This window comes from Hoplias malabaricus, chromosome 18 (genome assembly GCF_029633855.1).
Source record: "Hoplias malabaricus isolate fHopMal1 chromosome 18, fHopMal1.hap1, whole genome shotgun sequence".
Classification (NCBI taxonomy): Eukaryota; Metazoa; Chordata; class Actinopteri; order Characiformes; family Erythrinidae; genus Hoplias; species Hoplias malabaricus.
The window spans coordinates 15,364,904-15,482,391 of record NC_089817.1 but is presented as its reverse complement, the minus strand read 5'-3'; the positions used below and the strand labels follow the sequence as shown (position 1 = coordinate 15,482,391).

The 117,488-nt window shown below is 39.3% G+C and overlaps 4 protein-coding genes, 4 long non-coding RNA genes and 1 pseudogene across 9 annotated transcripts; 7 read left to right on the top strand and 2 right to left on the bottom strand.

The window, feature by feature from the left end:
* Positions 1–21,083: 21,083 nt before the first annotated feature.
* LOC136675148 (proteasome assembly chaperone 1-like) lies at positions 21,084–24,360 on the top strand. Its single transcript, XM_066651574.1, has 4 exons — positions 21,084–21,733; positions 22,246–22,444; positions 22,952–23,082; positions 24,239–24,360. Exons 1-4 carry the CDS (start codon positions 21,653–21,655, stop codon positions 24,314–24,316), a joined length of 489 nt encoding a protein of 162 aa, XP_066507671.1. The 5' UTR covers positions 21,084–21,652; the 3' UTR covers positions 24,317–24,360.
* Positions 24,361–26,488: 2,128 nt separating this feature from the next.
* On the top strand, positions 26,489–27,057 carry LOC136674535 (uncharacterized). Its single transcript, XR_010796060.1, has 3 exons — positions 26,489–26,611; positions 26,701–26,811; positions 26,927–27,057. It is a non-coding gene; the product is annotated as an uncharacterized lncRNA (long non-coding RNA).
* Positions 27,058–32,941: 5,884 nt separating this feature from the next.
* LOC136674277 (uncharacterized) lies at positions 32,942–34,403 on the bottom strand. Its single transcript, XR_010796032.1, has 3 exons — positions 34,251–34,403; positions 33,460–33,606; positions 32,942–33,129 (listed from the first exon to the last, which is right to left on the bottom strand). It is a non-coding gene; the product is annotated as an uncharacterized lncRNA (long non-coding RNA).
* Positions 34,404–56,892: 22,489 nt separating this feature from the next.
* On the top strand, positions 56,893–60,706 carry LOC136675183 (ubiquitin carboxyl-terminal hydrolase 42-like). The gene is made up of 9 exons (XM_066651608.1): positions 56,893–56,964; positions 57,080–57,147; positions 57,539–57,609; positions 58,065–58,141; positions 58,248–58,356; positions 59,013–59,153; positions 59,253–59,353; positions 60,032–60,426; positions 60,675–60,706. Exons 1-9 carry the CDS (start codon positions 56,936–56,938, stop codon positions 60,704–60,706), a joined length of 1,023 nt encoding a protein of 340 aa, XP_066507705.1. The 5' UTR covers positions 56,893–56,935.
* On the top strand, positions 60,387–64,247 carry LOC136675307 (proteasome assembly chaperone 1-like). Of its 2 annotated transcripts, XM_066651809.1 has the most exons (6): positions 60,387–60,426; positions 60,675–60,770; positions 61,690–61,752; positions 62,263–62,459; positions 62,967–63,097; positions 64,130–64,247. In XM_066651809.1, the coding sequence occupies exons 2-6, from the start codon at positions 60,739–60,741 to the stop codon at positions 64,205–64,207; spliced, it is 501 nt and encodes a 166-aa protein (XP_066507906.1). In that variant the 5' UTR covers positions 60,387–60,426; positions 60,675–60,738; the 3' UTR covers positions 64,208–64,247. The 2 variants fall into 2 exon arrangements, with proteins under 2 accessions (XP_066507906.1, XP_066507905.1); XM_066651808.1 differs by lacking the exons at positions 60,387–60,426; positions 60,675–60,770 and adding an exon at positions 61,115–61,274.
* Positions 64,248–65,742: 1,495 nt separating this feature from the next.
* LOC136674345 (uncharacterized) lies at positions 65,743–66,974 on the top strand. Its single transcript, XR_010796040.1, has 4 exons — positions 65,743–65,809; positions 66,235–66,390; positions 66,480–66,590; positions 66,706–66,974. It is a non-coding gene; the product is annotated as an uncharacterized lncRNA (long non-coding RNA).
* A 9,967-nt stretch (positions 66,975–76,941) lies between these two features.
* LOC136675298 (uncharacterized) lies at positions 76,942–78,643 on the bottom strand. Its single transcript, XR_010796158.1, has 3 exons — positions 78,459–78,643; positions 77,720–77,866; positions 76,942–77,222 (listed from the first exon to the last, which is right to left on the bottom strand). It is a non-coding gene; the product is annotated as an uncharacterized lncRNA (long non-coding RNA).
* A 22,686-nt stretch (positions 78,644–101,329) lies between these two features.
* On the top strand, positions 101,330–104,234 carry LOC136675182 (uncharacterized). The gene is made up of 6 exons (XM_066651607.1): positions 101,330–101,402; positions 101,844–101,920; positions 102,027–102,135; positions 102,792–102,932; positions 103,029–103,129; positions 103,808–104,234. Exons 4-6 carry the CDS (start codon positions 102,819–102,821, stop codon positions 104,232–104,234), a joined length of 642 nt encoding a protein of 213 aa, XP_066507704.1. The 5' UTR covers positions 101,330–101,402; positions 101,844–101,920; positions 102,027–102,135; positions 102,792–102,818.
* Positions 104,235–104,843: 609 nt separating this feature from the next.
* On the top strand, positions 104,844–109,679 carry LOC136675061 (proteasome assembly chaperone 1-like; annotated as a pseudogene).
* Positions 109,680–117,488: the final 7,809 nt, after the last annotated feature.

Here is a 117,488-nt window from a genome sequence, read left to right as displayed (position 1 = left end):
TCTTTAGTGGCCCGCTGGCACTTCGCAGTTTTTTTCTTTCACCTTAAAAAATGTGGCAGTAGTGTGGTAATGTATAGGTTATTGCACCACTAGCTGCGTTCTTTGGCTGCTACATCACAGAAGGCTGTTCCAATGTGAAGGATCCTTCACACACAGCCAAGAAATGCAGCCTATGCTTGTTGCGATTTGAAGGATGCAGCAGACCCTTTGTGGTCTTAGTTACCCACAGTTCTCTGCGTACATATGGGGAGTTGGAGGAAAGAAATTTGTGTTTTTCATATTTTGAATACACTGTTATAAATAATATATTTGGGAGGCCTTCAAGAATTTTGATATGATCCAGTTCGGCCCCCTTTGAAAAAAGTTTGGACCTCCCTGGCTTATGATGTCTGCTGTATTATAATTTCTATAAAAGTAAAATGACAACAAGAAGAACATTTATCAACCAAAAACATTTAAAAACCAAGATTAGGTTTCTCCTAATAAACAAATAAATGTACTAATGTGAGACTAAGGCGATGCAACAGGTAGTGTCGCTGTTACACAGCTCCAGGGTCCTGGGGTTGTGGCTTCAAGCCCAGCTCCAGGTGACTGTCTGTTTGGTGTGTTTTCCCCATGTCTGCGTTTGTTTCCTCCAGGTTCTCTGGTTTCCTCCCACGGTCCAAAAAACACATGTTTGTAGGTGGTTTGACTTCTTAAAAGTATCCATAGGTGTGAGTGAATGTGTGACTGTGTGTAACCCGGGGAAGTCTGGTGCCCCCTCCACAGTGTGTCCCTGACTTGTGCCCAGTGATTCTGGGTAGGCTCCAGACCCACAGCAACCCTGAACTTGGTAAGCGGTTACAGACAATGAAAATATGAATGAATAATGTGAAACCTGCAAGACTTTATATACGTGTGTAGGTAATTTATTCTTCTTATACTGATTATGTCCTTCTGGAACAAATGTACATGGATAAGCTGTGTTAAAATTAGTTTTATACCTATTAACATACAGCCTGCAGTACTACAAAATGCTTTTGAGTTAGGTTCAAATACACAGTAAGACAAAGGGCATTTATTGAATGAACAGATTGATGGACAGATTGACTCTCAAAAGATGACAAATCACACCTCAATTTGCACAAATTTGTTTTGAAAAACAGTCTATTCCTTCCAGCTTAGTACAAGAGCTTTCATCAGAATCCGGCATCTCAGTGACTGCCCAGACAGTGTGCCAATCATTGCATAAAGTCAATCGGTATAGATCGATAGGAAGAAATATATCAACCATCAAAAAGTGCCAATCATTAAACATGGAGGAGAAAGTCTGTAAATATTGGAGTGCATGGTTCAGTAGGTATATACAGAGAAGACTATTAAAGATGGCATCACAAACACTACTTTGCACAGCAAAACACTACAAGAAAAGAATTCACATCATCTCAAGATAATTGTAAGAAACTTAATATTTCATCAAGATAATAATCACAATAAGTACACATATTTTTTATTTTATTTTTTTAGTAAAACCCAAAGTAAAAACTAGACCCGAATCCCACAGAGCAGGGTTTGGGTTAGGGTTAGAGCTTCCTGGTGAGCTACCACCCTTGAGATCTCACGTTTAACACACCCAGCTCTAATGTTCAAATGCCCCTGAAGGCCTTTGTTACCTAGATCAGGTGTATTTGAAACTCTGCAGGGTTGTAGATCTCCAGTACTGTGTCAGAAACTGTGCCCTATTCACAATTTACTGTGCCCTGTGCACTATTTTGGGGTTCTGCCATTTTGTAGTAGTGCCCTCAAACAATCCAACAATGCACTAACTGAAATTAGTGGATAGCAGATACCCAGTAGGGCAGTAGATGTCCCTTGTTGTACATAGAGGAGGTATATCATAACTATACATAATGACCAGGCAACAGAGGGGGAAATCTGTTCTGACTGGCTCTAAGGGGGAAATACTGATATAACACAGCCTGAACAAAAAAATAAATAAAAATAAACACAGACAGCAGAACCAATAGGACCACACTTATACATTTTTTTACCTTTCATCACAACCCTGAGTTTCATCAGTGATGGTTTACCACTTATATCTGGAGGGTTCTTCACATCACAGGGGTAAGTTCCATTGTCTGTGAAGTGCATCTCAGTGATGCGTATAGACGCGTCCTTCTTGTTTAAATCTCCTGCCCATTCTACTCTGCCTTTGAACCTACAGCTGTCTGGGAAAGGTTTTCCCCCGGAATAATAGAAAATCTGAAAGCATAGAAACCTTGTTAGTAGTAAAAAGCACATGAACATCATGTCAAATCTGAAAATACTAGCCATGAGCCTAAAATACAAACAAGGATATAGTGCAGAATATCCCTAAATGAAGGGTTTACACAAAAATGGGTCTGACTGCTAGGTTCACAAGCCATGATTATCAGCAAATGTTTGTAATTCCTGATTTTACCAGAGACTAAATTATTTGAAAAGCATTTCCTTCCTTATTGTAGGATCTAATATTGTACAGTTAATTTAGTCAGCTTCACTTACTATACAGGTACAGAATGTCAGCAGCCCATCTGTTGCTCTGCATGCTTTGTTAGCCCCCTTTTATCCTGCTTTGACATGGTAATTCTCAGCATTGTAGTGGTACTGATGTGGTGATGGGGTTTAGGGCGTGTTGCGCTGGTATGGATCTGGATCAGACACAGCAGTACTGCTGGAGTTTTTAAACACCTCAGTGTCAGTGCTGCACTGAGTAGTTCACTAACAAAAATATCCAACCAACAGCGTCTTGTGAGTAGCAACCTTTGACCACTGATGAAGGATTAGAGGAGCTACTGTGTCTGACTTTGTAGACCATTAAAAACATGGTGAAACAGAGCTAACAAAGTATGCACAGCAACAGATGAACTACAGTCTGTAATTGTAGACTTACTAAATGTTAAGTTAAGCAATAGACAATTAGTATAGAAAATTAGAGTATGTGAAATTTCACAGTATCAGGGAGGGTCCTTGAGCTGGAAGTGTAAGAAGGAAAAGATGAAAAGTGGTTAGAAAGATGATTATGAAGATTTTTTTAATTAATACTGTTTTCAGTGTAATAATAAAACAAGGCCTTATCTATATTTAAGTCATTTGCCTTCATCACTATTGCTAAAAGATTTATATTTCAGAAAAAGCTTTCTCAAAATTATTCATTCTGATTTGGAGACATAGTTCTTAGTAAATAAAAAAAAAAACACTTCCACCCAAACTCTCTGTGGCTGTGATTTCAAAACGGAGTATGACAGGCCTTAGATGGACCTTAGATGTCTGCCCTCTGTGTGTTTTTCAATTTTCATTCAGAAATATTGTGAGAAGTGCCTTATTTGTGTCCAGCATGATGCAGAATGAGGGATTAAAGTAACACCAGGGGAACATCCTCCACCCAATGAGCTATTTGAACATTTACAGATGAACTTTGTGTGACGGAAAGAACTATTGTTTGGTGATAGTGGACGTTCCAAATGGGAGAAATGTACCAGAAATCAAGATGTGCAGGCTGTAGCAAGAGTCTTGGTGCACATTATTCCACTTTAGTCTCCATTAGTACAGCACTCACTCAGCTCAAGGAGAAATATTATTATCATTTTATCCACAAAGTGTAGGTTCAGTGGAAAGAGGAAATGCAGCAATCAAAAGCAAACTACAGAAATGTTGTACAGAAACAGGGCTCAATTGGGTTCAGGGGCTGCCACTGTTCTTAATGTATATGCGCATGCAAAACAGAACCAGAACTGGTTTAATCCCATTTGAAATTTTGTTTGGCAGGCCACCAAGATGGGGTTTGGATCCACCAGGCCACGTGGACAACGTGGGACTTTTAGAGGACCACATGTTGTCCTGTTGTAAGAAATTACTAACGATCTTACGCTTTGTTCACTCACAGGCAGCAGCAGCTTCGCCTGAACCGTTGGAGGGGAAGTTACACTCTCTGTAACCAGGAGACTGGGTGGTGAACAACGGGGGTTGGGTCCATTCCAAGTCCTGCTCACTACGGAAACTGCAGTGAAGGTCAAGGGACGCGCACCTTGGATCCATGTAACGCACTGCAAGAAGGCACCAACCTCACAGAGGAACGACAGCGACGCCATGAAGCAAGAATGAATGTTTACCAACTGTTAATCATGTGGCTGATGTTGCTGGCAACAGCATTAACTAGGTCATTTCAAGGTTCAGGCTATCCATGCGACGCCATATGATCAGGTATAAATCTTTGGCATCAAAAGGCTAAATATGCTGTTATAACAGCAACAAATTCATCATGTTATGTGTGTATGGGTGCTCGGGAAGTTCCCATTATCATGCTGTTTCCTTACAGTGCTTCCACTTGTGCCAAATATGAGAGAAATCCATCCAGATCCATTAAAGATATAATGCTTACTTCAGGGGAATAAAAGTAAAATGTGTAAGGATGAAGACATCCTAGATCAGTCAATGAAGGGAGGCTATGTGTGTCCTAGAGATTGTGCTCTCGCAGCTGGCTCAAAAACATTCAATTATTCAGTTATACATCGTGAATGTCCCACATGGCTTAAATCTTTCTTAAATGTTATCCCCTACACGGATAATTGAAAACCCAGATGATTATGTTGACAATTTGGACGCTCCCTATGAGTGTTACACCAGAAACTTGTCAAAAGTCGTAATGTGTATCGTAGCGAACCGCTTGCGCCCTTGCGCGATAGAAGTGGGACATTTTCCAGGGCGTTGCTCCATCATGTGCACTAGTCATGTTGGCAGAACAGACACTTATTTTTCCTGAATTCAAATTGTCTGACCTACCGACTAAAAAGGTAATTCGCTGGGCCAAGAGAAATTTAATGGGGGATCTTTTTTTTTTATTTAAATGCAATAGGCATTCCACGTGGTGTCCCCGATGAATTCAAAGCGCGAAACCCTATAGCAGCAGGGTTTGAGTGTATTTTCTATGGGTAACGGTCAACAAAAATGTGGATTGTATAAATTTTATATGATATAATCAACAACGTCTGGCCAATATGACTCGTGACACACTAAGAATTCTGGGGGACCAGTTGAATTACACTTCACAAATGACATATCAGAACCAAATTGCCCTAGATATGATTTTGGCTGAAAAGGGAGGTGTCTGTCACATGTTTGGTGATCACTGCTGCACTTTCATTCTTAATCACACAGCAGCAAACGGGTCATTCACTAAGGCTATGAAAGAGTTAATAACCTTCACTGAGGAGTTGTATGAATTTTCAGGTATAAATAATGACTGGATGGCATGGTTTGATTCCTATTTTGGCAAATGGGAAGCATTGGGGCTGAAACTGGCTGTCACGGTGATCATTTCTCTATTAGTAATGGCACTAATCGGATGTTGTATCATTCCCTGTATCAGAAGTCTGATCACCAAAACTATTGAGCGTTCTATTACATTCAGTATGGTGAGTGCAGACGTGTACATGGAGCTTCATCCTGCAGTCCCTGGTCGTGAGCGCAATCCGCTGGATGAAATGCCTCTTGAAATGCCCCCGCCAATCTATGCCTCATTGGAGCATGACTCCTCTGATGATGAGGAGTAAATCTTTACACTGAGAATCAAGTTTCATTTAATAATGTTGATTTCAAGTTGATTTTATGATTTTATGGTTTTAAGTAATCATTTGATATGTAATCATATCACATGTAATCATTCAGTATTCAGTATGTTAACCTTTTTTTAATGCATGAGTTATGATGCCTAGACTGAAAACGTAGCTAGTCTATGGTTGATGTTATCTTTTGCATTTTCTTTTATCAATATTATGATTAAAAGTTTTCATATATGATGTTTTTTAAATCATAAAAAGGGAGGAATGTGATGGGAAAATGCAGATTAACACCAATGAGGAATGGTTAATGATAACTAATGATTTATATTATATACACAATATATTCAGGGAGTAATTGTATTAATTCATCTTGATTAAATCTTACTAGATTATGTAGGCCTTAGTGTGCAGCTTAGTGTTTAGACCTGAAGGGACTTGTTACATTGTGTTACTGTGACCCAGGAGATAGCAGAGACTGTGGAAAGAGGAAAGACCAGAACTTCAACCTGGTCCTACATGCTGCCCAATCCCCAGTAATGTTTCCACACCCTAGGTTGCCAGGTATGAAACAGAATAGTTGAAAAACATGACATGCCTCAACCAAGGATGCAAGCAAGTGAACAGTGATGAAGTTAGATTTTACCAGACCTAAAAAGCCTCTGCATCCTTTGAAGAAGCTCAGAACCAGAGACGGAGTAAAATGAGAGTAAATATTAATGATGTGTTTGAAAGTTGAAAACCAGTTTAGAGCCCAGCAGACTATGAGATGGATCCCATGTTGGCTAATTTTCTGATAAGGTAAGTTCAGTCATTTCCAAAAAAAAATACATATGCATGTGTATGGATTAAAGGTGTAAACTCTGAGGTTTGTGTGTTTTAAATAAAGCAAGTGGGGAATAAGAGTTTCAGCCTCAAATAGTTATCTATTTGAAGTGGAACAGAAACTTCAAATAAGCTAGCGAAGTTTGCCCATATTCACCTAGTAAACTGACCAATTTAAGGTTGAACTAAACCTTTAAACACAAAAATTGTGAATAAGATGCAAACATGTGCCTCCTAAAATGACATTTAAGGTGGATGGGAAACAATATTTAAAAGAAACAAGAAAAACATCTAGTTTTTCATCTAGTTAAATATACATATATACATATATACATTTTCTTTTCCACTTCTCCACTTCAGGGTCGCGGTGATCTAGTTAAATATTTAAGGTAGAAATGTAAAGTCAAACATGAATCTGGTAAATACAGGAACAAATGACTATGACACATTCACTTTTTTGCCTGTTGCTAGCATAGGTAGATATTTTCATGAAATGATATTATATGATTTCTCTATTATAAGTTTTTCTGTGTAAATAGGTTGATGAATATGCGTTCTTATTAGCTGTTCAAAGCTTCTGAACACAACTTGCTCTCAGGCTCGTGTGCAAAATCACTCAAAATGGTACAGAATGCAGCGCTTCCAAACAACATGGGGATGAATGTGATTGTTTAGCACATATTGGGCAGAGATTTTTAAATACCTCATCATAAACCTCCTCATAGATCCCTGTGATACACCTGTTTTGACTGCCAGAAATTACTTTGAATAAATGTTTATAACATAATACTACATTATTACCATAGACTTTTATACTTTGTTACTATTATTTTATTTATTTATTTATTTTTGCTTAAATGGAGAATAAAGTAACTTGCTGTTCTGAGAGAGCCGCATATATAATGCTATGTTGCCTTTAAAGAAGGTTTTGAGACAAAGTAATAGCACATGATTGCTGCCAAAATGATGAATATTGTATTTAGCACTTTTTTCTTGATTTTGTTTCCTCTCGGTTGTTTCAACAAAAAATGATATTTTGTTGAATAAAATGATGTTTGTATTTTTCTATGCAACAAGTACCCTAAAATGAGAGAAGAGCAGATGAATATTTACATTTTGAATTAGAATTATACTTTACATAAAATACCTTTTAAATTTGTACAAATAATATTTTGTAAAGAGCGGCACAGTGGCGCCACAGGTAGTGTCGCAGTCCCACAGCTCCTGGGACCTGGAGGTTGTGGGTTCAAAGTCCTGCTTCGGGTGACTGTCTGTGAGGAGTTTGGTGTGTTCTCCCTGTGTCCGCGTGGGTTTCCTCCAGGTGCTCTGGTTTCCTCCCACGGTGCAAAATCACACGTTGCAAGTGGATTCACGACTAAAACTGTCCATAGGTGTGAGTGAATGTCAGAATGATTGTTGCCTGTGAAGGACTGGCGCCCCCTCCAGGTTGTGATCCCAACTTGCATACAGTGACTCTGTGTAGGCTCCGGACCCACCACAACCCTGAACTGGATAAGTGGTTACAGACAATGAATGAATATTAACACATTTAGAATTTGACACCCTCCAAACATTTTGGGACAGAGCCATGAAGTTACTAACCATTACATTTTTTGATCACAGAATATGTCTCTGTAAAAAACGTAATGTTTGTTTCCACATTAGTGAAAATTCTCACAAATGCAAGTCACTTATTCATTCATTCATTGTTTGTAACCGCTTATCCAGTTCAGGGTCACAGTGGGTCCAGAGCCTACCTGGAATCATTGGGCACAAGGCAGGAATACACCCTGGAGGGGGCACCTGTCCTTCACAGGGCAACACACACACACATTCACTCTCCCCTACGGACACTTTTGAGTCACCAATCCACTTACTAACATGTGTCTTTTGGACTGTGGGAGGAAACCGGAGCACCAAACTCCTCACAGACAGTCACCCGGAGCGGGAATCAAACCCACAACCTCCAGGTCCCAGGAGCTGTGTGACTGCGACACTACCTGCTGCGCCACCGTGCCGCCCTAACGGAATCCAGTTGCCCTAAAAAGTCTATTGTTATTTTATCTACAAGCATTAAGCCTCAATATTCTCTCATCCTTGCTTCTAATGATCAAATATAAATACATCCATTTAGTTATTTGTATGTATTATATAAACCTACATTTTCTACACTGTGTAAGATTCAATCATGTAGCTGTGTGTTTTATGAGTAACTTTCCTCTAACAGGTACAAACTCCTCACAGACAGTTACCCGGAGCGGGAATCGAACCCACAACCTCCAGGTCCCTGAAGCTGTGTGAATGCGACACTACCTGCTGTGCCACCGTGCCGTCCAAACAATAAATAAATAAATAAATACATTTTATAAATAAAGATTTTATTAGTTTTTAAAATAATACATAAATAAAGCATAAATAAAATAAAATCGCCTGTTTTTAAACAAAATGACATAAAAGCACCTGAATACAAAGATCAGAAAAAACAGAGAACTGAAAAGAGCGAGTAGGTAAAATACTTTTGATGTTCATTCTAATGTAAAGAAACACACTAGTAAACACAATGGGCAATATAGATGTCAACAAAAATTACTGAAGAAATGTCCATATGTTGTTCGATAAGTCGATAATTATTGTCACAGACCTAGTCTTTCTGTTATTACCACAGAAAACACAACATAATTTATTTATGAAAACAAGCTGAAATATCGACTCATCTGACCAAGATAGAAAATGCAACCAGGAAGAAGTGATAAAATATCCACAAAATTTTAAATTACAAACAGAAAGCAAAATTGAATAAAAACTTCAGATTATTAAATTATTAATTATTAAAATATTAAAATTATTATTATTAAAATTAAAATTATTAATAATTATTAAAATATTAATTAGATAATTATAGAAACAAATTAAGCACAATAAAGTTGACTGAGGTCCAGTGCTGAAGGCTGTTTGGTAGGGCTTTGATATCTGAAAGTGCCTCGTTGGCTATTTGAGTGGAATTAAAGTTTTACTTACCAATGATGGCACATATCAGAAAGCTGACACTTAAAACACTGTATTGTGTTTTAAGTTGTGCTTGGCTGTCAGGTGGTGTTCCACGTTGAACCGGAAACACATGACACCTAAGCTCTTGATAATGAGGAAGTAACTGGGGAAACAGAAACATAAAATGTCCATGACATCCCTGGAAACTGAATATATATATTTAATGCTTTCTTGTATTGCATTTTCATTTACTGTAGTTTATTTTGCTGGATTTCATGTGTGAGGTAAAATAAACATTTTATAAATAATTGTTTTCATGGAGTGCACTATACACTAATTATACCTTATAATGCGGAATCTACGTGAAAATCACATAATGAACTCTACCATCATTAATTTTCATGATTTATCTAACTTACATAAACTATATTAAAATATTACCAGAGTCAGGTATTTAGATACTAAATAGGTATGATCATTAAACTACTGAAATGAAGTACCAGGTATAAAGTATTCAAAAAGGAAAATCTGGAAATCATAATAAAACCCCTGGTTCCAACGCTGATCCCCAAATACAAAATGACTTAACGTTCATGCACAGCACAAAATAGTTGTAGCACACTTTACTGTTTCATTAATATATGTACACCACTCTGTAATACATGGAGCCATTTACAGTGAAAGAATTAAAACGTTTGTACTTTTGAACTTTGAAGAAAAAAGCCAAAAACTGTTTAAATAAATGGTGTAATGATAAACTGCATTTCAACATAGACTCAAGAATCAGAGGAAAAAACAAACAAAGGAAGCTAGCCTCTTCCCTGACATCCCAAACCTGAACCCTTTTAGAGGAATTCTTAAGAAATCTGAGAGTTCTGACTGGCCAAGAACCAATCAGAAGGACGTGATATTTTGCCTTCAGATAGCGGTGGAAAGTAAAAATCTTTTTCCTTATCAAAAGAAATGTTAGCATGACTTGTTGACATTACTGGGTCTGCAAGATTATTTGTGTTTTGAACAGAACAGACGAGAGACATCATGTGTATGTATGCTGAAGATTTAATAAAAGATTTATTTGGATAATTCACAAGCAGCACTGGCATTCATAATGATTTCACAGTGTTCTATAGTACAAGTACTAAATGTTTTGTGTGTGATTCTTTTTTTATAAACAAATATTTAGTACATACTTCATGGATGCTAAAAAAGTTAATCTAAAAAAAGAATAAAGTGAAGCAAACAAACAATGTGGATACTTGTAGATAGGCTGCAAAGTTTTACATGTCCATATCAGCATGAGATTTTTAATGTGAAAATTTATTACATGATTCCACAAAGAGGTTTGTATCTTGCATTGATTGTAATAAATATGAATATTTTCAATCCTGCAGATCCTATGACTTTAATTCCTAATATCGAGTATTATTGTATCAGATTTCTTATTTTAATGATCTGTATTATGCATTCATTTTATTTAAATGGCTACAATGGAAAATGTATATATGTTTTAAAAAATCTTAATTTGTTTTAAAATGTCCTGTCTCAGGACTGCGGAGCATAAACAATCCAGCATGGGGCTAAAAAAAGCAAACAGTCTATAATCCACATTAACACTTAAGATGTCTCTATTGGGCACTGTCTGACCCTGCTCAAAACAATGGCGGCACACAACCGATAACACAAGAGCTCAGTGATTCTCTGTTTTTAAAATTGACATTCCTGCCGGATCCTAACGCCCCATTCGGTCACCCTCCAGCTTGATCCTTAAATCCCCCAGGACACACCAAGTTTTGGGGCAGTAGCTTGGCCAATCAGAGGGCTCCTTATGTGTAGCCAATCAGGAGGCATTCTGTATATTCATGAATGGTAAGGAGCCCATCATCTCTACTTGCAGTATGATGTCATAATTGTTGCTATAACAAGAGGTGTAACTCTGTAGAGAGGGTATTTCAAAATGATCCTGATAACAATCAGCAGCAGCACAAACAAGTAATGTAACAGGTGATTCATAAAAATAACTGATCTTTCCTGTTATTTAAATTGTTCCTATTTGGTGTATACTCATTGATCAGTGAGTGACATACGTTAATGTCTGGGGATAAAACCAAAGGTCTAAATAAATAGGCCTAAACATGACGTTAATTGAGAAAAAACGACAAAAAGTTTTCGCTGCCATTTTGAAAGTATTCTGTCATGAAGGCTATTCTTTATGTTAGTCACCTTTTTCTTTCTTTTTTTCCCCTTCAATTCATTGGTGAATTTGTACAAATGTGCCCCAATAAGTCCTAACATGAAAAATAAATAAATAAATAGAAACAAGGCAACATTTTAAATACAATAATATGCATTTTCTAAACAATCAAGGCGTGCAAGGCTCTCAAATCAAGGGTTTAAATATGCCTTAAATGACACAAGTGTCATTGATGTGAAGCCCTGAAAAGCACCCCCTTGTGGGGCAGTTTTGATCAGTTCTGCCTCTGTGGCATCCCTCAGATTCAACTCTGTAGCTATAGGAATGGATTCATCTTATGCAGATGGCCAGGGACAAGACAAAGCAAGGGGAACCAGACAGAAGTCTAGGCATTGTTCAAGTTCAAGTGTTTTTGTATTGTCGTTGCAACCATATTAAGTGGTGTACAGTACACAGTGAAATGAAACAACGTTCCTCCAGGTCCAAGGTGCTACATAGAACAACCAAGTACACAATCCAACATGTGCAGTGGCATGTGCAATGACACAAGGTGATTTCCAATATGTATGTGAGACATTAGCAATAAATAAGGAAGGGGGACTGTGCAGTTAGCAGTACGGTAAAGTAAGGGGCAAATTTGTACATTTTGGAGGAGCAGTAAGGTGCAATTATGTCCGTATTGGTATGAAGGCAAACATTGTGTTTAGCAGCAGTTTTTCAATTTTTGGTATAAACGTAAACATTGTACCCTTAAAGTTTAGCAGCAACATGTTAATGTTATCCCGCTGGATAGCTTTAGCAGTAGATGTCTATACAGTTTGAAAAACGTGAGATTTTATGTGGGTGTGTCTGCGTGCCTGTGTGTGTATGTGTTCGTGCGTGCGTGTGTGTGTGTGTGTGTGTGTGTGTGTGTGTTAAGCCGGTCCAGTCACTGATGTGTGCATTTGTTGTGGGCGGTAGTCATTGAGGCAGGACGCAGAGGACTTCTTAGGCATGGGTATGATGATGGTTGTCTTGAGACACGTTGGGATGGTGGCACAGCTCAGGGATATGTTGAAGATGTCAGTGAAGACCTCCTGCTCTCCTCTATAACTCAAAGTTTAAGCACAACACTCCACTCAGCTCTAAAAGCGATACAAACCTGCTAGACTACTCCAAAGCATAATATGAACTACCACTGTCTTCATCACACCAAAATATATACTTAAATAACTGCATAAGCCATTTCTACAGCACCACAATGAAGTAATATGACCAGTTAGCACCTTAAACACACTTTCAAAACAATGCCAGCATACAACCAATCTCGCAAGAGCTCAGAGATTCTTATTGTTTTTAAAATTGACGTTCCCGCCGGGTCCAAATGCCCCATTCGGTCACCCTCTAGCTTGATCCTTAAATCCCCCAGGACACACCAACATTCTGGGCAGTAGCTTGGCCAATCAGAGGGCTCCTTATGTGTGGCCAATCAGGAGGCATTCTGTATATTCACGAATGCTAAGGAGCCCGTCATCTCTACTTGCAGTATGATGTCATAATCGTTGCTGTAACAAGAGATGTAACTCTGTAGAGAGGGTATTTCAAAATCTATCCTGATAACAATCAGCAGCAGCACAAACAGGTAATGTAACAGGTGATTCATAAAAATAACTGAGCTTTCCTATTATTTAAATTGTTGCTATTTGGTGTATACTCATTGACCAGTGAGTGACAAACATTAATGTCTGAGAATAAAAATAGCAAAGGTCTAAATAAATAGGCTCATACAATCAGCTTAAGATGACGTTAATAGAGAAAAACTGAGAAAAGGCTTTCGCTGCCATTTTGAAAGTATTCTGTCATGAAGGTTATTCTTTATGTTAGTCAACTTTTTCCCCCTTCCTTATATTGGTGAATTTGTACAAATTTGCAAGGCTCCGAAATCAAGGGTTTACACATGCCTTAAATACAAGTTTTTATATGCATTAAATACTGCCACAAAATTGCAGTTGATGTGAGGCCCTGAGAAGAACCCCATTGTGGGGCAGTTTTGTTCAGTTCTGCCTCTGTGGCATCCCTCAGTTTCAACTCTATAGCTATAGAAATAGATTCACATTATGCAGATGGCCAGGGACAAGACAAGCAAGGGGAACCAGACAGAAGTCTAGGCATTGTTCAAGTTCAAGTGTGTTTGTATTGTCGTTGCAACCATATTAAGTGGTGTACAGTACACAGTGAAATGAAACAACGTTCCTCCAGGACCAAGGTGCTACATAGAACAACCAAGTACACAATCCAACATGTGCAGTGGCATGTGCAATGACACAAGGCGATTTCCAATATGTATGTGAGACATTAGCAATAAATAAGGAAGGGGGACTGTGCAGTTAGCAGTACGGTAAAGTAAGGTGCAAATTTGTACATTTTGGAGGAGCAGTAAGGTGCAATTATGTCCGTATTGGTATGAAGGCAAACATTGTGTTTAGCAGCAGTTTTTCAATTTTTGGTATAAACGTAAACATTGTACCCTTAAAGTTTAGCAGCAACATGTTAATGTTATCCCGCTGGATAGCTTTAGCAGTAGATGTCTATACAGTTTGAAAAACGTGAGATTTTATGTGGGTGTGTCTGCGTGCCTGTGTGTGTATGTGTTCGTGCGTGCGTGCGTGTGTGTGTGTGTGTGTGTGTGTGTGTGTGTGTGTGTGTGTGTGTGTGTGTGTGTGTGTTAAGCCGGTCCAGTCACTGATGTGTGCATTTGTTGTGGGCGGTAGTCATTGAGGCAGGACGCAGAGGACTTCTTAGGCATGGGTATGATGATGGTTGTCTTGAGACACGTTGGGATGGTGGCACAGCTCAGGGATATGTTGAAGATGTCAGTGAAGACCTCCTGCTCTCCTCTATAACTCAAAGTTTAAGCACAACACTCCACTCAGCTCTAAAAGCGATACAAACCTGCTAGACTACTCCAAAGCATAATATGAACTACCACTGTCTTCATCACACCAAAATATATACTTAAATAACTGCATAAGCAATTTCTACAGCACCACAATGAAGTAATATGACCAGTTAGCACCTTAAACACACTTTCAAAACAATGCCAGCATACAACCAATCTCGCAAGAGCTCAGAGATTCTTATTGTTTTTAAAATTGACGTTCCCGCCGGGTCCAAATGTCCCATTCGGTCACCCTCTAGCTTGAGCCTTAAATCCCCCAGGACACACCAACATTCTGGGCAGTAGCTTGGCCAATCAGAGGGCTCCTTATGTGTGGCCAATCAGGAGGCATTCTGTATATTCACGAATGCTAAGGAGCCCGTCATCTCTAAATAGATAAATATCGTCTAAATAAATAGGCCTAAACATACACAGGCTCATACATCCAGCTTAAGATGACGTTAATAGAGAAAAACTGAGAAAAGGCTTTCGCTGCCATTTTAAAAGTATTCTGTCATGAAGGTTATTCTTTATGTTAGTCAACTTTTTCCCCCTTCCTTATATTGGTGAATTTGTACAAATTTGCAAGGCTCCGAAATCAAGGGTTTACACATGCCTTAAATACAAGTTTTTATATGCATTAAATACTGCCACAAAATTGCAGTTGATGTGAGGCCCCGAGAAGAACCCCATTGTGGGGCAGTTTTGTTCAGTTCTGCCTCTGTGGCATCCCTCAGTTTCAACTCTATAGCTATAGAAATAGATTCACATTATGCAGATGGCCAGGGACAAGACAAGTAAGGGGAACCAGACAGAAGTGTAAGTATTGAACCGGACAACGATTTGGAAATGGGACAAGACAGGAATCTGAAATGTGACAAGACATTACACCAGAAACTGGCTGAGTATGTGACAACACAGGAGATTGGACTTTAGGCTAGATGAAGTTATAAACATAAGACTGCACATGTAACTGGAAACAGGACAAGTCAGGAGACTGGGCAGACACAAGGATGGATTCGTGACAGGTAAAGAGACAGAAAGAGAGGGACTGAAATTTAGAAAATGACTGGGACAGGAACAGGGACCAGAATAGGGACAGAAATGCCAGGGGGGCACCAAGGCCTGACTGACAAGAATCATAGGGATAGAGTCAGGGAGAAGCAGGACTGGGGGAAAAGTGGATGGGACCAAATGTGTGAATGCATGAGAGTCTTATGCTTAAGCTTTGCTTTTTCCCCCTTTTGCCTCACAAAATTATACAGTGACGGATATTCTACGATACCCAAACCGGGAATGGACAGCAGAATCAAAAACAGTACTGCAAACACCTTACTTGGTAAGATGTCCAAGAAAAAGGCTAAGAAACTGTCTTGGTTAAATGTCCTTATTTCCATGTGGGTGACAGGGCATTAGTAGGTGGTACTGCAGGTTGTTTCAAGGGAATTTGCTAGTTAGTTTCAATAGTGTTCTGGGTAGTTCTGGGGTATTACTATGCAGCTGCTATGATTTACTGGTTTCAGATCAGTGTACAATGTTTGCAGTAACATAGGATGGTTTTATAGAAAGTCTTTTTCCTAATTATGAGAATTATCTGATTTATGACCATGATAAAATAAATCTGGTTTCTTAACAAATGTGTCAAATACCAATGGGCAGGTAATATACTGAAACATCCAGAAGCTCAACATCAATCCACTCAATATGATTTGATTAGGTTTAACCAAAAAAGTAATAATAATAATAATAATAATAATAATTTTTAAAAATTATCTGCCAAAACACCAAGAAGCATGCATCTGTGATTATTAAAAAGGTCTATTTATGGTGATATGAAAAGGTCCTGTGGTGAAGTCCTCACTTCAGATGGTCTCTTTCACAGAAAAAGGTCTTGAATTGGAATGGTGCAAAGTCATACCAGTTGGAGCAGGCCTCATTAACACCAACGGCACCTGCTACCTCAACTCAGTGCTCCAATGTTTGACATATACACCTCCCCTCACCAACTACCTGCTCAGTAGAGAGCATTCCAGAACATGTAAGTCCTACATCCTGCTCGATTTCTCAACCAAGGCTCATATTTTCAGTTTGCATCAGCCTTTATCACATGTCTTTTCTATCACACAGGTTTTAATTCTGGATTTTGTATGATGTGCATTATGGAACACCACATCATTAGTGTGCTTGAACACTCAGGCCACATCGTAATGCCTGTTGGTGTTGTCAGTCAGCTGAGCAGTAAGTGCCAGTATTGAAATGCGAAAATCACAATAAGGCTAATGTTTTCAGTGAACCTATGTGAACTGCTATACATTGAAATCCACTAACTGGGATGTTTTTATTACCATTACAGTGATTGCACCAAATTTTAAAAAGGGGGACCCACAAGATCCTTTACATTTTTATTTTCATGCATGTAAAGCAATGTGCGACAGCCAGCACAATGGATATGTGTAAGTGCTACTGATACCTGGAACATTTTAATTGTAATGCAAACTGCTGTACTGTACATTGCTCAGTATATTTGTATGCAATTATTTATTCCTGATGTTGAATGTTCTCATCAGACTGAAAGGACAGCCAGTTCCGGGCTCTCTGGCTCTACATATATTTGGAGGCAATCTACAGACTTCAGGTGCGTCTGACAGTGTGTTTGTAAAAATAAGTGTTAAGTCCGATATCTCTTTGGTATTATATTTTAAAGGGCCCATATCATAGGAACCATACAGAGGTCAGCCAGTCAGAACAGAGATAATTTACATATTCTCAAATACAGTTATTTTAATATTAAAGAGCATAGAGATGAAAAATGTCTAAATTGAATTTAGAAAATATTAGAAAAGAAGAGGATATGAGCCTTTTAATTCCCAATTACCAACATGGAAGAGAAACAAAATTGTAGAAAAACTTTAGTCTCCAATTTACTTTCTCCACTCTTCTGTTAAAATGAATGTAATTCTATAGGTTGAGGTCATTATGTTTTTATCATTGTCCTGTTATGATTTTTTGTTGTTGTTATTTTACAGTCACGTGTGCAGCCTGCAGTTCACTTGCTTGTAACACTGAACCTTATTGTTTCATTCCCATCAATATTGAGGTATTACTCACAGCTGTTTTGAGTTAAAATACAAGAAAACTTCACTAATCTTTCAGAAACATCATTAATTGAGATGTTAAAACAGTGTTTCTCCAAATAGCAATGATTGTTTGGCCCAAATGTGGCAAAGTCCACCTTATATAGGCCAGGTATTAGTGTGTTGTGGAAGAAATATTGGCAAAATTGATACTTGGCTCATGTCTGGCTCACACAACACATGCCAGTCCCAGAACTGAGATTGACTTTAGCTCGACTTCTGCATACTCATAGTGTATACTATACCTATCATGTAAACAATAAACTGAAATCTACACCATTTATATTGAACCATTTATATTGATGTATCTAATGCACATTTCAACACATCTCATACTCAAAAAGTAGTAAATTATTACATCTACATTTATTTTTATCTTAAAGAATATTTTAATAGTCTTTTTCCTTGTACTTTTCAGGCTGTGGACAGTTTTACAGAAGCTGTTAGACAGAAGTTTCGTCAGCATGATTTGCACAATTCCTACACATGCTGGAAGTACGTTTTTATCAAGATATATGTCTCCATCTTTAGAATGTTAGTGCCATGTAAAAGCTTTCTGCTATAAATCTTTAACATATTGAACTCTCTCTAATTGTTCTAGTTGTAAAAACCTTTGCAACGCCTCCGAGAAAGTCCAGGTGCAGGACCTCTCAAATGTGCTGGTCTTCCAACTTGTTCGTGCTGATAAATTTAGGAACAAAATTTCAAAGGTACTTCAGAATTTAGGTGTGTTTTGTACTTAAAGCTTATTAATTATTGAAAGGCATTTGTTGTTCAAAAATTGCCCAATTTATTTATTTACTTTTATTTGGGCCAAAATCAGAATCTTTTTTCAGACAAATCCTCCTGGAATTGCCATTAAATTGTAAATGATTCTAAAGAAAAATACTGGTTTAATGTTAAAGTTTGACCTGATTCTAAATTCAATTGAAGGAATTTTTATAGCGTGGCAGTGACGAGGATTTGGTGTAGTCTCCCTGTGTCTGTAGGTTGTCTTCTGCATGCTCTGGTTTCACCTTGCAATCCATAAAATCATTTGTATGTTTATTGGCTGTGTGAAATTGTCCAATGGTGTGAGTGGAGTGTGTGAGTGACTAACATGTGGCCTTGGTTCACTGAGATTGAGTTCCTATATTCAGTGTGTAGCACTGCCGCTAAGAAACACAGAACTTCACTAGTTGTGCCCTTTTCTGTAAACTGTGCTGATCATTGTCATTTTAAATGTTGTCTATTTGGAAAACCTTTAAATGAATGAAGCAATGCTAGTTACAAGTATTTAAGGCTTTCTAGACACTAAAGGTGCTTAAATGGTATTGCTATACAAATTGAATATATTTTATTATAATAGCAATTCCTCCTTGCACAGTATGTGACGTATCCAGAGTATTTGGACATGAGACCATACATGGCTGAATCCAATGGAAAGCCAGAGGTCTATCGTCTTTATGGAGTAGTGGTTCATGCTGGTGAAAGCTGCTATTCTGGACATGTCTACAGCTATGTCAAGGTCAGTCACCATCCTGCATCCTTTCACAACACAGTACCTGCTCTAAATGTGTTTTAAAATTAAAAATTTTTTTTAATTTAAAACTGAAACACTTATCTTGTGGGCATCTTACCTTTTAGGCCAGTGATGGACACTGGTACAAAATGGACGATGACACTGTGTCTTTGAGGAGCAGAGAGTCAGCACTGGCACAAAAAGCTTATATTCTTTTCTATGTCAGGTAAATATGAACTTTTTCACACATTATTAGAACAATAATGAAAAGACCAATAATAGTGTGTGGTTATTTTGATTCATTTTTGTGCAACAATGGTATAAGAAATTGTCTTGAGCCTCTAATCAAAATTAGCATCATCAACACCCTTGTTGTCATTTGTTGGGCAAAAAGTAATTGTTTCTGCAATTAAACACAGCTGTATTGTTACAGTCTAATTGCATTAATACAAGAAAAAATTAATAATAATAAGAAGAAGAATGCAGAATACACAGATGATGAGCTCAAAAATATTTTCCTTCAGCTGTTGCTTACCAGAAACAAGATACTGCTGAAAGAACTACTGAAAGATTATCAAAAATGATAATATAGACCTATATTTGTTCAAAAGTATTTAGTCAGGTTTTATGTCTTGCAATTTTACAAAAACACTAAGCCACTAAAGCCATTCTCCTCAGTGGTTTGATGGAGGTGAGAAAGTTTTAGCCATGCTTATGGCTTATTGTTTTAACTTTTTGGCATCGGCAGATAGGAAAAATGTCAGAAATCAGTATTTGCCCACAGTTCAGATATCATTGCATCCCCACTGATTACAGAAATCATATATGCAAGTAATCTATCCAACACTGATGGAGATTTCTGTATGAATTAAACAGAATAATACTTTAATTAATTGATCTGTAGGTCACCAAAGCAGAGTAACTGTGAAGAACCAGCTCCCCTGAGCCACACTCTGGGACAGTGTACCTCAGACACACTGTCTGGACCTGATTCCAAGTCTGTAGACATCAGAAATGGACAGAGAACTCCATGCAGTGATGGTGACAACACAGCAGCCTCAAACTCAGTATCAGATGACAGTCTGGACATGAGGGAGTCAGGCGTGAATAGTTTTCAACACAGAGAGTACTACCAGCCCAAAAAATACTGGAGAGATAAATACAAACATTCTGAGAGGAACCAGAGAGGGAAGAAAAGCCCCATCAGCTGTGACTCTCCGGGTGAAGGATCAAGTAACCGCAAGAGAAAATATATCAATGATAACTCTGAGGAGGACGTTCCTGCAAAGAAGAGAAAAGGTATTTATATCAGATTCTTCATGACCTGTCATCACTGATGAACATGGCTTTACTAAGTTACAGTGGATTTTCATATCAATGCTATCAAATTGTATATCCATAGTTATGCTGTAGGTGTTTTGGTTAAACATTTACATATACAACAGCTTTGAAACTGAGTATGCAGCTGAGTACTCAGTTTAGGCTCCTGATAACTATGTATTTTTCTCCTAAAGGAGACAGCAGTTCCTGTGACTTCACTGTGTGACAGAAGCTGGTAGCTGTGGACGCAGCTATGAAATGAAAGGAGGATACATGTGGTCTCAAGCAAGGTAAAACTTAACAAAACAAAACCTGTCAAGTTTTAAGAAACTGTGAATTAGGATTTTGTAAATATGAACAAATTTTGAATTTGATGTTGCGACACACTGAAAAAGTTATGACAGGTGCAAATTTAGGAATTTAGGTCTTTCACTATCAACGATGTCAGAAAAACTGTCACTGTGTTGGTATCCTCAAGGGTACAAATACTGTATAAGGGATATTACATATGTTAATTACGTATTAGTATTCAACACTCATTCTTCATTAAAGGCACACAAATGGCTGCACGGGAAGGCCGCATAAACTGATGTAGTGCACTACACAGGGAGCAGGGCGAAATAGAACGGAGCCGGTGGCATCCATGTTGTTTAGTGGAGCACCCGGGTGCACGCTTTAGATCCGCGCCACTGGCGAAATATAGGCATGGCGACGTTTTTCGTATCTGCTTTGGCAACATCTGATACACAATTGGTTAAAGGTTTCTGCATTAAACATAACAGTGCTAATAGCTGGTTTGTTGACGCTATGATAATAAATATTTCTGTTTTAAATGCTAATGAACACAGCATCCTGGTCCTGAAAGCCTTTAAGGCAAATTTTACAAATATTGGTAACATCAGCCTGCATTATGTTGGATTAGTTTAAATCATTTCATTAATTGGTCGCTTCCAACGAAAAAAGTTCCACAGTTCAGCCATTGCCAGTTTTTTTTCAGCATTGCTTGAATTTTTAAGCAATCTTTGCACTGGGGATAAACAGGACTTCACATACATGGAGTTTTATGGGATGTACTTAACATCACAGAAATGTTTATCTCTTCTATGAGACATTCTTTTCACCACATGTAGACTGATATTCCGTTTGCTAGACTGACATTAGCCCCATACCCCCAAAAATAACAGAAACTGACTGAGGGTTATGTTCTGTTTGCTGCAGGTTCTTATTTGCCAGTGTACATCTTACATTGCTGAAGACCAGCTGTTCCAGTGGGCAGAAAAGGTAATCAAATAGTAAGTTCAAAGAGGAGTATAGTGAATAGTTAAAATTTTTAGCTTGTTTCCCAGTTCAGTTATACAAATTACTTTGACTGATAGTGAGATTTGATTTTGACCACAAGGTGGAGTGATTCCCATCAAACATGTTTTGAAGTAAGATAAAGAACAAAAAATGTGGTGATTGTTTGTGAGGTAGTTCAAGCTGGCTTCCATAAAAAAAAAATAAACATAGGACATTTTAATATTTAGATTCTTGTGTGCGGCACATCTTAATTTCTTAATTTTAGTGAAGCTTCTTACAGGTTTTACATTTATTAAACCTGTTTAGTTGCACATACCATTGCCATACTTCAGCACTATGAAACCTACCTGCTCAAAAATGAGTTTGATACTTGAATACAACCTATTGCATGTATATAAGGTTTATTCTCACAGCTAAAAATATATATTTATATGTAATATCTCATAATGGAATCCATTTTAAATCACCACTCAACAATGGGCACTGTACTACAGGTGTTGGGCTGCATTCAGAGGAGAGGCCTGAGTGTGACATTGCTATCTGACTCACCTCTGGCTGAGTATAAAACCCCAGAGTACCTGAATGGAAGTAGTGCCCCATTTCTGCGTGCACTGAAGACCAGCACTTACACAGGCAGTCTGCCCTGCCCTCTGCTGGAACAGCCCAACATCATCGCTGGCCTCCCCGCTGCAGGTAAAGCCCACTTCAGCAGCCCTTATCTGGGACTGAATCTAATTACACTCTTGCTCACGCTTTATCATTTGCCCTGTCTTCATTATAAAGCAGCACTTTCAACAATTACCATCTCTATCTGCTGCATTAATTCTGTTGATCACCCACATTATGACATTATGAAACATTTTTTTAATGCTAGAAAAGAACAAAAAGCTTATCGACTTAATTGGGTTGTTGCTGAAATCGTTGGATAACTGTTTGAAATACATGACTGTATAACGCACTTCAGTCAAATCAGCAGTATACTTTCCAAACGATATACTTGAAAGACTCAACAGAGGAGTTTGTTAAAAGTTTTATCTTTAATACACAATAAAACACAGTTTCAGTTTTTTTCACATTCCCTCAAAGTTTATTATGCACAGGTTTATTCAGGTTTTTGTAAACTGCTGCAATTCTGTATTCAGGAATATACTACTAGTTTTGTCTCTGAAAGCACCTGTGTTTGTTCCTCTGGTTCTCCAGTGCTCAGCCACTGTCAGGTGCATCGCATCCCAGCTGTGCTGTTTCAGTGCTTCACTGATGTCGTCCACCCAGTCTCAGTAACCATGGAAACCTATAAACCAGCCTTTTCATGTCTCAGCACATCAGTGAAGGTGAGGACTTGCCTCTTGTGTAGTTTCCCCATCCCCAAATCTATATTTGATATGTTTAGTTAAGCTATGCTATAATGTAGGGATGTTGAAGTTACACCATACCTCTATACAGTTGCACTGAACTGTTTTTTAAATTGAGCTTTGGTGGGTCTGAAATTGAACAAATTAGATTTTGAGAGATGATAGACATTAGTCATTACTAGCAAAGGTGTCTTTGTAATAAATAATGTGTATGTAAAAAAAAAAGTGTAGTAATAATGTGTAAAGGTATTTAATTACATGTAAACCTGACTGGTACAAATTTTTGTTTAGTTTAAGTTTCTGAAAATTATATGCATAGTGTCTTTTCTCAGACATTATCCCATCACAAATGGAATGTTTAAGTAGCCTAACTGGCAGCTAACACAATCCAAAATACAATTAATTTCCCTGCTCATTTAATTTTATTACAGTCTTTGGATGTTGTACATTCACAATGGTCACCGCACAAGAAAGAGAGGCAGTAATTCAAAGTTTACACATCTAGAAGTAATTCATTATATCCTCTAAAAAATGTTCTTAACTGCTAAGGTTAATGGTTCAGTAGTGCACTCTAAAAGTGAGAAATCCCCTTTTGATTAAGCTTTTATTACTACATGCACTTATTATAAGTTCTAAATCAAATCCATCCATCCATCCATTATCTGTAACCGCTTATCCAATTTAGGGTCGCGGGGGGTCCAGAGCCTACCTGGAATCATCGGGCGCAAGGCAGGAATACACCCTGGAGGGGACGCCAGTCCTTCACAGGGCATCAAATCAAATCATTGCAATTATTTTTTTTTTATAAATGATCTGACACTACAATAATATAATAACTATTTTGTTGAATGCTTGTTATGAGCAAAATGGCTTTTTTCTTTTGTAGATATTTTAGATTTGATATATGCTGAACTATATGTGATGAATTAACAACATCTAGCCTTCAGTTTACCTCATTAGATTAAGCCATTTGCCGTCTCCCCTGTATTAAATAATTAAACAAAGTGGTTTCAGACATGATGTTCATTTAAAAAAGGAAAGTCAAAAAGTAAACTCATTCCTAAATAATACACCACACCAGTAAACACATTCTCAGAATAATCAAGATTTTTTTTTTCTTTCTGTTCTACCCTAGCTGGAGGCCTGTCCAAGTGTGGAGATTCTGCAGAAATTAACCAGGATTTATGATGCTCAAAGCAACTTGTACATATAGAATTAGCGTTGGAATCTGTACTTTGTAATATGTTTTTCCCTTGTAATATATATTTTTTACAGCAATTAAACACTGCTGTGTGAAAATTACAAATATGTTCTTCTGTTACTCGGTTTCAATCTTTTAATTTGATAAATATTGCTTTTGGGACAGAAGGTGGCACTCATTCAAAAGACTTGGACTCAGCTTCAGCGTTAGTCTCTAGAATACTATTTATGCATGTAGTTCATGGGTTTTTGAAAGCAGATTACATTACACTGTGACCCTTGAGAAACTCAGCAGAATTAGTATAAAAATGTGGCGAGAGTCTGAGTTTATCACACTTAATGGACCTTCAGCATTTTCAGTTTTCTGTATGCCGTTTGTATAATAATAACACCATTTTCAAAAAAATGTGCATGTGAATGTAAGGTTTAAGTGAGCTTACAGGATTAGTGGTCAGTTTGTATCAAGTCCATTATCCAACTCCATATTCACGAAAGAAATCATTAGTAAATCGTAAGAAAGTGAATGGTAACAAACCATTTTTCCCATTTAAGGAATGGTTTTTAAAGTTTAAAGAACCTCCGTGTACATGTCCAAAAAAAACTGCATGATTTAAGCCTTTCGTCATCATTTCAATTATGTAATTATTTTAGTTACATTTGAACCATGCTTTTGTATTAGTGGATATACTTTATACTGTCAGAAAAACAGTATTGTTGATTTCATACACCCCATTTCATTTCTATATCTTACATTATGTTCTTTCATTTCACAGTGTCTATAATGTAAGATTACAAATATGTACCTCTCATTCTGGAGAAGAGAATGTAATGTACCTAACGGAAAAACAACTGGACTTTAAAACCATTGCTTTACATTAACATCATTTGTACATTTAATGACCAATAATGTACCTCTACCGTATCTTTTTGGTGTATGGACTACATCTTGATCATTAGTTGTGCTGTACATTGATATATTTGGATAAGTGTGGGTTACATTTCTTAACTTAATGTGAAATAGATTCACATTATGCAGATGGCCAGGGACAAGACAAGTAAGGGGAACCAGACAGAAGTGTAAGTAATGAATTGGACAACGATCTGGAAATGGGACAAGACAGGAATCTGAAATGTGACAAGACATTACACCAGAAACTGGCTGAGTATGTGATAACACGGGAGACTGGGCTTTAGGCTGGATGAAGTTATAAACACAAGACTGCACATGTAACTCGACACAGGACAAGTCAGGAGACTGAGCAGACACAATGATGGATTCGTGACAGCTAAAGAGACAGAAAGAGAGGGACTGAAATTTAGAAAATGACTGGGACAAGAACAGGGACCAGAATAGGGACAGAAATGCCGGGGGGCACTGAGGCCTGACTGACAAGGATCATAGGGATAGAGTCAGGGAGAAGCAGGAATAGGGGAAAAGTGGATGGGACCGAATGTGTGAATGCATCAGAGTCTTATACTTAAGCTTTGCTTTTTCCCCCTTTTGCCTCACAAAATTATACAGTGAACTTTGACGGATATTCAGCGATACCCAAACCGGGAATGGAGAGTGCTAACCACAGCAGAATCAACAACTGTACTGCAAACACCTTACTTGGTAAGATGTCCAAGGAAAAGGCTAAGCAACTGCTTTGGTTAAATGTCCTTATTTCCATGTGGGTGACAGAGCATTAGTAGGTGGTACTGCAGGTTGTTTCAAGGGAATTTGCTAATTAGTTTCAATAATGTTCTGGGTAGTTCTGGGGTATTACTATGCAGCTGCTATGATTTACTGGTTTCAGATCAGTGTACAATGTTTGCAGTAAAATAGGAGGGTTTTATGGGAAGTCTTTTTCCTATTTATAAGCATCATCTGATTATTGACCATGATAAAATAAATCTGGTTTCTTAACAAATGTGTCAAATACAAATGGGCAGGTAATATACTGAAAAATCCAGAAGCTCAACATCGATCCACTCAATATGATTTGATTAGGTTTAACCAAAAAAGTAATAATAATAATAATAATAATTTTTAAAAATTATCTGCCAAAACACCAAGAAGCATTAATCTGTGATTATTAAAAAGGTTTATTTATGGTGATATGAAAAGGTTCTGTGGAGAAGTCCTCACTTCAGATGGTCTCTTTCACAGAAAAAGGTTTTGAATTGGAATGGTGCAAAGTCATACCAGTTGGAGCAGGCCTCATTAACACCAACGGCACCTGCTACCTCAACTCAGTACTCCAATGTTTGACATATACACCTCCCCTCACCAACTACCTGCTCAGTAGAGAGCATTCCAGAACATGTAAGTCCTACATCCTGCTCGATTTCTCAACCAAGGCTCATATTTTCAGCTTGCATCAGCCTTTATCACATGTCTTTTCTATCACACAGGTTTTAATTCTGGATTTTGTATGATGTGCATTATGGAACACCACATCATTAGTGTGCTTAAATACTCAGGCCACATCGTAATGCCTGTTGGTGTTGTCAGTCAGCTGAGCAGTAAGTGCCAGTATTGAAATGCAAAATTGACAATAAGGCTAATGTTTACAGTGAACCTATGTGAACTACTATACATTAAAATCCACTAACTGGGATGTTTTTATTACCATTACAGTGATTGCACCAGATTTTAAAAAGGGGGACCAACAAGATCCTTTATATTTTTATTTACGTGCATTTAAAGCAATGTGTGACAGCCACCACAATGGATATGTGTAAGTGCTCCTGATACCTGGAACCATTTAATTGTAATGCAAACTGCTGTACTGTACATTGCTCAGTATTTTTTGTATGCAAATATTCATTCCTGATGTTGAATGTCCTCATCAGACTGAAAGGACAGCCAGTTCCGGGCTCTCTGGCTCTACATATATTTGGAGGCAGACTACAGACTTCAGGTGCGTCTGACAGTGTGTTTGTAAAAATAAGTGTTAAGTCTTATATCTCTTTAGTATTATATTTTAAAGGGCCCATATCAGAGGAACCGTACAGAGGTCAGCCAGTCAGAACAGAGATAATTTACATATTCTCAGGTATAGTCATTTTAATATTAAAGAGCAAAGAGATGTTGGAAAAATGCAGAAAAATGTCAAAATGGAATTGAGAAAATATAAAAAAAAAAGTACAAGATGAGTGTCAGGCTCGCGGGGCAGACTGACGGAGGCGGATGCACTTGCTAAAACATAGTAAACATTTATTTAAACAAATGTAGCATAACAGTATTTGAATTAGTTATGTTTAATGGTGATTATCAGTTATAATTATTATTATTATTATTACTGAATTTAGATAACAAAAATATTAATAATTTATCAGAGATTGAAATACTGTCAATGCTAGGGGTGAGTTTTCAGGATTTTCAGACTCTTAGGAATAGACTCCACACACCGTATTATTTCAGATAATAGAAAAAAATTATTAAGAGGAATGATAAAAAGTTGATAAACATAGCAAAATCATCAAAATCTCAAAGTTAGTATTGCAATGCTAACTGAGGCATACGTCAAATAGCCATCCTCGCTGTAGTACAGCTCAGGGCCAGTGAACGTGAAGTTGATGTGTCACAGCGACAGCGGACAAAGGTGGAGGCAGAATTAAGTCAGCTTCAGCATGAAATGGCTGAAAGGGAACACCCTGCCCCAGGTCACTCCTAATGTGCCACCTAGCGCCGCTAACGAAAGACAGGACCAGCAGGAAGACCGTGAGGATCAGGAACCAGACTCAGGGACCATAACCTTTAGAGCTGCTGTAGCACCTCCTCTGGTATCAACAGGTAATGGGCCTGCCCCTGTGTCTCCTGTCAGCCGTCCATTCCAATGGCCTGGTAGACCCAGAACACTGCAACCCAGTGCCTGGCCCCCTCAGCCTCTACACTCTCCCGGTCCTTCATACAAGGACCTGGACAAAATCGCACGCAATATAACCCGCTTTGATCCCAAACCAGATGGTTCTAATGATATCTTTTCTTACCTGAAAGATATTGATTTCTACCTACAACTGTTCCCCGGAATCACAGTAGACGACAAACCATATGTGATTAAACTGACCTCCAGCCGAGACGTCAGTAACTTCATTGAACGTCAGCCCGACTATGTGAAAACATGATATGATGTGCTTTGCCAAGCATTGGAGGACGAATTCTCCAATTACCTGTCAAAGACAGGACTGGCCACTGCTTAGAATGTAAAACAGCAACGCCAAGAATGCGCCAACCCCTCAGCAGTGTTATAACAGACTCAGACAGGCATATTTTGGACCTAGAAATGACTCCGGAATGGAGGAAGAGTTCAAAATCATTATTCATCCAAAACCTCCATCCCCACACTAGTCATCAGCTGGGAGCCTCAGCTTTCTTTCACACCCTGTCTAGCAGACTTTGCGTCCCTTAGCTCTCAGAGGTTTCCTAAAATCACAACGAAATGCAAACGAACGGTCTGAAATACCCCAGGTCGTAAATGTCGACTCCAACTCCCCACCTTTAGAGTTGGAGGGTGCTACCCAGGCCGATCCACAAAGATCCGCCCGGGACCCTTCACCGACTCCATGGTCCAGTGAGGGCCCAAAATCTCCTCCGCCCTCAAACCACTACAAACGCGAGACAGAAATCGCGGCAAAGATTACTGGAACCCTCGGGACAGGTCTGGGTATGGTCGTGACTATTACCCTGCAGAAAACCGTGTTGTGGGCCACGGAAAACCAGCATATCCCCATAAGGGATATGAGCGAACTGCTCAGAACCAGCCTTCTGATTCTAATAAAGAAAAGAAGGAAAAATACTGGTATCAAAATAAAGAAAGATAAGGACCAAAGATAAGTCTAAAGGCAAGGAATTTAACTAAGGAGTTAGAAAAAATCCGGCGAATGCTTGCAATGATTTGCAAAGAGAAAATGAAAAAAATCTGACGTTCTATCTATCACCTCTGTGCCATCTGACCTAGAGCCATCCTCTAACAACGCAGAAATGGTAGAGTTATGTAGGAGAGGTGATAAGTGAAGCTCCGTCTTCTAGTGTACCGTGCGATCTCCTTGTGGCCCAAACAAGCGCTGAGGACCAAATGGTACAGGGGGGTGACTCACAAACACCCTCCAGTGCTGTCTTGGTTGTTCAGTTAGACGGCAGGGAAGGTTTAACGCCAGATGACCCTTCGGTCATTGAAGGCGACACGCCCGTCCAACAATTCATGGGAAACTTAACAGAAAAAGGGGTTGCACGTAAATTCTATTTGTCCACCATTGGGAGGCCCTGCTGGACACTGCATCAGATGTCACCCTAATGTCTTCCACCTTGTTTCGAGATTGATCATGTTCTTGACCAGCTCACAACAGCAGGTGCGAAAATATCACTCTTCAAAAAAAAAGTGTTGCAGAACAAAGGTGAATTATGTCGGTCTGCTTGTAAGCACTGATGGCGTTGAACCACAAATGAGTCAAGTGCAAGGGGTAACAGACCTCACAGCACCAACCAATCTTAAGGAACTCTGTAGTTTCTTAGGAGTATGCAACTACTCACGCCAGTTCATCGAAAACAATGCAGACTTAGCCCGTCCAATTTATGACCTACTAAAAAAGGATACCCAATTCACCTGGGGCGAAGCCCAGGAACAAGCCATGCATTTGACTTGGAGGTACGTTACGCAGAAAACCATAAGAGCCCTCTAGGCACAGGCCTTGCCTCCTGCAGCAGTGCAAAGGAGACAATCCTTCCCAAGTGCCACAGACTCCGGAAACCCTCGTACCTACTGTGGCTAACCACCACTATTTCGACCCTAACACATGCAAAGACCTTGTCACTGCATACATAGATGGTTGTTCGTTCCGCCGAGAACACACACTAATGGCAGGGGTGGGTATTGTCAGAAATAAATGGGTGGCCTCACGAACCCCTAATTTTCAAATTGGGTGCTCAGTCCTCCCAATATGCTGAAATAGCAGGAATTCAGTCTGCGGTCCAGAAAAGTATAAAAGCGTTGGTGGTCTGACTCCAACTAAGTGCATCTAAGCTTCACATGCCACTTGAAACTGTGGAAAACCGACAACTACACCACATCAAACAAAAAGCCATTCAAACACAAAGAGCTTTTCGCAGCATGTGAACACTTGGTAGACACACATGACCTGCAGATCTACTGGAAGAAAGTGAGGGGCCACTCCCAAATCCCGGGTGATGACAAAAAAATTCAATGACCAGGCAGATAGCTTAGCCAAACAAGTGGCCTCAAACAGTAGCGGCAGCGTCACCTGACAATGCTAAAAGTACCATTGTCTCTATTAACCCTGCTTTTTCTGACGCCGACATAATTGCTCTCCAGGCTCGGGACCCGTCCATTTCCAAAATGCTTATGCATTTCTCTGACCCATCTACATGTCTCATCTCGGCTCAAGATCTTGACACCATACCAGGCCTTAAAGACCTATACGGCACCAGAGCGTCCCTCCAAGTCATCAACGGCTTGCTTGTTCATGCCACTGACTCGCACACTTCACCCGCATTCGTGGTTCCTCAGTGCCACAGGGGGGTGATGCTGATGTATGCCCATGACTCCCCATCTGCAGGACACAAAGGGGTCAAAGCAACACACCATGCACTCCGGCAGGTGGCATATTGGCCCCACATGGTAAAAGATGTGGCTGATGACATTAAATTGGTAATTGGTATGTTGCCAATTTCATCCCTCAAATCCTCTTCATAGAGCCCCCTTGCAAAAGGAAGGGTTATCGTTCCCTTGGTCAAACCTCCAGATAGACTGGGTTGGACCACTCATCCGAACAGTGAGAGGTAACAAGTACTTCCTCACAGTCATGTGTGCATTCACAAAATGGGTAGAATGCCTCCCCGCAGCGAATGACACAACACTAATTACTGCCTACTTACTGATGAACCATGTCTTCTCACGGTTTGGCCTACCCAACCTTGTCGACTCTGACAGCGGGACACATTTCACAGCAGAGGTCATGCAGCAGCTCTGGCAACTCTTAGGAGTAAAAGCCAGCCTTCACATTAGCTACCATCCTCAAAGCTCAGGTCAGGTAGAGCGAGTCAACTGAACTGTTGTTAGCATACTGAAAAAGTATGTAGCAGCAAAACAGCGAGACTAGCTACCCCTTGTACTGATGGCCATACATGCGACACCACATGATGCGGTCGGGGTCTCACCCTTTGAGTTGATGACAGGGAGACAGATGACGCATCTGTTGTGTACCAGATCAAAATCAACAAAGGTCAGGGCACTGCTGAGCTCAAATGGGTCCACCGCAACCAAATCAGGCCACACAAAACCCCCATCCCAGTAAACATTTAGTCGTTGATTCAACGTTGAAATAAACTACTTGACTGTCGTCTAATCAACATTTTCTTAAGGTTGAAAATGAAAATTGAAAAGACGTCCAAACACAGACGTTGAAAAGACGACTAAAAATGTCACATTAAAGACGTCCTTTTAAAGCCGTTATTTCAACCTTGAAATCACGTACCTAAATGTCGTTCAATCAGCGTTTTTTTAAGGTTGAAAATGAAAGTTGAAAAGACGTCCAAACACAGACGTTGAAAAGATGACTAAAAAGTCACATTAAAGACGTCCTTCTAAAGCCGTTATTTCAACGCTGAATCATGTACCTAAATGTTGTTCAATCAGCGTTTTTTTAAGGTTGAAAATGAAAGTTGAAAAGACGACTAACAAAATCACATTAAAGACGTCCTTTTAAAGCCATTATTCAACATTGAAGTCACGTACCTAAATGTCATTCAATAAACACTGAATTAAAGTTGAAAAGACATCCAAACATAAACTTTGAAAAGACGAGTAACAGAGTCACATTACAAATGTACTTTCAATGTACAGTAGGTTCCATTAAGAATTTAACGGTTCAGACTGGATTTTAATGGTGTCTACATCTAATAGTTTTCATCATGTAACCCATTAGCACTTAATGGTTCCTAATAGTTTATCCATTATTTCTTTTAATAGTTTCCATTATGTAACACTTCTATTAGTATTTAATTGTACCTGTCAGTTCCCAATCCCGGTTGGAAAAAACATTACACCCATAGGTAAAAGAAAAATATTTATAAACATATTGGCAAATTTTTGTAATTAGCCCAAAATATGTGACTCAAACATGGCATACATGGCATGGCATACATGTATAAATGTATTAAAAAAAAAAAAATATATATATATATATATATATATATATATATATATTATTCTGTATAGTATTCCCGCCTTGCGCCCGATGATTCCAGGTAGGCTCTGGACCCCCCGCGACCCTAAATTGGATAAGCGGTTACAGATAATGAATGAATATTCTGTATACAATTACACATGTAAATGAAACAAAAATTTGCATACTAAGAAAATGAAGTACAGATTTGAACAAAGTACAAAGTATAGAGTGTACAAAAGCTTGTCACTGGGGCTTTACCTCTTTTAGGTACAATACAGTACCTTTCAGTGTTCTTTTATGTAGTCATGTTTTTGTACTAGTTAATGTACTTGGAACCATAAGGGGCTCAAATGTATCATTAACATTAGCTTTATATATACCACCCCAGTGACAAACCATTTTGTACCCTGTGGTGACAAAAGTGTACCAGATTTATTAACACAAATCTTCATAATGGGTGGCATGGTGGCGCAGCAGTTAGTGTCGCAGTCACACAGCTCCAAAGACCTGGAGGTTGTGGGTTCGATTCCCGCTCCGGGTGACTGTCTGTGAGGAGTTGGTGTGTTCTCTCCGTGTCCACGTGGGTTTCCTCCGGGTGCTCCAGTTTCCTCCCACAGTCCAAAAACACACATTGGTAGGTGGATTGGCGACCTTCTATAATCAACAGTGTATGAAACAATTACTTATGTAAAAAGGCAAAATCAAAAATATAGCAATTTTTAAATGAATAAAAATCCACCTGAAGAGGAAATACGCAAAACTGACATTTTAACATATACATTAAATTTTACCTTTTTTTATCTGTTTAACCCAATACATTTAATTAATGACAGTGGAAGGAAATTATTGCTTGTTTTTTATTGTCTTGTTTTAATTATTGCTTGAGTCACACTCTGCAACTCCATGTTTAAAATGCATCTCTGAAGAAATGTCATGATGTTTTTAGGTGTGCAGGGTATTCAATTTTGAAGTCGTGATACATACAGGTGTTTGTGAAGAAGGCCTCATCTACTGCACTATGACAGCAAACCTCAACTCAGCTTTCACCACACTCTGGCTTCCACTGGAAACACCAGTTTCCCAGTCCTGATCTTTCAGGTGAATTATCAGATATAATGATGTAGGTTCACCCTACAGAAAAACAGAAATAGACTTGGCATGACACACTAAGACATAATACTGACTTTCCATTGACTGTGACTATTTCAGTTGGTGTGGCAACAGTTTACTTTATCTCACTTAATGAGGGGGTCAGAGTTGTAAGTCAAGAAAAACAAGTTTATTCCTAAGTCAATGCCTATACATCATGAAGAAAAATGCTTTCATAATGATCCCATACCTATTAACTATTAATTTACATTGGTGCCCCCCTCTGTAGTTTGGTGTTTTCTTACTGTGTCTGTATGGGTTTCCTCCCATGATCCAAACACACACTGGCAGGTGGATTGGCTACTCAAAAGTGTCCATTGTGTGAGTGCGGGAGTGAAATTGTGGGTGTGTGGTGCCCTGTGAAGGACTAGTGCCCTGTCTAGGGTGTGTTCCCACGTTGCGCGTTGTGACTTCAGGTAGAATGTAAATATTTTGTACCCACCACAACCTTGAACTGGACAAGCAGTTGAATACATGAATGAATGAAAGCACAGGAGCCACATTGATGCAATAGTTGTTAAATTATTATTTATACATGAATGAAAACATGAATGAATGAAAGCACAGAAGCCACATTGATGCAATAATTGTTAAATTATTATTTAGGTCAAATGTTTAAATCAAACCTGTAAGCTTTGAAGTCCTCTCATCTCAACGTCAATGTGGTGATGTGTATTTTAGGGAGTACAGCTGTAAATCCATTGCTGAACTGGTGAATTTTGTTCACTGTTAGAGTATGGATTCCATCAACCTCATCAGACAACTGTAAAAACAAAGCAGAACACAATAGATGAAAGCTTTATTATAATAATCCAGTAAATTATATCAATAAAGACAATAGTGTAGCGCAAATAAGATAGAATAAGGAAACGATATTAGACAAATATTAATATAATAGAATATTAATAATAGTCTTACAGTAAAAACCTAATATAAATCTAGTATTATATTATAAATATTATAATAATATTATACATATTCAGAATTATAAAAGATACAATAATACTTATATGATGTTGGTTCACTTGCTACCAGCACTGGGCATTTGTCAATGCTGTTGATGCATCTGTTGACTTCCTTGTCTGATAAAATTACCAAAACTTTCAGATCTCTGCAACATTGAAAAGTGGCACATTTTCTAGCTTTTGCTTGAGTGACATATGCAAGGTGTGCTGGAGGATGGACAGTATTGACTCAAAACATGTATGCTTTCATTAATAATCAGATCACAGCTTATAAGTTTTAAAATATTATACTAATTCTACAATATAATAAAATACATATTTGCATTAGTGTTCCCCACAACAGTAATATTTCACAGTTAAACCTTTGGGAACATGAACATACTCCAAGTTAGTTGGATACCTGAGTGGGAAAAAAATTGTCAGTCTAACAAAATATTGTATCATATGTAAATGTTTTGGTGCACCTGATAAAATTTATATGTATTGATTTTCTAAGTAAAAGTAATAACAGAGTACAATACATTGATATTTTACACACAACTTCAGATAAAAGTACCGTTCATCTGATGATTTTCACATATTTGGAAAAGCACAAACGTGGCCTGTGCAAATGGTTTTGTATGATTTTACTTTCCAGCCCAGCACTTCTTTTGATATTTGGTTAACATTCGCATTGTTAGCAAGGTGGCTTGCATGTTACTGCAACCCAGACCTGCTGAAATAAATGTCAAAACATTACTGTTAATAATGTAATATTACTTTGAATTTTTTATACAGAATGGGTTAACTATTATCCTCCTCTACTCCTTCACTTGTCTTCACTGAGATGCTAACCTAGCATAGCTGTTTCTTTGCTAGAGCTCTTTAAATACTTATACTTTACCAGAATGAGTGAAACTAAAGTTTTATTTAGATTAAATATCACTTACCTCTGAATATACGAGATAATGCCTGCTTCCACAAACCATTGAAAAATCATCCACTGAAACTTATTTTGATGCTGTATTCAAACTCAGAGTAACCATTATATGAAGGGTAGGGGCTCTCTCTCTCTCAAACACACACATATTATTTCTCTCTCTCTCTCTCTTAACTGATTTAAAACGCATTCCGGACGTCCAGTGACAATATTAATTTGTCCCAAAATAACAGACACATTTTGGACGTCCACTGACGTTAACTGGTCCTGAAGTAACTGACTTGTTTAAAAACGCATTTTGGACGTCCACTAATGTTATCAGTTCGTCCCAATATAACTGACTTGTTTTAAACACCTTTCAGACGTCCATTGACATTATCAATTGGTCCCGAAATAACTGACTTGTTTTCAATGCATTTCGGACGTTCATTGACGTTATCAATTGGTCCCGAAATAACTGACCTATTTTCAACGCATTTCGGACGTCCATTGACGTTATTAATTGGTCCCGAAATAACTAACCTGTTTTCAATGCATTTCGGACGTCCATTGACGTTGTCAATTGGTCCCGAAATAACTGACTTGTTTTCAATGCATTTCGGATGTCCATTGAGGTTATCAATTGGTCCCGAAATAACTAACCTGTTTTCAACGCATTTCGGACGTCCATTGAGGTTATCAATTGGTCCCGAAATAACTAACCTGTTTTCAACGCATTTCGGACGTCCATTGACGTTGTCAATTAGTTCCGAAATAACTGACTTGTTTTCAACGCATTTCTGACGTCCATTGACGTTATCAATTGGTCCCGAAATGACGGATTTGTTTTCAACGCATTTCGGACGTCCATTGACGTTGTCAATTTGTCCTGAAATAACTGACTTTTTTTCAATTAATTTTGGACGTCCACTGACGTTTAAAATATGTCCTTGACGGGCCGACTCCTTTTAGACCTCTTTTGAACGTCCAGGGACATTCCTTGTTTACTGGGATGGGACTTGTAGGGGACACTAACGTTTGTGTTATAAACAATAGAACCAAAGGCAAGAAGAGTGTTGGCTAACAAAAAGCTACAGCCTTCTACTCCCAAACTTAGTTCTTCTATCTCTTTTCCCCTCTTCCTCTCACAAGCTTCTAACCAGACCGAGGACACTCAGGGTGCAAGATCCTAGTCCCTCATCATCAATTATTGTAAACTGTTTATCCTACACATAAAACTTTTATCAAAAGGGGGGGTATAGTGGTAAATTTTTCTAAAAAACGACTTGCCATAAGTACCCAAATCTAATCATGAGCATTTCTCCCGGTAAGATGGCCCCGCTGCTCATTCTCCTGATCATCGGCTCCCTAGGAACCATCGTGCTCCGTGAAGTGATTGAACCGTGTCCGGACTCCGAGATAATACTGAAAGACCAGCCAGGACTGCTAATCACTAATTGTCGCCTCCATACCCAGAAAGTATTCGTGCGGTTGAATCCCACCAAAGCATGTAGGAAAAACCTACCGATAACTGACTTACAAACTGGCCAGAATGGAGCTAGATGGACTGAGGAAGCTATCAGCCATGCCGAAGCTGACGTAACTCATATGCTCCACCAGCTACAAAAGTTTACCGTAACGCAATCAGATTTAATTGGTTTTAATAAACGATCTAAACGTTTCATAGGGGGATTGCTAATGGCAGCTGCAACTGTGGGATCACTACTGAGCCTTGGAACGTCTGCTGTCAACTTAGCCACTGTCAAACGTCAAGTAGGGGAATTGCAGGCTGAAATTCCAAACATTAAAACCCAATTAAACAAGCAGCAACAACACCTGCAAACAATCAGGCAAACCCAACATGTTATGTTATATTCAAGTATATACGAAGTATTAATTCTAGGATGTTCTATTTTTGCCAAACCGTAAGTGATTTTTATTTCTCTGGTAATTGAGACGGTCACATGTACTCCCCAGACCCAGGAAACCCAGAGAACGGCGAACTCCCAAGTGGGCGTGACCGCTCCACCTATGAAAAAGGAGTTAGCTCAGTTCTCAGCTTTTTTTCTTCTACACACTGCGTTCTGCTTTTTCTATGCTTCTACGCTCTTCCCTTTCTGAACTGATGGAGCCGACTCTCAAGAAGACTCTTAAAAGACCAATCTTCATGCGAACTGACAGGGGACGCCTTGTGTCAGTTAGGGGCTTGCTCTTGAGTATGTCTGTTAAGTGGTCATCTACGCACTTGGCCACCATGTGTTCATGACTGACCTGTCAGGCTTTCTGCAAGTCCAGGTATCGCATCGCTGGTGAGGCTGCTCAGGACAGAATGCTTCATCCCACAAACTATTTCCATATACCTCCGGGGGAGAAGTTCTTTCTGCCATGTTAGCTGTGTCTGACTGAGATGTACCTTAATTCTATTTAATTAGGATTAATCCCGTTAACCCCTTTTAAATTAACCTGAATTAAAATTCACCTGTACTGAGTACCCTAAGAATAAATGCTAGTCTGTATGATGTTCGAGTTCACTCGTGAATCTCTAAAGGAAGATTGTTAGTAGTAGAGTGCGGGGGGGATGTTGATATATGCAAGTGAGTCAAAAAGGATACAATTTTTTTTAATAATTAAAGAATAAAAAAAATTTAAATTGAAGAATTATTAAAAATGAAATTATTTTTTTTTTATTCCCTTTTAAATGTGTTTATGAACTGGTATCAAGTTAAAATGACAATCTCTAATTACTGCATACCGTATATTATAGCTGTATCAGCTTACTGTGTTTCAAAACCTTCAATCGCAGTTATTCAGATATGCAGAGTTAGAGACGGCCACTAAACTGTAGAACCAGGTTTGTGAATGGGAAATAAACAACTTCAATTGTGATAGCAAGTTTCTCCACTAGAAAGAAAATCTAAATGGCAACAGCAAGCTTCCGCATTGGAGTTGAACTTAAGTTGCAATACCAGACCGGGACACCAGAGAACGACAAGCAAGTTTATAATGCAGTGGTAAACAATGAACACCAGTCGGTGCTGGTGGGGATTCAAATAACCACAGCACGAGCAGACACAATGTAACACGAATGGGAATTTCCACTGTAGGGGGAAGTTAACACTAAAGGGCGTTAACAAAAAACTTTTAAAATGGGAACACAGATTTCAAACACTACCCAGCTAGCAAAATTGTATCGGCCCACACTCGGGCCGAATCACGCACGCCGGAACAAAAACACTCGGCCCGATACCGGCACGCGGAGTCGGCATTGTCTTGGCCGTACAGTGGGTCGATAGTTCTGGCCCGAGTCTGGGAAACTCTCGGCGCAGACTCGGCCGAGTGTTGTGGCTGAGGCGCGGCTCAAATGACTCGGCCCTAGTCCGGCAAGCCATAACTAAATCGCGATAACCGGACCACGGCCGAGTTTGAGCCAGAAGTACGCCATTAGTGCCAGACTGGCTCATTATCGGTTGTAATAGTTTATTTCACACACACACACACACACCCACACCCCTCCCTTCCCTCAGAAAATGGTACAATAAGGTTCATGGTGAAATAACTGCTTTATTAAATAACTTTTACACTCAGGAAAAAAGGTACATTATTGGTCACTAAAGGTACAAGTGTTTAAAAGTCCAGTTTTGTTCCTTAAAGGTACATTGCGTTCTCTTCTCCGGAGGGAGACATACATGTTTGTAGTATTTCATTATAGAAATGTCATATAACAAAAAACATAATAAAAGTCCTGGAGGTGAAACAGGGTGTATGAAATCAACACATTTTAAAATCTACAATTATAATATAATCATGTTCCCTAATTAAATGTACAAATATGTACAATTGAGGGGACCACCATAATGACAACATATCTGACAATGTAATATTAGTAAGTGTGCTTGTCATACAACCTTGAAACAGTGTAAACATACAGCAATTGCAATGAATACAAATAGTACATAAAATCAATAAATAGAAAATACATTTGTAACTGGCATTGAAATTGGAAATTGGCAGTGTAATGATTTCCTAAATCCAATTAACCTTCAAAGACTGTTTTTCAAAAAAAAAACCAATTGGTTTTACACTTTTCTTTAAAAATATACTATGCTAAGGCCATATAACAAATCGCTTAAAGTTCTCCAGTAGGTTTGGAAAAGAAAAATAAATAAATAAAAAAAGGCAGAAAGGTACTTTAAAACAGTTTGAGTTTCCTCAAATGTGTGGAAGTACACATTTGACACTTATTCATGGCACACATCAGTTTGATCAACAGTTTGCAAGCCTCTGCTATGTTGTCACGCTTTGTCAATACCTCATTGCCCTCAACAATGATGGAAATATCAGCCGTATCCTCATCTCTGTCAGCCTGGAAAACAGGGATCTTCAGGACGTGCAGTGTAGTGAAAGGACGCTCAAGTGTAGTCACCTCAGTTGTACTCCTTGTTGAATTCCAGCTCTATAATTAAACATATAGAGATTATGTACATGTTCTGTTCTCTTCAATATATTCTCTATAAAAATATTTAATGAAAAACTGTGAACTGCTTATGCATGCAGATTCATTAAATACAGAACTTCAAATGTAAATGATTATCAGGATACAGTACAAACGATTATGCTACAACCGATACTAAAGATCTCATCTAAACTTGAATTAACCTCCTATCTGCTTTTCTCCCTGCCCACCTGCATTTTTCACTGCCCCACTAGTTTTCTTACTGCAGTCCATCTTTACGTAATTACAAAAAGAAAATGAATTAGTTCATGTTCATAGTTATTTTTGAAAAATTCAACTTCACAGCTCCAAAAATAAACTACTTCACATGCTTTTGTTTATTTTTTTCCCTCTCAGTAAATAGGCTTCTATCATTTTCAATATGACCTCCTTCAACCCATTAATCACTGCTACTCCCTACCAAAGGGTTAGTGTATGAGGAATTATATATTTAAAACATTACATTACACAAAAAACCAGCACTGAGATTGAGAATGTATTTTAACCCACTTAGCTAGTACCTTAATGTGTTTAAGCAGTTATATTTCCTATTTTATTTCTTATACTGAGGTATGTGGTTCTGTGTGACACAAAAACCCACAAAAATGCTCACATCGTCTTGTAAAATACGCCATCAAACTACATAATTACTCAAATTAAAATAACTCATGTATGAGCGATTGTCATGTCATTTAAATATTTTCTGTCACAGAAAAAAAAGAGCTAGCTAGACTTAAACAGGTTATCGCTAGCTACAGATTGTCATTTGAAAAAAAAAACGGTTCAATATTATGTATGTAACGTATAGCAGTTTATAGAATAACGTACGTAACATTAACGATGTTAACTACATTTGGGTGATACCAAAATACATATTTATCCGAAAATATAAGGTTAAATTGAAATCCTTACTCGATGAAGCTGCTCCCTGAGGCCGGTGAGAGCTGCTCGCGCGCCGCGGTCACAGAAAAGAGCGCGAATCTTCCTCGTCTTCTTCTTCTGTGTTTTTACAGCGGTTCGCTTCTGCCACCTTCCGTTTTCTCATTCAGAGTTCATTCATTTTAAAGCTGCCGTCTTCAAAAACTTAACAATTTCCTCCCTTCAGCACCGCACTGTCTCCTTATTAACCCTATTTATCATAATCATTTCTGTCGTTCGTGTCCCAGTCTTTACATCAGTATTCTAAAATAGTACAATACAGAGCTTACCTACAACTATGGCATTTAACAAGTTAAAATAATCATCATCATCATCATCATTTTCTTCTCCGCTTCTCCATTTCAGGGTCGCGGTTAGTTAAAATAATGATTCTATTTATTTAACATTTATTACATCGTTTTCCAGACAGTTACCAGTATTTTCTTTTATTTTTAAATGTGGGCCACATACGATTAATACGCAGTGTTTAATAAAATGCTCTGATCAGTGTAGTGTGCTAACTGCAATGGTAATCGCCTCGCCAGCCGACAGTGCCAACGTGCAGCCGGAACTGGGCCACATGCAGGGTGCCGCATTCACGCCGAGACGGCAGCCAGCCGACAGTGCCGAGCCTGAGCCAGAATCGGCCCAGATCTACCTTGCTAGCTGGGTCAGGTACATTAAACGGATTTCATTTGTAATGACACTTTTTAAGCACCAGAGGGCTGACGAACACTTCAGGTTGTCTCAGCGGACAACCTCCAAACCACTAGAGGGTGTACGGGAATCAAACGTCAAGGGTAACACCACACTTGACTACAAGCAGGAGCACGGAAAAATACTCTCCTCAATCCGCGGTAGTTATGGAGTGATTTTCCTGTAATCACTGACTTTAACCACGAGAGGGAGTTAGGCTTCCTCTGTTTTGGGGGCGTTTTGAATTTCCCTCCTTAATTTTAGCTCCGCCCCTTGAAAGGGGTCGTTCGTTTCCTGAATTTGCATTCAGTCCGCAGGGAGCAGCTGAAGAGCGCAGATCGCTCTAATGAAACAGCACAGTTTCAGCGAACACACAGGCTGCATTTTTCACAGCGTTCGGCTCACGTTTTCTTAGTGACTGTGTTCTCACTAACCTCCATTCACCTAGCACGCGACCCAGTCTTAAAACGAGCGGAGGAGTTCGGTTCAATTAGTCCTTCAAGCCGGATTCCGCGGCTAGAGTTGAACCGTAGCAATAAACCACCGCGGAATACGCGCAATGCAAATGTGCTGAGACCTATCTAGTTTATGCATGCAAAATGGCGCAGAGCCGCGCACTTTAAAAAGCAACCAAGCTTATTTTCGACGGTATATACCACAGAACAGATTTTCAACAGCAACACACACACACGAAATTGCCCACATCAAGGTTTGAACATCAACCGTTATTCAGCAACATAAACAGCGGAAAGGATATGTATATATATATATATTTTTTTTTTCAAGTTGAGATTATTTTTCAGTGTATAGAGTCCGTTCATAATAGTCTTTCTCCTGCTTTATTGATCTCTAGGGGAATTCAAGGTCTCAGTAGCTTACAGACATCACATACAACAAGCACTAACAGCAATGGACTAATATATATATATATATATATATATAAATTAACAGTGTGCTTAAGAATGATCAAACATAGCCTGGCAAGAATCTGTGATACAGTGAGCAGCTGAGGATGATCTCTCGAGTGCAGTATATAGTTTAAAAGTTGAAAAAGTGTGGATAGTGCAAAGGGTATGGAATGTGCAATATCAGTATGAGGTTTGGAATTAGAAATAAATATAGTCAATTAAATAGTGCAAGGCAAGGCAGTTCAGTGCAATGATCCTGTATTAAGTATAAAACTACTATTGTAGCTGTCAGGTTAAAGTATACATGGGGTAGATGAGTTGGTTGACTTGTCCAGTGGTTGACTTGTCTATTGTCCAGTTAGGTACACATGTACAAATATGGAAGAGGTGAGTGGGCAGACAGACTATGCAGAGAAGTCAATCTCTCCTCTCCCCTTGAGTGAAGCATTGAACAGCTCAATAGCCCTGGAGACAAATGACTTCCTCAGTCTGTCAGTTGAGCCTGGCAGTGAGCGAAGTCTCCAGCTGATCAAGCTCTTCTGCTTAGTTATGATACTGTGGAGTGGATGGCACTCATTGTCCAAGATGCTGATCAGTTTGTTCAGGGTCCTCTTGTCTGATATGGAAATGATGCACTTCAGTACAGCCCCTACTACAGAGCCAGCTTTCTTAAACAGACTGTCTAGTCACCCATCATCCCTCTTCTTTATGCTTCCTTCCCAGCATACCACAGCATAGAGGAGGACACTGGCAACAACAGTCTGGTAAAACATCCTGAGGAGCTTACTGCAGACATTGAAGGACCCCAACCTCCTCAGGAAGTACAGTCTGCTCTGCCCTTTCTTGTAGAGTGCTTCAGTATTGGCTGACCAGTCCAGTTTATTGTCTAGGTGTAAGCCCAGATACTTATAGGTATCCACTACCTCCACATCGACCCCGTCAATGGTGACTGGTAGCAGGACAGACTTTGACCATCTCTACCACCATCTCCTTGGTCTTTGAAGTGTTCAGTTGGAGGTGGTTCAGTTTGCACTATTGCACAAAGACCTCCACCAGGCTCCTGTACTCCTCCTCCTGCTCATTCCTGATGCACCCCACAATCGCAGTATCATCAGAGAACTTCTGCATGTGGCACAACTCAGTGTTGTAGCAGAAGTCAGATGTGTACAGGGTGAACAGGACTGGTGAGAGCACAGTTCCCTGTGGAGCTCCTGTGCTGCAGATCACAGTGTCGGAGAGACAGTTCTTCAGTCTCACGTACTGTGGCCAGATAATCTGTAATCCAGGTTACCAGGTGAGTGTCCACACCCATCTGTTGGAGCTTGTCTCCCAGTCTGAGAGGTTGGATGGTGTTGAAAGCGCTTGAGAAATCAAAGAACATGATTCTCACAGCACTGTTCCCCTTGTCCAGGTGAGAATGTGTCCTGTGTAGGAGATAAGTGATGGCATCATCCACGCCCACTTTCTCCCTCCTGGTATGCGAACTGTAGAGGGTCCAGTATGCAAAAGACCAGTCTCTCCATTGTCTTCATCACTTCATCACGGGGGAGGTGATTATCTCGGGGGGGTAGTTGGATGGCTGGAGACTGATGGCTGTTGACTGCAGCCGTTTACGCCATGTGGGGGAGGGGTGTGATAGCCTGTGATGGGAGTCGCCCAGAGTGTGATGGAGGAGGTGTTGGTTGGTCAGGCAAGCACACAAGAGCAGTGTCTGAGTCAGCAAGGGGTGGCTGGCATACTACCGGAGCTGGATCAGGATCAGGGCAGTCAAACCTGCAGTAGAACTGGTTCCGCTGATTTGCATCCGCTGATGTCCAGATCACCCTCCACAGAACTGCTGCTCTTCTTGAGGCCAGTGATGGTCTTCATACCATCCCAAACCTCCCTCATGTTGTTCTCCTGCAGCTTCTGTTCCACCTTCCTTCTGTAGTCCTTCTTAGCCTCTTTCAGCTTAACTTTGAGTTCCCCTTGTACGTGCTTCAGCTTTGCCATGTCTCTCTCTCTAAACGCCATTTTCTTCCTATTGAGAAGGGCCTTGACATTGCTGGTTATCCAAGGCTTGTTGTTGGGAAAGCAGCGTACAGTTCTCGTGGGAACAACAATGTCCATACAAAAGTTGTTCAGGTAGTCAGAAATGCAATGTGTGACCTCCTCTAGGTCCTCACCATTCTGTAACACGAAGCCTCACCTGCTTCAGGTGTCCATTTCCTAAAGGTGCGTGTGGTGGCTGGTAGCCTCTGTACTTTGGGTTTGTACACGGGCTGTAGATGAATGAGGTTGTGGTCTGACTTCCCCAGCGGGGGGAGGGCCGTGGCACTGTATGCATCCCTCAAGTTTGCATACATGAGGTCTATTGTTCTGTTTTTTCTAGTAGGGCAGTTGACAAACTGGTAGAAATTCGTGAGAGTGGAGTCCAATGTTATGTGATTGAAGTCGTCCGAGATCGCAAAAAAGGCATCAGTGTGTTGAGTTTGCAGCCTTGCGATTGTTGAGTAGATGACATCACACGCTCTGTCCAGAAGAGCACGCGGCGGAACATAAACACACACCACAATGGCATGCGAGAATTCTCTCGGCATGTAGTACAGTCGGAGACTGACTGCCAATAACTCCACATCCTTACAGCTCTCTCCTTCACTGTAACATGTCTGTTATTGCACCATCTGTTGTTAATGTACATCACCAGTCCACCTCCCTTCTTCTTACCAGAAAGTTTACAGTCTCTGTCCAAGCGAGCTACACTGAAGCCGGGCAGCTCAAAGTTAGCAGTGGGGATCTGGCTAGTTAGCCATATCTCCGTAATGCATAGCAAGCTACACTCTCTGTATAACTTCTGGTTTCTTACCAAGGCAGCCAGTTTGTCAGACTTGTTAGCCAGAGAGTTCACGTTTCCCATCACCACCAAAGGAACTGCGGGCTTGTATGTCCACTTCTTCTCCCGCCGCCTTGTCTTCACTTTTATCCCCGCACGGCACCCCTCTAAAGCACCATAGCTCCTCCGGAATGTTGACGTTAACTCTGCTATCATTCTTCTGTAGTGCGATAAGCTGATTCCTTGTGTACACAAGTTTGCTGTCGCTGGGTCGTTGCGATCGGTCCATATCAATAGGATAGAATAAAACACTCCTTAAGGTGTGCAACTAAAAAGGTGCAAGATAAAAAATTAAACAAAGACTTAGAGAAAAACACAAGAGACGGAGACGGAGCTACCTCGAGATGCTGCCACTGTTGTCGGCGCCATCTTGAATGATTTGTCATAACATATAGTATAACATATGTCATAACATATAATATAGCATAGTATAATCATCAAAAACATAGAAATCATCAGAAACATAGCATAATCATCAAAATCTCAATGGAATCAACGCAGGTGAGACCATTCCGAATTTAATAATTGGCTTGGATATATGACTTGTGAATAATATGTGTTGCTAAATGAGATTTAATTAGTATGTAAATTTATCAAGAGACTTAATTAGGCATCAGCTTCTGAAAATAACGAATTTATGCTTGCTTACTCTTGACGCTGTTATAATCAAGCCGAAGGGTCCAGCAGATTTAATCTCCGTTCTCCGGTTGTTGGTTTGTCACTGCTGAAGGTAGGCTTGCTAGGGAGGTCCCTCCAGGATGAGTCTGCCACTTTCTGCGTCCTTAGATGGTGTGACGTCAGTCGGGGGATACCCTTCACAGAGTACTGCTGGCCTGGCTGGATCGTCCCCGTAGTGAGGAGGAACGTCGCAAGGAAGCGCGCTGTGTCCTCCAATCCTCAGAAGCGACGCCCTCAGAAGTCAGAGTATAACGCTAACATATCAGCTATCAACTAATCTCAGAGGTGGTATCTTATTCTGGCCAAAATAAGTTTCACCTGCTTTGATCAGTCATCAAATTAAACTTTGATTGGGCTACAAAACAGCTAATCGACCTTTTCACTGTTTTAACTTCTGTATTGCAATACTAACTGACACAAGGCGTCCCATGTTAGTTCGCATGAAGATCGGTCTTTTAAGAGTCTTCTTGAGAGTCGGTTCCATCAGCTTCAGAAAGGGAAGAGCGTAGAAGCGTAGAAAATTCAGAGCACAGTGTGTAGAAGAAAAAAAGCTGAGAATTAGAATAGAATAAGACAGAACTGAGCTAACTCCATTTTCATAGGTGGAGCGGTCACGCCCACTTGAGAGGTCGCTGTTCTATATTGGTTCCTGGGTTTGGGGAGTACACATGACGTCTCAAGTTCCCAGAGAAAATAGAACATCCTAGAATTAATATTTTGTATATACTTGAATATAACATAATGAGTATACTGATGCAATTACATCAACTATTTTAGTTACTAGAGATCAATTAACATTCTTTTAAATTGATAGGAATCTTTCTTTGTGATTAAAACATTAATTCACTTCACTCGATTAGTTAGTAGACAGTCACCTGACAATAACAGAGGATAACATTAATAACACATTGCATAATACATGCTTAGATTCAGCAGAAACATATGTGTTTGAGATGATTCTCTTTTGAGAGAGAGAAAAATGATTAGGGTGGTATATGATTTCGCAAATCTGAACTTGGGGGCACTGTTGATCCATGCTTTTTCTCTGGTTTGAACTCGGGTTGAGAGGTCACCATTAGGCCGTCCTGGGGCCATCTGCCGATTTTGCGATAAGATAAGCGTTTGACAGTCCGATGCTGGAGGGTAATAAAAGCTGGAATTTCTGGGGTTCTCTCTCTTCTCGGGTGAGTTCTGTAATCCCGTCTTAAAGGTTCTGATTGATCTTTTAGGCTTAATGGAGTCATAAAATTGGGAAACCTCTTAGTGTCGGGTCTGGATCTTCTTCTGAGCCTGTCAGGGTCCTGAAGAACGGGGTTTTATAGTCATTAAACATTCCACGCCAGGGGTGTGTGTTGCTGCTAGCACACACACATTCTGTGGAACGTGAGGTCTTGATGAAAGAAAGTCAAAGTTTGAATCCTAGCGTTTTTTCATTTCTTGATCTGGATCCATGCTCCACTACACAAAAGATAACAAAACAGAAAGACTTGAACAGAAAGGCAACACAAAGAGAGCTAACAGAGACAGACAAAGGGAGCTAAGCAGGCTAGACTTAAATACAAAGAGCTAGACAGACTAAACCTAAACACGGAGAGCTAAAGCAAACGGGAGAGACAGACTAGAGACCTAAACAACATTATATGGGAAACGAAACGAAGAAAACGTCTGAGACAGACAGACTGGGCAGCAACATATCTTGGGAAACAACAACTGGAAACAAATAATAGCAAAGACAGACAGACTAGACCAAGCAACTACACATGGAAAACGAATGATCGACAAACAGGAAGCAAGACAAGGGAACTTAAATACATTACATAGACGAGACACCTGAAACAGATAACGAGGGGGACGGATTACAAACTACATTGACGAGGACACTGAGGAGGAGGAGGAACAAACGCGGGACATGGGCAGAGACATGGACAATAACAAACAAAGCCATGTGCTAAGCCTTTTAATTCCCAATTCAATATGGAAGAGAAACAAAATTGTAGAAAAACTTTAGTCTCCAATTTACTTTCTCCACTCTTCTGTTAAAATGAATGTAATTCTATAGGTTGAGGTCATTATGGTTTTTTCATTGTCCTGTTGTGATTTTTTGTTGTTATTTTACAGTCACATGTGCCGCCTGCAATTCACTTGCTTGTTACACTGAACCTTATTATTACATTCACGTAAATATTGAGGTATTGCACACTGCTGTTTTGAGTTAAAATACAAGAAAACTTCACTAATCTTTCAGGAACATCATTAATTGAGATATTAACACAGTGTTTCCCCAAATAGCAATGAATGTTTGGCCCAAATGTGGCTAAGTCTGGCTCTCTCAACTCAGCCACAAATCCACTGTAACTGCCTACCTGGACAGTTTATATTTTATTTTATATTTTTGGTTAATACCCCCTTAAAGACATTAAGAACTGAGGCGGAACTATATGTCGGCAAGGGTCTCCGGGGGGACACGTTATATGCACGGATAACACTAGTAGCAGAATGTTTGTCTTACGTAATTTTCAAGGTTAAAATAAGTGTTTAAAGTGTTTTCACATGTTAAGGAACACTCCAAATGAAGCCATATACGCCCTTTGTTATTTAATGCAGCCAGTGAGGTTTTGGTTGTGTTTGCATGTTATTTGTGTATAAGTGAAGTTGAAATATTGCATTGCTGCTAATGTTGCTAGTATGCATTTAGCTATAAGTTCATGTGTAAAGCTAAGGATTGAATTCATGTGGTTTTAATGAAGTTAAAATAGTCAACATTGATAGTAAGAGCTAATTCATAATGAATAAATAGCAGTGAGAGTTTACAAGGCAAGAAACACTTCATTGTACAACAAGTTTAAAATTATGCCATAGTCTAAAATTATGGAGTACTTTATATTGGAGTAATTGTATATTTGTTTGTGCAATTTTATATTACAGTTCTCACGTTTAGGAATAAACCCTAATCAGTGCAATAAGGAGAGCTGTGCTATGGGTTATGGCAAATCTAAAATTAATCTCACTCTTTTTAGTATCACCAGGAAGGAAGATTGATGCTCAAAGAATTCTTTGGGGAGAAGAGAGGAATAAGACACACAGTCAAAGATTCTCTCTTATCTCTCGAGTTTATTGAACAAATCCAAGCCATATATAGGACCCCAGTCACGTACACCATTATTACATCATGTCTCATTCCATCAACCCAAACATTCCCTTATTGGTGCCTCATTATCTCCAACTTTATAGCTGCCAGGAAAAATGGTCAGAGATGTCCTTCTGTTGTTGACTGCCTTCCTTCGAATCTGCTCAGCGCCTTCCTCCCACAGGTCACAGTAACCACACAATGCAATAAGTCCTTTCAAGAACTAAGGCCTACATAATTTAGTAAGAATTAATCAAGATGAATCAACACCATTACTCCCTGAATATATTATGTCATTAGTTATTACCATTAGTTAGTAACCATTACTCATTAGTGTTAATCTGCATTTTCCCATCACACTATCATCATTATATCAGAGGGAGTAACAGTGAGAACTCAGAAAACAGTACCAGAAAGCTACAGAAAAGAGTACCAAAGAGCAGTTTTTTACAGTATCCAAAGGAGATGTCTGAGAGTGATAGAGTATGCAGATGTGAATACGGTTATAATGGTCATAAAGCCACAACCAAGCGAACCAGATGAGTTGCAGCCTTACGGAAACATGCATTCACTAGTGACTGAGGGTCCAAGAGGTTATGACTTCATTCCTCTACAAGAGCCACAAAGAAATCAAAAAGTCCGCAAGATAACAGAGAAAGGTCAAGAACTGCACGATACGCAAGCAAGAAGAATTGAACGTCGTTTCAGTGTGTGCTATAAGAAGCGGAAGGAAGTCACAAAGAAAGCCAACCAAATGCAAAGTGGACAATGCTCAGTCGAAATTAATTATTATTAATGAATTATGCTCATGACCCGCCATAGGTTCTTGGCTCTGAAATTGAATCTGAACTAGAAGGAATAATTGCGTACAAGAAAAGTGCACACACAAATAACCAAGGATAGGTTTTATCACACAACTGGTTTATTAATAATAATATCAAATAATGAATATTGATTATACATTCATATAATGAAATGGATTACAGCGATACATGAGGGAACAGGGAGATTAATATATGAGGAAATTTCTCTATGATAATAATTACCCTGAATTCTAGAAAGGCTATTGTTTGTCCAAGCAAGCATTCAGCACCAACCTCCTGAGCTATGAAAGAAATGAAACCATGTGACCTTACGTATCCCAAGAGATGGACTGGGAGCATGTGCCTGATGCGCGGTGCTTTCCGGCGCAGCTTGCAGCGGGCCTTGTAGGTTTCAACCGCTGACGTTCCTTTTCTCCCCTTTTCAGACATGGCGACCCCTCCGTCGGAGCTGGTGGCGTTCTGAAGTTCTCTGTGGGGATTCTCCGTCATCGCTGATCTGCCGCCTTGTGCTACTGGAAGAAGCTTTTAAACTTTGGCATTATACTTTGTGTTTTTGTTCTTGCAATACAAAAATGAACAAACAAGTCTCATTTGAGATCATTCACAAATGGCCAGTGGATTGCTGAGAAATAAGCAATGAAAAACAACAGAAGAATCAATAACCTACGATTATTTCTTGGAGTAGAACAGCCACATGTAACTGCTGCTGCGAAAGCGGCTTAAGAATTTTACAATCTATACAAAAGTTAACAAATTGCAGTTATAAATGTCCATACAGTTATTAACTTTTAAAAAGTAAGTTATGAGAATTAAAAAAAAAAACAAACAAACAAAAAAGACAAGAATGAAGTGATTGTTTTGAGTAGGAATCTTTGATATCTTTGAAAGCAGTGGTACAGCTGGTATGTATGTCTTTGAGGAGAGTCCATTCTGGAACAGAACTCCAACCTGGTTCAATACGCTGCCCAATCCCCAGTACCGTTTCCACACCCTAGGTTGCCAGGTATGAAACAGAATAGTTGAAAAACACGACATGCCTCAGCCAAGGAAGCAAGCGAGTGAACAGTGATGAAGTTAGATTTTACTAGATTTTACCAAAAAGCCTCTGCAACCTTTGAAGAAGCTCGGAACCAGAGACAGAGTAAAATGAGAGTAAATATTAATGAAAAAATTAATATATATAATTATAAAAACAAATTAAGCACAATAAAAAAGTTGACTGAGGTCCAGTGCTGAAGGCTGTTTGGTAGGGCTTTGATATCTGAAAGTGCCTTGTTGGCTATTTGAGTGGAATTAAAGTTTTACTTACCAATGATGGCACATATCAGAAAGCTGCCACTTAAAACACTGTATTGTAGAGTTTTTTTGAGGATTTCAGCTTTATTTTTCAGAGCACATTTATATCAGAGTTGTGCTTGGCTGTCAGGTGGTGTTCCACGTTGATCCGGAAACACATGACCCCTAAGCTCTTGATAATGAGGAAGTAACTGGGGAAACAGAAACAGAAAATGTCCATGACATTCCTGGAAACTGAATATATATATTTCATGCTTTCTTGTATTGCATTTTCATTTACTCTAGTTTATTTTGCTGGATTTCATGTGTGAGGTAAAATAAACATTTTATAAATAAATGTTTTCATGGAGTGCACTATACACTTATTATATGGAATCTAGGTGAAATGTCAGAAAATCACTTAATGAACTCTGCCATCATTAATTTTCATGATTTATCTAACTTACATGTATTAAAACATCACCAGAGTCAGGTATTTAGATACTGAATAGGTATGATCATTAAACTACTGAAATGAAGTACCAGCCAAAGTATTCAAAAAGCTTTTTAAAATGGAAAATCTGTACTGGAAAATCTGGAAAATCATAATGAAACCCCTGGTTCCAACGCTGATCCCCAAATACAAAATGACTTAACGTTCATGTACAGCACAAAATAGTTGTAGCACACTTGACTGTTTCATTAATATATGTACACCACTCTGTAATACATGGAACCATTTACAGTGAAAGAATAAAACGTTTGTACTTTTGAACTTTGAAGAAAAAAGCCAGAAACTGTTTAAATAAATGGTGTAATGATAAACTGCATTTCAACATAGACTCAAGAATCAGAGGAAAAAAACAAACAAAGGAAGCTAGCCTCTTCCCTGATATCCCAAACCTGAACACTTTTAGAGGAATTCTTAAGAAATCTGAGAGTTCTGACTGGCCAAGAACCAATCAGAAGGACGTGATATGCTGCAAAGTTTTACATGTCCATATCAGCATGTGATTTTTACTGTGAATATTTATTACATGATTCCACAAAGAGGTTTGTATCTTACATTGATTGTAATAAATATGAATATTTTCAATCCTGCAGATCCTATGACTTTAATTCCTAATATCCAGTATTATTGTATCAGATTTCTTATTTTAATGATCTGTATTATGCATTCATTTTATTTAAATGGCTACAATGAAAAATGTATATATGTTTTAAAAAATCTTAATTTGTTTTAAAATGTCCTGTCTCAGGACTGCGGAGCATAAACAATCCAGCATGGGGCTAAAAAAGCAAACAGTCTATAATCCACATTAACACTTAAGATGTCTCTATTGGGCACTGTCTGACCCTGCTCAAAACAATGGCGGCACACAACCGATAACACAAGAGCTCAGTGATTCTCTGTTTTTAAAATTGACGTTCCTGCCGGATCCTAACGCCCCATTCGGTCACGCTCCAGCTTGATCCTTAAATCCCCCAGGACACACCAAGTTTTGGGGCAGTAGCTTGGCCAATCAGAGGGCTCCTAATGTGTGGCCAATCAGGAGGCATTCTGTATATTCATGAATGCTAAGGAGCCCGTCATCTCTACTTGCAGTATGATGTCATAATTGTTGCTATAACAAGAGGTGTAACTCTGTAGAGAGGGTATTTCAAACTGATCCTGATAACAATCAGCAGCAGCACAAACAGGTAATGTAACAGGTGATTCATAAAAATAACTGATCTTTCCTGTTATTTAAATTGTTGCTATTTGGTGTATACTCATTGATCAGTGAGTGACATACGTTAATGTCTGAGAATAAAACCAAAGGTCTAAATAAATAGGCCTAAACATGATGTTAATCGAGAAAAAACGACAAAAAGTTTTCGCTGCCATTTTGAAAGTATTCTGTCATGAAGGCTATTCTTTATGTTAGTCACCTTTTTCTTTCTTTTTTCCCCTTCCCTTCATTGGTGAATTTGTACAAATGTGCCCCAATAAGTCCTAACATGAAAAATAAATAAATAAATAGAAACAAGGCAACATTTTAAATACAATAATATGCATTTTCTAAACAATCAAGGCGTGCAAGGCTCTCAAATCAAGGGTTTAAATATGCCTTAAATGACACAAGTGTCATTGATGTGAAGCCCTGAAAAGCACCCCCTTGTGGGGCAGTTTTGATCAGTTCTGCCTCTGTGGCATCCCTCAGATTCAACTCTGTAGCTATAGGAATGGATTCATCTTATGCAGATGGCCAGGGACAAGACAAAGCAAGGGGAACCAGACAGAAGTCTAGGCATTGTTCAAGTTCAAGTGTTTTTGTATTGTCGTTGCAACCATATTAAGTGGTGTACAGTACACAGTGAAATGAAACAACGTTCCTCCAGGTCCAAGGTGCTACATAGAACAACCAAGTACACAATCCAACATGTGCAGTGGCATGTGCAATGACACAAGGCGATTTCCAATATGTACGTGAGACATTAGCAATAAATATGGAAGGGGGACTGTGCAGTTAGCAGTACGGTATTGTAAGGTGCAAATTTGTACATTTTGGAGGAGCAGTCAGGTGCAATTATGTCCGTATTTGTATGAAGGCAAACATTGTGTTTAGCAGCAGTTTTTCAATTTTTGTTATAAACGTAAACATTGTACCTTTAAAGTTTAGCAGCAACATGTTAATGTTATCCCGCTGGATAGCTTTAGCAGTAGATGTCTATACAGTTTGAAAAACGTGAGATTTTATGTGGGTGTGTCTGCGTGCCTGTGTGTGTATGTGTTCGTGCGTTCGTGTGTGTGTGTGTGTGTGTGTGTGTGTGTGTGTGTGTGTGTGTGTGTTAAGCCGGTCCAGTCACTGATTTGTGCATTTGTTGTGGGCGGTAGTCATTGAGGCAGGACACAAGAGGACTTCTCAGACATGGGTATGATGATGGTTGTCTTGAGACACGTTGGGATGGTGGCACAGCTCAGGGATATGTTGAAAATGTCATTGAAGACCTCCTGCTCTCCTCTATAACTCAAAGTTTAAGCACAACACTCCACTCAGCTCTAAAAGTGATACAAACCTGCTAGACTACTCCAAAGCATAATATGAACTACCACTGTCTTCATCACACCAAAATATATACTTAAATAACTGCATAAGCCATTTCTACAGCACCACAATGAAGTAATATGACCAGATAGCACCTTAAACACACTTTCAAAACAATGCCAGCATACAACCAATCTCGCAAGAGCTCAGAGATTCTTATTGTTTTTAAAATTGACGTTCCCACCGGGTCCTAATGCCCCATTCGGTCACCCTCTAGCTTGATCCTTAAATCCCCCAGGACACACCAACATTCTGGGCAGTAGCTTGGCCAATCAGAGGGCTCCTTATGTGTGGCCAATCAGGAGGCATTCTGTATATTCACGAATGCTAAGGAGCCCGTCATCTCTACTTGCAGTATGATGTCATAATCGTTGCTGTAACAAGAGATGTAACTCTGTAGAGAGGGTATTTCAAAATCTATCCTGATAACAATCAGCAGCAGCACAAACAGGTAATGTAACAGGTGATTCATAAAAATAACTGAGCTTTCCTATTATTTAAATTGTTGCTATTTGGTGTATACTCATTGACCAGTGAGTGACAAACATTAATGTCTGAGAATAAAAATAGCAAAGGTCTAAATAAATAGGCTCATACAATCAGCTTAAGATGACGTTAATAGAGAAAAACTGAGAAAAGGCTTTTGCTGCCATTTTAAAAGTATTCTGTCATGAAGGTTATTCTTTATGTTAGTCAACTTTTTCCCCCTTCCTTATATTGGTGAATTTGTACAAATTTGCAAGGCTCCAAAATCAAGGGTTTACACATGCCTTAAATACAAGTTTTTATATGCATTAAATACTGCCACAAAATTGCAGTTGATGTGAGGCCCCGAGAAGAACCCCATTGTGGGGCAGTTTTGTTCAGTTCTGCCTCTGTGGCATCCCTCAGTTTCAACTCTATAGCTATAGAAATAGATTCACATTATGCCGATGGCCAGGGACAAGACAAGTAAGGGGAACCAGACAGAAGTGTAAGTATTGAACCGGACAACGATTTGGAAATGGGACAAGACAGGAATCTGAAATGTGACAAGACATTACACCAGAAACTGGCTGAGTATGTGACAACACAGGAGATTGGACTTTAGGCTAGATGAAGTTATAAACATAAGACTGCACATGTAACTGGAAACAGGACAAGTCAGGAGACTGGGCAGACACAAGGATGGATTCGTGACAGCTAAAGAGACAGAAAGAGAGGGACTGAAATTTAGAAAATGACTGGGACAGGAACAGGGACCAGAATAGGGACAGAAATGCTAGGGGGCACCGAGGCCTGACTGACAAGAATCATAGGGATAGAGTCAGGGAGAAGCAGGACTGGGGGAAAAGTGGATGGGACCAAATGTGTGAATGCATGAGAGTCTTATGCTTAAGCTTTGCTTTTTCCCCCTTTTGCCTCACAAAATTATACAGTGACGGATATTCTACGATACCCAAACCGGGAATGGACAGCAGAATCAAAAACAGTACTGCAAACACCTTACTTGGTAAGATGTCCAAGAAAAAGGCTAAGAAACTGTCTTGGCTAAATGTCCTTATTTCCATGTGGGTGACAGGGCATTAGTAGGTGGTACTGCAGGTTGTTTCAAGGGAATTTGCTAGTTAGTTTCAATAGTGTTCTGGGTAGTTCTGGGGTATTACTATGCAGCTGCTATGATTTACTGGTTTCAGATCAGTGTACAATGTTTGCAGTAAAATAGGAGGGTTTTATGGGAAGTCTTTTTCCTATTTATAAGCATCATGTGATTATTGACCATGATAAAATAAATCTGGTTTCTTAACAAATGTGTCAAATACCAATGGGCAGGTAATATACTGAAAAATCCAGAAGCTCAACATCAATCCACTCAATATGAATTGATTAGGTTTAACCAAAAAAGTAATAATAATAATAATAATAATTTTTAAAAATTATCTGCCAAAACACCAAGAAGCATGCATCTGTGATTATTAAAAAGGTCTATTTATGGTGATATGAAAAGGTCCTGTGGAGAAGTCCTCACTTCAGATGGTCTCTTTCACAGAAAAAGGTCTTGAATTGGAATGGTGCACAGTCATACCAGTTGGAGCAGGCCTCATTAACACCAACGGCACCTGCTACCTCAACTCAGTGCTCCAATGTTTGACATATACACCTCCCCTCACCAACTACCTGCTCAGTAGAGAGCATTCCAGAACATGTAAGTCCTACATCCTGCTCGATTTCTCAACCAAGGCTCATATTTTCAGTTTGCATCAGCCTTTATCACGTCTTTTCTATCACACAGGTTTTAATTCTGGATTTTGTATGATGTGCATTATGGAACATCACATCATTAGTGTGCTTGAACACTCAGGCCACATCGTAATGCCTGTTGGTGTTGTCAGTCAGCTGAGCAGTAAGTGCCAGTATTGAAATGCGAAAATCACAATAAGGCTAATGTTTTCAGTGAACCTATGTGAACTGCTATACATTGAAATCCACTAACTGGGATGTTTTTATTACCATTACAGTGATTGCACCAAATTTTAAAAAGGGGGACCCACAAGATCCTTTACATTTTTATTTTCATGCATGTAAAGCAATGTGCGACACCCAGCACAATGGATATGTGTAAGTGCTCCTGATACCTGGAACATTTTAATTGTAATGCAAACTGCTGTACTGTACATTGCTCAGTATTTTTTGTATGCAATTATTTATTCCTGATGTTGAATGCTCTCATCAGACTGAAAGGACAGCCAGTTCCGGGCTCTCTGGCTCTACATATATTTGGAGGCAAACTACAGACTTCAGGTGCGTCTGACAGTGTGTTTGTAAAAATAAGTGTTAAGTCCGATATCTCTTTGGTATTATTTTTTAAAGGGCCCATATCATAGGAACCATACAGAGGTCAGCCAGTCAGAACAGAGATAATTTACATATTCTCAAATACAGTTATTTTAATATTAAAGAGCATAGAGATGAAAAATGTCCAAATTGAATTTAGAAAATATTAGAAAAGTAGAGGATATGAGTCTTTTAATTCCCAATTACCAACATGGAAGAGAAACAAAATTGTAGAAAAACTTTAGTCTCCAATTTACTTTCTCCACTCTTCTGTTAAAATGAATGTAATTCTATAGGTTGAGGTCATTATGTTTTTATCATTGTCCTGTTATGATTTTTTGTTGTTGTTATTTTACAGTCACGTGTGCAGCCTGCAGTTCACTTGCTTGTAACACTGAACCTTATTGTTTCATTCCCATCAATATTGAGGTATTACTCACAGCTGTTTTGAGTTAAAATACAAGAAAACTTCGCTAATCTTTCAGAAACATCATTAATTGAGATGTTAACACAGTGTTTCTCCAAATAGCAATGATTGTTTGGCCCAAATGTGGCAAAGTCCACCTTATATAGGCCAGGTATTAGTGTGTTGTGGAAGAAATATTGGCAAAATTGATACTTGGCTCATGTCTGGCTCACACAACACATGCCAGTCTCAGAACTGAGATTGACTTCAGCTCGACTTCTGCATACTCATAGTGTATACTATACCTATCATGTAAACAATAAACTGAAATCTACACCATTTATATTGAACCATTTATATTGATGTATCTAATGCACATTTCAACACATCTCATACTCAAAAAGTAGTAAATTATTACATCTACATTTATTTTTATCTTAAAGAATATTTTAATAGTCTTTTTCCTTGTACTTTTCAGGCTGTGGACAGTTTTACAGAAGCTGTTAGACAGAAGTTTCGTCAGCATGATTTGCACAATTCCTACACATGCTGGAAGTACGTTTTTATCAAGATATATGTCTCCATCTTTAGAATGTTAGTGCCATGTAAAAGCTTTCTGCTATAAATCTTTAACATATTGAACTCTCTCTAATTGTTCTAGTTGTAAAAACCTTTGCAACGCCTCCGAGAAAGTCCAGGTGCAGGACCTCTCAAATGTGCTGGTCTTCCAACTGGTTCGTGCTGATAAATTTAGGAACAAAATTTCAAAGGTACTTCAGAATTTAGGTGTGTTTTGTACTTAAAGCTTATTAATTATTGAAAGGCATTTGTTGTTCAAAAATTGCCCAATTTATTTATTTACTTTTATTTGGGCCAAAATCAGAATTTTTTTTCAGACAAATCCTCCTGGAATTGCCATTAAAATGTAAATGATTCTAAAGAAAAATACTGGTTTAATGTTAAAGTTTGACCTGATTCTAAATTCAATTGAAGGAATTTTTATAGCGTGGCAGTGACGAGGATTTGGTGTGGTCTCCCTGTGTCTGTAGGTTGTCTTCTGCATGCTCTGGTTTCACCTTGCAATCCATAAAATCATTTGTATGTTTATTGGCTGTGTGAAATTGTCCAATGGTGTGAGTGGAGTGTGTGAGTGACTAACATGTGGCCTTGGTTCACTGAGATTGAGTTCCTATATTCAGTGTGTAGCACTGCCGCTAAGAAACACAGAACTTCACTAGTTGTGCCCTTTTCTGTAAACTGTGCTGATCATTGTCATTTTAAATGTTGTCTATTTGGAAAAACTTTAAATGGATGAAGCAATGCTAGTTACAAGTATTTAAGGCTTTCTAGACACTAAATGTGCTTAAATGGTATTGCTATACAAATTGAATATATTTTATTATAATAGCAATTCCTCTTTGCACAGTATGTGACGTATCCAGAGTATTTGGACATGAGACCATACATGACTGAATCCAATGGGAAGCCAGAGGTCTATCGTCTTTATGGAGTAGTGGTTCATGCTGGTGAAAGCTGCTATTCTGGACATGTCTACAGCTATGTCAAGGTCAGTCACCATCCTGCATCCTTTCACAACACAGTACCTGCTCTAAATGTGTTTTAAAATGAACTGAAACACTTACCTTGTGGGCATCTTACCTTTTAGGCCAGTGATGGACACTGGTACAAAATGGACGATGACACTGTGTCTTTGAGGAGCAGAGAGTCAGCACTGGCACAAAAAGCTTATATTCTTTTCTATGTCAGGTAAATATGAACTTTTTCACACATTATTAGAACAATAATGAAAAGACCAATAATAGTGTGTGGTTATTTTGATTCATTTTTGTGCAACAATGGTATAAGAAATTGTCTTGAGCCTCTAATCAAAATTAGCATCATCAACACCCTTGTTGTCATTTGTTGGGCAAAAAGTAATTGTTTCTGCAATTAAACACAGCTGTATTGTTACAGTCTAATTGCATTAATACAAGAAAAAATTAATAATAATAATAAGAAGAATGCAGAATACACAGATGATGAGCTCAAAAATATTTTCCTTCAGCTGTTGCTTACCAGAAACAAGATACTGCTGAAAGAACTACTGAAAGATTATCAAAAATGATAATATAGACCTATATTTGTTCAAAAGTATTTAGTCAGGTTTTATGTCTTGCAATTTTACAAAAACACTAAGCCACTAAAGTCATTCTCCTCAGTGGTTTGATGGAGGTGAGAAAGTTTTAGCCATGCTTATGGCTTATTGTTTTAACTTTTTGGCATCGGCAGATAGGAAAAATGTCAGAAATCAGTATTTGCCCACAGTTCAGATATCATTGCATCCCCACTGATTACAGAAATCATATATGCAAGTAATCTATCCAACACTGATGGAGATTTCTGTATGAATTAAACAGAATAATACTTTAATTAATTGATCTGTAGGTCACCAAAGCAGAGTAACTGTGAAGAACCAGCTCCCCTGAGCCACACTCTGGGACAGTGTACCTCAGACACACTGTCTGGACCTGATTCCAAGTCTGTAGACATCAGAAATGGACAGAGAACTCCATGCAGTGATGGTGACAACACAGCAGCCTCAAACTCAGTATCAGATGACTGTCTGGACATGAGGGAGTCAGGCGTGAATAGTTTTCAACACAGAGAGTACTACCAGCCCAAAAAATACTGGAGAGATAAATACAAACATTCTGAGAGGAACCAGAGAGGGAAGAAAAGCCCCATCAGCTGTGACTCTCCGGGTGAAGGATCAAGTAACCGCAAGAGAAAATATGTCAATGATAACTCTGAGGAGGACGTTCCTGCAAAGAAGAGAAAAGGTATTTATATCAGCCCAAGAGATTTTCACTAATTCAGCTTCAGGTGATTCTTCATGACCTGTCATCACTGATGAACATGGCTTTACTAAGTTACAGTGGATTTTCATATCAATGCTATGAAATTGTATATCCATAGTTATGCTGTAGGTGTTTTGGTTAAACATTTACATATACAACAGCTTTGAAACTGAGTATGCAGCTGAGTACTCAGTTTAGGCTCCTGATAACTATGTATTTTTCTCCTAAAGGAGACAGCAGTTCCTGTGACTTCACTGTGTGACAGAAGCTGGTAGCTGTGGACGCAGCTATGAAATGAAAGGAGGATACATGTGGTCTCAAGCAAGGTAAAACTTAACAAAACAAAACCTGTCAAGTTTTAAGAAACTGTGAATTAGGATTTTGTAAATATGAACAAATTTTGAATTTGATGTTGCGACACACTGAAAAAGTTATGACAGGTGCAAATTTAGGAATTTAGGTCTTTCACTATCAACGATGTCAGAAAAACTGTCACTGTGTTGGTATCCTCAAGGGTACAAATACTGTATAAGGGATATTACATATGTTAATTACGTATTAGTATTCAACACTCATTCTTCATTAAAGGCACACAAATGGCTGCACGGGAAGGCCGCATAAACTGATGTAGTGCACTACACAGGGAGCAGGGCGAAATAGAACGGAGCCGGTGGCATCCATGTTGTTTAGTGGAGCACCCGGGTGCACGCTTTAGATCCGCGCCACTGGCGAAATATAGGCATGGCGACGTTTTTCGTATCTGCTTTGGCAACATCTGATACACAATTGGTTAAAGGTTTCTGCATTAAACATAACAGTGCTAATAGCTGGTTTGTTGACGCTATGATAATAAATATTTCTGTTTTAAATGCTAATGAACACAGCATCCTTAAAGCATTTTAAGGCATATATTACAAATATTGGTAACATCAGCCTGCATTATGTTGGATTAGTTTAAATCATTTCATTAATTGGTCGCTTCCAACGAAAAAAGTTCCACAGTTCAGCCATTCCCAGTTTTTTTTCAGCATTGCTTGCTTGTCCAATCTTTGCACTGGGGATAAACAGGTCCTCACATACATGGAGTTTTATGGGATGTACTTAACATCACAGAAATGTTTATCTCTTCTATGAGACATTCTTTTCACCACATGTAGACTGATATTCCGTTTGCTAGACTGACATTAGCCCCATACCCCCAAAAATAACAGAAACTGACTGAGGGTTATGTTCTGTTTGCTGCAGGTTCTTATTTGCCAGTGTACATCTTACATTGCTGAAGACCAGCTGTTCCAGTGGGCAGAAAAGGTAATCAAATAGTAAGTTCAAAGAGGAGTATAGTGAATAGTCACAATTTTTAGCTTGTTTCCCAGTTCAGTTATACAGATTACTTTGACTGATAGTGAGATTTGATTTTGACCACAAGGTGGAGTGATTCCCATCAAACAGATGTTTTGAAGTAAGATAAAGAACAAAAAATGTGGTGATTTGTGTTTGTGAGGTAGTTCAAGCTGGCTTCTATAAAGAACAAATAAACATAGGACATATTAATATTTAGATTCTTGTGTGCGGCACATCTTAATTTCTTAATTTTAGTGAAGCTTCTTACAGGTTTTACATTTATTAAACCTGTTTAGTTGCACATACCAGTGCCATACATAGCACTATGTACCTACCTGCTCAAAAATGAGTTTGATACTTTGCAATCTATTGCGTGTATATAAGGTTTATTCTCACAGCTAAAAATATATTTATATGTAATATCTCATAATGGAATCCATTTTAAATCACCACTCAACAATGGGCACTGTACTACAGGTGTTGGGCTGCATTCAGAGGAGAGACCAGTGTGACATTGCTATCTGACTCACCTCTGGCTGAGTATAAAACCCCAGAGTACCTGAATGGAAGTAGTGCCCCATTTCTGCGTGCACTGAAGACCAGCACTTACACAGGCAGTCTGCCCTGCCCTCTGCTGGAACAGCCCAACATCATCGCTGGCCTCCCCGCTGCAGGTAAAGCCCACTTCAGCAGCCCTTATCTGGGACTGAATCTAATTACACTCTTGCTCACGCTTTATCATTTGCCCTGTCTTCGTTATAAAGCAGCACTTTCAACAATTACCATCTCTATCTGCTGCATTAATTCTGTTGATCACCCACATTATGACATTATGAAACATTTTTTTAATGCTGGAAAAGAACAAAAAGCTTGTTGACTTAATTGGGTTGTTGCTGAAATCGTTGGATAACTGTTTGAAATACATGAGTGTATAACGCACTTCAGTCAAATCAGCAGTATACTTTCCAAACGATATACTTGAATGACTCAACAGAGGAGTTTGTTAAAAGTTTTATCTTTAATACACAATAAAACACAGTTTCAGGTTTTTTCACATTCCCATAAAGTTTATTATGCACAGGTTTATTCAGGTTTTTGTAAACTGCTCCAATTCTGTATTCAGGAATATACTACTAGTTTTGTCTCTGAAAGCACCTGTGTTTGTTCCTCTGGTTCTCCAGTGCTCAGCCACTGTCAGGTGCATCGCATCCCAGCTGTGCTGTTTCAGTGCTTCACTGATGTCGTCCACCTAGTCTCAGTAACCATGGAAACCTATAAACCAGCCTCTTCATGTCTCAGCACATCAGTGAAGGTGAGGACGTGCCTCTTGTGTAGTTTCCCCATCCCCAAATCTATATTTGATATGTTTAGTTAAGCTATGCTATAATGTAGGGATGTTGAAGTTACACCATACCTCTATACAGTTGCACTGAACTGTTTTTTAAATTGAGCTTTGGTGGGTCTGAAATTGAACAAATTAGATTTTGAGAAATGATAGACATTAGTCATTACTAGCAAAGGTGTCTTTGTAATAAAGAATGTGTATGTAAAAAAAAATGTGTAGTAATAATGTGTAAAGGTATTTAATTACATGTAAACCTGACTGGTACAAATTTTTGTTTAGTTTAAGTTTCTGAAAATTATATGCATAGTGTCTTTTCTCAGACATTATCCCATCACAAATGGAATGTTTAAGTAGCCTAACTGGCAGCTAACACAATCCAAAATACAATTAATTTCCCTGCTCATTTAATTTTATTACAGTCTTTGGATGTTGTACATTCACAATGGTCACCGCACAAGAAAGAGGGGCAGTAATTCAAAGTTTACACATCTAGAAGTAATTCATTATATCCTCTAAAAAATGTTCTTAACTGCTAAGGTTATTGGTTCAGTAGTGCACTAAAAGTGAGAAATCCCCTTTTGATTAAACATTTATTACTACATTCACTTATTATAAGTTCTAAATCAAATCAAATCATTGCAATTATTTTTTTTATAAATGATCGGACACTACAATAATATAATAACTATTTTGTTGAATGCTTGTTATGAGCAAAATGGCTTTTTTCTTTTGTAGATATTTTAGATTTGATATATGCTGAACTATATGTGATGAATTAACAACATCTAGCCTTCAGTTTACCTCATTAGATTAAGCCATTTGCCGTCTCCCCTGTAGTAAATAATTAAACAAAGTGGTTTCAGACATGAGTCAACTCCCGATGTTCATTTAAAAAAGGAAAGTCAAAAAGTAAACTCATTCCTGAATGATACATCACACTAGTAAACACATTCTCAGAATAATTAAGATGATTTTTTTTTTCTTTCTGTTCTACCCTAGCTGGAGGCCTGTCCAAGTGTGGAGATTCTGCAGAAATTAACCAGGATTTATGATGCTCTAAGCAACTTGTACATATAGAATTAGTGTTGGAATCTGTACTTTGTAATATGTTTTTCCCTTGTAATATATATTTTTTACAGCAATTAAACACTGCTGGGTGAAAATTACAAATATGTGCTTCTGTTACTCAGCTTCAATCTTTTAATTTGATAAATATTTCTTTTGGGACAGAAGGTGGCACTCATTCAAAAGACTTGGTCTCAGCTTCAGCGTTAGTCTCTAGAATACTATTTATGCATGTAGTTCATGGGTTTTTGAAAGCAGATTACATTACACTGTGACCCTTGAGAAACTCAGCAGAATTAGTATAAAAATGTGGCGAGAGTCTGAGTTTATCACACTTAATGGACCTTCAGCATTTTCAGTTTTCTGTATGCCGTTTGAATAATAATAACACCATTTTCAAAAAAAATGTGCATGTGAATGTAAGGTTTAAGTGAGCTTACAGGATTAGTAGTCAGTTTGTATCAAGTCCATTATCCAACTCCATATTCACGAAAGAAATCATTAGTAAATCGTAAGAAAGTGAATGGTAACAAACCATTTTTCCCATTTAAGGAATGGTTTTTAAAGTTTAAAGAACCTCCGTGTACATGTCCAAAAAAACTGCTTGATTTAAGCCTTTCGTCATCATTTCAATTATGTAATTATTTTAGTTACATTTGAACCATGCTTCTACATTAGTGGATATACTTTATACTGTCAGAAAAACAGTATTGTTGATTTCATACACCCCATTTCATTTCTATATCTTACATTATGTTCTTTCATTTCACAGTGTCTATAATGTAAGATTACAAATATGTACCTCTCATTCTGGAGAAGAGAATGTAATGTACCTAACGGAAAAACAACTGGACTTTAAAACCATTGCTTTACATTAACATCATTTGTACATTTAATGACCAATAATGTACCTCTACCGTATCTTTTTGGTGTATGGACTACATGTTGATCATTAGTTATGCTGTACATTGATATATTTGGATAAGTGTGGGTTACATTTCTTAACTTAATGTGAAATAGATTCACATTATGCAGATGGCCAGGGACAAGACAAGTAAGGGGAACCAGACAGAAGTGTAAGTAATGAATTGGACAACGATCTGGAAATGGGACAAGACAGGAATCTGAAATGTGACAAGACATTACACCAGAAACTGGCTGAGTATGTGATAACACGGGAGACTGGACTTTGGGCTGGATGAAGTTATAAACACAAGACTGCACATGTAACTCGACACAGGACAAGTCAGGAGACTGAGCAGACACAATGATGGATTCGTGACAGCTAAAGAGACAGAAAGAGAGGGACTGAAATTTAGAAAATGACTGGGACGAGAACAGGGACCAGAATAATGACAGAAATGCCAGGGGGCACTGAGGCCTGACTGACAAGGATCATAGGGATAGAGTCAGGGAGAAGCAGGACTAGGGGAAAAGTGGATGGGACCGAATGTGTGAATGCATCAGAGTCTTATACTTAAGCTTTGCTTTTTCCCCCTTTTGCCTCACAAAATTATACAGTGAACTTTGATGGATATTCAGCGATACCCAAACCGGGAATGGAGAGTGCTAACCACAGCAGAATCAACAACTGTACTGCACACACCTTACTTGGTAAGATGTCCAAGGAAAAGGCTAAGCAACTGCCTTGGTTAAATGTCCTTATTTCCATGTGGGTGACAGGGCATTAGTAGGTGGTACTGCAGGTTGTTTCAAGGGAATTTGCTAATTAGTTTCAATAGTGTTCTGGGTAGTTCTGGGGTATTACTATGCAGCTGCTATGATAAATCTGGTTTCTTAACAAATGTGTCAAATACCAATGGGCAGGTAATATACTGAAAAATCCAGAAGCTCAACATCGATCCACTCAATGTGATTTGATTAGGTTTAACCAAAAAAGTAATAATAATAATAATAATTTAAAAAAATGATCTGCCAAAACACCAAGGAGCAAATCTGTGATTATTAAAAAGGTTTATTTATGGTGATATGAAAAGGTTCTGTGGAGAAGTCCTCACTTCAGATGGTCTCTTTCACAGAAAAAGGTCTTGAATTGGAATGGTGCAAAGTCATACCGGTTGGAGCAGGCCTCATTAACACAGAAGGCACCTGCTACCTCAACTCAGTACTCCAATGTTTGACGTATACACCTCCCCTCACCAACTACCTGCTCAGTAGAGAGCATTCCAGAACATGTAAGTCCTACATCCTGCTCGATTTCTCAACCAAGGCTCATATTTTCAGCTTGCATCAGCCTTTATCACATGTCTTTTCTATCACACAGGTTTTAATTCTGGATTTTGTATGATGTGCATTATGGAACACCACATCATTAGTGTGCTTAAATACTCAGGCCACATCGTAATGCCTGTTGGTGTTGTCAGTCAGCTGAGCAGTAAGTGCCAGTATTGAAATGCGAAATTGACAATAAGGCTAATGTTTACAGTGAACCTATGTGAACTGCTATACATTGAAATCCACTAACTGGGATGTTTTTATTACCATTACAGTGATTGCACCAGATTTTAAAAAGGGGGACCAACAAGATCCTTTATATTTTTATTTACGTGCATTTAAAGCAATGTGTGACAGCCACCACAATGGATATGTGTAAGTGCTCCTGATACCTGGAACCATTTAATTGTAATGCAAACTGCTGTACTGTACATTGCTCAGTATTTTTTTGTATGCAAATATTCATTCCTGATGTTGAATGTCCTCATCAGACTGAAAGGACAGCCAGTTCAGGGCTCTCTGGCTCTACCTTTATTTGGAGGCAGACTACAGACTTCAGGTGCTCATTAAAATAGGATGGTTTTATAGGAAGATTGTTTCCCAATTATAAGCATTATATGATTTATGACTATGATAAAATAAATCAGATTTCTTAACAAATGTGTGAAAAACAAATGGGCAGGTAATATACTGAAAAATCCAGAAGCCCAAATGTGATCCACTCAACATGATTTGATTAGTTTTAACCAAAATAATAATAATTTAAAGAAATGATGTGCAAAAAACACCAAGAAGCATTAATCTGTGATTATTAAAAAGGTCTATTTATGGTGATATGATAAGGTCCTGTGGAGAAGTCCTCACTTCAGATGGTCTCTTTCACAGAAAAAGGTCTTGAATTTGAATGGTGTAAAGTCATAGAGCAGTTGGAGCAGGCCTCATTAACACAGACAACACCTGCTACCTTAACTCAATACTGCAATGTTTGACATATACACCTCCCCTCACCAACTACCTGCTCAGTAGAGAGCATTCCAGAACATGTAAGTCCTACATCCTGCTCGATTTCTCAACCAAGGCTCATATTTTCAGCTTGCAACAGACTTTATCAGGACACTTCCAGGATCAGGACCTGGAAGTGTACACATCAACTGTACTCTGCTACATCAAGAACTGTGTGGACAATGTAACAGCGGACAAAAACATCAGGGTTTACCCAAACCAAAAACCCTGGTTGACAAAAGAGGTCCAAATTCTCCTCAACAAGCGTAACATCGCATTCAGGTCTGGGGACAGAGCCTTATACAGCGTGGCAAGAACCAACCTGAAGAGAGGCATCAAGAACATGAGGTGAGACGTGTACTTAAAGCAGTGAACCCCAGGAAGTTATAAGTTATAAACACAAGACTGCACATGTAACTGGACACAGGACAAGTCAGGAGACTGGGCAGACACAAGGATGGATTTGTGACAGGTAAAGAGACAGAAAGAGAGGGACTGAAATTTAGAAAATGACTGGGACAGGAACAGGGACCAGAATAGGGACAGAAATGCCGGGGGGCACTGAGGCCTGACTAACAAGGATCATGGGGATAGAGTCAGGGAGAAGCAGGAATAGGGGAAAAGTGGATGGGACCGAATGTGTGAATGCATGAGAGTCTTATACTTAAGCTTTGCTTTTTCCCCCTTTTGCCTCACAAAATTATACAGTGAACTTTGACGGATATTCAGCGATACCCAAACCGGGAATGGAGAGTGCTAACCACAGCAGAATCAACAACTGTACTGCAAACACCTTACTTGGTAAGATGTCCAAGGAAAAGGCTAAGCAACTGCCTTGGTTAAATGTCCTTATTTCCATGTGGGGGACAGGGCATTAGTAGGTGGTACTGCAGGTTGTTTCAAGGGAATTTGCTAATTAGTTTCAATAGTGTTCTGGGTAGTTCTGGGGTATTACTATGCAGCTGCTATGATTTATATATATATATATATTATAATTTAATAATAATATCATATTATTAAATTATTATTATAATAAAAAAATTATATTATGAAAATGTTCTGTGGAGAAGTCCTCACTTCATATGGTCTCTTTCACAGAAAAAGGTCTTGAATTGGAATGGTGCAAAGTCATACCGGTTGGAGCAGGCCTCATTAACACAGACGGCACCTGCTAGCACTGATGGCGTTGAACCACAAATGAGTCGAGTGCAAGGGGTAACAGACCTCACAGCACCAACCAATCTTAAGGAACTCCGTAGTTTCTTAGGAGTATGCAACTACTCACGCCAGTTCATCGAAAACAATGCAGACTTAGCCCGTCCAATTTATGACCTACTAAAAAAGGATACCCAATTCACCTGGGGCGAAGCCCAGGAACAAGCCATGCATTTGACTTGGAGGTACGTTACGCAGAAAACCACAAGAGCCCTCTAGGTACAGGCCTTGCCTCCTGCAGCAGTGCAAAGGAGACAATCCTTCCCAAGTGCCACAGACTCCGGAAACCCTCGTACCTACTGTGGCTAACCACCACTATTTCGACCCTAACACATGCAAAGACCTTGTCACTGCATACATAGATGGTTGTTCGTTCCGCCGAGAACACACACTAATGGCAGGGGTGGGTATTGTCAGAAATAAATGGGTGGCCTCACGAACCCCTAATTTTCAAATTGGGTGCTCAGTCCTCCCAATATGCTGAAATAGCAGGAATTCAGTCTGCGGTCCAGAAAAGCATAAAAGCGTTGGTGGTCTGCACAGACTCCAACTAAGTGCATCTAAGCTTCACATGCCACTTGAAACTGTGGAAAACCGACAACTACACCACATCAAACAAAAAGCCATTCAAACACAAAGAGCTTTTCGCAGCATGTGAACACTTGGTAGACACACATGACCTGCAGATCTACTGGAAGAAAGTGAGGGGCCACTCCCAAATCCCGGGTGATGACAAAAAAATTCAATGACCAGGCAGATAGCTTAGCCAAACAAGTGGCCTCAAACAGTAGCGGCAGCGTCACCTGACAATGCTAAAAGTACCATTGTCTCTATTAACCCTGCTTTTTCTGACGCCGACATAATTGCTCTCCAGGCTCGGGACCCGTCCATTTCCAAAATGCTTATGCATTTCTCTGACCCATCTACATGTCTCATCTCGGCTCAAGATCTTGACACCATACCAGGCCTTAAAGACCTATACGGCACCAGAGCGTCCCTCCAAGTCATCAACGGCTTGCTTGTTCATGCCACTGACTCGCACACTTCACCCGCATTCGTGGTTCCTCAGTGCCACAGGGGGGTGATGCTGATGTATGCCCATGACTCCCCATCTGCAGGACACAAAGGGGTCAAAGCAACACACCATGCACTCCGGCAGGTGGCATATTGGCCCCACATGGTAAAAGATGTGGCTGATGACATTAAATTGGTAATTGGTATGTTGCCAATTTCATCCCTCAAATCCTCTTCATAGAGCCCCCTTGCAAAAGGAAGGGTTATCGTTCCCTTGGTCAAACCTCCAGATAGACTGGGTTGGACCACTCATCCGAACAGTGAGAGGTAACAAGTACTTCTTCACAGTCATGTGTGCATTCACAAAATGGGTAGAATGCCTCCCCGCAGCGAATGACACAACACTAACCACTGCCTACTTACTGATGAACCATGTCTTCTCACGGTTTGGCCTACCCAACCGTGTCGACTCTGACAGCGGGACACATTTCACAGAAGAGGTCATGCAGCAGCTCTGGCAACTCTTAGGAGTAAAAGCCAGCCTTCACATTAGCTACCATCCTCAAAGCTCAGGTAGAGCGAGTCAACTGAACTGTTGTTAGCATACTGAAAAAGTATGTAGCAGCAAACCAGCGAGACTAGCTACCCCTTGTACTGATGGCCATACATGCGACACCACATGATGCGGTCGGGGTCTCACCCTTTGAGTTGATGACAGGGAGACAGATGACGCATCTGTTGTGTACCAGATCAAAATCAACAAAGGTCAGGGCACTGCTGAGCTCAAATGGGTCCACCGCAACCAAATCAGGCCACACAAAAACCCCATCCCAGTAAACATTTAGCCGTTGATTCAACGTTGAAATAAAGTACTTGACTGTCGTCTAATCAACGTTTTTTTAAGGTTGAAAATGAAATTTGAAAAGACGTCCAAACACAGACGTTGAAAAGACGACTAAAAATGTCACATTAAAGACGTCCTTTTAAAGCCTTTATTTCAACGTTGAAATCACGTACCTAAATGTCGTTCAATCAACGTTTTTCTAAGGTTGAAAATGAAAGTTGAAAAGACGTCCAAACACATACGTTGAAAAGACGACTAAAAAAGTCACATTAAAGACGTCCTTTTAAAGCCGTTATTTCAACCTTGAAATCACGTACCTAAATGTCGTTCAATCAGCGTTTTTTTAAGGTTGAAAATGAAAGTTGAAAAGACGTCCAAACACAGACGTTGAAAAGATGACTAAAAAGTCACATTAAAGACGTCCTTCTAAAGCCGTTATTTCAACGCTGAATCACGTACCTAAATGTTGTTCAATCAGCGTTTTTTTAAGGTTGAAAATGAAAATTGAAAAGACGACTAACAAAATCACATTAAAGACGTCCTTTTAAAGCCATTATTCAACATTGAAGTCACGTACCTAAATGTCATTCAATAAACACTGAATTAAAGTTGAAAAGACATCCAAACATAAACTTTGAAAAGACGAGTAACAGAGTCACATTACAAATGTACTTTCAAAGTACAGTAGGTCCCATTAAGAATTTAACGGTTCAGACTGGATTTTAATGGTGTCTTTCTTGCTTCCTGCTTCCTTGCCGTTCAGACGCTTTGCTGCTTAGCTCTGCTATCTTCTATTTCTTTCCTTTTATTTTTTCAAAACCGACTTGTTTTTCCTGTGATAGAGTATCTGAGCTTTTAAATATACACAAATCAGCAGCACTACGAAGCCAAAACTGGATATTTTCTGCTTTTGATACTTTTTAAAGTAGTGTGATTGCTCTAGGAACCAGGACTGTTCCAACAACCAGGATATTTCATCAGGCTACAGTAGAAGAAACTTGTGAAATGCCTCTTCATTTTGTTCAACACATGTGCTGTCAGAATTGCTACGGACTTCTACAGAGAATGTCAGCTTTGGAAAGGGATTTTCGGAACCTGTTATCAGAGTTTAAGGACTGGCATGTCGGACCTGCGCGAGGAGTAACAGTGAATGGGAGTACGGGCAGCAGACAGTGGGCTGAGGACCTAACGGAGCAGCGGACAGTGGAGGGACACAGATCTAGACCAGAGGATCGAGTAAATGGCAACACTGCTGTGAGTACAACTAGAGACGGGCAATGGGTGCAGATTGAAGCTAGACCCAAGCGCCGTGCTTTGTATAGCTCTGTAGTCTCGTCCTCTACTCCTGGTACCACAGCTGGTCCAGGGATTTCAGCTGCTAAACCTAACACTGCTGCTGAGAGAGCACAGCACAGACCCAAACCAGAAAACCGGTCTTATTCACTGCAGCTGAAAAACAGGTTTGAACCACTGCATGCCCTTCGTGAGAATCACAAACGCAGTGAACACAGCACAGAAAGTGCCAGAAGTGTCAGTCAGTCTCAAAACTCTAACAAACCTACTGCAGACACCCTGATCTTTGGAGATGACACTGTTAATGGGGTAACAAACCCAAAACTCATAGTGAGATGCGAGCCAAACATCACCGTGCCTGAACTTACTGCAAAGTTTCCAGCTGTACTGGCTGAGTACACCAATGTGAAGAGGATTATTGTACACGTTGGAAAGAATGACACTATCAAGCAGGAGTCTGAAGTTTTAAAAAGAGACTTTAATGACCTCATTAACACACTCAGTAGGTTCAACATACAATTTTTCATCAGTGGACCTCTACCTGCAGGAGGCACCAATATGTTCTCAAGGTTACTGGGATTAAACACATGGCTACAGAACAGCTGCAGGTCAAATGGACTGAACTTCATTGACAATTTTAACTTGTTTTTTGGGAAGAGAGAACTTTTTAGGAGAGACGGACTGCACACAAACAAGAGGGGTGTTAAACTTCTGACAGACAATCTCATTTTCTCAGTGTGCAATCTATCTACTTCTCTTGGGGGTGGCGCATCAGCATCAACATCCAGGAACTCTCCTGTACAAGCTGATGACACCATGTCAGAGCCGGAACATCCTCTCTCCACTGAGGACGACCTGAGGGAGCAGCAGACACTGGACATGAGTGGCAATGACCAACTCTATCAGCTGCCAGAGACACCAAAACCCCAAGAGGAATCCTCCTTGTCCTCTATCTCCCCCCCCACATCACCCCACCTGAACCTCCCAGCAGCCATGGAGAAGCTGGTTTCGGCTGGGACAAGGCTGTCACTTTCCCTGTCAGCCAGCCCTCAGGTGCAAAGAAGAACCACCCAAGCTTCTACTCCACCGTCATCTACTGCCACTTCTCCACTGCAGTCCCCCAGACTGTCCCCTAAGAATAATCACACTCCATCACCACCTAGAGCACCTCAACGGAAAAGACAAGCTCCTCAACCCCCGGAAAGGCAGCTTCGCTCACGGCCCCATCGCCAGCAGGAGCTTCACACAGCTTCGTCAGCTGATAAGGGCAAAGAAAAGTGATGTTTTTCGGGTCCTGGCTGCTGCAGTGATGATGTCAGCAGTACATGTTTTCAAAACAAGCTTGGACCTTTGATGCCTGTAATCTCTCCCATTCCAGTACTTATCAGAGAGAGAAAGAACAGAGAGTTCAGGTCAGATTCTGTGAATGTAGCCAATCTACAGCAAATAAAATGTGAAACAGAGATTCTGTGGCAAAGTGCACAAGTTACTAAGTTAGCTCTTCTAAATATCAGATCTCTCACAAACAAATCACACTTAATTAATGATTTTATTACAGCACATGGGCTTGATTTTATACTTTTAACTGAGACTTGGCTAAATGAATGTAGTGCTGCAACTGTTTTATTGGAGTCGGCTCCTCCAGATTTTCATTTTTTAAATGCATCTCGTGCCAGCAGAAAAGGTGGAGGTCTAGCTGCTTTGTTCCATGGTTCTTTTCAGTGCAAGCAGTTATCATTTGGAGACTTCACAACATTTGAGAATCTCTGTGTAGTTTTGAAAGGGACACCACAGATATTACTAGTAACTGTCTACAGGCCTCCGAAGTACAGCGCTAATTTTATTGATGAATTTACAGAGATGCTGTCCTTTATTTCTACAGACTTTGACCATTTTGTTATTGCTGGTGACTTTAACATACATATCGACAATCCCAAGGACTGTTTTGCCAAGGAACTACTTGCCATATTGGACTCTTTTGGTCTTTCACAGCATGTTACAGGGAGTACTCATTGTCATGGTCACACGCTGGATATTGTTATCTCAAAGAGTCTCAACATATCAGTGACTGTGAAGGACGTCGCACTGTCAGATCACTACTGTGTGTTCTTTGATATGTGGGCCTCACCAGTCATCAGAGATAGAAGAGTTTGTGTCAAGAAAAGGATTATAAAGGACTGCACAGCTACACTTTTCATGAGTAAATTGTGCACTACACCATGTGAACGATCCAACTCTGTTGATGATTTGCTGAATAGTTTTAATACAAAAATTGTCAGTGTAATGGATGAGATTGCGCCAGTTAAAATGAAGGCCTTGTCTTGCAAACAGAAAGCACCATGGAGAAATGCTTCTGTTGTTCAAATCCAAAAGAGGGAGTGTCGCAAGGCAGAACGCAGATGGCGTAAAACAAGTCTTCATATTCACAAAGAAATCTACAAAGATAGGCTACGTCAATACAACGCGACAATATGCAAAACACGACAATCCTATTTCTCTAGTATCATCAACAATAACACTAACAACAGCAAAATCCTCTTCACCGTGGTCGACAGACTTACTAACTCACCCACACCAATGGCCCCTGAATTAGTATCAACTGAGAGATGTAATGAGTTTGCATTCTTTTTTAACACTAAAATCCAGAATATCAGACAAGCGATTAGTACATCTATATCCAACAATGAGTCTGTACCCTCTCCATCACCTCATAAAAACTCCTTAGTTAAAATGTCAGAGTTCAGTACTGTTGATAGTAATATTTTAACTGACACAGTTAATCATCTCAAATCATCCACTTGCAGTCTTGACACACTACCAACCAATTTTTTAAAGAGTGTGTTTCACACTATAGCACCAGACATACTCCACATTGTAAACACCTCACTCATGTCGGGGGTTTTTCCGAGCTCACTAAAAACTGCAGTTGTAAAGCCTCTTCTAAAAAAGAAAAATTTAGAATCTTCTCTGATAAGTAACTACAGGCCAATTTCTAATCTACCGTTCATGGGCAAAATCATTGAGAAAATAGTTTTCAGGCAAATCACTGGTTTCTTGTCCATAAACAGTAGCCTAGACAAATTCCAGTCCGGGTTCCGGTCTAATCACAGCACTGAGACTGCTCTAATCAAGGTAATTAATGACATCCGCTTAAATACAGAGGCTGGAAAGGTATCTCTTCTATTACTTCTTGACCTTAGTGCTGCCTTTGATACCATTGACCATAAGATTCTTATAGATAGACTCGCAAACTGGGTTGGACTCTCAGGAACAGTCCTGAAGTGGTTCATTTCTTACCTGGAAGGCAGGAACTACTTTGTAGAAATAGAAAATAATATTTCAGAGAACATGCCAGTAACCTGTGGTGTCCCCCAGGGCTCTATTCTTGGTCCACTTTTATTTAATTTATATATGCTTCCTCTTGGCCAGATTCTACAGAACTATGGGCTGTCCTATCACATCACATGGCCCTGTCCCCAAACGACTCTGGCCCAGTTGACTTATTAAGCAAGTGCCTTGAACACATCACAAACTGGATGGGACACAATTTTCTGCAGCTGAATAAAGATAAAACTGAGATTATACTATTTGGGAATAGCACTGAGAGACAAAGATTGGCTACGTATCTGGACTCGAGAGCCCTCAAATCTAAAGAACTGGCTCGCAACCTTGGTGTATCAATGGACTCAGATCTCAGTTTTAGTAGTCATATTAAAGCGGTTACTAGATCAGCATTTTACCATCTTAAGAACATCAGTAAGATTAGAGATTTTCTGACTAAACCAGACCTAGAGAAACTTATCCATGCTTTTATTTCTAGCAGGATTGATTACTGTAATGGTCTCTTAGCTGGACTTCCAAAAAAGACCATTAAACAGCTTCAGCTGATTCAAAATGCAGCTGCCAGAGTTCTCACTCGGAGCAAAAGAAGAGATCATATCACCCCCATCCTCAAATCCTTACACTGGATACCAGTCTGTTATAGAATAGACTTTAAGGTGTTATTACTGGTTTATAAATGTCTCAATGGGGTAGGACCAGCGTATTTATCAGATCTGCTACAGAGATATGAGCCGAGCAGAGATCTCAGATCTTTAGGAACTAGTCAGTTAGTCCTGCCTCGGGTCAAAACTAAACATGGAGAGGCAGCATTTAGCTACTATGCCACTTTTAAATGGAACCAGCTGTCTGAGAATATTAGAAGTGCCCCAACGTTAGACACATTTAAATCAAGACTTAAAACTCTCTTGTTTGAGCAGGCTTACAGCTCAGTTTAAAATATTCTGCACTTTTCTGTAACGGCATTTTATTTCTTTTATTTCTTTTCATTTATTGTTATTTTAAATTGTTTTAATCATTTTACTCTTTTTATGTAATTGTCTTATTGGAATTTATGATTTTACTCTGGCTTTTAATGTAATTTCTTTTTCTGTAAAGCACTTTGAATTGCTTCTGTATGAAAGGTGCTCTATAAATAAACTTGCCTTGCCTACATCTAATAGTTTTCATCATGTAACCCATTAGCACTTAATGGTTCCTAATAGTTTATCCATTATTTCTTTTAATAGTTTCCATTATGTAACACTTCTATTAGTATTTTATTGTACCTGTCAGTTCACAATCCCGGTTGGAAAAAACATTACACCCATAGGTAAAAGAAAAATATTTATAAACATATTGGCAAATTTTTGTAATTAGCCCAAAATATGTGACTCAAACATGGCATACATGGCATGGCATACATGTATAAATGTATTAAAAAAAAAATATATATATATATATAATGAAAATATAAAAAATATAATATTCTGTATAGTATTCCCGCCTTGCGCCCGATGATTCCAGGTAGGCTCTGGACCCCCCGCGACCCTAAATTGGATAAGCGGTTACAGATAATGAATGAATGAATATTCTGTATACAATTACACATGTAAATGAAACAAAAATTTGCATACTAAGAAAATGAAGTACAGATTTGAACAAAGTACAAAGTATAGAGTGTACAAAAGCTTGTCACTGGGGCTGTACCTCTTTTAGGTACAATACAGTACCTTTCAGTGTTCTTTTATGTAGTCATGTTTTTGTACTAGTTAATTTACTTGGAACCATAAGGGGCTCAAATGTATCATTAACATTAGCTTTATATATACCACCCCAGTGACAAACCATTTTGTACCCTGTGGTGACAAAAGTGTACCAGATTTATTAACACAAATCTTCATAATGGGTGGCATGGTGGCGCAGCAGTTAGTGTCGCAGTCACACAGCTCCAAAGACCTGGAGGTTGTGGGTTCGATTCCCACTCCGGGTGACTGTCTGTGAGGAGTTGGTGTGTTCTCTCCGTGTCCACGTGGGTTTCCTCCGGGTGCTCCAGTTTCCTCCCACAGTCCAAAAACACACATTGGTAGGTGGATTGGCGACCTTCTATAATCAACAGTGTAAGAAACAATTACTTATGTAAAAAGGCAAAATAAAAAAATATAGCCATTTTTAAATGAATAAAAATCCACCTGAATAGGAAATACGCAAAATTGACATTTTAACATATACATTAAATTTTACCTTTATCTGTTTAACCCAATACATTTAATTAATGACAGTGGAAGGAAAATTATTGCTTGTGTTTTCAGTACAAATCTTCTGTTAGAATGAAACTTAAAAATAGTGTATTGGCAGTCATATACCACAGGTTATACTGTATATATCCACGCACAGGCCAATGTGTTGTTTGAGTTTGGCAAAGGTAAACTTTCTATGCAGAAATTGTGTGCATTGGTTCAGTGGAGGCATGAAAGGTTTAGTACAGGAGGTTGATCCCTTGAGTCACACTCTGCAACTCCATGTTTAAAATGCATCTCTGAAGAAATGTCATGATGTTTTTAGGTGTGCAGGGTATTCAATTTTGAAGTCGTGATACATACAGGTGTTTGTGAAGAAGGCCTCATCTACTGCACTATGACAGCAAACCTCAACTCAGCTTTCACCACACTCTGGCTTCCACTGGAAACACCAGTTTCCCAGTCCTGATCTTTCAGGTGAATTATCAGATATAATGTTGTAGGTTCACCCTACAGAAAAACAGAAATAGACTTGGCATGACACACTAAGACATAATACTGACTTTCCATTGACTGTGACTATTTCAGTTGGTGTGGCAACAGTTTACTTTATCTCACTTAATGAGGGGGTCAGAGTTGTAAGTCAAGAAAAACAAGTTTATTCCTAAGTCAATGCCTATACATCATGAAGAAAAATGCTTTCATAATGATCCCATACCTATTAACTATTAATTTACATTGGTGCCCCCCCTCTGGAGTTTGGTGTTTTCTTACTGTGTCTGTATGGGTTTCCTCTGTGTGCTCCTGGTTTCCTCCCATGATCCAAACACACACTGGCAGGTGGATTGGCTACTCAAAAGTGTCCATTGTGTGAGTGCGGGAGTGAAATTGTGGGTGTGTGGTGCCCTGTGAAGGACTAGTGCCCTGTCTAGGGTGTGTTCCCACGTTGCGCAGAGTGACTCCAGGTAGAATGTAAATATTTTGTACCCACCACAACCTTGAACTGGACAAGCAGTTGAATACATGAATGAATGAAAGCACAGAAGCCACATTGATGCAATAATTGTTAAATTATTATTTAGGTCAAATGTTTAAATCAAACCTGTAAGCTTTGAAGTCCTCTCATCTCAACGTCAATGTGGTGATGTGTATTTTAGGGAGTACAGCTGTAAATCCATTGCTGAACTGGTGAATTTTGTTCACTGTTAGAGTATGGATTCCATCAACCTCATCAGACAACTGTAAAAACAAAGCAGAACACAATAGATGAAAGCTTTATTATAATAATCCAGTAAATTATATCAATAAAGACAATAGTGTAGCGCAAATAAGATAGAATAAGGAAACGATATTAGACAAATATTAATATAATAGAATATTAATAATAGTCTTACAGTAAAAACCTAATATAAATCTAGTATTATATTATAAATATTATAATAATATTATACATATTATATATAATATTTTCAGAATTATAAAAGATACAATAATACTTATATGATGTTGGTTCACTTGCTACCAGCACTGGGCATTTGGCAATGCTGTTGATGCATCTGTTGACTTCCTTGCCTGATAAAATTACCAAAACTTTCAGATCTCTGCAACATTGAAAAGTGGCACATTTTCTAGCTTTTGCTTGAGTGACATATGCAAGGTGTGCTGGAGGATGGACAGTATTGACTCAAAACATGTATGCTTTCATTAATAATCAGATCACAGCTTATAAGTTTTAAAATATTATATTAATTCCACAATATAATAAAATACAAAAATGTTTGCATTAGTGTTCCCGATAAAAGTACCGTTCATCTGATGATTTTCACATATTTGGAAAAGCACAAACGTGGCCTGTGCAAATGGTTTTGTATGATTTTACTTTCCAGCCCAGCACTTCTTTTGATATTTGGTTAACATTCGCATTGTTAGGTGGCTTGCATGTAACTGCAACCCAGACCTGCTGAAATAAATGTCAAAACATTACTGTTAATAATGTAATATTACTTTGAATTTTTTATACAGAATGGGTTAACTATTATCCTCCTCTACTCCTTCACTTGTCTTCACTGAGATGCTAACCTAGCATAGCTGTTTCTTTGCTAGAGCTCTTTAAATACTTATACTTTACCAGAATGAGTGAAACTAAAGTTTTATTTAGATTAAATATCACTTACCTCTGAATATACGAGATAATGCCTGCTTCCACAAACCATTGAAAAATCATCCACTGAAACTTATTTTGATGCTGTATTCAAACTCAGAGTAACCATTATATGAAGGGGAGGGGCTCTCTCTCTCTCAAACTGTTAGGGTCGATGAGGGATGAGGGGTGCGGACTGACGGAGGGCGGACGCAAACGCTAAGAACACAGACTTTATTGAACAAAACAAACACAAACGAACTAGAACAGGAAGCGAGCATGAAACGGGCGTGAGACGAGCCAGAGAAACGAACACGAGCAAGAGAGACGAACAACACTACCAAGAACACGAATAATAATGAACGCGAAACACGGAACAATGAAACTAAACTAGGAACAAAGAACAATGAACGACCACAGGAAGTGAGGGAAGGGGACTTAAATACGACAACAAACAAGAAACACCTGAAACGGATAACAAGGGAAAAGACGAGGAGGCGGAACAAAGGCGGGGCATGAACATAAACAAAACAAAGCCCTGTGCTGAGAAAACGGACCAGACGGGACGTGAGTGTGACACAAACACACACACATTATTTCTCTCTCTCTCTCTTAACTGATTTAAAACGCATTCCGGACGTCCAGTGACAATATTAATTTGTCCCAAAATAACAGACACATTATGGACGTCCACTGACGTTAACTGGTCCTGAAGTAACTGACTTGTTTAAAAACGCATTTTGGACGTCCACTAATGTTATCAGTTCGTCCCAATATAACTGACTTGTTTTAAACGCCTTTCAGACGTCCATTGACGTTATCAATTGGTCCCGAAATAACTGACCTGTTTTCAACGCATTTCGGACGTCCATTGACGTTATTAATTGGTCCCGAAATAACTGACTTGTTTTCAATGCATTTCAGATGTCCATTGATGTTGTCAATTAGTTCCGAAATAACTGACTTGTTTTCAACGCATTTCTGACGTCCATTGACGTTATCAATTGGTCCCGAAATGACGGATTTGTTTTCAACGCATTTCGGACGTCCATTGACGTTGTCAATTTGTCCTGAAATAACTGACTTTTTTTCAATTAATTTTGGACGTCCACTGACGTTTAAAATATGTCCTTGACGGACCGACTCCTTTTAGACCTCTTTTGAACGTCCAGGGACATTCCTTGTTTACTGGGATGGGACTTGTAGGGGACACTAACGTTTGTGGTATAAACAATAGAACCAAAGGCAAGAAGAGTGTTGGCTAACAAAAAGCTACAGCCTTCTACTCCCAAACTTAGTTCTTCTATCTCTTTTCCCCTCTTCCTCTCACTCTTCAGCAGGCAACAAGCTTCTAACCAGACCGAGGACACTCAGGGTGCAAGATCCTAGTCCCTCATCATCAATTATTGTAGACTGTTTATCCTAGACATAAAACTTTTATCAAAAGGGGGGGTATAGTGGTAAATTTTTCTAAAAGATGACTTGCCATAAGTACTCAAATCTAATCATGAGCATTTCTCCCGGTAAGATGGCACCGCTGCTCATTCTCCTGATCATCGGCTCCCTAGGAACCATCGTGCTCCGTGAAGTGATTGAACCGTGTCTGGACTCCGAGATAATACTGAAAGACCAGCCAGGACTGCTAATCACTAATTGTCACCTCCATACCCAGAAAGTATTCGTGCGGTTGAATCCCACCAAAGCATGTAGGAAAAACCTACCGATAACTGACTTACAAACTGGCCAGAATGGAGCTAGATGGACTGAGGAAGCTATCAGCCATGCTGAAGCTGACGTAACTCATATGCTCCGCCAGCTACAAAAGTTTACCGTAACGCAATCAGAATTAATTGGTTTTAATAAACGATCTAAACGTTTCATAGGGGGATTGCTAATGGCAGCTGCAACTGTGGGATCACTACTGAGCCTTGGAACGTCTGCTGTCAACTTTGCCTCTGTCAAACGTCAAGTAGGGGAATTGCAGGCTGAAATTCCAAATATTAAAACCCAATTAAACAAGCAGCAACAACACCTGCAAACAATCAGGCAAACCCAACATGTTATGTTATATTCAAGTATATACGAAGTATTAATTCTAGGATGTTCTATTTTTGCCAAACCGTAAGTGATTTTTATTTCTCTGGTAATTGAGACGGTCACATGTACTCCCCAGAACCAGGAACCAATCAGAGAACGGCGACCTCCCAAGTGGGCGTGACCGCTCCACCTATGAAAAAGGAGTTAGCTCAGTTCTGTCTTATTCTTATATACTGTTTTTTAATTCTCAGCTTTTTTTCTTCTACACACTGCGTTCTGCTTTTTCTATGCTTCTACGCTCTTCCCTTTCTGAACTGATGGAGCCGACTCTCAAGAAGACTCTTAAAAGACCAATCTTCATGCGAACTGACAGGGGACGCCTTGTGTCAATTAGGGGCTTGCTCTTGAGTATGTCTGTTAAGTGGTCATCTACGCACTTGGCCACCATGTGTTCATGACTGACCTGTCAGGCTTTCTGCAGTCTTTCTGCAAGTCCAGGTATCGCATCGCTGGTGAGGCTGCTCAGGACAGAATGCTTCATCCCACAAACTATTTCCATATACCTCCGGGGGAGAAGTTCTTTCTGCCATGTTAGCTGTGTCTGACTGAGATGTACCTTAATTCTATTTAATTAGGATTAATCCCATTAACCCCTTTTAAATTAACCTGAATTAAAATTCACCTGTACTGAGTACCCTAAGAATAAATGCTAGTCTGTATGATGTTCGAGTTCTAAACTGTAGAACCAGGTTTGTGAATGGGAAATAAACAACTTTAATTGTGATAGCAAGTTTCTCCACTAGAAAGAAAATCTAAATGGCAACAGCAAGCTTCCGCATTGGAGTTGAACTTAAGTTGCAATACCAGACCGGGACACCAGAGAACGACAAGCAAGTTTATAATGCAGTGGTAAACAATTAACACCAGTCGGTGCTGGTGGGGATTCAAATAACCACAGCACGAGCAGACACAATGTAACACGAATGGGAATTTCCACTGTAGGGGGAAGTTAACACTAAAGGGCGTTAACAAAAAACTTTTAAAATGGGAACACAGATTTCAAACACTACCCAGCTAGCAAAATTGTATCGGCCCACACTCGGGCCGAATCACGCACGCCGGAACAAAAACACTCGGCCCAATACCGGCACGCGGAGTCGGCATTGTCTTGGCTGTGATGTACGGCCGTAGAGTGGGTCGATAGTTCTGGCCCGAGTCTGGGAAACTCTCGGCGCAGACTCGGCCGAGTGTTGTGGCTGAGGCGCGGCTCAAATGACTCGGCCCTAGTCCGGCAAGCCATAACTAAATCGCGATAACCGGACCACGGCCGAGTTTGAGCCAGAAGCATGCCATTAGTGCCAGACTCGGCCCAGATCTGGCTCATTATCGGTTGTAATAGTTTATTTCACACACACCCCTCCCTTCCCTCAGAAAATGGTACAATAAGGTTCATGGTGAAATAACTGCTTTATTAAATAACTTTTACACTCAGGAAAAAAGGTACATTATTGGTCACTAAAGGTACAAGTGTTTAAAAGTCCAGTTTTGTTCCTTAAAGGTACATTGCGTTCTCTTCTCCGGAGGGAGACATACATGTTTGTAGTATTTCATTATAGAAATGTCATATAACAAAAAACATAATAAAAGTCCTGGAGATGAAACAGGGTGTATGAAATCAACACATTTTAAAATCTACAATTATAATATAATCATGTTCCCTAATTAAATGTACAAATATGTACAATTGAGGGTACCACCACAATGACAACATATCTGACAATGTAATATTAGTAAGTGTGCTTGTCATACAACCTTGAAACAGTGTAAACATACAGCAATTGCAATGAATACAAATAGTACATAAAATCAATAAATAGAAAATACATTTGTAACTGGCATTGAAATTGGAAATTGGCAGTGTAATGATTTCCTAAATCCAATTAACCTTCAAAGACTGTTTTTCAAAAAAAAAAACAATTGGTTTTACACTTTTCTTTAAAAATATACTATGCTAAGGCCATATAACAAATCGCTTAAAGTTCTCCAGTAGGTTTGGAAAAGAAAAATAAATAAATAAATAAAAAAGGCAGAAAGGTACTTTAAAACAGTTTGAGTTTCCTCAAATGTGTGGAAGTACACATTTGACACTTATTCATGGCACACATCAGTTTGATCAACAGTTTGCAAGCCTCTGCTATGTTGTCACGCTTTGTCAATACCTCATTGCCCTCAACAATGATGGAAATATCAGCCGTATCCTCATCTCTGTCAGCCTGGAAAACAGGGATCTTCAGGACGTGCAGTGTAGTGAAAGGACGCTCAAGTGTAGTCACCTCAGTTGTACTCCTTGTTGAATTCCAGCTCTATAATTAAACATATAGAGATTATGTACATGTTCTGTTCTCTTCAATATATTCTCTATAAAAATATTTAATGAAAAACTGTGAACTGCTTATGCATGCAGATTCATTAAATACAGAACTTCAAATGTAAATGATTATCAGGATACAGTACAAACGATTATGCTACAACCGATACTAAAGATCTCATCTAAACTTGAATTAACCTCCTATCTGCTTTTCTCCCTGCCCACCTGCATTTTTCACTGCCCCACTAGTTTTCTTACTGCAGTCCATCTTTACGTAATTACAAAAAGAAAATGAATTAGTTCATGTTCATAGTTATTTTTGAAAAATTCAACTTCACAGCTCCAAAAATAAACTACTTCACATGCTTTTGTTTATTTTTTTCCCTCTCAGTAAATAGGCTTCTATCATTTTCAATATGACCTCCTTCAACCCATTAATCACTGCTACTCCCTACCAAAGGGTTAGTGTATGAGGAATTATATATTTAAAACATTACATTACACAAAAAACCAGCACTGAGATTGAGAATGTATTTTAACCCACTTAGCTAGTACCTTAATGTGTTTAAGCAGTTATATTTCCTATTTTATTTCTTATACTGAGGTATGCGGTTCTGTGAAAAAAAACAAAAACCCACAAAAATGCTCACATCGTCTTGTAAAATACGCCATCAAACTACATAATTACTCAAATTAAAATAACTCATGTATGAGCGATTGTCATGTCATTTAAATATTTTCTGTCACAGAAAAAAAAGAGCTAGCTAGACTTAAACAGGTTATCGCTAGCTACAGATTGTCATTTGAAAAAAAAAACGGTTCAATATTATGTATGTAACGTATAGCAGTTTATAGAATAACGTACGTAACATTAACGATGTTAACTACATTTGGGTGATACCAAAATACATATTTATCCGAAAATATAAGGTTAAATTGAAATCCTTACGCGATGAAGCTGCTCCCTGAGGCCGGTGAGAGCTGCTCGCGCGCCGCGGTCACAGAAAAGAGCGCGAATCTTCCTCGTCTTCTTCTTCTGTGTTTTTACAGCGGTTCGCTTCTGCCACCTTCCGTTTTCTCATTCAGAGTTCATTCATTTTAAAGCTGCCGTCTTCAAAAACTTAACAATTTCCTCCCTTCAGCACCGCACTGTCTCCTTATTAACCCTATTTATCATAATCATTTCTGTCGTTCGTGTCCCAGTCTTTACATCAGTATTCTAAAATAGTACAATACAGAGCTTACCTACAACTATGGCATTTAACAAGTTAAAATAATCATCATCATCATCATCATTTTCTTCTCCGCTTCTCCATTTCAGGGTCGCGGTTAGTTAAAATAATGATTCTATTTATTTAACATTTATTACATCGTTTTCCAGACAGTTACCAGTATTTTCTTTTATTTTTAAATGTGGGCCACATACGATTAATACGCAGTGTTTAATAAAATGCTCTGATCAGTGTAGTGTGCTAACTGCAATGGTAATCGCCTCGCCAGCCGACAGTGCCAACGTGCAGCCGGAACTGGGCCACATGCAGGGTGCCGCATTCACGCCGAGACGGCAGCCAGCCGACAGTGCCGAGCCTGAGCCAGAATCGGCCCAGATCTACCTTGCTAGCTGGGTCAGGTACATTAAACGGATTTCATTTGTAATGACACTTTTTAAGCACCAGAGGGCTGACGAACACTTCAGGTTGTCTCAGCGGACAACCTCCAAACCACTAGAGGGTGTACGGGAATCAAACGTCAAGGGTAACACCACACTTGACTACAAGCAGGAGCACGGAAAAATACTCTCCTCAATCCGCGGTAGTTATGGAGTGATTTTCCTGTAATCACTGACTTTAACCACGAGAGGGAGTTAGGCTTCCTCTGTTTTGGGGGCGTTTTGAATTTCCCTCCTTAATTTTAGCTCCGCCCCTTGAAAGGGGTCGTTCGTTTCCTGAATTTGCATTCAGTCCGCAGGGAGCAGCTGAAGAGCGCAGATCGCTCTAATGAAACAGCACAGTTTCAGCGAACACACAGGCTGCATTTTTCACAGCGTTCGGCTCACGTTTTCTTAGTGACTGTGTTCTCACTAACCTCCATTCACCTAGCACGCGACCCAGTCTTAAAACGAGCGGAGGAGTTCGGTTCAATTAGTCCTTCAAGCCGGATTCCGCGGCTAGAGTTGAACCGTAGCAATAAACCACCGCGGAATACGCGCAATGCAAATGTGCTGAGACCTATCTAGTTTATGCATGCAAAATGGCGCAGAGCCGCGCACTTTAAAAAGCAACCAAGCTTATTTTCGACGGTATATACCACAGAACAGATTTTCAACAGCAACACACACACACGAAATTGCCCACATCAAGGTTTGAACATCAACCGTTATTCAGCAACATAAACAGCGGAAAGGATATTTATATATATATATATAAATTAACAGTGTGCTTAAGAATGATCAAACATAGCCTGGCAAGAATCTGTGATACAGTGAGCAGCTGAGGATGATCTCTTGAGTGCAGTATATAGTTTAAAAGTTGAAAAAGTGTGGATAGTGCAAAGGGTATGGAATGTGCAATATCAGTATGAGGTTCGGAAATTGGAAATAAATATAGTCAATTAAATAGTGCAAGGCAAGGCAGTTCAGTGCAATGATCCTGTATTAAGTATAAAATTACTATTGTAGCTGTCAGGTTAAAGTATACATGGGGTAGATGAGTTGGTTGACTTGTCCAGTGGTTGACTTGTCTATTGTCCAGTTAGGTACACATGTACAAATATGGAAGAGGTGAGTGGGCAGACAGACTATGCAGAGAAGTCAATCTCTCCTCTCCCCTTGAGTGAAGCATTGAACAGCTCAATAGCCCTGGAGACAAATGACTTCCTCAGTCTGTCAGTTGAGCCTGGCAGTGAGCGAAGTCTCCAGCTGATCAAGCTCTTCTGCTTAGTTATGATACTGTGGAGTGGATGGCACTCATTGTCCAAGATGCTGATCAGTTTGTTCAGGGTCCTCTTGTCTGATATGGAAATGATGCACTTCAGTACAGCCCCTACTACAGAGCCAGCTTTCTTAACCAGACTGTCTAGTCACCCATCATCCCTCTTCTTTATGCTTCCTTCCCAGCATACCACAGCATAGAGGAGGACACTCGCAACAACAGTCTGGTAAAACATCCTGAGGAGCTTACTGCAGACATTGAAGGACCCCAACCTCCTCAGGAAGTACAGTCTGCTCTGCCCTTTCTTGTAGAGTGCTTCAGTATTGGCTGACCAGTCCAGTTTATTGTCTAGGTGTAAGCCCAGATACTTATAGGTATCCACTACCTCCACATCGACCCCATCAATGGTGACTGGTAGCAGGACAGACTTTGACCATCTCTACCACCATCTCCTTGGTCTTTGAAGTGTTCAGTTGGAGGTGGTTCAGTTTGCACTATTGCACAAAGACCTCCACCAGGCTCCTGTACTCCTCCTCCTGCTCATTCCTGATGCACCCCACAATCGCAGTATCATCAGAGAACTTCTGCATGTGGCACAACTCAGTGTTGTAGCAGAAGTCAGATGTGTACAGGGTGAACAGGACTGGTGAGAGCACAGTTCCCTGTGGAGCTCCTGTGCTGCAGATCACAGTGTCGGAGAGACAGTTCTTCAGTCTCACGTACTGTGGTCAGATAATCTGTAATCCAGGTTACCAGGTGAGTGTCCACACCCATCTGTTGGAGCTTGTCTCCCAGTCTGAGAGGTTGGATGGTGTTGAAAGCGCTTGAGAAATCAAAGAACATGATTCTCACAGCACTGTTCCCCTTGTCCAGGTGAGAATGTGTCCTGTGTAGGAGATAAGTGATGGCATCATCCACGCCCACTTTCTCCCTCCTGGTATGCGAACTGTAGAGGGTCCAGTATGCAAAAGACCAGTCTCTCCATTGTCTTCATCACTTCATCACGGGGGAGGTGATTGTCTCGGGGGGTAGTTGGATGGCTGGAGACTGATGGCTGTTGACTGCAGCCGTTAACGCCATGTGGGGCAGGGGTGTGATAGCCTGTGATGGGAGTCGCCCAGAGTGTGATGGAGGAGGTGTTGGTTGGTCAGGCAAGCACACAAGAGCAGTGTCTGAGTCAGCAAGGGGTGGCTGGCATACTACCGGAGCTGGATCAGGATCAGGGCAGTCAAACCTGCAGTAGAACTGGTTCCGCTGATTTGCCATGTCCAGATCACCCTCCACAGAACTGCTGCTCTTCTTGAGGCCAGTGATGGTCTTCATACCATCCCAAACCTCCCTCATGTTGTTCTTCTGCAGCTTCTGTTCCACCTTCCTTCTGTAGTCCTCCTTAGCCTCTTTCAGCTTAACTTTGAGTTCCCCTTGTACGCGCTTCAGCTTTGCCATGTCTCTCTCTCTAAACGCCATTTTCTTCCTATTGAGAAGGGCCTTGACATTGCTGGTTATCCAAGGCTTGTTGTTGGGAAAGCAGCGTACAGTTCTCGTGGGAACAACAATGTCCATACAGAAGTTCAGGTAGTCAGAAATGCAATGTGTGACCTCCTCTAGGTCCTCACCATTCTGTAACACGAAGCCTCACCTGCTTCAGGTGTCCATTTCCTAAAGGTGCGTGTGGTGTCTGGTAGCCTCTGTACTTTGGGCTTGTACACGGGCTGTAGATGAATGAGGTTGTGGTCTGACTTCCCCAGCGGGGGGAGGGCCGTGGCACTGTATGCATCCCTCAAGTTTGCATACATGAGGTCTATTGTTCTGTTTTTTCTAGTAGGGCAGTTGACAAAGTGGTAGAAATTCGTGAGAGTGGAGTCCAATGTTATGTGATTGAAGTCGTCCGAGATCGCAAAAAAGGCATCAGTGTGTTGAGTTTGCAGCCTTGCGATTGTTGAGTAGATGACATCACACGCTCTGTCCAGAAGAGCACGCGGCGGAACATAAACACACACCACAATGGCATGCGAGAATTCTCTCGGCATGTAGTACAGTTGGAGACTGACTGCCAATAACTCCACATCCTTACAGCTCTCTCCTTCACTGTAACATGTCTGGGATTGCACCATCTGTTGTTAATGTACATCACCAGTCCACCTCCCTTCTTCTTACCAGAAAGTTTACAGTCTCTGTCCAAGCGAGCTACACTGAAGCCGGGCAGCTCAAAGTTAGCAGTGGGGATCTGGCTAGTTAGCCATATCTCCGTAATGCATAGCAAGCTACACTCTCTGTATAACTTCTGGTTTCTTACCAAGGCAGCCAGTTTGTCAGACTTGTTAGCCAGAGAGTTCACGTTTCCCATCACCATCAAAGGAACTGCGGGCTTGTATGTCCACTTCTTCTCCCGCCGCCTTGTCTTCACTTTTATCCCCGCACGGCACCCCTCTAAAGCACCATAGCTCCTCCGGAATGTTGACGTTAACTCTGCTATCATTCTTCTGTAGTGCGATCAGCTGATTCCTTGTGTACACAAGTTTGCTGTCGCTGGGTCGTTGCGATCGGTCCATATCAATAGGATAGAATAAAACACTCCTCAAGGTGTGTAACTAAAAAGTTGCAAGATAAAAAATTAAACAAAGACTTAGAGAAAAACACAAGAGACGGAGACGGAGCTACCTCGAGATGCTGCCACTGTTGTCGGCGCCATCTTGTATGATTTGTCATAACATATAGTATAACATATGTCATAACATATAATATAGCATAGTATAATCATCAGAAACATAGCATAATCATCAAAAACATAGAAATCATCAGAAACATAGCATAATCATCAAAATATCAATAGAATCAACGCAGGTGAGACCATTCCGAATTTAATAATTGGCTTGGATATATGACTTGTGAATAATATGTGTTGCTAAATGAGATTTAATTAGTATGTAAATTTATCAAGAGACTTAATTAGGCATCAGCTTCTGAAAATAACGAATTTATGCTTGCTTACTCTTGACGCTGTTATAATCAAGCTGAAGGGTCCAGCAGATTTAATCTCCGTTCTCCGGTTGTTGGTTTGTCACTGCTGAAGGTAGGCTTGCTAGGGAGGTCCCTCCAGGATGAGTCTGCCACTTTCTGCGTCCTTAGATGGTGTGACGTCAGTCGGGGGATACCCTTCACAGAGTACTGCTGGCCTGGCTGGATCGTCCCCGTAGTGAGGGGGAACGTCGCAAGGAAGCGCGCTGTGTCCTCCAATCCTCAGAAGCGACGCCCTCAGAAGTCAGAGTATAACGCTAACATATCAGCTATCAACTAATCTCAGAGGTGGTATCTTATTCTGGCCAAAATAAGTTTCACCTGCTTTGATCAGTCATCAAATTAAACTTTGATTGGGCTACAAAACAGCTAATCGACCTTTTCACTGTTTTAACTTCTGTATTGCAGTACTAACTGACACAAGGCGTCCCATGTTAGTTCGCATGAAGATCGGTCTTTTAAGAGTCTTCTTGAGAGTCGGCTCCATCAGCTTCAGAAAGGGAAGAGCGTAGAAGCGTAGAAAATTCAGAGCACAGTGTGTAGAAGAAAAAAAGCTGAGAATTAGAATAGAATAAGACAGAACTGAGCTAACTCCATTTTCATAGGTGGAGCGGTCACGCCCACTTGAGAGGTCGCTGTTCTATATCGGTTCCTGGGTTTGGGGAGTACACGTGACGTCTCAAGTTCCCAGAGAAAATAGAACATCCTAGAATTAATATTTGTATATACTTGAATATAACATAATGAGTATACTGATGCAATTACATCAACTATTTTAGTTACTAGAGATCAATTAACATTCTTTTAAATTGATAGGAATCTTTCTTTGTGATTAAAACATTAATTCACTTCACTCGATTAGTTAGTAGACAGTCACCTGACAGTAACAGAGGATAACATTAATAACACATTGCATAATACATGCTTAGATTCAGCAGAAACATATGTGTTTGAGATTCTTCTCTTTTGAGAGAGAGAAAAATGATTAGGGTGGTATATGATTTCGCAAATGTGAACTTGGGGGCACTGTTGATCCATGCTGTTTCTCTGGTTTGAACTCGGGTTGAGAGGTCACCATTAGGCCGTCCTGGGGCCATCTGCCGATTTTGCGATAAGATAAGCGTTTGACAGTCCGATGCTGGAGGATAATAAAAGCTGGAATTTCTGGGGTTCTCTCTCTTCTCGGGTGAGTCCTGTAATCCCGTCTTAAAGGCTCTGATTGATCTTTTAGGCTTAATGGAGTCATAAAATTGGGAAACCTCTTAGTGTCGGGTCTGGATCTTCTTCTGAGCCTGTCAGGGTCCTGAAGAACGGGGTTTTATAGTCATTAAACATTCCACGCCAGGGGTGTGTGTTGCTGCTAGCACACACACATTCTGTGGAACGTGAGGTCTTGATGAAAGAAAGTCAAAGTTTGAATCCTAGTGTTTTTTCATTTCTTGATCTGGATCCATGCTCCACTACACAAAAGATAACAAAACAGAAAGACTTGAACAGAAAGGCAACACAAAGAGAGCTAACAGAGACAGACAAAGGGAGCTAAGCAGGCTAGACTTAAATACAAAGAGCTAGACAGACTAAACCTAAACACGGAGAGCTAAAGCAAACGGGAGAGACAGACTAGAGACCTAAACAACATGATATGGGAAACGAAACGAAGAAAACGTCGGAGACAGACGGACTGGGCAGCAACATATCTTGGGAAACAACAACTGGAAACAAATAATAGCAAAGACAGACAGACTAGACCAAGCAACTACACATGGAAAACGAATGATCGACAAACAGGAAGCAAGACAAGGGAACTTAAATACATTACATAGACGAGACACCTGAAACAGATAACGAGGGGGACGGATTACAAACTACATTGACGAAGACACTGAGGAGGAGGAGGAACAAACGCGGGACATGGGCAGAGACATGGACAATAACAAACAAAGCCATGTGCTAAGCCTTTTAATTCCCAATTCAATATGGAAGAGAAACAAAATTGTAGAAAAACTTTAGTCTACAATTTACTTTCTCCACTCTTCTGTTAAAATGAATGTAATTCTATAGGTTGAGGTCATTATGGTTTTTTCATTGTCCTGTTGTGATTTTTTGTTGTTATTTTACAGTCACATGTGCCGCCTGCAATTCACTTGCTTGTTGCACTGAACCTTATTATTACATTCACGTAAATATTGAGGTATTGCACACTGCTGTTTTGAGTTAAAATACAAGAAAACTTCACTAATCTTTCAGGAACATCATTAATTGAGACATTAACACAGTGTTTCCCCAAATAGCAATGAATGTTTGGCCCAAATGTGGCTAAGTCTGGCTCTCTCAACTCAGCCACAAATCCACTGTAACTGCCTACCTGGACAGTTTATATTTTATTTTATTTTTTTGGTTAATACCCCCTTAAAGACATTAAGAACTGAGGCGGAACTATATGTCAGCAAGGGTCTCCGGGGGGACACGTTATATGCACAGATAACACTAGTAGCAGAATGTTTGTCTTACGTAATTTTCAAGGTTAAAATAAGTGTTTAAAGTGTTTTCACATGTTAAGGAACACTCCAAATGAAGCCATATACGCCCTTTGTTATTTAATGCAGCCAGTGAGGTTTTGGTTGTTTGCATGTTATTTGTGTATAAGTGAAGTTGAAATATTGCATTGCTGCTAATGTTGCTAGTATGCATTTAGCTATAAGTTTATGTGTAAAGCTAAGGATTGAATTCATGTGGTTTTAATGAAGTTAAAATAGTCAACATTGATAGTAAGAGCTAATTCATAATGAATAAATAGCAGTGAGAGTTTACAAGGCAAGAAACATTTCATTGTACAACAAGTTTAAAATTATGCCATAGTCTAAAATTATGGAGTACTTTATATTGGAGTAATTGTATATTTGTTTGTGCAATTTTATATTACAGTTCTCACGTTTAGGAATAAACCCTAATCAGTGCAATAAGGAGAGCTGTGCTATGGGTTATGGCAAATCTAAAATTAATCTCACTCTTTTTAGTATCACCAGGAAGGAAGATCAATGCTCAAAGAATTCTTTGGGGAGAAGAGAGGAATAAGACACACAGTCAAAGATTCTCTCTTATCTCTCGAGTTTATTGAACAAATCCAAGCCATATATAGGACCCCAGTCACGTACACCATTATTACATCATGTCTCATTCCATCAACCCAAACATTCCCTTATTGGTGCCTCATTATCTCCAACTTTATAGCTGCCAGGAAAAATGGTCAGAGATGTCCTTCTGTTGTTGACTGCCTTCCTTCGAATCTGCTCAGCGCCTTCCTCCCACAGGTCACAGTAACCACACAATGCAATAAGTCCTTTCAAGAACTAAGGCCTACATAATTTAGTAAGAATTAATCAAGATGAATCAACACCATTACTCCCTGAATATATTATGTCATTAGTTATTACCATTAGTTAGTAACCATTACTCATTAGTGTTAATCTGCATTTTCCCATCACACTGTCATCATTATATCAGAGGGAGTAACAGTGAGAACTCAGAAAACAGTACCAGAAAGCTACAGAAAAGAGTACCAAAGAGCAGTTTTTTACAGTATCCAAAGGAGATGTCTGAGAGTGATAGAGTATGCAGATGTGAATACGGTTATAATGGTCATAAAGCCACAACCAAGCGAACCAGATGAGTTGCAGCCTTACGGAAACATGCATTCACTAGTGACTGAGGGTCCAAGAGGTTATGACTTCATTCCTCTACAAGAGCCACAAAGAAATCAAAAAGTCCGCAAGATAACAGAGAAAGGTCAAGAACTGCACGATACGCAAGCAAGAAGAATTGAACGTCATTTCAGTGTGTGCTATAAGAAGCGGAAGGAAGTCACAAAGAAAGCCAACCAAATGCAAAGTGGACAATGCTCAGTCGAAATTAATTATTATTAATGAATTATGCTCATGACCCGCCATAGGTTCTTGGCTCTGAAATTGAATCTGAACTAGAAGGAATAATTGCGTACAAGAAAAGTGCACACACAAATAACCAAGGATAGGTTTTATCACACAACTGGTTTATTAATAATAATATCAAATAATGAATATTGATTATACATTCATATAATGAAATGGATTACAGCGATACATGAGGGAACAGGGAGATTAATATATGAGGAAATTTCTCTATGATAATAATTACCCTAAATTCTAGAAAGGCTATTGTTTGTCCAAGCAAGCATTCAGCACCAACCTCCTGAGCTATGAAAGAAATGAAACCATGTGACCTTACGTATCCCAAGAGATGGACTGGGAGCATGTGCCTGATGCGCGGTGCTTTCCGGCGCAGCTTGCAGCGGGCCTTGTAGGTTTCAACCGCTGACGTTCCTTTTCTCCCCTTTTCAGACATGGCGACCCCTCCGTCGGAGCTGGTGGCGTTCTGAAGTTCTCTGTGGGGATTCTCCGTCATCACTGATCTGCCGCCTTGTGCTACTGGAAGAAGCTTTTAAACTTTGGCATTATACTTTGTGTTTTTGTTCTTGCAATACAAAAATGAACAAACAAGTCTCATTTGAGATCATTCACGAATGGCCAGTGGATTGCTGAGAAATAAGCAATGAAAAACAACAGAAGAATCAATAACCTACGATTATTTCTTGGAGTAGAACAGCCACATGTAACTGCTGCTGCGAAAGCGACTTAAGAATTTTACAATCCTATACAAAAGTTAACAAATTGCAGATATAAATGTCCATAAAGTTATTAACTTTTAAAAAGTAAGTTATGAGAATTAAAAAAAAAACAAACAAACAAAAAAGACAAGAATGAAGTGATTGTTTTGAGTAGGAATCTTTGATATCTTTGAAAGCAGTGGTACAGCTGGTATGTATGTCTTTGAGGAGAGTCCATTCTGGAACAGAACTCCAACCTGGTTCAATACGCTGCCCAATCCCCAGTACCGTTTCCACACCCTAGGTTGCCAGGTATGAAACAGAATAGTTGAAAAACACGACATGCCTCAGCCAAGGAAGCAAGCAAGTGAACAGTGATGAAGTTAGATTTTACCAGACCTAAAAAGCCTCTGCAACCTTTGAAGAAGCTCGGAACCAGAGACAGAGTAAAATGAGAGTAAATATTAATGAAAAAATTATTATATATAATTATAAAAACAAATTAAGCACAATAAAAAAGTTGACTGAGGTCCAGTGCTGAAGGCTGTTTGGTAGGGCTTTGATATCTGAAAGTGCCTTGTTGGCTATTTGAGTGGAATTAAAGTTTTACTTACCAATGATGGCACATATCAGAAAGCTGCCACTTAAAACACTGTATTGTAGAGTTTTTTTTGAGGATTTCAGCTTCATTTTTCAGAGCACATTTATATCAGAGTTGTGCTTGGCTGTCAGGTGGTGTTCCACGTTGATCCGGAAACACATGACCCCTAAGCTCTTGATAATGAGGAAGTAACTGGGGAAACAGAAACAGAAAATGTCCATGACATTCCTGGAAACTGAATATATATATTTCATGCTTTCTTGTATTGCATTTTCATTTACTCTAGTTTATTTTGCTGGATTTCATGTGTGAGGTAAAATAAACATTTTATAAATAAATGTTTTCATGGAGTGCACTATACACTTATTATACGGAATCTAGGTGAAATGTCAGAAAATCACTTAATGAACTCTGCCATCATTAATTTTCATGATTTATCTAACTTACATGTATTAAAACATCACCAGAGTCAGGTATTTAGATACTGAATAGGTATGATCATTAAACTACTGAAATGAAGTACCAGCCAAAGTATTCAAAAAGCTTTTTAAAATGGAAAATTTGTACTGGAAAATCTGGAAAATCATAATGAAACCCCTGGTTCCAACGCTGATCCCCAAATACAAAATGACTTAACGTTCATGTACAGCACAAAATAGTTGTAGCACACTTGACTGTTTCATTAATATATGTACACCACTCTGTAATACATGGAGCCATTTACAGTGAAAGAATTAAAATGTTTGTACTTTTGAACTTTGAAGAAAAAAGCCAGAAACTGTTTAAATAAATGGTGTAATGATAAACTGCATTTCAACATAGACTCAAGAATCAGAGGAAAAAACAAACAAAGGAAGCTAGCCTCTTCCCTGACATCCCAAACCTGAACCCTTTTAGAGGAATTCTTAAGAAATCTGAGAGTTCTGACTGGCCAAGAACCAATCAGAAGGACGTGATATGCTGCAAAGTTTTACATGTCCATATCAGCATGTGATTTTTACTGTGAATATTTATTACATGATTCCACAAAGAGGTTTGTATCTTGCATTGATTGTAATAAATATGAATATTTTCAATCCTGCAGATCTTATGCCTTTAATTCCTAATATCCAGTATTATTGTATCAGATTTCTTATTTTAATGATCTGTATTATGCATTCATTTTATTTAAATGGCTACAATGAAAAATGTATATATGTTTTAAAAAATCTTAATTTGTTTTAAAATGTCCTGTCTCAGGACTGCGGAGCATAAACAATCCAGCATGGGGCTAAAAAAGCAAACAGTCTATAATCCACATTAACACTTAAGATGTCTCTATTGGGCACTGTCTGACCCTGCTCAAAACAATGGCGGCACACAACCGATAACACAAGAGCTCAGTGATTCTCTGTTTTTAAAATTGACGTTCCTGCCGGATCCTAACGCCCCATTCGGTCACGCTCCAGCTTGATCCTTAAATCCTCCAGGACACACCAAGTTTTGGGGCAGTAGCTTGGCCAATCAGAGGGCTCCTTATGTGTGGCCAATCAGGAGGCATTCTGTATATTCATGAATGCTAAGGAGCCCGTCATCTCTACTTGCAGTATGATGTCATAATTGTTGCTATAACAAGAGGTGTAACTCTGTAGAGAGGGTATTTCAAACTGATCCTGATAACAATCAGCAGCAGCACAAACAGGTAATGTAACAGGTGATTCATAAAAATAACTGATCTTTCCTGTTATTTAAATTGTTCCTATTTGGTGTATACTCATTGATCAGTGAGTGACACACGTTAATGTCTGAGAATAAAACCAAAGGTCTAAATAAATAGGCCTAAACATGACGTTAATTGAGAAAAAACGACAAAAAGTTTTGAAAGTATTCTGTCATGAAGGCTATTCTTTATGTTAGTCACCTTTTTCTTTCTTTTTTCCCCTTCCCTTCATTGGTGAATTTGTACAAATGTGCCCCAATAAGTCCTAACATGAAAAATAAATAAATAAATAGAAACAAGGCAACATTTTAAATACAATAATATGCATTTTCTAAACAATCAAGGCGTGCAAGGCTCTCAAATCAAGGGTTTAAATATGCCTTAAATGACACAAGTGTCATTGATGTGAAGCCCTGAAAAGCACCCCCTTGTGGGGCAGTTTTGATCAGTTCTGCCTCTGTGGCATCCCTCAGATTCAACTCTGTAGCTATAGGAATGGATTTATCTTATGCAGATGGCCAGGGACAAGACAAAGCAAGGGGAACCAGACAGAAGTCTAGGCATTGTTCAAGTTCAAGTGTGTTTGTATTGTCGTTGCAACCATATTAAGTGGTGTACAGTACACAGTGAAATGAAACAACGTTCCTCCAGGTCCAAGGTGCTACATAGAACAACCAAGTACACAATCCAACATGTGCAGTGGCATGTGCAATGACACAAGGCGATTTCCAATATGTACGTGAGACATTAGCAATAAATATGGAAGGGGGACTGTGCAGTTAGCAGTACGGTATTGTAAGGTGCAAATTTGTACATTTTGGAGGAGCAGTCAGGTGCAATTATGTCCGTATTTGTATGAAGGCAAACATTGTGTTTAGCAGCAGTTTTTCAATTTTTGTTATAAACGTAAACATTGTACCTTTAAAGTTTAGCAGCAACATGTTAATGTTATCCCGCTGGATAGCTTTAGCAGTAGATGTCTATACAGTTTGAAAAACGTGAGATTTTATGTGGGTGTGTCTGCGTGCCTGTGTGTGTATGTGTTCGTGCGTTCGTGTGTGTGTGTGTGTGTGTGTGTGTGTGTGTGTGTGTGTGTGTGTTAAGCCGGTCCAGTCACTGATTTGTGCATTTGTTGTGGGCGGTAGTCATTGAGGCAGGACACAAGAGGACTTCTCAGACATGGGTATGATGATGGTTGTCTTGAGACACGTTGGGATGGTGGCACAGCTCAGGGATATGTTGAAAATGTCATTGAAGACCTCCTGCTCTCCTCTATAACTCAAAGTTTAAGCACAACACTCCACTCAGCTCTAAAAGTGATACAAACCTGCTAGACTACTCCAAAGCATAATATGAACTACCACTGTCTTCATCACACCAAAATATATACTTAAATAACTGCATAAGCCATTTCTACAGCACCACAATGAAGTAATATGACCAGATAGCACCTTAAACACACTTTCAAAACAATGCCAGCATACAACCAATCTCGCAAGAGCTCAGAGATTCTTATTGTTTTTAAAATTGACGTTCCCACCGGGTCCTAATGCCCCATTCGGTCACCCTCTAGCTTGATCCTTAAATCCCCCAGGACACACCAACATTCTGGGCAGTAGCTTGGCCAATCAGAGGGCTCCTTATGTGTGGCCAATCAGGAGGCATTCTGTATATTCACGAATGCTAAGGAGCCCGTCATCTCTACTTGCAGTATGATGTCATAATCGTTGCTGTAACAAGAGATGTAACTCTGTAGAGAGGGTATTTCAAAATCTATCCTGATAACAATCAGCAGCAGCACAAACAGGTAATGTAACAGGTGATTCATAAAAATAACTGAGCTTTCCTATTATTTAAATTGTTGCTATTTGGTGTATACTCATTGACCAGTGAGTGACAAACATTAATGTCTGAGAATAAAAATAGCAAAGGTCTAAATAAATAGGCTCATACAATCAGCTTAAGATGACGTTAATAGAGAAAAACTGAGAAAAGGCTTTCGCTGCCATTTTAAAAGTATTCTGTCATGAAGGTTATTCTTTATGTTAGTCAACTTTTTCCCCCTTCCTTATATTGGTGAATTTGTACAAATTTGCAAGGCTCCGAAATCAAGGGTTTACACATGCTTTAAATACAAGTTTTTATATGCATTAAATACTGCCACAAAATTGCAGTTGATGTGAAGCCCCGAGAAGAACCCCATTGTGGGGCAGTTTTGTTCAGTTCTGCCTCTGTGGCATCCCTCAGTTTCAACTCTATAGCTATAGAAATAGATTCACATTATGCAGATGGCCAGGGACAAGACAAGTAAGGGGAACCAGACAGAAGTGTAAGTATTAAACCGGACAACGATTTGGAAATGGGACAAGACAGGAATCTGAAATGTGACAAGACATTACACCAGAAACTGGCTGAGTATGTGACAACACAGGAGATTGGACTTTAGGCTAGATGAAGTTATAAACATAAGACTGCACATGTAACTGGAAACAGGACAAGTCAGGAGACTGGGCAGACACAAGGATGGATTCGTGACAGCTAAAGAGACAGAAAGAGAGGGACTGAAATTTAGAAAATGACTGGGACAGGAACAGGGACCAGAATAGGGACAGAAATGCTAGGGGGCACCGAGGCCTGACTGACAAGAATCATAGGGATAGAGTCAGGGAGAAGCAGGACTGGGGGAAAAGTGGATGGGACCAAATGTGTGAATGCATGAGAGTCTTATGCTTAAGCTTTGCTTTTTCCCCCTTTTGCCTCACAAAATTATACAGTGAACTTTGACGAATATTCTACGATACCCAAACCGGGAATGGACAGCAGAATCAAAAACAGTACTGCAAACACCTTACTTGGTAAGATGTCCAAGAAAAAGGCTAAGAAACTGTCTTGGCTAAATGTCCTTATTTCCATGTGGGTGACAGGGCATTAGTAGGTGGTACTGCAGGTTGTTTCAAGGGAATTTGCTAGTTAGTTTCAATAGTGTTCTGGGTAGTTCTGGGGTATTACTATGCAGCTGCTATGTTTTACTGGTTTCAGATCAGTGTACAATGTTTGCAGTAACATAGGATGGTTTTATAGAAAGTCTTTTTCCTAATTATGAGAATTATCTGATTTATGACCATGATAAAATAAATCTGGTTTCTTAACAAATGTGTCAAATACAAATGGGCAGGTAATATACTGAAACATCCAGAAGCTCAACATCAATCCACTCAATATGATTTGATTAGGTTTAACCAAAAAAGTAATAATAATAATAATAATAATAATTTTTAAAAATTATCTGCCAAAACACCAAGAAGCATGCATCTGTGATTATTAAAAAGGTCTATTTATGGTGATATGAAAAGGTTCTGTGGAGAAGTCCTCACTTCAGATGGTCTCTTTCACAGAAAAAGGTCTTGAATTGGAATGGTGCAAAGTCATACCAGTTGGAGCAGGCCTCATTAACACCAACGGCACCTGCTACCTCAACTCAGTGCTCCAATGTTTGACATATACACCTCCCCTCACCAACTACCTGCTCAGTAGCGAGCATTCCAGAACATGTAAGTCCTACATCCTGCTCGATTTCTCAACCAAGGCTCATATTTTCAGTTTGCATCAGCCTTTATCACATGTCTTTTCTATCACACAGGTTTTAATTCTGGATTTTGTATGATGTGCATTATGGAACATCACATCATTAGTGTGCTTGAACACTCAGGCCACATCGTAATGCCTGTTGGTGTTGTCAGTCAGCTGAGCAGTAAGTGCCAGTATTGAAATGCAAAATTGACAATAAGGCTAATGTTTTCAGTGAACCTATGTGAACTGCTATACATTGAAATCCACTAACTGGGATGTTTTTATTACCATTACAGTGATTGCACCAAATTTTAAAAAGGGGGACCCACAAGATCCTTTACATTTTTATTTTCATGCATGTAAAGCAATGTGCGACAGCCAGCACAATGGATATGTGTAAGTGCTCCTGATACCTGGAACATTTTAATTGTAATGCAAACTGCTGTACTGTACATTGCTCAGTATTTTTTGTATGCAATTATTTATTCCTGATGTTGAATGTTCTCATCAGACTGAAAGGACAGCCAGTTCCGGGCTCTCTGGCTCTACATATATTTGGAGGCAATCTACAGACTTCAGGTGCGTCTGACAGTGTGTTTGTAAAAATAAGTGTTAAGTCCGATATCTCTTTGGTATTATATTTTAAAGGGCCCATATCATAGGAACCATACAGAGGTCAGCCAGTCAGAACAGAGATAATTTACATATTCTCAAATACAGTTATTTTAATATTAAAGAGCATAGAGATGAAAAATGTCCAAATTGAATTTAGAAAATATTAGAAAAGTAGAGGATATGAGCCTTTTAATTCCCAATTACCAACATGGAAGAGAAACAAAATTGTAGAAAAACTTTAGTCTCCAATTTACTTTCTCCACTCTTCTGTTAAAATGAATGTAATTCTATAGGTTGAGGTCATTATGTTTTTATCATTGTCCTGTTATGATTTTTTGTTGTTGTTATTTTACAGTCACGTGTGCAGCCTGCAGTTCACTTGCTTGTAACACTGAACCTTATTGTTTCATTCCCATCAATATTGAGGTATTACTCACAGCTGTTTTGAGTTAAAATACAAGAAAACTTCACTAATCTTTCAGAAACATCATTAATTGAGATGTTAACACAGTGTTTCTCCAAATAGCAATGATTGTTTGGCCCAAATGTGGCAAAGTCCACCTTATATAGGCCAGGTATTAGTGTGTTGTGGAAGAAATATTGGCAAAATTGATACTTGGCTCATGTCTGGCTCACACAACACATGCCAGTCTCAGAACTGAGATTGACTTCAGCTCGACTTCTGCATACTCATAGTGTATACTATACCTATCATGTAAACAATAAACTGAAATCTACACCATTTATATTGATGTATCTAATGCACATTTCAACACATCTCATACTCAAAAAGTAGTAAATTATTACATCTACATTTATTTTTATCTTAAAGAATATTTTAATAGTCTTTTTCCTTGTACTTTTCAGGCTGTGGACAGTTTTACAGAAGCTGTTAGACAGAAGTTTCGTCAGCATGATTTGCACAATTCCTACACATGCTGGAAGTACGTTTTTATCAAGATATATGTCTCCATCTTTAGAATGTTAGTGCCATGTAAAAGCTTTCTGCTATAAATCTTTAACATATTGAACTCTCTCTAATTGTTCTAGTTGTAAAAACCTTTGCAACGCCTCCGAGAAAGTCCAGGTGCAGGACCTCTCAAATGTGCTGGTCTTCCAACTGGTTCGTGCTGATAAATTTAGGAACAAAATTTCAAAGGTACTTCAGAATTTAGGTGTGTTTTGTACTTAAAGCTTATTAATTATTGAAAGGCATTTGTTGTTCAAAAATTGCCCAATTTATTTATTTACTTTTATTTGGGCCAAAATCAGAATCTTTTTTCAGACAAATCCTCCTGGAATTGCCATTAAAATGTAAATGATTCTAAAGAAAAATACTGGTTTAATGTTAAAGTTTGACCTGATTCTAAATTCAATTGAAGGAATTTTTATAGCGTGGCAGTGACGAGGATTTGGTGTGGTCTCCCTGTGTCTGTAGGTTGTCTTCTGCATGCTCTGGTTTCACCTTGCAATCCATAAAATCATTTGTATGTTTATTGGCTGTGTGAAATTGTCCAATGGTGTGAGTGGAGTGTGTGAGTGACTAACATGTGGCCTTGGTTCACTGAGATTGAGTTCCTATATTCAGTGTGTAGCACTGCCGCTAAGAAACACAGAACTTCACTAGTTGTGCCCTTTTCTGTAAACTGTGCTGATCATTGTCATTTTAAATGTTGTCTATTTGGAAAAACTTTAAATGAATGAAGCAATGCTAGTTACAAGTATTTAAGGCTTTCTAGACACTAAAGGTGCTTAAATGGTATTGCTATACAAATTGAATATATTTTATTATAATAGCAATTCCTCCTTGCACAGTATGTGACGTATCCAGAGTATTTGGACATGAGACCATACATGACTGAATCCAATGGGAAGCCAGAGGTCTATCGTCTTTATGGAGTAGTGGTTCATGCTGGTGAAAGCTGCTATTCTGGACATGTCTACAGCTATGTCAAGGTCAGTCATCCTGCATCCTTTCACAACACAGTACCTGCTCTAAATGTGTTTTAAAATGAACTGAAACACTTACCTTGTGGGCATCTTACCTTTTAGGCCAGTGATGGACACTGGTACAAAATGGACGATGACACTGTGTCTTTGAGGAGCAGAGAGTCAGCACTGGCACAAAAAGCTTATATTCTTTTCTATGTCAGGTAAATATGAACTTTTTCACACATTATTAGAACAATAATGAAAAGACCAATAATAGTGTGTGGTTATTTTGATTCATTTTTGTGCAACAATGGTATAAGAAATTGTCTTGAGCCTCTAATCAAAATTAGCATCATCAACACCCTTGTTGTCATTTGTTGGGCAAAAAGTAATTGTTTCTGCAATTAAACACAGCTGTATTGTTACAGTCTAATTGCATTAATACAAGAAAAAATTAATAATAATAAGAAGAAGAATGCAGAATACACAGATGATGAGCTCAAAAATATTTTCCTTCAGCTGTTGCTTACCAGAAACAAGATACTGCTGAAAGAACTACTGAAAGATTATCAAAAATAATAATATAGACCTATATTTGTTCAAAAGTATTTAGTCAGGTTTTATGTCTTGCAATTTTACAAAAACACTAAGCCACTAAAGCCATTCTCCTCAGTGGTTTGATGGAGGTGAGAAAGTTTTAGCCATGCTTATGGCTTATTGTTTTAACTTTTTGGCATCGGCAGATAGGAAAAATGTCAGAAATCAGTATTTGCCCACAGTTCAGATATCATTGCATCCCCACTGATTACAGAAATCATATATGCAAGTAATCTATCCAACACTGATGGAGATTTCTGTATGAATTAAACAGAATAATACTTTAATTAATTGATCTGTAGGTCACCAAAGCAGAGTAACTGTGAAGAACCAGCTCCCCTGAGCCACACTCTGGGACAGTGTACCTCAGACACACTGTCTGGACCTGATTCCAAGTCTGTAGACATCAGAAATGGACAGAGAACTCCATGCAGTGATGGTGACAACACAGCAGCCTCAAACTCAGTATCAGATGACAGTCTGGACATGAGGGAGTCAGGCGTGAATAGTTTTCAACACAGAGAGTACTACCAGCCCAAAAAATACTGGAGAGATAAATACAAACATTCTGAGAGGAACCAGAGAGGGAAGAAAAGCCCCATCAGCTGTGATTCTCCGGGTGAAGGATCAAGTAACCGCAAGAGAAAATATGTCAATGATAACTCTGAGGAGGACGTTCCTGCAAAGAAGAGAAAGGGTATTTATATCAGCCCAAGAGATTTTCACTAATTCAGCTTCAGCTGATTCTTCATGACCTGTCATCACTGATGAACATGGCTTTACTAAGTTACAGTGGATTTTCATATCAATGCTATGAAATTGTATATCCATAGTTATGCTGTAGGTGTTTTGGTTAAACATTTACATATACAACAGCTTTGAAACTGAGTATGCAGCTGAGTACTCAGTTTAGGCTCCTGATAACTATGTATTTTTCTCCTAAAGGAGACAGCAGTTCCTGTGACTTCACTGTGTGACAGAAGCTGGTAGCAGTGGACGCAGCTATGAAATGAAAGGAGGATACATGTGGTCTCAAGCAAGGTAAAACTTAACAAAACAAAACCTGTCAAGTTTTAAGAAACTGTGAATTAGGATTTTGTAAATATGAACAAATTTTGAATTTGATGTTGCGACACACTGAAAAAGTTATGACAGGTGCAAATTTAGGAATTTAGGTCTTTCACTATCAACGATGTCAGAAAAACTGTCACTGTGTTGGTATCCTCAAGGGTACAAATACTGTATAAGGGATATTACATATGTTAATTACGTATTAGTATTCAACACTCATTCTTCATTAAAGGCACACAAATGGCTGCACGGGAAGGCCGCATAAACTGATGTAGTGCACTACACAGGGAGCAGGGCGAAATAGAACGGAGCCGGTGGCATCCATGTTGTTTAGTGGAGCACCCGGGTGCACGCTTTAGATCCGCGCCACTGGCGAAATATAGGCATGGCGACGTTTTTCGGAGAAGTTTTATCAGTTTACTCTCGAGCTGTGGAAGAGGATGAATACGACGATTTAGAGGAAGATAACGAAGAAGACGCACAAATTCGGCGAGAGATAGAGGAGAAACGGTATCCGAGCATTTTAGCTACTGCTAAGATTTCTGTAATCCATTAACAGCTTCGTGAGCTAACTGTGTTTTATTGTTTGTTTTGGCGAACTGAGCCTTTACATCCAGTAACGTTTAACTGTTCAGCGTGAACATTAAGGAGAGTTCACTCAGCCCTTGTTTCCATGAATGACGGTGCAGCCTTGTGTTAATGTTACTTTGTTGCTTTCAGTTTCACTTAAAGGGCTCGTATCGTGCACAACTGAACTTCACTAACTAATTTAAATTAAAATGTTTAATGTATAATGAAATAATTAAAAGTTATATTCGGTAAGTATTTGTTCTTAAAAAGACAATACAACTATACGATTTACACAACACACCAGTTTTCGCAGCCTAGATATGGAAACTCAGCAGCAAAAACAGCCCCTTTTAAACGACTTGCTTATGTCAGAAACATCACCACTGTTGTGATTATGAGTTAATAATGTTTGTTTTCTTAAAGTAACCAAAATATTTAAATATCATAAAATACAAAGGCTTTACTTACAAATTGATTTATGTATTAGATTACAACTTCATAACAAATAAACAAATATGGCAGTAACAAATTATATCCTACCAAAACATAGCAAATATTGTTTTATGGCGATAACAAATAATTTCATTATCAATACATAAATAAATCAGCATTTGTATTTCTTTATCACAGCATAAATGGTTTCAAGATAATGAGTTAAAATGTATTGTTAATACTTATGTTGCACTAATAGTTGCACATATGCCAGCTGCATTATCTAGCAATCATGCTTTCATTATTTCAGCTCCAACAGAATGAATGACTTTCTCACTCCCTTAAGGGGCAAAGGACATACACAAGTTCACTCTAAATTTGCCTGTACATCACTTGAACACAGCAGCTGGAAGTAGTGATCATAGGCCTTTCAAATCCTGTCCTACGTTTACATTTACATTTATGCATTTGGCAGACGCTTTTATCCAAAGCGACTTACAAAAGAGGATTTAACATTCAAACTACAGCTCAATTTATACAAAGTACCTTACATTGAGTGCAATATGCCAGGGAGTAATAAGTCCATTAAAGAAAGACTTTCAGAGCAAGAGATACTCTTGGAAGAGCTGGGAAGTCCTGTTTGAAGATCTACAGTAAATAACTGTCCATTTTTGTTTCTTTTTTCCTAGAGGGGTTCATATTAAATGGAATCCAGAAGTTTCAAAAGCTGTAGAGAGCTCTGAAAAGCTCCAGTGTGCTAATCTTATCATAGCAGTGGGACCCAATGCTGCAGGTAACATTCTGTTCGTTTTTATTTACGCTTATTATTATTCTTTGATACAACTGTAGCATTGTATCAAATAAGTGTTATTTCCTTTTTTGTAATTAACTTGTAATGTGAAGTACAGATCCTAAACCAACAACTCCAATTTTATTTAAATATTACAGTAGTATTTATAAATATTACAGTAAATATTGAGATCAGTTCACACAGCTGTGTTTATAGACTGACGTAAGCAGAAATGTGCTGTAGGGTGTATCTGCTTTGGCAACATCTGACACAATTGGTTAAAGGTTTCTGCATTAAACATAACAGTGCTAATAGCTGGTTTGTTGACGCTATGATAATAAATATTTCTGTTTTAAATGCTAATGAACACAGCATCCTTAAAGCATTTTAAGGCATATATTACAAATATTGGTAACATCAGCCTGCATTATGTTGGATTAGTTTAAATCATTTCATTAATTGGTCGCTTCCAACGAAAAAAGTTCCACAGTTCAGCCATTCCCAGTTTTTTTTTTCAGCATTGCTTGCTTGTCCAATCTTTGCACTGGGGATAAACAGGACCTCACATACATGGAGTTTTATGGGATGTACTTAACATCACAGAAATGTTTATCTCTTCTATGAGACATTCTTTTCACCACATGTAGACTGATATTCCGTTTGCTAGACTGACATTAGCCCCATACCCCCAAAAATAACAGAAACTGACTGAGGGTTATGTTCTGTTCGCTGCAGGTTCTTATTTGCCAGTGTACATCTTACATTGCTGAAGACTAGCTGTTCCAGTGGGCAGAAAAGGTAATCAAATAGTAAGTTCAAAGAGGAGTATAGTGAATAGTTAAAATTTTTAGCTTGTTTCCCAGTTCAGTTATACAAATTACTTTGACTGATAGTGAGATTTGATTTTGACCACAAGGTGGAGTGATTCCCATCAAACAGATGTTTTGAAGTAAGATAAAGAACAAAAAATGTGGTGATTGTTTGTGAGGTAGTTCAAGCTGGCTTCCATAAAACATAAATAAACATAGGACATTTTAATATTTAGATTCTTGTGTGCGGCACATCTTAATTTCTTAATTTTAGTGAAGCTTCTTCCAGGTTTTACATTTATTAAACCTGTTTAGTTGCACATACCAGTGCCATACATAGCACTATGAAACCTACCTGCTCAAAAATGAGTTTGATACTTTGCAATCTATTGCGTGTATATAAGGTTTATTCTCACAGCTAAAAATATATTTATTTGTAATATCTCATAATGGAATCCATTTTAAATCACCACTCAACAATGGGCACTGTACTACAGGTGTTGGGCTGCATTCAGAGGAGAGACCAGAGTGTGACATTGCTATCTGACTCACCTCTGGCTGAGTATAAAAATCCAGAGTACCTGAATGGAAGTAGTGCCCCATTTCTGCGTGCACTGAAGACCAGCACTTACACAGGCAGTCTGCCCTGCCCTCTGCTGGAACAGCCCAACATCATCGCTGGCCTCCCCGCTGCAGGTAAAGCCCACTTCAGCAGCCCTTATCTGGGACTGAATCTAATTACACTCTTGCTCACGCTTTATCATTTGCCCTGTCTTCATTATAAAGCAGCACTTTCAACAATTACCATCTCTATCTGCTGCATTAATTCTGTTGATCACCCACATTATGACATTATGAAACATTTTTTTAATGCTGGAAAAGAACAAAAAGCTTATCGACTTAATTGGGTTGTTGCTGAAATCGTTGGATAACTGTTTGAAATACATGACTGTATAACGCACTTCAGTCAAATCAGCAGTATTATACTTTCCAAACGATATACTTGAATGACTCAACAGAGGAGTTTGTTCAAAGTTTTATCTTTAATACACAATAAAACACAGTTTCAGGTTTTTTCACATTCCCATAAAGTTTATTATGCACAGGTTTATTCAGGTTTTTGTAAACTGCTGCAATTCTGTATTCAGGAATATACTACTAGTTTTGTCTCTGAAAGCACCTGTGTTTGTTCCTCTGGTTCTCCAGTGCTCAGCCACTGTCAGGTGCATCGCATCCCAGCTGTGCTGTTTCAGTGCTTCACTGATGTCGTCCACCTAGTCTCAGTAACCATGGAAACCTATAAACCAGCCTTTTCATGTCTCAGCACATCAGTGAAGGTGAGGACTTGCCTCTTGTGTAGTTTCCCCATCCCCAAATCTATATTTGATATGTTTAGTTAAGCTATGCTATAATGTAGGGATGTTGAAGTTACACCATACCTCTATACAGTTGCACTGAACTGTTTTTTAAATTGAACTTTGGTGGGTCTGAAATTGAACAAATTAGATTTTGAGAAATGATAGACATTAGTCATTACTAGCAAAGGTGTCTTTATAATAAAGAATGTGTATGTAAAAAAAAAAAAAGTGTAGTAATAATGTGTAAAGGTATTTAATTACATGTAAACCTGACTGGTACAAATTTTTGTTTAGTTTAAGTTTCTGAAAATTATATGCATAGTGTCTTTTCTCAGACATTATCCCATCACAAATGGAATGTTTAAGTAGCCTAACTGACAGCTAACACAATCCAAAATACGTTTAATTTCCCTGCTCATTTAATTTTATTAGTCTTTGGATGTTGTACATTCACAATGGTCACCGCACAAGAAAGAGAGGCAGTAATTCAAAGTTTACACATCTAGAAGTAATTCATTATATCCTCTAAAAAATGTTCTTAACTGCTAAGGTGATTGGTTCAATAGTGCACTCTAAAAGTGAGAAATCCCCTTTTGATTAAGCTTTTATTACTACATGCACTTATTATAAGTTCTAAATCATATCAAATCATTGCAATTATTTTTTTTATAAATGATCGGACACTACAATAATATAATAACTATTTTGTTGAATGCTTGTTATGAGCAAAATGGCTTTTTTCTTTTGTAGATATTTTAGATTTGATATATGCTGAACTATATGTGATGAATTAACAACATCTAGCCTTCAGTTTACCTCATTAGATTAAGCCATTTGCCGTCTCCCCTGTAGTAAATAATTAAACAAAGTGGTTTCAGACATGAGTCAACTCCCGATGTTCATTTAAAAAAGGAAAGTCAAAAAGTAAACTCATTCCTAAATAATACATCACACCAGTAAACACATTCTCAGAATAATCAAGATTTTTTTTTTCTTTCTGTTCTACCCTAGCTGGAGGCCTGTCCAAGTGTGGAGATTCTGCAGAAATTAACCAGGATTTATGATGCTCTAAGCAACTTGTACATATAGAATTAGTGTTGGAATCTGTACTTTGTAATATGTTTTTCCCTTGTAATATATATATTTTTACAGCAATTAAACACTGCTGTGTGAAAATTACAAATATGTGCTTCTGTTACTCAGCTTCAATCTTTTAATTTGATAAATATTTCTTTTGGGACAGAAGGTGGCACTCATTCAAAAGACTTGGTCTCAGCTTCAGCGTTAGTCTCTAGAATACTATTTATGCATGTAGTTCATGGGTTTTTGAAAGCAGATTACATTACACTGTGACCCTTGAGAAACTCAGCAGAATTAGTATAAAAATGTGGCGAGAGTCTGAGTTTATCACACTTAATGGACCTTCAGCATTTTCAGTTTTCTGTATGCCGTTTGAATAATAATAACACCATTTTCCAAAATAATGTGCATGTGAATGTAAGGTTTAAGTGAGCTTACAGGATTAGTGGTCAGTTTGTATCAAGTCCATTATCCAACTCCATATTCACGAAAGAAATCATTAGTAAATCGTAAGAAAGTGAATGGTAACAAACCATTTTTCCCATTTAAGGAATGTTTTTAAAGTTTAAAGAACCTCTGTGTACATGTCCAAAAAAACTGCATGATTTAAGCCTTTCGTCATCATTTCAATTATGTAATTATTTTAGTTACATTTGAACCAAGCTTTTGTATTAGTGGATATACTTTATACTGTCAGAAAAACAGTATTGTTGATTTCATACACCCCATTTCATTTCTATATCTTACATTATGTTCTTTCATTTCACAGTGTCTATAATGTAAGATTACAAATATGTACCTCTCATTCTGGAGAAGAGAATGTAATGTACCTAATGGAAAAACAACTGGACTTTAAAACCATTGCTTTACATTAACATCATTTGTACATTTAATGACCAATAATGTACCTTTATATCTTTTTGGTGTATGGACTACATGTTGATCATTAGTTGTGCTGTACATTGACATATTTGGATAAGTGTGGGTTACATTTCTTAACTTAATGTGAAATAGATTCACATTATGCAGATGGCCAGGGACAAGACAAGTAAGGGGAACCAGACAGAAGTGTAAGTAATGAATTGGACAACGATCTGGAAATGGGACAAGACAGGAATCTGAAATGTGACAAGACATTACACCAGAAACTGGCTGAGTATGTGATAACACGGGAGACTGGACTTTAGGCTAGATGAAGTTATAAACATAAGACTGCACATGTAACTGGAAACAGGACAAGTCAGGACACTGGGCAGACACAAGGATGGATTCGTGACAGCTAAAGAGACAGAAAGAGAGGGACTGAAATTTAGAAAATGACTGGGACAGGAACAGGGACCAGAATAGGGACAGAAATGCCGGGGGGCACTGAGGCCTGACTGACAAGGATCATAGGGATAGAGTCAGGGAGAAGCAGGACTAGGGGAAAAGTGGATGGGACCGAATGTGTGAATGCATGAGAGTCTTATGCTTAAGCTTTGCTTTTTCCCCCTTTTGCCTCACAAAATTATACAGTGAACTTTGACGGATATTCAGCGATACCCAAACCGGGAATGGAGAGTGCTAACCACAGCAGAATCAACAACTGTACTGCAAACACCTTACTTGGTAAGATGTCCAAGGAAAAGGCTAAGCAACTGCTTTGGTTAAATGTCCTTATTTCCATGTGGGTGACAGGGCATTAGTAGGTGGTACTGCAGGTTGTTTCAAGGGAATTTGCTAATTAGTTTCAATAGTGTTCTGGGTAGTTCTGGGGTATTACTATGCAGCTGCTATGATTTACTGGTTTCAGATCAGTGTACAATGTTTGCAGTAAAATAGGAGGGTTTTATGGGAAGTCTTTTTCCTATTTATAAGCATCATCTGATTATTGACCATGATAAAATAAATCTGGTTTCTTAACAAATGTGTCAAATACCAATGGGCAGGTAATATACTGAAACATCCAGAAGCTCAACATCGATCCACTCAATATGATTTGATTAGGTTTAACCAAAAAAGTAATAATAAAAATAATAATTTAAAAAAATTATCTGCCAAAACACCAAGAAGCATGCATCTGTGATGATTAAAAAGGTTTATTTATGGTGATATGAAAAGGTTCTGTGGAGAAGTCCTCAGTTCAGATGGTCTCTTTCACAGAAAAAGGTCTGGAAATTGGAATGGTGCAAAGTCATACCGGTTGGAGCAGGCCTCATTAACACAGACGGCACCTGCTACCTCAACACAGTACTCCAATGTTTGACGTATACACCTCCCCTCACCAACTACCTGCTCAGTAGAGAGCATTCCAGAACATGTAAGTCCTACATCCTGCTCAATTTCTCAACCAAGGCTCATATTTTCAGCTTGCATCAGCCTTTATCACATCTTTTCTATCTCACAGGTTTTAATTCTGGATTTTGTATGATGTGCATTATGGAACACCACATCATTAGTGTGCTTAAATACTCAGGCCACATCGTAATGCCTGTTGGTGTTGTCAGTCAGCTGAGCAGTAAGTGCCAGTATTGAAATGCAAAATTGACAATAAGGCTAATGTTTACAGTGAACCTATGTGAACTACTATACATTGAAATCCACTAACTGGGATGTTTTTATTATCATTACAGTGATTGCACCAGATTTTAAAAAGGGGGACCAACAAGATCCTTTATATTTTTATTTACGTGCATTTAAAGCAATGTGTGACAGCCACCACAATGGATATGTGTAAGTGCTCCTGATACCTGGAACCATTTAATTGTAATGCAAACTGCTGTACTGTACATTGCTCAGTATTTTTTGTATGCAAATATTCATTCCTGATGTTGAAAGTCCTCATCAGACTGAAAGGACAGCCAGTTCAGGGCTCTCTGGCTCTACCTTTATTTGGAGGCAGACTACAGACTTCAGGTGCGTCTGACAGTGTGTTTGTAAAAATAAGTGTTAAGTCTTATATCTCTTTAGTATTATATTTTAAAGGGCCCATATCAGAGGAACCGTACAGAGGTCAGCCAGTCAGAACAGAGATAATTTACATATTCTCAGGTATAGTCATTTTAATATTAAAGAGCAAAGAGATGTTGGAAAAATGCAGAAAAATGTCAAAATGGAATTGAGAAAATATAAAAAAAAAAGTACAAGATGAGTGTCAGGCTCGCGGGGCAGACTGACGGAGGCGGATGCACTTGCTAAAACATAGTAAACATTTATTTATACAAATGTAGCATAACAGTATTTGAATTAGTTATGTTTAATGGTGATTATCACTTATAATTATTATTATTATTATTACTGAATTTAGATAACAACAATATTAATAATTTATCAGAGATTGAAATACTGTCAATGCTAGGGGTGAGTTTTCAGGATTTTCAGACTCTTAGGAATAGACTCCACACACCGTATTATTTCAAATAATAGAAAAAAATTATTAAGAGGAATGATAAAAAGTTGATAAACATAGCAAAATCATCAAAATCTCAAAGTTAGTATTGCAATGCTAACTGAGGCATTACGTCAAATAGCCATCCTCGCTGTAGTACAGCTCAGGGCCAGTGAACGTGAAGTTGATGTGTCACGGCGACAGCGGACAAAGGTGGAGGCAGAATTAAGTCAGCTTCAGCATGAAATGGCTGAAAGGGAACACCCTGCCCCAGGTCACTCCTAATGTGCCACCTAGCGCCGCTACTGAAAGACAGGACCAGCAGGAAGACCGTGAGGATCAGGAACCAGACTCAGGGACCATAACCTTTAGAGCTGCTGTAGCACCTCCTCTGGTATCAACAGGTAATGGGCCTGCCCCTGTGTCTCCTGTCAGCCGTCCATTCCAATGGCCTGGTAGACCCAGAACACTGCAACCCAGTGCCTGGCCCCCTCAGCCTCTACACTCTCCCGGTCCTTCATACAAGGACCTGGACAAAATCGCACGCAATATAACCCGCTTTGATCCCAAACCAGATGGTTCTAATGATATCTTTTCTTACCTGAAAGATATTGATTTCTACCTACAACTGTTCCCCGGAATCACAGTAGACGACAAACTATATGTGATTAAACTGACCTCCAGCCGAGACGTCAGTAACTTCATTGAACGTCAGCCCAACTATGTGAAAACATGATATGATGTGCTTTGCCAAGCATTGGAGGACGAATTCTCCAATTACCTGTCACAGACAGGACTGGCCACTGCTTAGAATGTAAAACAGCAACGCTAAGAATCCCCTCAGCAGTGTTATAACAGACTCAGACAGGCATATCTTGGACGTAGAAATGACTCCGGAATGGAGGAAGAGTTCAATTTTAAATCATTATTCATCCAAAACCTCCATCCCCACATTAGTCATCAGCTGGGAGTCTCAGCTTTCTTTCACACCCTGTCTAGCAGACTTTGCGTGCCTTAGCTCTCAGAGGTTTCCTAAAATCACAACGAAATGCAAACAAACGGTCTGAAATACCCCAGGTCTTAAATGTCGACTCCAACTCCCCACCTTTAGAGTTGGAGGGTGCTATCCAGGCCGATCCACAAAGATCCGCCCGGGACCCTTCACCGACTCCATGGTCCAGTGAGGGCCCAAAATCTCCTCCGCCCTCAAACCACTACAAACGCCAGACAGAAATCGCGGCAAAGATTTCTGGAACCCTCGGGACAGGTCTGGGTATGGTCGTGACTATTACCCTGCAGAAAACCACGTTGTGGGCCGCGGAAAACCAGCATATTCCCATAAGGGATATGAGCAAACTGCTTAGAACCAGCCTTCTGATTCTAATAAAGAAAAGAAGGAAAATACTGGTATCAAAATAAAGAAAGATAAGGACCAAAGATAAGTCTAAAGGCAAGGAATTTAACTCTAAGGAGTTAGAAAAAATCCGGCGAATGCTTGCAATGATTTGCAAAGAGAAAATGAAAAAACCTGACGTTCTATCTATCACCTCTGTGCCATCTGACCTAGAGCCATCCTCTAACACCGCAGAAATGGTAGAGAGTTATGTAGGAGAGGTGATAAGCGAAGCTCCGTCTTCTAGTGTACCGTGCGATCTCCTTGTGACCCAGACAAGCGCTGAGGACCAAATGGTACAGGGGGGTGACTCACAAACACCCTCCAGTGCTGTCTTGGTTGTTCAGTTAGACGGCAGGGAAGGTTTAATGCCAGACGACCAGAGGTCATTGAAGGCGACACGCTCGTCCAACAATTCATGGGAAACTTAACAGAAAAAGGGGTTGCACGTAAATTCTATTTGTCCACCATTGGGAGGCCCCGCTGGACACTGCATCAGATGTCACCCTAATGTCTTCCACCTTGTTTCACCAGGTTGCGCGGTGTGAAAATCGTGAGCTACAGCTCCAAAACTGTTCTCTTAAGATTCAGCCGTACTCACATTCAGGCCTCACAATCTAATCTATGGCACTAATACACTTAGCCATCGGACCAATGACTTTAGTGCATCCAGTTCACGTGCCATAAGCCAAACCCTCCTTGAGAGCCTGCGCCTTACTCAACCAAATATTCCTTTGGTGAGCAGTCCTTGTCACTTTCCTCTCGACCCAACATTAAAGGTAATGTCACCCACTGATGGAATTTGTGCTCTAACCATCCAGTGGAACAAAAGGGTACTCACCCATTACTTCTTGGTCGCCCTTAACTTGTCACATGACACTTTCATTGGAAGTGACTTCTTGGTGCACCTTGATGTCCACGTAGACACCCTCAATAATGTGCTGTGGTCCTTGACTGAAATTTCGCCAGAAACCTGGTCCTCAGATCCCAGCAACCTAGGCTCAGGAGAAACTATTCCTGAGGTATGTCAGGTTACTAACCAAGTTTCCCTTGTGGTCCCTGCGAACACCTCAAATGTACCCATCTGCTTGGTCATGCGGCCTGGCCAACACTTGAGCCACGTTCATGTGCTTTTCCAACCGTCACCTCAGTTCTTTGAACTAGGTCTCACCTTAGAAGCCACACCTTTGGTGGAAACACAAGCAAGATCCACTTATCTGTTCGTACGAAATGAAACCACTCAACCCTTGACGTTTCCTCTTTCATCTCCTTTGGGTTGGTTGGTCAGTACGAAACTCCATGACTTTGAGTTGCAAATCCCTATTATAAAACCAATGCCTGAATCCCTGCTTCTTGATCACCCAGAACCAAAGGTGTTCTATACTCAACCGACACGAGCCGTTGCTCTCTTCTCGGCTCTGGACATGGGCAAAGACACCATTTTCAGAATAGATCTTGCTGATAATGATCAAATGATAGTCATGGTCCTTTCTTTAGATTCATCCCTGGAATCCTCCTGGGAACCATCCCTTCTCCCAGAAACAGGAAAAGACACTTTGACTCCCCACAATTCAAAAGAAATATCTGACTCTGAATTTATGATTCAAGTTGAACAAGTTCTAAAGGAGGCCAATGCCCTCCAAAGCGAAGAAGAACGCGAGAAACTCAGTGAAGTGTTTCTTAAATACCAAAACTCTTTTACCAAAGAATCAACGGACTGTGATTTTACTGACATTCACTCAGTGCGCATTCCCACTTGTCCAGGAGCACCACCCACGTTCGTCCGCCAATACAAAATCCTGTTGGCATCCTATGGACCTGTACAAGAAATCATTGATGACTTGCTGGAAAAGGGCATAATTCGACCCTGCAACAGCATGTACCCTACACCAATATGACCTGTCATAAAACCCAATGGTAAATGGCGCCTGACCATTGACTATCGGAAACTAAGTCAACATTGTCTCAGTGGCAGATGACACAATTAGAGCAAGAACTTCCCTCGGTCCAAAACGCTAAATACTTTTCCACCATCGATGTAGCCTCTGGATTCTGGACCATCCCAGTGAAAGCAGAAGACCAACACAAGCTAGCTTTCACCTTCGCGAACCGACAGTATACATTCACTCTGTGCCCCTTTGGATATGCCAACTCTCCAGCTGAGTTCAACATTTTCTTGAACAAAGCATGCCCTGATGCCTGTGAGCGAGGCACCCTAATATATGTGGATGACATACTCATGCGTAATCACTCCCTACAGGCACACATTGACGAGATTGATCATGTTCTTGACCAGCTCACAACAGCAGGTGCGAAAATATCCAAATATCAGTGGTGCAGAACAAAGGTGAATTATGTCGGTCTGCTTGTAAGCACTGATGGCGTTGAACCACAAATGAGTCAAGTGCAAGGGGTAACAGACCTCACAGCACCAACCAATCTTAAGGAACTCCGTAGTTTCTTAGGAGTATGCAACTACTCACGCCAGTTCATCGAAAACAATGCAGACTTAGCCCGTCCACTTTATGACCTACTAAAAAAGGATACCCAATTCACCTGGGGCGAAGCCCAGGAACAAGCCATGCATTTGACTTGGAGGTACGTTACGCAGAAAACCACAAGAGCCCTCTAGGCACAGGCCTTGCCTCCTGCATCAGTGCAAAGGTGGCACCTTCCCAAGTGCCACAGACTCCGGAAACCCTCGTACCTACTGTGGCTAACCACCACTATTTCGACCCTAACACATGCAAAGTCCTTGTCACTGCATACATAGATGGTTGTTCGTTCCGCCGAGAACACACACTAATGGCAGGGGTGGGTATTGTCAGAAATAAACGGGTGGCCTCACGAACCCCTAATTTTCAAATTGGGTGCTCAGTCCTCCCAATATGCTGAAATAGCAGGAATTCAGTCTGCGGTCCAAAAAAACATAAAAACGTTGGTGGTCTGCACAGACTCCAACTAAGTGCATCTAAGCTTCACATGCCACTTGAAACTGTGGAAAACCGACAACTACACCACATCAAACAAAAAGCCATTCAAACACAAAGAGCTTTTCGCAGCATGTGAACACTTGGTAGACACACATGACCTGCAGATCTACTGGAAGAAAG

Excerpts from the sequence above, each read along its gene's own strand:
- LOC136675148 (XM_066651574.1), top strand. The coding sequence starts at position 21,653 with ATGTTCTGTTTGCTGCAGGTTCTTATTTGCCAGTGTACATCTTACATT. Across the intron at positions 21,734-22,245 it reads TGTTCCAGTGGGCAGAAAAG|GTGTTGGGCTGCATTCAGAG; the intron begins GTAATCAAATAG and ends ACTGTACTACAG. Across the intron at positions 23,083-24,238 it reads GTCTCAGCACATCAGTGAAG|CTGGAGGCCTGTCCAAGTGT; the intron begins GTGAGGACTTGC and ends GTTCTACCCTAG.
- LOC136675183 (XM_066651608.1), top strand. The coding sequence starts at position 56,936 with ATGTGCGACACCCAGCACAATGGATATGT. Across the intron at positions 57,610-58,064 it reads TCATTCCCATCAATATTGAG|GCTGTGGACAGTTTTACAGA; the intron begins GTATTACTCACA and ends TGTACTTTTCAG. Across the intron at positions 59,354-60,031 it reads TATATTCTTTTCTATGTCAG|GTCACCAAAGCAGAGTAACT; the intron begins GTAAATATGAAC and ends ATTGATCTGTAG.
- LOC136675307 (XM_066651808.1), top strand. The coding sequence starts at position 61,186 with ATGGCGACGTTTTTCGTATCTGCTTTGGCAACATCTGATACACAATTG. Across the intron at positions 61,753-62,262 it reads TGTTCCAGTGGGCAGAAAAG|GTGTTGGGCTGCATTCAGAG; the intron begins GTAATCAAATAG and ends ACTGTACTACAG. Across the intron at positions 63,098-64,129 it reads GTCTCAGCACATCAGTGAAG|CTGGAGGCCTGTCCAAGTGT; the intron begins GTGAGGACGTGC and ends GTTCTACCCTAG.
- LOC136675182 (XM_066651607.1), top strand. The coding sequence starts at position 102,819 with ATGAGACCATACATGACTGAATCCAATGGGAAGCCAGAGGTCTATCGT. Across the intron at positions 102,933-103,028 it reads ATGTCTACAGCTATGTCAAG|GCCAGTGATGGACACTGGTA; the intron begins GTCAGTCATCCT and ends CTTACCTTTTAG. Across the intron at positions 103,130-103,807 it reads TATATTCTTTTCTATGTCAG|GTCACCAAAGCAGAGTAACT; the intron begins GTAAATATGAAC and ends ATTGATCTGTAG.